The sequence below is a fragment of the Etheostoma cragini genome, chromosome 22, assembly GCF_013103735.1.
Source record: "Etheostoma cragini isolate CJK2018 chromosome 22, CSU_Ecrag_1.0, whole genome shotgun sequence".
Lineage (NCBI taxonomy): Eukaryota > Metazoa > Chordata > Actinopteri > Perciformes > Percidae > Etheostoma > Etheostoma cragini.
In genome coordinates, this window is record NC_048428.1 from 11,033,457 (window position 1) to 11,174,605 (window position 141,149).

Genomic DNA, 141,149 nt, shown 5'->3' on the forward strand with positions numbered 1-141,149 from the left:
AAAAAAGAATTCCTTGAGAAGAGCCAACTCTTAAGCTGGGACTGATAGCAAGTTTGACTTGTTAAATAAAAGAAAATCAGGGTTTCCCATTCTGTGCCACCTGGTATATATTCTATATATCAAAGCTGTGTTTTCTTTCATTGGTCCAAGTTTTCAACTTTAGAAAATTATTAAAAATTGGTTTTATTAATGTAGCCTATATCTGTACATGCTCACAGTTCAGCCTTTATTAGAATTGACAGGAATGATTTCCTGGGGGTCCTGGTTTTTTTCTACAGTGTTTTTTGATACAGTTTTAAGTCTTGTTTTTATTTCTGCGGGGTATTTCCTGCAAATGTTTGCAAATGTGTGATTGTGCACAGACGCAGGCCCAGACACAACACAGGCCTTATGTACAGACAATCAAAAAGAACAAGGCTCAGAGCTTCATAACTCGTTATGTCCCACCATAGACTCGAGTTATGTCCCTCCTGGTTCACTTACCCACCGATTTCTCCTGCAGACCATGTCTGTGCCAAGGGCAGTCTGTATCTGCGTTTAGAGCACGAACATAAGTTTGAAAAAAAAAGGAGTAATAGATAGACATAATAACAATGTCCAAGATTGGCTGTGGGTAGTAGGAGGTTCAGGAGTCACAGTGGGGAAAACAGCGTGGAACACCTTCTAGCTACTCTGGCCACTCAGAAACAACGCGACAAAGCACAAGAGATTGGCTTAAATGCGTCACACTTTGATACTGTTGGGGGTCTTGTTTCAGCTGTAGGGTTGTAGCCTGTGATATGATGTCTGAGCTATGCTGATTACAAAAACAAACAAAAAACGACATTTGGTTGTAGACACAAAGGCCAAACTCATTTGACTGCTATTTGAATATTTAGGACTCACCCATATGAGTTCCTAACCATGCCATGGTGATTTTCAGATTTTCTTTAATTTAATAATACGCTAATTTCCGTGAAGGTACTGCTGTTCATGACTCTATTTTTAGTTGAAGTCAATTGTCTCGATCTGTGCTGGAAATAAACGCCATTTATTTCCTATTATTGGACAACCCAAATAGTTTATAAGATATTGCTTTCTTTATTTGTCATGGAGCCTACATCACCATCCCATTCTCTTTTAATGTAGCCTTTGAATGTGGTCGCCCAGTGAATGTAGTACCCCAGACCTGTTTCATTTAGGCCTACTCCCAAAATTCAGTGATAGACTTCAGTGTACACACCTTTAAGCAAAAGTAAATACACCTACATGTGGGTATTTTTAAGTAAATGCGTAGAAGTTGTAAATGGCAGTGCAGGACGCGCTCTACTAATTGGCAGGCTTTCCTGTCTGCGACAAAGAGAGGCCCATCTTATAGCGAGCCAGATGACAACAAACCCAAAGCCCGTGAATGATGTCAGACCCTCACAAGCACAGTAAAGGGTGCATTCATTCAGATGATTGTAGAAACCATTTAATGGGTGATTGTAAAAAAGAGTAAGAAATGTAAAAAAAAGTGAGTTTCACCCTGCTTAAACTAGTGGGGATACATGTGGTAGATCGCAACTCTGCAGCCACGACGCCCCAAACTCACCGTGGGCCTTATTTCTGAGGCTGGAGCGACAATTCAAACTTGAACCCATATTCTCAGCCTGTAAACTGGCTATTTTTTTGCAGCCGCGACACAAGCTGGTATATGAGCAGGCCAGCAGTAAAACGGAGGGGGTTGCACAGGGTTGAGAGGGGGAGTTGCTGCAAGAGCGGAGCTTTCAACCTTTAATCCGCATAGGCTGCACGGCACAGGAAGAAGAGGAATAGCAAGCGCCCAAAGCGGGTTTGCCCCCCTGACGCACCAGCCTATTCTCACGCAGTACTCACAATGCACGGCTGAGGGACAGAGATGGTGGTAATGGCCTGTTGGGAGGGTCTTTCCACCGTTAAGACAAATAGCTCTCTGACAGTGACGCTATCAATGTAAACAATTGCATCGTGCAGCAGCTAGAGGCTGCGTGCACTATCTCCCCCCTCCCCCCCTCCTCCTCCTCTTCCCTCACTTCCCTGCCCTCCTCATTCACTCATTCACTTCTCTTTTTTAATACAATACTTGAGGTCAGGTTTTTGACATGGAATTTGAAGTCACTGGTTGTTTATATGAAACTGAATATTTATTTTTGTGATTTTTTTTTCTTCTTCTGGGGTTTCTTGTACATTGATCTTGTTGTTGTGAATATATATAGAACAACTGCACTCGAAATGGAAACTTGAACGGTGGATTTCTGAAGCACTTTCCCTTTCTTTATTAATTATGAAGCATTCATTAAACGCGACTGAGTGTAATTATCTGACTCTTTCTCTTTCTTTTAAGTTGCACAATCATTTGTTTTGGAGAGGGGTTAACCGATTTAATGAAGGCTGAGAAATGGGCCTGGGATTTGCATTAGGACAAGGTTATGATAACAAAGAAGCAAAGTGATTTTTAAACTTTCAATTGGGGTTTCCCTTTTCTTTTTTAGTCTTATATTGGTTAACACATCTGCTTTTCATCATGGATATATATTGCACTACGTTTCCATTAAATGTCCAACCTTTCAATTTATTCTGTAACACTAGTAATTTCATAAATGTTTAAAGGCGTTTAGGGAAATTAGACATATATGTCTTCAATTAAATTACACACAGGGTTCTGTCCTGAGGCCAAAAGGTTTCAGATAAATAAGGGAATAGACCCCAAATAGATCTACACTAGTGCTGATCCACACTTTGGGCAGTTGAAACTAACAATAGAACTAATGATGACTGATGGTAAATACCCCTCAAACATGGCTGCATCTTCAGTTTGGTTGAACTCTTAAAGCAATGAGGGAATCCCTTCCCCGGTGTATTTCAGGGGTGTGCGGCGGAAGAAGTGGTAGGCCTGCGGAGCCTGCAAGAATTACAAGAGGCAAACCGCAGACATTTACGCAGCCTTTCCAACCACTGCACATGAGGTGGTGCAAGCCTACTCCCTTTAATACATGATGAAGCAGAGTGAAACTCCAAAAGGCTGGCCTGAACAAGACTCCTGCAGGGAAACTGAACACGTGTGTGTGCAACTCCTAAAACAAATAATATTTTAGCTTGCATGCATTTGCAGGAAGCTTGTGCGCAGAGATGGCCAACGTGTGAACATCTTCCCTTCGACAAATAGACCTAGCCTACTTATTTAAACAGTAGTCCTGCAGCAACTATATAGCGTCAATAGCCACATCTAGAGTGTACAATAGTGGATAAAATACAATAGAATGAACTAATAATTCACAACCACAGGTACTTGTGTTGACGCACAGGAATACAGCTTAAGCCGCCCAAAGGCTATTCACAATATTGTGTATGCGCAGGACCATGCAACTTTTCTAAGAAGCTTGTGCTCTTCGATCAATCTGAGCCCCTAGGTTGATAAGGGGAGTCGGGACTGCTGCTGCTGCTGCTGCTGGAGCCTGGAGGGGCCGTCCTGGGAGCAGAGACGAGCCATTATACTGCTGGCGTTTCAGGGTTAAATTCCAGTGCGGATTGGGGAACCAGTAGACTGTAACTTCTATAGAATACCAATAGAAATAATACGTGAAAAAGAACAAAACAAGCCTTAACACAATTTGGTGTTAATAAAAACAAAGGTTTTCTAAAGAGCCAAGCTTGTGCACAATTGTGTAAAATTATATGTGTGGCTGACTGCATGTTTGGGAAACGAAGTTATGGGTAATGCTGACAGACACATGCTGCGTTAGGATCAGCACTTTGCATTGATCTTTGAGACATACGGAGACCGGTAAAAGCTGTCAGGACGTCTGTATGTTTAATCTCTCAGCTGTAAAGTATTTGCCTGTCACTCGCCCCTTCACACACAAAGTCACTCACAAGCTCATAATATTATGGTGTAAATATTAATAAACCAAACAAGGGGAGAATTTGTAAAATGTGTGTGTATGTGTTTGTGTGTCTGTGTATGTATATATACGTGTGTGGGTGTTTGTGTATATATATATATATATATATATATAGCCTATATACATATATATATATATATATATATATATATTAGCATCAGCAATTAAGCGTAGCCTTTTTTTCTTTCTCAGTTTGAATGGATGTGTGAGGCTCAGGGAGCAGGAGAGCACCAGAACGGCTGCATAATAAAATAGCTTAGCACAAAATTAGCACTGAAGCCCCGCTGTGTAAAGGCGAAACTTGCAGATTGCAAGAACACATTTTTGGCTTTTCTGCCATGAAGCCTGTATGGGAAAGCTGCTGCTGCAGGACTGACCTGCTCTGGATGAAATACCATTTGCATTGTGAATATAAAAAAATTACCATAAGGCTGAAATAAACTCTCACATGTCTCTAGAATTAAGGGAAGGTCAAGCTATTTAATTAGAATAAATGTATGTATGTATGCACTTTTCCGTAATGTTACTGCTGCAAGGACAGTGATTAGTAAGATACACTTTTCAGTTCATACTGAAATAATGCTCGCACGGTGTGTCCCACAGATTCGAAACACACAATGCAAACCCCACTTCACAGCGTCATCCACGAGATGATCACAGTACTGTGGTTTGGACTCCTGGGAACACTCAGCCTTGTCTTTTACCTTTGGTATGTAGCCTACTGCATATAACTTGTATTTTGTAAAGAAAAAAAAAAAAAAAGTAGTCTAACACTCAGACACTGCATGTGCAACAAACCAATCGGCGTACCTGCACGTACACACACGATGAGTGCCATGCAAACTCTACAGAGTCTATCGGTTCAATAATGATGGCAGTCAGCCGACTGTGTGACGCTGATAGAAGGGGAGAATGGATGCATCTATCGTAATTAAGTGCATCATCCCAAAACAAAAGCGTACTCCTTTAATTAAGTGAGACACCACGCGGAGTGGAAGTGTGCGACCGTCCCCACGTGAGTCAAACTAAATTGAAAGCAGAGCTTCTGTTTAAGGTGTAAAACCAACTTTCCCCATGAGAAGTCGGTATTATAAACGAATGGCTCCTCCATGCGCCGGACTGAGAGGGCTCCTCTGTGGCACCCATGTGCTTTCCCCTCTTTAACGTGGATTTATAGGCTGCAAACCATATCAGAAAGAGGGTGGATTAAAAGAACAAAACACATTTCTCTCCCCATAGTCTTCTTCTTGGTTTTAATGTTTTGACCTTTTTGAGGTTTGAGCTTAAAGCACTGTCATGTTTCAACAGTTGTGACTTTCGAGTTTAGGTTTCATAAAGGAGTGAGGCCACATGACTATCGAGAGCTTTGTTGTAGAATTGCAGAATTCCATTCTTATTTACAGCCTTAATTTCATAAAAATTCGGTTTTAATCCTTTAGCAATTTACAGCCTATGGGCATGTTGCTGTTACGTTTAAAGTGTATGGGGACTGACAATCAATCGATATCTTAAAGTCCGAGACCTCCAGGATTAAAAAATAAATAAGTCATTGGCTCATATTGTGATATTAATGTGATCATGCAGCCATAACGTAAGAATAAAAAAATCACAACTAAGAATTAAGGGATTTTTTAATCGTTTTCAACAACCTCCCCCGAAGTTTAGGTCACTGGTCACTATAGAACCTGACGTTCCCCTGTATTCATCCAACATTCCCGCTGAAGTCTGTGCATTTCACTGAAGCCATCACCACAACAGTGGCTAAACATGAGGGAGGAAACAGCGCTGCCTCTGCTGGGTTCTACCCGGCATCCCCCTGCGCAGACCCGGGGTCAGAGGGAGGGACGGCGGCCTGTCTGGAGAGGAGATGGGAACAACACTGCTGCTGTTACTTTCCTTTTAAAAATACAACAAAAATAACGTCAAATAGAGTATTACTGAATAATGAAATGGTTAGTTTGCCACTGTAATTGAAACCATTAAAAATGATTGTAGTTTACTTTAACTATACTAACTATAGTTTAACTATGCAGCGCCACGCTTGTAAAAATCTTTAGAAATCTTGCCTTCCATACTTTATTTGTTTGGGCTCCTGATAACACAACAAAACATTAAATATTAACAAAAACGATTCATAGGATAAATATCAAAGTGGGTTGTATTATTGCTACTATTATTTTATTTGTCTTATTGTTTAGAATAGTCTACCAAAAGCACCATTCTGACCAAAATGTCTGATTCTCAAATTAAGGGGGGGGGGGGATGTCTCTGCTGAAGTGACTGGATTTTTCCAGCCTCCATGTGTTAATTAAAATCAAATGTTCTCGAGTTAATAACTGACTCCAAAGCGCTGAAAACACGTCGAGAAAGGACACAGGGAGCCCACGGGGCCGGTGTGTGGTGGGGGTCCCTGGCCAGAGGGACTGCATGGGGGAGGAAGGGGAAAAGCAGCACCAGAGGGCTTCCTCTCGGTCATGGAGCTCAACTCCATTTGTAAAGGCTTTTCCGTGGGCAGGAGAGAGCCAGATGTAGCCTCATGTTGCATGGAGACCGAAGCAACTTTAAACGTACAATTCAATCAGTTACGTACAATCCCGCTTCTATGACGTGTGTTGGCCTCGAGTCCAGCTGTGAGCGCGGTGTTATGGCGATCAGTGTGAGCCCACTCAACACTGATCAGAATCACAGCAAGGCATTTTAATACTCTACTCATTTAGGCCGTTTCCCTGCTGTATCAACATACCATTAGTTAAACCTGTGGCATCCTGTTGGCCTACATTGTGTTTATACAGCCTCCCATCAGAGGTTTATTCATGAATTATTCAGTAGTTTGAACCGGACCATTGTTATACCTGTTTTTATTAGACCATTTATAGACCTACACAAAACTGCTTTGAAAAATGTCCTATATTCAAAAAGTGTTTAAGCTTCACCCCTGGTGGGTTTGTGGAGCTGATTCAATTAGAAATGAATACAACTTTTTTTTTAAATTAAATTGTACTGTAATTAAAATCTGGAGCCTAGTTTTCAAACCTTCCCAAAATTCATACTGTCAGTTAATGTGACACAGAAAAGTGTTGTCTTCAGTTGGAAATATTAAAGATATGCTGCCTAGCCCAAACCGTGTTAGTTCCATAAAGATAAAATAAGACAAAATGTAACCCTAAATGTATTTTTATAAACTTTGTTTTGTAGTGACCCGCATTTTAGAAAAACAAAGTTTTCAGGTTTGAATATCTTGCTCCATTTTTTTTAAATTGCCTAATCCCATTATATACATGATTGAGCATGTGCATACATGTTTCAACTTCCATCTTTAACATATTATTATTATTATTATTATTAGGCTTAATGTAGACTATATTATTAGCTTTTTTTAAATTAAAAAATATACATAAAATGAAACTACTCCTTGGCAATGAAATGGTTTGAAATTGTGAAACTTTTTATAAAGGTCTTTTTTTGAACATTTTTTTGTGTTAAAAACCTTTAAATGATTTGCCTTTAAACTGAACCCCTCTTCCACACACACACACACACACACACACACACACACACACACACACATGCACACACAACCCCTTAAAATGGCCGGTGAAACAGAATTAATGACTTTGTTGTAAGCTACTGTTTCTGATAAGGACACAATATTTGTATTTTAAAGTACAACTAGACATTCATTTACATTTTTATTATATATTATTTATGCAAAAACCCATCAAGCTTTCACAATGTATTTGGTCTAATTTCACTGGTTTTCCATAGCAACGTTCTTTAGATATTTACCTAAAACATGTTGGAGAACTGTACTTAAAAGTTTTTTTGTGTTTTCATTCGAAACAAGAAAAAATGACTGTTCTATAAATGAAACTACAACAATTTAAATGCACATTTTACCTACAGGGAACAAGATTAGATGACAATTTAAAGCTCCTGTGTGTTCATCCTTTTAATCAGCTGATTGAAATGTTCCACAGGCTGAAAACTACTATCTGGACACTAGATCCCTTTATAAAACGACAGATGAGTTGAGAACATTACACACTATTGGGGGATTTGAACACGGCCACAAGCAGCGGTGACCTTTGACCCCTCATACCAGGGAGTTAGGACAAGGAGCCCAGGCTGGATAGGGTATAAAAGCCACCAAAACACACACACACACACACACACACACACACACACACACAGAGAGAGAGAACCTGATACAGGGACACATCAAAATTCTATATGAGTTGTATTATTAAGATAGAAAACAGAAGTCATCCTTGGAATGTGACCATAACACTGGCAGAAGACGATTACTGAGTGTTCATTCAGGCCCCAGCTTGCTGATTATTGATCACTGTGTCGGTGCCATTGCCCTTTGCCAAACTCAACAGATATTTTCACCTCAGTTAGGGCTATATGTCAAACGTCAGACAGATGAAAAACACAGCATATTGCCTTGCTTCAGGGCACGCAGGCAGGAGACATGATCTGTCAAAACCAGATTTAAGGGAATGAGCTTCCTTTCTTCTCCTCTTCAAGTGAAGTTTCTTAAATTGGGAGGGAAATACAATAGGACACTTTTTGAAGGGTTGTCTGGGCCTTTGCCAGATAAGGTTTCAGTTAACTTTTTTCACCCACTTCTTAATAGAGTATTCAGGATGTGGGACAAAGGGGAAAGCCAGACTTATTGTAGCTAACTCTTTATATAGGCCTGATTTCACCAGGGAGTTAGGAGGTGTATTCAACTTGAAATGAAAAAGACGAGGAATGTTCCTCCAAAAATCCTTTACATATTTCTGTAGTAAACTACTAAATGCTTTAACACTTTACCCTGTATGGTATTACTATGTAGTTTTCAAAAGTGGCTGGTATTTTTAACAATAAGTTTACAACAAGCTTACCTTCATGGCTGCCTTCAGTTTGCTTTGTATTAAGACTTACAAAGGGATGTACGTTTACAGGTGGGCCTAGAATGTGTTTTATCTGTTTTTTTTTCTCTTAATTGTCAGTTGTATAGTAAATGAATCATACTGAAGATTTTTTTAAATCTTGTGTAGCATCAGCATAATATTATTCTGGGGAAAAACGTTGTTTCGTTTAGATATTTTGTTATTTCTTGTTTGTGGTTGCCAAACACAGGAGATTGCTCCTGCTGACCCAGCTCAGATAAGATCTGCATGTTACAGTGAATCCTTGTTAATAATTTGGCCTGATTGAGGCTTGTTTGGAGAGTAATCTGAGCAACCCCCCAACACACACACACACCCACACACACACACACACACACACACACACACACAAACACACAAAGAGCGTCGTCAAAATTGCTTTTAAATAAAGATGTTTAACTTAAGCTATGTGTTTAAGCGTTGAGGGGACTCCAGCCAAGGCTAAAAAGTTATTATAAGGTTGTGCAACACTGTAATGGAGCTTTAGATCTAATACACGCATGATTACCATGTGTTCTAATGGACCCACACACTTTTTTTCTGTGTGATTACTTAACACACAGAAATTCACCATGAATGAACTTTAGGTCCCAGCTAAATCAGGCCATATGTCACCATATTTGTGTGATTTTTTTGCTTTCACCTTTCTCAGATGTGACATTAGAACTGCTGCTTACTTCTTGTTTATCATGCCCCCCTCTCCCCCCTTTAATGGTTTTGTGTCTGAGCAGCTTGCAAATTAATTTGTAAATGCATGAATAAGGACCGCAGGGAGTTTAATGGCACGGAACAACTCAAGTAACCCATGCAGTGTTGAAGTCCCTTTATCAACAAGTTCCGTGCAAAGAGAGAAGAATCCGGTAGTTTAGTGCTTGTTAAGGGGATCATCAGACACTCAGGTCCGAGGAGCTTTTATTACTGCAGCTGATTGGATGACATGTTCATTAATGTTTGACTTAACTGCAAAATAGAGCTCATTAATGAATAAAGTGACATGCATTTGTATTAATACTGAGACACAGGACTTTATTAGGCCAATCAATGCTTTATACAAGTCTGCCATTAGTTGCCCATCTACAGCTTTGTGCTATTAATTGTTTTCCAGCTTAGAAAGATGAAATCTACCCTGGATTACGTAATATATCCCAATTTTTGCAGCAAAGAATGACAAACAGCTGCTTGAAAGACAAAGTGATACTGAAAACTGTACATGGGGGAACAAAATAGATAAAAAAGAAAAACAAGCTGTCAAAACGTGTTATAAAAAACACATTCTTCTTTCTTCAAATAAAACCGATTTCACGTTTGCTGGTTGAGGATCGAGTTGTCTCTCTCCTCTTGTGGATACCGGCTGCCATGACTGCCCAATCTGCTCATCTTGTTTCATTGGTGTTTTGGCAACATGATGCAGCAGTTTGCCTCTCTGGGCTCCTACCAAATAGAAAATGTTTCACTGCATCTTTTTCAGAGTCACAAAGCTGATGGGGGGGGGGGGGGGGGGGGGGGGGGCTGATGATAATCACAGACACACTCATATTTAGAAAGCTTTGCTCAAAGCGCTATGAAGATGAACAATAAGAAATCTGTGCAGGCGAGGGCTGGGCAATGTATTGATGTTGTGTCGATATCGCGATATGAGACTGGATGTTGTCATAGATTTTGTATGTATATAAATATATATATATATTGTTATATTGTGAGTGTTGTCTTTACCTGGTTTTACAGGCTGCATTACAGTAATGTGATGTCATTTTCTCAACTTACCAGACTGTTCTAGCTGTTCTATTATTTACCTTTACCCACAAACTCATTAAATCATTTCTGGAGAAAATGTATCAAAAATCTCATTGTGTAAATAACATTTTGTGAAAGCACCGATAGTCAACCATACACTATTGTCACAATATTGACATCAAGGTATTTGATTTTCTCTATATCGCCTAAACCTAGCAGGCACACCTGGACCTTTTCTTTTCTTTTCTTTTCTTCTTTTAGTTATGGACTTTATCTACAAATGGTCTATCTTTTAGATATTACATTTGTAGATATTAAATTGATCCTTGCTTTTAGGGGGAGTGTGGTATTCTGAAGATTACATGTGTGCTGAATTTATTTTGGTCTCTGAGAAACATAACAAACTAAATATATTCGGAACGTGTTCACCCACAGTGAAAAAGAAACAAATTCAAGCTGTGTGGCCCATTTGTTAATATAGTTGATAGAGAGGGAGTTTGGCGAGAACAAGCCTATCTATCTACCAAATAAAGTACTAAAGTAAACTTTCATTTGTAGAAAGACCTCTGACGGGTGAGCCAAAGAAACGGGTATATGGGGTTACTGTTCCTCCAGAAAACCCCAAATAATTTGGTCAGAAAAGAAGAAGTTGCGTGATCAGACAGCCAAACATAGACTGGAGCAATCATGGAATCATGTTTTTATTAAAATATCTCAACTAGGCTACTTTATTCTCAGATGAGGAGAACTTTCTTCTGTTTATGATGTGATGGTGGGTCACATCATGAGATGACATCCAGTCGCTGGTCATATGAAAAACCTTAACTTTGTTTTATTTTTTATTTTTTTTACATCTCTTCAGTTTAAATTCCCTTAGCTTTTTTCCCTCTCATAAAGCCACCCGATACACGCGTTACATCATGCAAATTAAAAGTAAACTGAACTGATGGGCTGATTTCCCTTCATCACATCCCTGCTTTTATAACAAAAACCTCCTGACTATATCTATTTTCCATTCCGCGCCACCCCAAGGGACTTCCCAGTCTCCCGGAGTCGGCTGTGCGGGATTCCGCGGCGGGCTCGGTGTCTTCGGTGTCCTCGGTGTCCCCGGTGTCCCCGGTGTCCACCGGTGTCGGGGTGCAGACTGCGCAGCTTCCATAACGCTTCGTCTCGCTGGAACGACTCTCCGTTACGCAGCGCCATAACGCTCATCTAGCGGCTTCTTTTGAAAGATTTCGTTGACTTAATCATTTGTGACTTCTACCACCACGTGCACAGGTTAAAAACACAGCACGCGCTTAACGAATTAAGCCGGTTATCAGAGCCAAAGGCCCGCGGTGTGCTTCACGCACCGTCACCACCACAGCGCTACATATGGATGTTTCGGGTGTAGTCAGAACACGCATCTCAAAGTGTGATCCGGGCACCTCCCGGGGGGCTTGGTGGGCTCGGGGAGCTACCGCTCCAAATAAAGCACTATGTAGGCTATTTTCACTATGATTTCATTGACATTGAAAGATTCCAATTGAATAGCTCACATGGGTTGAAATATAGTTTTCAATCACACGACTGTTTGGTTTTTATATTGAGTCTATAGGCTATGGAATCAACAATAAGAATCCCGCTATTTATTTTTTATGAAAATCAAGTAGCCTAAGCTTTGTTTGTGTTTTTCGTGGTCTCTCATAATTTGACTTTGTGTTTTCATGACTTGAAGACGTCTGCGAGTCTCCGAGTGGAGAGACGAAACGAAATCGCCAAAATATGCGTGTATTCGGTATAAAAAATTCCCAGAGAAAATGTGTTTGATTTCCCTCTGCTGTGCCTCTGTGTGCTGCGGTCCGCTGGAGGAGATGCTGCGGTCTGACAGCGCCCCCTGCAGGCCGCAAGGAACCACGGGACATTATCTTAAAGGGGAAGTCTGCGAAACCGGAAGAGTTTTTTAAGGTGGAGCGGTGGAGTTAGCTTCACTGCGAGAATGCTTTTTTCCCCCATTAAAGTACTCACAGGGCAAGTTGACTCAGACGCACCACTTTTACCCGTTCCGTTGTGTTTTTCACCCTGACAGCTCACAGCTGCTCTGCAAAAATAATGCGCATTAAAAGGGAATTCGCGCTGGAACTTCCAACCTCATCTTTCTTAAACTCAGTACAAAAAATACCACAGCTGGTGAGATCATTTTTCTCTCTTCCAGTTTCAAACGGCTTTCTTCAAGAATTTCCTTGATTTAATTAAGTGGCGACCAGGACCCAAGCAGTGTGCCAACGTATGACACTAATCCACTCACTTAAAACTCACTTGGAGGATATTCCACCCCGTTGTCCTTATACTTTTTACGTTAAAATAATCTTAAGGATTTAGAATACAACGAAATTGTCAATTGGGTTCATATTTTTCATACTGCAGCTTATTATGTGTTAGATCTTGCTTTTTATAGTGAGAAAATGGCTGATCCATGGCTGTGGCACCACGTTTCTGTTGATATAGGCTATTAAAACATAGATTTTACTTTTGGATCTACTTTTTTTAAGATTCCGGATGCTGTTTCTGATGTTGATGAAAGAAAAGAGATCGGTCTGTGGTCCTCAAGAGGTCCAACCCGCTTCAAATGGGCTTCGTGGCTCGACGCAGCTTTGGGCTCCCAAATGTGTCTGTAAAGAAATAATTCTTCTCCTTCTTATGATAAAGAATGTAAATCTATGTAGGCATGTAGGCGCGTGCAGATGTCACTGTGGGCTAGTTCAATTTAACTCTATGAAACGATCTAATAACAACAGACTGAATGATTTCACATTTCTTTGGATTAAAAGTGCAAGCTGCAAGGGACAGGCAATACAGGCTAGTACAAACATAACAGAAACAAAACGTTCATCTTTTAGACTACAGTTTTCTAGTGTTGAGCTGTTCTTTGCCACATTAGGCTTCATCATTTTTGCAGTGTTTCAGACAGCAACACAGGCTTCCGTAAGTTGCTTTATTTTATATGGAAAACACATGAATAAGGCCCTAACTCCGGGAAAAAATAAAAAAGTAAACTGGTAGCCCGTTCAACTTTTTGTGATTGACTGGTGACATTTGATTTTCTCAAGAGCGTAAAAGACAACACTTGGCATTGAAACAAGTGATATTAAGTTTGAAGGAATCATGTTTAAAGGTTAGATGCACCTTTTATTTAAATTCGTACACATCATGTGGCAATAACCCAGACAAAATACAGGAGCACTTACGCACTAACATTTAATTATAACCGTCACAAATAAGTGATAGCGTATATGCTGCTTATTTCTGGACCAGGATATTTGTATTGAATATTAACTAGCCTGGAATTTGAAGGTCGTTTCTCTTTTTGATCCCAACTTCCTCCCCTGTCTGACCCGTTGTGGTTCCTTCATTTACATACAGTCCATCTCTGTTCTCACACACACCTTGGCAAGCACAGAGTCCGTGGTGTCACTGCACCTGCTTTGCACCCCTCACCTCTCCTCAGTCTGAAACGTGTGCGTCCTCCTCATCAGACGTCAGTATGTCCATCCAGCTGCTCCACTGAGCTCGTGCCGCGGCCTGTGTCCGGAGATCTCACGGATCAGACATGTTCCTTGCTTTTGTCTACACGCTCATTTCATTGCATCCGTTTTTTCCTTGCTCACCTCTGGCAGTTCCTCCACCAGATCACGAGAATTCACCGTGGTTCGTGGGTTGCGTCAACGCCAGTAGCAGACTTTCTGCACCCAAAGGTGCCCGTGGCCTTGACCCGGTGACCTGCTCTGTGCGCTGCCTGGGTGAAGGGTAAGTCGGGGGTAGCTGGAAAAGAGCACGTTGAGTCAGTTGCGTTTCAGCTAAACGCTAGTTTGTATGAGCAGGTATTTGTGTAAAAAATATTTTGTAATGATTTTTTTTTCTATCATTTCTATTGAGACCAGTGCTTGATCTTGCATTAAATTAACCTCCCATTATTTATACATAAATTACTCAAACACTAATGCTCTCATTCTGTAATATGTAAGATGATAACATGTGTATATATATGTGTATATGTATGTATACAAATAATAATATAGATATATAGATATGCAAAACCATAATTTCCTAGATTGTTTTCTTCTTATGACAAAAAATCTAAGAAATAAACTCAAAGGGTTTAAAACCTTTTTTCAATCAAAAAGCCTTAAACATTATTATAAAATGTGTGCTTTAATCTCTGGGCTCAGTCAGAGATCTTGGCTGAACATTGCATAACTCAGACATTAAGCTGGAAATATATTTGTGGTTTTCTGCAAGAACATGTCATGCTGCAAAGATTTGCACCAAATGTTAATGCAACACAACTTGGATTTTCAGCAGTTAGGCAACCTCTTTGTAGAACACAAGTGTCACAAACATCTTAACATGAGTGTTGACTTTTGTATTTGTGAGTTTAGATGCATGTGTAGTGATCAGACCGTGTTACATTAACTTTCAGTATTTGTTGTTGAAGGTACCAGGTTGCAGCGCTGACCTCAGAGGCTTGTTACTGTGGCAACTGGCAACATGGTTTGGTGGCCGGTGAGTGTTTCAACACATCTTCCACTGGATGGACAAAGGACGTCACAGAAGAAAGACAAAGGTGAGACAGACTGCTGCTGCCTGGCTGCTTTATGTCTGTTTTCCTGATCCATAAGTGGCTTTTTGTGTTGGACCTGTGCTGGTTGCTTTTACTGTGAATCCTTTCTTTTCTTTTCTTTTCTATTCTAGTGTCTTCTTCTTGCCTGTTGGAGGAGAACAAGGAAGTGTGGCACTCTACAATACTGAAGGGCCATTTCTGCACAGCGTCCGTCTGTCTACGTCTCCAGACAGAGTGCAGGCTGGGAAGACTTTTGTTGTGGAAGTTTCTGGAAACCTGGCTGGACGTCCCAACCAGCCCACAGGTCAGCTGCTTCTGTAATCCACACAGGTTCTTGGAAATATGACACTTCCAGTTGCAGATAGCTTGACTCTTGTGTTAAAGAGTAGTGTCTTCTGGTGGAAATTCTTTTTCTGATAGTTTCCATTGTCTGTCTGTAATCGTGTACATTCCTCTTTTGTCTGTTCTTCGTGGTTTTACACAAATAACTTTGTGCTTTTTGATTGAATAATATGACGATTTATTTTATTTACAACTGCATTCTATTTGTAATTATATTAATTTAATCCTAATTTTTATCAATGTAAATTATTATTACCACTTTTATTAAATTCATTATAGAGTAAGAACTAGGGTTGCTCAGGGTTGCTCCAACTGTAGACCATACTTTAGAAAGACAGCATTTGAGTTATTAGTGTTTTATTATTTATTTTAACTTTTAAATGTTCAATTATGTTTTATAAATAAATGACATATTTGCAAAAAAAGTAAGAGCCACCTAACAAAAATGTGTTTACATACATGCATAAATACATACATACATACATGACATGGATACAGACTAAAATCAAACTGTGAAGTTGTGTCACACATTTGCATTATTGTTTGTTTGCAATGTATCGAGTAATGAGGTTTAAAGTAATCATAATTAATTTATAAATATTATATATTAAAAAAATTGTATAATTGTAAATATGAACAATGGTGCTTTACAAAATAAGAATAACCTCTAGATCTGACTCTAGAATAATGAACATATTCTGTTTATGTTGTGCTAACTAATATTTCTTTCCGAATGTGATACAATATATGTACGTTTAGAGAAAAAATATTAGGATATTTGATTATTGTTAAAGTCTTAAAAATGTAAATTTGTGGGACATTTTAGTGTTTTCATTTTACTGTTTTAAATTAGACATTTTTTGGGTGAATTTTAGGGATTCCGGGTCTGGGAGGGCAGGACCTCTCTTACGTTGATGTCGAGTTTCAGGAAATGAGCCCTAAAGGTCAAAGTTCACATCATGTCAAGGTGTTGGATGATGGATCCTTTCTTGTGTCAACTGATTGGATTTTGGAAACTCCAGGAAAATATGAACTCAGTAAGTTAACATGAGCTCACAAATGCACTGTAGTTAAATGGTGAATGATTTAATTAATGAAAAACGTTATATTTTAATGTCACCCTCTATCTGTCCTTATTTTTTGTTTAGACGTCAGTGTCTCCAACCCCCTCTCCACTCTCTCCTCCACCCTCCACCTCTCCGTCTTGCAGCCCCCTGCACACAGCTTGGTGCTCTCTGTGCTTCATGGCCCCCTGGCTGTCCCCTCCTGCATCCCTTCCCCACAGACACACTCCAACAGTGTGACTGTGGAGGCAGCGTACCTGGGCCACCCTGTCACACTGCAGGCATACATGCGTGATGGTCTGGCAGTAGAGTTCTTTTGGTGGTTTACTGCCAAGGAAAAAGACAAACTCATGGAGGGAGTAAAGACAACTTGCTTTCCCAACACAGGCTGCCTGAACAGCACGGTGGTGAGTAGAGCGGAGAAAGTAGCACAACTTACAATCACAATTAAAAACAGTTTTTACGTCACAATAAATAGAAGAATATCAAAAAGATTTACAATTTTCAATAGCAAGCTAAAAACTGCATTTGTGTCTTATTTACATTATCTGTCTCTCAAAGTCCCGTAGCAGCTCTAAATAGGGAGGGATTGAACTTTGTTTTTTTAAACAACCAGGACTGTTGAATGAATAAAATCTGTTACAATATGCATTTTATTAGAATTATGAAGGTGTCTCATCTGGTAGCTCATTACAGGACAACAATCCAAGTAAGCTGTGAAATCCGGGTGATTTTGGGGAAAAGTGATATCAACCGAGGGTTTTCCAACACATAAAAATTGATAAAATGCAACAATAAAAAAGTACTCACATTAAATTATTTTATTAACCTTTCTTGTTCATAAGGGGTCAAGTGTTAACACCTAGCAAGTGAAAAGTCCTTAAAAAGCATCATAACCCATCAATAACATATTAAGCAACTTTTTAGTGAATCCTTTATTGACTGTTTTAGCCTCTTCCTCCATGACACAACACACGTTTCTTAGATCACCATAACAACACACATGGATGTGTTAGAAGCAAGTGCAATAGCTCAATTGTCTTGTAAGAACCAGAGCATCTGATGTGTTTACATATAGAGAGCTATACTGTTTAGTTCATTTGCAAACCTTATTTAAACAATGTGTGGAACTCCAGAATTCTGCAGGGACTGATAAGTTTAAAAAGAGAAATGCTGTAATATTGGCGAGGTGGATCCAGATCCATTTAGTGCTTTATATAAGAATTTACTTTTGATAAACCTTTATTTAGGTAATAGTAATACTCCAAAAAGGCATTCATGAGTGATTCAAGATGACAAATAAAAAAGTTTTTTTCTTTGAATAAAAATGTCAAAAAAGTATTGAAGTAAAAAATGTTTTTGCAATTTACTGTCATATTTTTAATCTGTTGAATAAAAATGAAAAATGAATTTTAAATACCTTCCAGAAATGGACCTTTGAAACAGAGGGAGTTTACATGGTGTCAGTGAACGCCTCCAGCGCCTATGGATGGACACAGGAGACTATACATGTTGTGAGTACTCGTTTTCTGTCGCTAAAAATGTCATCTTCATGTTTATTAATGATTAAACAATAAAGGTGGTATTTTAAATGTGTCTTTATAAAGACCAAAACTAACAATCAGTCAGTCCGTCTCTTAAAGTGCTCATATTATGCTTTTTGGCTTTTCCCCTATCCTTTAATGTGTTGTGTATCTTATTTTGTGCACGTTATAGCTTTACAAAGTGAAAAACCTTAAAGTCCACCCCAAAGGGACGTACTGTCTCAATAGAAAACACTGTTCACAAATTGCTCTAAACGACTCTGTTGCAGTCCAGCCTTTACTTCAGGGGGAAAAGAGGAGCTGTAGCAATGTGCAGTTCAACAACAATATGGCGTTTTCAGAAAATTAAACCACATAAGCCTATTCTGGTACAAAACATAATTGTGAACCTGAAAATGACTATAATATAAGCACTTTAATACTTTCTGGCTTTCACACCCTGTCTTTGGTTATAAGCACCAAGCCTATTGGTTTCCACTTGAGGATGTAAATCTTTTTTTAAATGACTCACAAACAAACTCAGTTTTAAAAAAGACCTAGGAATTTCCCCAAATAGCCGGGCACTGTAGTTTTTAGCAAATGTTAATACAGTTTTTTCGATGGCTGAACGATACCGGTCACAACTGAAGCCACATGTGCAAAACTCTATCAACAGTCTGCATGACCAACAGTCAGCTGAGCCAAACCGTTTACATTGCCTGCAAAACTCATTCCAAGCAACACAATTTAAGTGACTTTACACTAATTAATATTTTCTATGAGAAAAGAGTGAAATTATTTTCTTTCCTTTTTTATTTTATACAAGTTTTGAGGTAAACAAGAATGAATAAAAATCCACAGTTTGCTAACCTACAGTAAATATATATATGTGTATATATATACAAATACATGTACATACATAATAATTTACGTAATTACTGGAAATGTTACATACTAAAGGTACGAAATAATACGAAATAGTCCACAAGTTTTTTCTTTTCTTTTTTAAACAAATTAGATGTCTTCTCTTCCCATGAACAGGCATTGTCTCTAAATACAAAAGACTATGGTGTTGCCATTGCTAACATCACATTACTTTGAGCAAAAAAAGTAACAGTTTTACTAGCAGTTTTACTAAAGTAAAAGATGTGTTTTTCACATTTTCAAAACTGTGTATGTGACGGCAGACATCTTACCTGGACATGTTGGCATCGTTGCTCTTTTACCTGTTCACTGTTTATTCTCAAATGACAGAATGTATTACTCTTTTATTCTTATTCAGTGTTTCTTTATTTCCAAAAAAGGATTTATGAGCCTTTCCTAAATATTGTATATACAGTATGTGTTCATTAACAAGTCTAAAACAAGAAAGTCAATCAGCAGTGTTTGATAGGCACCAGACTGAAATCTATCCTGTTTTGAATTTGTGAAATGTGTTAACAGTTGTGACAGCAGTGTGTTGGCATATAAACTGTGTATAAAAGTGCTGTAAATCCACAGTGTTGTCCAGCTTGTGGTTGAAGTCATGGGATAAGTCTGTAGAGTTTTAAAAACTGTCCAAGCAAAGAAAAACAAACTAGAGTTTGGTCCACATGAACTGCTGCTGTGCAGGCTGTAGTTGTGCCCACTGTGGTTTTAGCAATTGGGGAAAAAAAATGAAAGTATAGCCGGATGATGTATGTGGGAGTGACTCAAAATAAACTGAAAAACAATGAAACCTTTATTGTCCCGTAGGGAAATGGTTTTTGGACATTAGTGGAGAACTATGGCACAGAGGAATAAGATGAATCAAACTTTGTCATTCAGTACTTGTTAGTAGGATTAATTCCGTGTTGTTTTTGGTCTTTAAATAGGACTTGATGACATTAAGAGAATTATCAAATTTGACAAGACTTGTCCTTTAATGGCACATTTGTGTGTTTTTGGGTGCATTTAGTCTATGTTCAGTTGCAAGTAGTTTAAATTTATTTTTTTATTGCACCACCACATTTCTTGCTCTTTTCATTGTTTCATTATAATTCTGTGTGGACCTGCTAATTACTCATACAATTCAGTTGGACAGTTTAGGTTCTTAAAAATAATCTAATATAATAATGAAGAAAAATGGGACAAGGACTGTAAGTCAGCAAGTTTCCCTGAGTCCATCATATAATTACAACAAACACAAAAAAGTACTAAAAAGGGCCTACAAATGTAATGCTAACACTGTTCCTTCATATCAACGTGTGTGTGTGTGTGTGTGTGTGTGTACTTGCAGGTGGTCGTGCCTCTCACTGTTTCTGACCTCAGACTGAGTGTATCGGGGAATCAGCTGACTTCAGGAGAGGAGGTGTCTGTGGATGTGCTGCTGTTCACCACCATGGAGCACCTACTTGTCCTCAACCTCACACTGAACGCTGAGTCTGGCAGTGACGATAAAAACATCAGGGACAGCATTAAAATGACTCACGCAGAAAACAGCAACAATCACGACTGTAACAACAGCAACCATGGCAACAGCAGCTATGATAAGAGTCTTATTCAAAACCACAATAACATTTATTGTCATGGTGGCAATCACAGCTCAGATCCGCACCACTTTGTTCCTCTTCATCTCCTCCGTGCCTCCAACAGCTCCAGCTGCCATTTGCACCTCCAGCTCCACTGCCGCCTCCCCACCGCTGCAGGACAGTATTGGCTCACGGCGTCTCTTCTCCCCACCTCTGACCCTTTCTCAGTGCTGCTCTCCGCTGTCCTGCCTCAAGCCTTGATGGTGTACGAGCATATATGGGCCGTGATGCCTGCTGGGAGTTGGAAGACAGCAGTTTTAACACATGCAGAATTCACCCTGGAGGTTGTCAGCCCTGCCAGCCGCATGGGGTCGAGAGTTAATTGGACTTTCAGTTTGGATAATGTAACTGTGATAAACAGGACAACTGAACAGTGGGACGTTAATGTGTCTTTTTCAACAGCAGGCCGTCATACAGTGACAATTAGGGCCTTTAACCCGATCAGCTGGGCCTCATTCTGCACACACATCCTCGTTCAAGAGCCGGTTGGAAAGTTGGTTTTGAATATTCCAAGTGTGATCACAACACATCAAAAACACTCTGTTTTATTTAGTGTCACAGCAGGGTCAAATGTGACTGTGTCTCTGCTGGTGAATGCAACATTGGCATACAGAAACAGCAGCTACACTACAGGAGAGGAGGCAACGGCGGTTTTGCTTTTCAACCACACCGGGACAGTTGTGGTTGAGCTTCGAGCTGAGAACCAAGTATCTTCTCAGAACAAAAGTGTGAGAGTTTGTGTTGAGAGGAACAGGAAGGAGACACCTCACGTTAGAGTTAATCAAACGTGGCAACCACCCACCAATCAAAGTCCTGTTCACAACCTGACAGAAAACGGTGAGGAACTGATATTTAATAACACATACTGAGCAGTACAAAATATTTGAACATTAACTAAGCATTTAAAAAACAAAGTGTGACTTTCATTTCTTGTAAATGTTCAGTGCATGAGATTTTTAGATTTAATCAGTGTTGAAAATAATATTTTTAAGGACAAATACACTATATGCACATTAAGAGGTTCATGAAGCATAAAATTTGTGGTATATATGCCCAATATATTTATGATGACAATGTGAGGTCTGTTTTGTCCACTAACAGTGCGGATTTATGCAGCAAAGCAAGCTTATCCCACAAATACTGATGTGACTTTCCTGGCTGTGGCTGAAGTACCAGGCCCTGTGGAGTTCCTCTGGCACTTTGGAGACTCGAAATCAGACAGAACCACCTCAAAGACCGTCACCAAAAGATACAACCAACCTGGCAGGTATGAGACAAGGGGGAAAAAGAAACAGACAAAGTCCTGCTAGCTCCTTTGTTCCTGCATACCTGCAATTCCCTTCCCTCTGGTGGTCTTGAAGGAACTGACCTTTACTTTTGTACAAAATTGAGTTTAAGCCTGAAATTATTTTTGTTATTCTATTCTCGCCATATTGAGTTAGAGCTGTTCACTCAAAAAATTGAAACGTTGACTTTAGTTAAATTTATTATGTCAACAGGTTCCACGTTTTTTTATTAGCTTAGTTTAAAACAAAAATATTAAGGTAATTTAATTTAATTAATTTATGTTACAGTAACACAATGATTAATAATTCAGCCAATTCATTTTTTTAACTTTAGATTAACAAGATACATTTAAGCTTTACCAAATACAGTCACGTATGTCACATGAACCTAAATAATATATGAACAGGCTACATATTTTACTTATGTCACTTCAGCATATATCTTCTTTGTAGTCTTGAAATAATATATTTAAGTAGGGTTAATGAAAACATAATGTTTTTATCCAATATAAATTTTACTATTTACTTTAACATATTTCAAGTATGTCAACAGGTTCCACACAAATTAATTTGTTAAACTGAACATATTTTTCCTAATTCCTTTATTCACCAACACAGCACATTTTGGTGCAATTATTTAATGTCCTTTTTGTATAGTAAATCTATCTAATAACCTAGTGAGGTTTTACTTTAAGACCCCCACAGGTCTTTCTTGTTCCATGTTCCATATGTTGTGATTTATGTTGTATTGATTTTGATAAATGAGTGCAAACCAATAAAACTAAAACCCAAACTGTGCACCACTCATACCCCCTCTCTTCCGTGTAGGTATGATGTAGTTGTAGTCGTGTTAAGTGGCCAGACCTCGCATACCTCCGATGTGTTCCCGCTGGTAGTCCAGAGAGCAGTGAAGCTCAACAGGCTGCTCCACCAGGCCTCTGTCCTGCAGAACCAAACAGTGACGGTGAGCTGCCGGGTCAATGTGGGGACCGACGTCTCCTTCCTGTGGAACTTTGGAGACGGATCCTCCAAGCTGGGACAGGGCACAGAGCAGCACGTCTTCCACAGGTGAGCTTCACCAACACTATTGTTTGTTTTTTAAATGAGCTTGGTAGCTCAGGTTAATTCAGAATTAGATGATTCTTATAGAGCTAGAAATATTGCAGAAATATATCAGTTTTAATGAATATGTTGCTAGATACAAATAAGTCCAGTACAGAAACACTAAAGAAATGTTATGTAAAACAGTGTTTTCATTACATAGACTAGGAAGTTTATTAGTAAACAAAAAAAATGTTTCATCCAGTAAATATTTTGGTCACAATAATACTAATTTGAAGAATCCTTATTGAAAGTGTATGTTTCTGTTATGTGATGTAAACAAGTGATTAAGGGTCAAATGTATTGGCTGATATATTATTTTATTTTTAAACTCAAATACCAATATTGACATTGGTTGAGCTATAGTTTCTGAATATTTTTTATGAACAAATTTTGTACTTTAATTCTAACTTAAACTTCCTTTCCTTAATCTTCATGTTAACATTAACAAAGGAGTGTTATTTCCAAATGAATGCATATTTTGTTGACATCTGTCTATTGTTTATTTTTCACTTACCTGTAAATCTTAAAAGGACTGGTTTCTAAAAATGTGTTAACTGTGCTTAATTTTTCCATGTGTACATTGAGTTGATGTGTTTTTACTCTCTGCAGGACAGGAGAGTTCAGAGTGGGAGTAACTGTGTCTAACCTGGTCAGTTCTGCCTCTCTAAGTGCTCACATCTTTGTTGTGGACTGGCCTTGTCAGCCTCCACCAGTGAAAAACATGGGGCCTCTCAAACTTCAGGTACTTGTGTTGCCTCAACATTAACATGCGTGTACTAAAGTATAGCTCAAACTACATTTCCCCCTTCATCTTATTCATCGTCTATCCTCTCCTCCTTTCAAGGTGCGAAGATATGAGGTTGTCCGTCTGGGGGTAACTTTTGAGTCGGAAGTTGACTGTGACATTTCAGGAGGCCTTCACTACACCTGGACCTTGTTTGACTCTGCAGGACGGGTCTTCCCTTTGCCTTTTATAGACACACATAGACAGAGCCTGATACTGCCCAGCCATCTCCTCCACTATGACACCTACACTGCCACAGCTAGGGCAAGTACGACAACTGTCTCATATGGCCCGACGGGACCCAGGACTGTTGTCCCAGGACTATGTCCCACTCTTGAATATACATAAGTGAGTGTTTTGGCTCTTAATATCTGCAGGCTCAGGTCATTGGCAGTGTGGTGTACAGTAACTACAGTGTGAGGGTGCAAGTGATTCCTAGCCCTCCTGTGGCCTTCATCCTGAGCGGCACCAACATCTTCATTTCCAACAGGAACACCACCGTGGTAACCCTGGACGGGCAGAGGTCTTATGACCGAGACTTCCCCCTGAACCCAGTCAGGTACAGAGCAACAGTGTAATACATGCATGAAACTACATAAGGTATTTATATTTTGGAAAGATTTGACTCAAATATGCCTTCAATCCGAACATTGTTCCTGTTTTTATTTCTTCACAGCTTCAGCTGGACATGCAAACCAGTCAGTCGCATCACTAGCTCCTGTTTCCACCATGATGTTCCTACTTCATCCTCTGTGCTCGTATTTCCTGCTAGTTTCCTAAAACACACCTTCGACCAGTTCCAGTTCACGCTCACCATCCACAGCGGTGAGCGTTCGGCTTCAACAGAGACCTTCATTACATTAACATCAAACGTGATTGGGTGAGAGTCACACAAATTCTCTGTCCCAGGACATCAAAGTGCAGATAGAATTTGGATGAATAGAATTTAAAACCCACATTTGCCACCTTTAAAGATTGTAGTGTACTTTGAAACACCTTGTTGTTACTTGTATCGGATTGTTTCCAATCCAGGAAGGTGTCAGTTCACTGCCCTCAGTGCCAGGGAGACCAGCTGAACTGGGATCAGTCTTTCTCTGTCAGCGCCTTGTGTGAAGGCTGTGATATTTCTCCAAAGTACATCCAGTACACTTGGAGTCTGTACTTGGTCAATGCTTCGTCCAAGCCTGTCATAGAAGGTAAAAAGATCAATTTAAAAAAGAAAAGAAGGATGAATGCACTTGGAGAGTAAGCTTCCATTATTTGTATTTTATTTGTAAGGGAATCCTTCTTTTCTATTATAGTTCCGTTTTGTTACAAAGTGGATCTCAGTGCGCCGTCTACCATCATGGAGAGTCCTGCCTCTTCCCCTCAGACCCCTGTGACTTCCACCCTGCAACATCCTGCTGCAGATGCTTCACAATACAACCATGCGGCCAATATCTCTACTTCTCTCTATCCATTTGAGAATTTCTCTAAAAATAGAGTTGACGTGACAGACAGCGGAAGAAAATTGTCAAACAACAGAAAGAGGTCCACTATGGCTGGTGTGTAATTAAATGGGACTCGCTTGTGTGCTTTCCACGTGGTTGTCTTTGTAAAAACAGATCTTGAGGAGACGAACGGCATAACACTGCATACTGATTTAGAAAATAAAACCACTTCAACAAACTTGACTTCCCTTTTTTTGTCCTCACACAGAAGTCAAGCCCTCACCTATCTCTTTTCTTGCCAACAAAGGAACAGCAGGATCAGGTAAGCCCGGGCAGCTGTGTATACTGCCTAATGCTTCCACCATTTACTGTTTAAAATGGAAATGATCTTATGCTGCAGGTAAATGGGAATCAAATGTTGTGAAGAAATGTGTGAATATGTTAAATAACGCATTGTTTAAAGAAAACTTAAACGCATTTAAAGACTTGGATATCAATAGGGGAAATCAACAAGGAGCAGTACTGTACAAAGGTCGTAGTTACAGTAAAAATGATGAATTATTTAACAGCTTTTCCTCTTTATGTCCAGGAGAGGAGCCCTTTTATCCCCGTCTGGGAGAGTTTCACCCTCCAAAGCCTTTGTACTCCTCCACTGAATACCCACCACTTGCCTTTGACAACAGTGGCGCCATATTTTTAGACCACTTTGACCAGAGAGACGTTATCAGTGAATTCCCAACAGATTCGGACTCCTCTGCTGACTGGGAGTTTTCTTTTCCTGTGGAGAATGATGGCATGGGAGGTCGACAAGGTAAGACAAAAAAATGACATGGAAAAAATCTAATTTTGTTTTTCATTTTATTTGATTCAAAAGCAACGCATCAGTATATAAAGTAGGCCTAACTGAAGTTGGCCACATATTTACCATAATTAAAGTGATGTACACATAAATGCATCAATAATAAAGATATCATCCAATAATACGAGTAGCCTATTCTTTTTCCTATAAGTATATTTTGTTGCGTTAACATTTGTACTTTTACTTGAGGGAAATTTGAATACAGGACTTTTACTTGTAGCAGAGTATTTCGACAAGGTGGTATTGCTACTTTGCATAATAATATGGTTCTCAGTGAGTATTACAATGTGCATTAAAGCGGATTTTTATGACAGATTCAGATTATGATGTTCCCTTGATGAGCGCAGAGGAAGGAGACCCAGGGATTTCAGCAGGAAGACCCACAGGTTCAGCACATATCTGTGATTTCTAGTAGTCACTAGAGTGTGAGGTTGTGTTTTAATGCCATGCATATCCCAAGGTGTGGATGGTGAGAGCTTCAGTCCAGGAGATGATTACGTGTTTGATCCGGCATTATATGAAGATGAGGGGAGTAATCTAATACATTCCAGGCCATCTGTTGTAATCCAGGAGCCAATCCTGCTTGATTTAGTTCGAGACCCTATTGACAGAGGCCTTTTTGAGGCCTACACTCATACAGGTACATTATTCAGGAAACACAGACACACATTTCCTCTCTCTATCCACAAGCCTTCAGTCATCTTTCTCACTCTTTTTCAGGTATTTCCTCCCCTTTAATCAGTTTCCGCCCATTCAGTCTGAGAGCTGGGAGCAGATACATGTTGGAGGTCACTGCCAGTAAGTTTTTTACAACCATAACTGATACGTTTGCATATGTGTTATCAGCACTGAATCATGGCAGAATGAATAGATGGAATAACAAACATACACTTGAAAAACAGATTGTGTACAGTCAAATAGAAATCCTAAATTAGTCATAATCCAGGTGCGGAAGGGTTTTGAACCCAGAACAGATGTAATGTCATTTTCTGGAGTGTGGACTACACTTATAGTGGAAACTTAAAATCATTATGACAACATCACGTCTTTTATAACGTCTTTTATAAGAACATCATTGTATTTTTCTCATAAAAATAGAAGGGATGGATGTTGATCTTAATGTGATTGTTGCCTGTTTTACTCAGAATCTCCTAATAGTTTCCTGGGCCGGACTCAGCTATTCTTAAAAACCAACCCTGCTCCTAAAGGCATGATGTGCCAGGTGCAACCAGTCAAAGGAATGGAGTTGTGTACACATTTCAGCATCTTCTGCACCTCGGGGAAAGAGGTAACTCCTGTCTCATACAGTGAAAAAACACACTCTCATAATCATATTGCTCATTTGACCCTGCATACTGTAACAGATGGGTGTCATTTATAGTGCTTTATATGTGAGCGATATTTCGATCATTTAATAAAGGAGATGTCACTCACTGTACTGTAGTGAATGCTTAAAGTTGCAAGTAGTTTTACATTTTTTTTTTTTATTGCACCACCACATTTCTTGCTCTTTTCATTGTTTCATTATAATTCTGCGTGGGCCTTCTAATTACCCATACAATTCAGTTGGACAGTTTAGGTTCTTAAAAATAATCTAATAAAATACTGAAGAAAAATGGGACAAGGACTGTAAGTAAGCAAGTTTCTCTGAGTCCATCGTATAAGTACAACATACACAGAAAAAAGTACCTTGACAAACTAAAAATGTAATGCTAACACTGTTCCTTCATATTAATGTGTGTGTGTGTGTGTGTGTGTGTGTGCGCGCTGAAGGACTTATTGTATGAGTACAGCATCAGTGTAGGAGACGGACCTCCTAGGATGCTGTATCAGGGGCGAGACTTCCAGTACTACTTCAGCCTTCCTTCTGGTGACCCCAATGATGACCATAAAGGTAAACTCAAATACACAGATTTATTCAAGTTTATTTAATTATTATCATGACAATGTATTGCAAATATTTCCTTTTTATTCATGTAGTGATTGATTTTTATCCTTGTAGTAACTATTTACACAGAGATCAGAAGCAGCACGTATCGGACGGCCACTAAACCCTGTCCTGTCACTGTTCAAGTCCAACCAAGCTTCTTCAGAGATACCTCATCTTCGTCCCATCTCGATCCTGATCTGGAGCTGTAAGAATCACTATGTTACTACATCACATCAGCATTATGGTTATGTGAATGTTACAGGGTTTTATAAGAGTTGCACTCTGTGAACTATGCTTCAGATCAATAGTTTTTGCAGACCATACTGGACAACTTAAGTGGAATAATTTAAGAGCCAAAAAGCTGGAGTTTACTACATATCAATGGACAGTTAAGATTTTAAGATGAAGAAAATCTTATCAACGTATTGTATTTTCAAAACACATCATGTCTGGAGTTGTGCATTTTAACAAGTTACTATCATACTGTTTTACAGAACAGTATGTTGTTGTGTTTAATTAATTAATATCTCTTTCTCTCCAGTTCAGAGTCAGGTCTGAGGAACCTGTCCGCTCTAGTGCGTCTTGGCAACAGTGTTGAGATTCGTTACTACGTCAGTCTCCTCTCCGGCATCCTGAACAGACTCAGCCTGGACACCGAGGCCAACACACACACACAGAGACGCACACGCAGTGTGCTCATTAGCACATTGTGTGAGCTTGAGAGCAGTGAACAGGTACACACACACACACACACACACACACACACACACACACACACACAGACCTTTACTAAATACATCAGGATTAACAGAGCCATATTTTGTTTTAATTTTTATCAAATCTGTCTTTACTCTCCATTCCTGTTTCTTAGTCACAGCTGGATTTCAACAAAAATGTCTCTCTTTTTCAGCTTTTTAATGACATGTCATTTAATCCTAGGCTTCAATGGATGACAACATCTTCATTCTCAAAAATCTTTTACAGGTTTCAAACCAGGTAGGTGGAAGGTCGTCTCCTTTCATTGATTTTCATTGACAAAGAGACACTGAAAGATGCATGCTGAAAGGAAACAATCGTCTCTCATACAACACTTATCCTGTTTAGGTGACTTTGGCGAGTGCAAGACGAGTAACAGTTTATGTTCAGGTCATATCAGAGCAGTTCTCGGAGACCAGTGCTCCAGTCCGCTACTATCTGGAGCAGAAGACACTAAACGCCCTGTTGGCCCTGCTCTCATACAGCCTGCAAGCTGCCGTCACTAGGAATGACGTCACAGCGGAAATGTCTTCTAGCGCTGATATCACACTGACATTAGAATCAGACTTACATGATGAAATACAAGACTCACCCAGAGGTGTTTACATGGAACGAAGAGAATCAATTTCAACAAAGCATGAAGTGCAGCTTGTTGCTGAAATTTTGCAGACTGCTTCCGACCTGATGCTGGTGAGAGAAAACAAACATTTTCTTGTGCATATCTACTCATGAACTTGTTTTTTATATATATAGTTGTGTCTCACATTAATCTCTCTACCTTCAATTCTCTCCTTTTCAGAAGTACGTCTTGTTTCACAAGGTTGAGGAGCACAGAGTCAGCATCGGTCTTATGGCCTTATACGCCACATACCAAAACCAAACTACCACAGTCATCAGCAGTGGCTCAACTACCTTCTACATGCCTGCCGCCCTCATCCAGCTTCTGTTTCTTCATCACAGTAGAGAGACTGAGAGCAGACCGCATCAACCGTGTGTGCTCAGCATGCTGACTGAGCTCACCAACAGCCCTTACACCTGGGCCCACTATCCTGGAAGGGTAAGACTGGCACTGATACCTCTTTAACACCAAGGACCAGGGTTGGACAATGGTTATCTGACTAGTGTTCAAACCTTCTGTTGGCAATTCAATCCAAGCCAGTCAACAAGGGTTGATCCGTGGTCATGACAATTCACATACGACCTGGATCACAAAGCAAAAAAATTACGTTAAGGTTGGTGATCACACACTGTCAACGGTCTTTGCTCATACAGGGCTGTTCAATAGGAAAGAGTTGAACCGCTCCACTCTGCTGTTGTTGAAGCTGCCTGTGAAAACAAAACGTAAAGTGCAGCGAGACAAATGCTATGTTGTTGGTGTTTTTTCAAAGTGTGCCGTAACCTGTGATGACTGCCCCTCTCTCATTTCCAACCAGTCACATAGTTTGTCCTGCCCTGGTCGTGTGCAATTCATTCACCTTGTCCGACACTGGGTTGTGGAGTTGAGTTGATCGAGGAGAGTTAACACATTCAAACACACAGTCAACCCTGGATCAACCCTAATTGAGCCTTCTGTGTGAAAAGGTATAATACCTCTTTCACACCACCTAACAGAGTTGGGCCAGGGTTGTCTGATCAGGGTTCAATCCTCTTTTAGGAAAGTCAAACCAAGCCAGTCAATGTGGGTAATTCCCTGGTCATGGCATTTCAGAAATCACCTGGGTCATAACTCAGGAGCAATGCATAACAATTATAGCCTGGATGCCAGCTACACGTAGCCCCACCCACAACATTTGAGGTTGGGAAGTTCGACCTGGACTTGATCAGTTGTGGAGCAACTATGCTCAAACCAGAGCAGTTCGGACCAATACAATTGTCAGGGTGGCCTTTATAAGATGATGGACAGATGATCAAGAGTAACGAAATCAACCACGTCACCAAAGAGCGCTTGGGTTGAATTAGTTTACAACTCCGTTGCTCTGATTGGTTGTAGGTATATCCAATTGAGTGCAGAGGAATTTTCTTTCCTGGTTTGGTTGAAACACATTCTATAATCAGTCCAATGGAGCAGTCAGACTCATATTTTGACTAGAATCTGAGTATGACAATGTCACGCTTTAACAATTACCTTACATGCTAGAAATGGGTGGGGCTTAACACGTCTTTTTTAGTGAACAACTAACAATCACATAGTCTACTCAAGTCCAGCTATATACCACAAGAACTAATGTTTTGTAGCTACTTGAATCTGTCATTGTACAGTAGGGAGAGAGAATAAAGTTTATTGCATGAATGTTTTGCAGTTAGTTTGCTCTAAAGCACAAATGAATAACCATGAAATACTTTTCATGGTTTTTTCCTCCTTTGCATATTTATTGCAGCAACTGAAAAAGGAAGGTCACCCTAGAATGAGTAGTATTGACTATTTTAGGACAAAAGGAGAACATTTCTCTTTGTTTGGACACACAGTCAACCCTGGATGAGCCATTGGTGTGAAAGGGGTGTACGTGATTGAAAAGTAAGGCATTTTCTTCTGCTGATTTCCAGCTGAGTGGACCAGTGGTTGACCTGAGTCTGTACAAGTGCAGCACGAGGAGAAAGATCCCAGTTCGCTCCCTCATTCTGCCAATAACCATTAAGCTACAACAACCATCAACAAACGTATGTTGCTATATCATTTTTTCATCTGCTGCAAATTGATTCCATTTGCACATATCACTTGTTAAATGAGAGTGGGTAACCATCTGACACATCATTCTGCAGAAGAGCTCTGCAGACGAGTACATCCTCCTGCGTGGCCAGGTCAACTACCACAGCTTCAACATTACCCAGGAGCACTTGCAGCAGGCCATCCAGCTGAGTGTGGTGTTCACCCCACCGCTCAACAAGGCGTTTCCCATCATGCTGCTCTTCAGGTAGACATGCAATGACTTGGGTTGTGTTTTATAGTCATCATCATCTGATAGTCAGAGCAACTCAATAACACACCAAAATCATTTTTGTTGGTGTTTGTGTAAAAGGCAAGAATGTGACACAAAACCAAATCAAAATTCTCTTTTGTCGCAGGATGTTTGAGAGGCCGACTCCCAGCATGCACCATCTGCATAGGATCCACCACTGGGAGAGCAACATCTCCCGCTTGACTATGCCTCCATCCTACCTCAGTGGTAAACACTTTCTTGGTTCTATCTATCCATCAATGAGTTTTCCATTAAAATGCAACACCAGCTCTACTCGGTTTTTAAACAGAATGTGTTATGTGTAATGCTAATAATCCAAATTTGACAACATAGAATTCTGTAAATCACATGAACGTGAACAGGAGGGCAGGGTTTTCTACTGCATATAGGAATTTTCAGCACCCCTAAAGAGGTTTTAGCCAAACCCAAAGGAAAATCCCCACCACCAGCACCCAAATGATACAAATTTTTGGGGGAAAATAGCAATTCAAATCCTCTCTAAATGTGTTTCAGATCAACTTACCAAACAGCTGTTGAATAAGCAGAAAATAAACTTAAATATAAGAGCTAATCGCAGTTTTATCTCTAGAGTAAGGATGTGTTTATCAAATTGTCAGAAATAACAAGAAAATGTGAAAGCCTATTTACTATGTGTTTTTGAAAGGCCAAAGATGATCAATACGTTTCTTAGAATTTCCTGCTGGTATTAATAAAGTACCTTATCCATCCCTCAATCCAATATTTAATTACTTATAAATTTATAATGTATTTGGTTGTTTAAAAAACTGGACTGCCAAAAATTTCTAGCTGCAGGGCTTGGTCACCTGGCCCTGCTGAATGCTGATTTTAAGAAAGGAGCCCTGCACAAGCCCCTGAGTGAACACGTCAGCTACAGTCTCACAGTGGAGAGCAGCCTGTGTTTGACCTGGGACGGCCACGAGGGGGCCTGGACTCACCACGGCTGCAGGACCCAGCAAGCAGACTCAACTACCGCAGTCAACTGCAGGTCAGGCATTGATTAGTGTGTAAAGGGCATGATGGGAACATGAGACCTGCACAGAGGGAAACCAACACATGCTAGAAATAATTGTGCATAGTATGAAATATACTGTACATGGTTCACATAAATTATCACTTCTTGCTTTTTGGTGTGTTGTTTGCTGTTTGTCTCAGTTGTCACCAGTTGAGGCGGCTGACTGTGGTGCAGCAGCAGATCCAGAGCAGCCATGACTCAACCGATCTGGACCCGTTCCTAAGGTGACCTCTTTCTCCTTTACTAAGGTTAAAGTCTTTAACCAGAGAAAAAAAAAATCTCTATGCCACCTAAATTGCAGCAGTAATTTAGATTGTTGACTTTGGAGTACATGGTCCTGTACAACACACATACTTATGTATTTCATTTGGTGAAAAGTTTTGAAATGTTAAAAAAGAGCAACGTTGGCTTTATTGTTTAGTTTTTTTATAGATTATTTTTTTGCTGCTATGAACTCACTGGGAAGCAGAAATTTGTCTCACGCAGTCACTGTGTACATTTTTGTCAGTTGTTTTGAGGCTTTTTTTTAGCATAACATCCACCAGTGGCTCCTCTCTCCCTCTTTGTCACCTCAGCGTGTCTAGTGATCTGACAGTGCTGGGTGTGCTGGTACTGTGTGTGTTCCTGTACATCCCGGGGTTGGTGGTGTGTAAGCGAGCTGACGTCTCTGAGGCGAATCGGAGAGTCCAGTACCTTTCTGACAACTCTCCGTGTGACCCGTATCTCTATGCTGTTACAATCCACACTGGTCTCTGCTCTGCAGCTTGTTTGAGTGCAAAGGTAATGTTGTTTTTTTGTCAAATTGTGATAAATCACGTTCAAACCAACGTGACAAAACAACACAAATACAACTGTTTTCTTGATGTAATTAGTACATTTATTATATAAAAGTGTGAATTTGTAAGATGAAGAAATTGACTGTTTTTTTTGCAACCTCACACAGAAAAAAGGAAAAATCCACTAAAAGTTGTACGATTATACAAATTATCATAAATACCGGGGCCTGAGTTGAGAACCACGTAGACCATATCTCCCTTTTCCAGTTGTAGAACAAAGGCATTAGACACAGTGAGCCACATATTGTCATTGCTTTCTGAACACTTAGTAATGAGCTTATCATTGTTATAAAGTGCAACTTGTACTGTCTGTAAAGACCGTGCCTCACACCCATTGAATCTGATATAGTAGCCACGTTCTGAAGAAAAATGAATGACAAATAAAATAAAATAAGGACTTTAACTCAATAGCTCAGGGATGACCATGCAAAAGTTCCCAATTGAATATCCTTTTTGTAACCCTCTGATCAGAAATCTTCACAATTCTATTTTTAAGCCAAAACATGTTACTTATATGTCTGGTGTTTGAAGGTTTCCATCCCATATTTCCACTAATAGTATTAATTAAATATATAAGTATTAAGTAAATATATGGATATATACTGACTTGAGTCCAACATTTAGTTGCTATTCTCTGGACCCGAGACTCAGACTTGACCCTTGGCTCGACTCAGAATCTTCCAAAAAAAACAGTGACCACCTTTTTTTTAACTAATTTAAAGTCTTCACTACATAAATTATGATTCTGGGCAAACATAGATGTAACATGCAACTTGATTGGTCGGCGGATCCATACAACTGCAAGACAGCAATTCTAGTTTGTTCTACAAAACCAGCATTTTGGTTTCAACTGCACTTAAACATAACATTTGTATGAATAATATTAAAACTGAAATGTGGTTCTAAAATAACTGATCATGATCAGTCATGGCCATACTGGTTTTCATTGTGGTAGTTATTGTCCTTATGAAAATTAAAATGTTCACAGGAATTTGATACCAGGATATTATTGCAAAGACAGCTAAGTTGTGTGTTTGTCTCCCTTCATGAAACCAATGTGATGTTTGCTTTTTGGCTCTGATGACGTTTGGTGCACAAACTGATTCATAGAATAATGTAATACTTAAAGAGTAAATATGACATTGTTTTCATAGGTTATTAACACTAGAATTTAACTTATTTTTAAATATGGACTTTGTTTGTTATTGTCACTAGATGACTTTCTTATCCTAATTCCTGTGTCTTGTTAATGTAACCAGACAAAAATAGACACATACAATTATTTGGATTAATTAACACACATATTTTTAATGTTGCAATTGACTTTAGGTGTTGCTACAGCTGACTTTACAGAGCAAAAAGTGAAAATCCACTGAAAGTGGTACGATTGAATGAATCATCATAAATATGGTAGCCTGATTTGAGAACCGTGTAGACCACATCTCCCTGGTTCAGTTGAAGAACAAATGCATTAGACACAGAGATAAAACCAAGGGTATCATTTGCATCGTGACACCTAGTAATTTGCCTGTTATTGTGATACAGTGAAAAGCTGATATGAGTTGAGCCCTTTACACCCCACCCAGTTAATCGGAAGTAGTAGGCTCCTCTGACTGGGGCTGTGAAGATACCTGCAACAAAGGAGAAATTCAGTAAGGCATCAGAACTGTCTCTAGCCCTTCTCACGGTTAAACTACAGCTTCTGTTAGTTCAGAGGGAGAAGTCTTCCTATCTTTGGGCTGTACCATATACATGTGTCCTTGTGTTTTATGAAAGGCGCTATATCTTTAACGCTATAGGAATTATCAACAAAAGCTCTTGATTTGCTTTTGTTGCCTTCCCAAATCCCTGTGTGGCGGACTGAAAATAAAGGCTTTAGTAAAAAAGTCATGTTAATGTAGTCAGTTCAATGAAAACACAAAACTAACCAAAAAAAGCAGTGAGCCAAAGCTTTCACAAACCAATCTATTTATAAATGTTTCAAAATTGAATGAAGCTGTAAATTATGCATTTGAGTTTATAGGCAAAGATAAGCATTAATTAAGAACATAGTTGCATCTCACGTTCGTTATGTTTCAATGATGATGCCAGTTAACACTCCAGCAATTGTTTTAAACAGTTTAATCAGTTGATTAGAAACTTCATGTGGAAATGGAAGAATCCCTACCAGGAATTTAGGAAGACTGGCATTAGCAAATTTAGACTTGTATAGAATATATTTTTTTATGAAAAAAGTTGGCTTAACATAGGAGTAATATAAATGGTAATACATTTGCATAAACACAGATGTCACATAAAAGTGTACCAAGCACAAAAACCAGTCCAAGTTTGTAGCGTTGAACAGAGAAATGCATTACAGCTCATACATTGTAACATAAGCAAGGATAGTTTTTTTCTATTTTTAGCCATTTTTATTGTATAAAAGAGGACAAACACTATAACAATTTAACAAAACATTGGTACAAAGTGGAACAACATTGTCCAACCATCATGTAGTAAGTGTGTGTGTGTGTGTGTGTGTGTGTGTGTGTGTGTGTGTGTGTGTGTGTCTGTGTGTGTGTGTGTGTGTGTGTGTGTGTGTGTGTGTGTGTGTGTGTGTGTGTGTGTGTGTGTGTGTGTGTGTGTGTGTGTGTGTGAGAGAGAAACAGGTGATTACCTGTAGTTGGGTTGTAGGCTAGGCCGAAATTGGAGAAGACTTTACTGAACTTAAGTGTGGTATCAGTATTGAAGGGTCCGACTTCTCCCGCGTCAGTAAGACCAACTGTGAACGCCACCTTTGGACGCTCTGTGTGAATGTAGAACATGCAGAGAAAACTTCCCTGATGTACAGTCTATTTCTTGTTGAAAGAATATTTCCTCATTGATATGATATTCAACCATACAGCATAGTGTCACTGCAGTCATTTGAATGCTGATAGCTAGCAGGCTTTGAATTCTATTAGAATCAGCTGAATAAAATAGTTTGTGCCTAATTTAATAACAGCAGTCGTACATGTTGCATTAGCTCCTCTATATATATTTCTTAGTTAACAAGTTCCATTCTCACTGCTAACATATGATATTTTAATGTTTACATTTTTTGTTTAACAAAAAACTTTACACATACGAATATCCTCATTGACGTATTAATATTCAACCATACAGCTCAGTGACAATGGAGTCATTTGGATGCTGATAGCCAGCCATTCCAGTAGAATCAGTAGCTGCATTCGGCAGCTTTAAATACGTTCATCAGTTTACCAGTTCCATTCTCACAGCTTAGACATATAGACTTAATAGTTATAGTTAATGTAGCTTACCTGCATTCTCTCTCCTGAGTTCCTCCACCTCATTTTCAATGGAGCTCATTCTGGCCTCTAAAACTGTGAATACATTAACATTTGTTTTGCAAAGTAGGTTTATGATAGGTTTTCACCAAAGTGTTTAATTTGAATCTTAGATATTAACCTCAGTAGATACACACTGTAGACCTTAAGTGTAGTTAGATTTTAATCTGGCGTTGACCAAATGGGGACATTAGTAAAAAATGTATGTTTAAAAGTAAACAGATGTAAATATTTACCTGCATTCTTGCTTTCACTGGCTGTCAGTCTGGCCTGTGTGGCTGGATTTGAATGAATGAATTAGTCGTAAATGTAATTAATGCCATTAATTAACATTGCATGCATCTGCAGCACTATGTGACTGACAATCTTATGTTTTATAATTTGTGTCACCTGTATTCTCTTGCTCCAGCTTCTCTATCTTGCTCTTGCTGTTCCGGAGCTCCACCATTTGTTCTATGGTCATGTCTCTCAGCTCCTTCAGCTCAGCCCAGATGTCAGGGCAGGTGTTGTTCTGGCTACTGCTCTGATCATGGGTTGCTTTGACATCCTGTATCCCTCCAATTTCCCCTTGAGCCCATGTCCCGTACAGACAGAGCAGCAATCCCAGAAAAACAGCAGCACTCTTCATTCTGAAATATCACCTGTTTGGACAGCAAGAGGCAGTCTGACGCATATCGCTCAGTTCCCGTCTTTATATGCAAGAAAAACAGGTCACTGAAGAGGTGTATGAGAATCAAACAGGTGTCTTTGATAACAAATTCAAAAGTACCTCCAAACATCCGTGAACACTAAACTCCTTTGAGTTATGTTCTTTACAGAACATTTGTGATGGATTTTTTAAACATAGCATTAATGAGTAAACTGCAGTGTTCATTCTTTTTCCAAGCGTGTTGGTTGATTTCCCAAGTTATCCTTATTAAAAGCCAGTTACGTCCAGAACTAATGTGTCTGGAAAACCTTCTCTACCAGGTTTACATGGTGCTGCATGGTGATGATGGGTTCTCGCAGACAAGAGAACTAAAAGTCCCAGGATGTACTCTGTTCAGGAGGAACTCTAAAAATACCTTTATAATCAGGTAAAATCCAAATATCTCTAAATTATACCTACAACAAGACAATCTCAAACGAAAAGCTAAAGTCTTACTATGATGTATTCTTGGTCTCTGACGCCACAGTGCAGCAGACAGCCTGGGTCCAGTGTGGGGGGTTCACATCTGGCATGACAACTCTGGACCCTCCCCGAACTGGTACCTCAAACAGGTGGAGGTATCCGAGGTAACATCCACCTATTAAGTGTTTGTGAATGTGTTATGTCTTCTGTGTGTAGACTTTTAATTTGACCATCAAGATGTGCTTTTTTTGTCTCAACTTTTATTACAGGTGAGCAGAGGCCACGTGAAGGGACGTGCTTGGCTCTTTGTTGCTCAGTGCTGGTTGGCTGTGAACAAAGGTGATGGCCGGGTGGAGAGAATGCTGCGAGTTTGCACTGAGGGAATAGGCTTTGCTAAGGTAGAGCGCTCACATGCACATATAAATACCTGGATAAAAAAATAAACATCTTTTAAGTTTTTCCCCCATGTGACCCTGGGTCTCTGCCTGTATGCTTGCAGATGTTGTGTCTCAAGCTATCTGACTACTTGGCCGACCACCACATCTGGTTGTCTGTGTACAGCTGCCCCTGCCCTAACTCGTTCACACGCACTCAGAGACTTAGCGTGAGCCTGCTGCTACTGCTGGGATACGCATGTGTCAACACAGTAATCATATCACAAATGAATAATCCGGTAGGTTAATAAAACCTTCAATGTGTGAGATTCAGGGTACAAGCGTTCCAAAACGATAACCATAATGCTGTTGTTCCTTATCCTTTGTTTATAGTTACCATTGGACTTGGGCATTGTGGATGTATCAGCTGTTTCTGTGGCAACAGGAGTATTAAGTGTTGTGGCAGCATTGCCAGCAGCAGCAGTTCTATCCCTCCTGTTCCGACTGCGTGAGGTCAGGCTGACGTGGTCAGGGGTCCAACATGCAAAGGGCAGAAAGACTGAAAAGGACTTTTTTCAAGGTACGTTTTATACTCAGAGGGAGATTAAAGCTAGGGTGTGGGACTTTTACATGGAAATAATTGTTTATTACATTAAAGCCCTTGCCAAACAATCTGACCGAACAAATGGGTTCACGCAATGCTGATTAGGCTATGACCACCAGAGAAAGCTCTCTGTATTTCTCAGTATGCAGGAGATGGGGTGTCTGTGGCAACATTCCCACACTGGTGCACCGATACAGCTTATTTTTACTCAAAATGAGTAGTTTATTAACCCTTATGTTGACCCGATTTCCTATAACAATTTTTATTTTGACTGCCAAGTTGTAATTACCCAAAATAACATGATTGATTTCACACAACGCTCTTTGGCAAGGGCAAATTTGTTATTTTTTATTATTTATAATACATTTTGGAGTGTCTTATTAAATTTGATTGCATTTGGAAAAAAATTGAAGTGTTTTTGAAAAAAGTATCGAGTAAGTTAGTAAGCTGACATGTTTCAGTCTGTGATTATCCATCATCATCCATTCTTTTAATTTTAGTCTAAATAATTCCTAATTTCTGCTTTTCTAACTCAAACATTTGGTATAATTTCCTATAAATGAGGATTATTGAGCGTACATTCCAAAAATAACTGTAAAACTAAAATAAAAAAATTGTGCTATGACTTGTTGAAAACGTCCAAAAAGTGACAAACATTGGGACAAAAAAGTCTTAGTAAAAAAGTTAAAAACAGTGATATATAAGCGTCAACAAAACTATTAATTTTCAATTTTGACGGGAAGACAACACAAGGGTTAACTCCACAATCTTGTTACGTGAGCAGTACACAAAGTTCTGTCAATCAACCTTGTTCACTCACTAACAGTTCTTCACAGGAGGGACCACATTGCAGGGTTAGAACGAATGTCACGGCTTTACTAAAGCTCATAGACAGTGTTAGTGTTATTAAATTCACTGCCAGATGGGGGAGACAAACATTTTGCACCCCAACTTTAAGTTCAACACAGAATATCTTGCCAGTGGGCATTTGATTTTTGTAATCGTAATTTTGCATTTTTCTTCCTCTTGTCTGCTGCTTCCCTTTCTATTCCTCCTTATTTCATTGTCGTTTTGTCTCCTCACAGATGCCCTTTCAGTGAATGGCAGTACATTTGAGCCCCATCTCGCTTGGAACAGTCCCCAGCAGTGGGCAAGGAAAGCCTGGGGGAAGAAATACCAGGTGACACTCACTCTTTCTCAGTATCATAGTTGTTCCCACAACATTTGTCATTCCGATCTGACTGTTCTTCTTGTGTTTGTAGGGTGCAGACCGGCTGTCAGTGTCCTCTACAATTCTGAAAAATAAAAACACAGATAAAGAACCTGATGTGATCGTGAGAAAGGAGGAAGCTCTAGCAGTTGTGAACAACATGGGGCCGACGCTTAAAAAAGTGTTGCTGATCACTGAGGGAAACAATGTTGATCAAGCACCTCAGGGGAAAGATTTTGATCTTGTAAGTGAAAGCAGCCGGTTTCATGCAACCCAGAGTGCTCTTTTGTCCGGTACGTGGGATGGAGGTCAAGCTATTCAGAAGGAGAAAGATGTTCAAGGAAAGTGTTCTTTAGACTGCAGCTTTGGGGAAGACGGCCATCACCAGGCTGCTGGTAACAGCATTTATTACCTCATCGCCACGCTAAAAGGGAAAGGATTCAGACCAGTGTCTCTGTGGTGTCACTATCTGGCCTGGTCGTTGTGTCTGCTGCTGTCTGTCTCCTGTCTGCTGCTTGCTGCAGTGCTGGGAATGAGGTAGTAGGCATGTGATGGCATTAAATTTATGATTGGGGAGATGTATGAACAATGCTGTGGGTTATGCTTTATTTATTTGAGTTTTGAAAAAACATATCTTGTGTTATATCTGTATCTCAGAGTCAAAAGTATGTATATGTGTGTGTTTTCATGTGCCAGTTTCTGCAGCAGCAAGGCTCTGCTATGGATACACTCTCTTTTTTTCTCCCTGATGTTTTGCATCTTCCTCATCCAGCCAGCCGTGGTAAACTAATACCAGCCTTTTGTAAATTATATTACAAGAAATAAACATATATTTCATAATCCTGCATGACATTCACCTAGAAAATAAATGCAATTTACTCTTGAGTACACTTACTACAACTACACTTTGCACTGTACATAAAAAAAGCATGGTATTTTTCTTTTCCAGATAATTACAATGGCAGTGACTGTCTCCCTTTGGTACATGAAAAGATCAGACTTTCATACTTTCTTCAGTATAAGAGAGTTTGAGATAGAGACTTCAAAACAGCAGAGCCAGAATGGAGCTAAGCCGACAGAAGAGCAGTTTGGGTCATCTGCCTTTCCCCAGGAAAGATGCTCATACCTTGAAAAGGTGATAGCCCGACTCTATTATATTTTATCATGTTCTCACCTATTGGTTTTCTGTTAAAACATAAGGGTCAATTATCTCTGATTGACAGCTGCTCAGAGCTCGTCAGCGAGCCCGGTACCTCCATCTTGTGCGGCCGCCGACTCCAGCAGAGCTGAGGAAGACCCGCAGAAAGAAAAGAAGAGAGACACTATTCCATAACACTCTCAGGTACGTGTACGTGTATGTGTACTGTACGTGTATGTGTATGTGTGTGTGTGTGTGTGTGTGTGTGTGTGTGTGTTTTTTAAACATTCATCCTCCTCTTGTCATCCAGGGATTTGTCTGTCTGTGGCTCCATGCTCATCCTGATGCTTTGTATAAGTCATGGCAGCTCATTCACTAACCATTACCACCTCAATAAAGCTGTCAAAAAACAGTTTATAAGGTATTGTGTGCACACACATGTTCACTCTTTCTTTGTCCTGATTGCTCTTTGACACACTCACAAAATACATTTTTATATCTTTCAACAGGGGCGATGATAATGCATTTATGTCCATACAAAAGCATGAGCACTGGTGGAAGTGGGCACAGACCAGTCTTCTTAATTCACTGTACAAGAATTCATCAGCCATAACTGAGGTAAGCTCCAAAAGCTCTGCAGTGATTTATCACTCCATCAACCATTCTAAAATACAAGGAAAAGGATTCAGCCATTCTGTCATTCAGTGAAATATGAGAATAATTTACCTTGGCAATGTATGAAAGTCTCTATAACCCACCCAAAGAAATGTCCTTGTGAAGGAAATATCTGATTTTATATTTCATCCTCATGAAACCAAACAAACGTTTTCACCAGCAGTCGCACATTTTGTTTGGAGATCCAATCCTGTGGAAGACAGAGGTGTCCAGCTCATTTCAGGGCCAGGTAAGTAACAAAATGAGACATGCATTCACATGCAGCATTCCACTAGCTATTTGGACTAAATTCACTCATTTAATTACAAACTGTGCCATCATTAATTCAAATACTGGAAAATAATCATGATGATTTTGTTTTTAAATGTTAGATTAACAAAAAAAGGATTGAAGAGGTAACCATTCTGGTTTTTCACCCAATGAAAATATATATTGATAGTGCTTTTTGATAATAATTAAGTTTGTAATATTTTATCTTCTCTATGTTGTTGTGAAAAAAAGAAAAACCACAAGATCTTTCTCAAATGATCCAGTGTACTACTATGATTTTAATCAAAGCAAATAATCACTCACATGTAGGGCTTGGCAATAGGGAGGAAATCAGATGTCTAATGTGGGGTAAAGGCAAATAATAGAACAGCTAGAACAGTCTGGTATGTTCAGAAAAGGACATCACTTTACTGTAATGCAGCCTTTAAAACCACTAAAAGATAACACTTATGTCATATTACAATATCCAAAATCTAAGACGATATCTAGTCTCATATCAGGATATTGATAAAATATCAACATATTGCCCAACCCTAATCACATAGTATTCTCATTTAAGACGTCAGTAGACTGCTGTGTTTTGCTCTAACTCCCCCTGTAGAGAGTGCTGTTTGACATACATGTGCCCAGGACACATATTCTGTCCTGTGATGCGTTTAAGTATCTGTCAGAGTTCAGAATTTATTACATTGACAGATTAGTTACTGTTGTATTGTTTTTAAAAGCTACCATTGTGTCACAGTTATTTCAAGTGTTACCTTGATGCATGCTTTTGTTCTAACTTGTGTGTATTCTGACTGGCTGTGCGCTCTGTTTGACTGCTCAGATCTCTAGTGGGACTCTTTTGCCAGAATGTCTTCGCTTATTCATGTCTGGCAGCAGAACATCCACTCAACCCCCAACTAAAGACTTGGTTCCTATTTCAATGCCTCCAAGAACATGTGGTCACCTGGGCTGCTACTTTGGACCAAGTGCTACACTTGGCTTGGGCCACATGAAGTGAGAACACATAGCAGAACACATGGTAGACATGGTTGTTATTTGAGTTTTTCCAATTATTTTCTTTGCTGAAATGATTTTCTACAGTAAGTACTCTGTCTGTAATATTGTCACCAATCATCGTCCAGTTGTGCGCTGCTCTTCCGCAGGTCTGACGCAGCATCCAAACTAAAGCTCCTGCATGCAGGCGGCTGGCTGGGCAGACAGACGGTGGCCATCCACTTCACTTTGTTCAGCCCTGCACCCAACCTGTTCACCAGTGTGACCATGCTCGCTGAGCAGAGCCCCACCGGTGTCCTGCTGCCCTCTGCTAAAGTCCAGTCAGTTAGGGTGTATCACACTCCCACTGTAAGGGACTATGTTGTCATGTTGTGCCAGGTAAAAAGCTACACTACCTTTTTATCTGTAAAAACAATTAGTCTTCAACACCATCACAAAGCTACTCAACAGCTGAAGAAGCAAAATCTACAGTCAATGATTATTAACTAAACAAAGATGATTGAGTTAATTTTTTAAAAGAAAAAACAAATTGAACTTAATAACACTTTTGCACTAATACTGTACATTTTGTACATGCAACATCTCATGAGATTAGGTGTAAGTTTTTGTCAAAATCCCTAGGGTTACTTACTTTTTTTCTTTTCCCCCTTCAGCTCCTCTTCCTTTTTTTGTCTCTGTTTCAACTCTGGGGTCAAGTGTACGCTGTAGGGCAGCAAGGGCTGATAGGATACTTGAGGACACCCTGCAACTGGTTGGAAGTGAGTCCGTCACATATACAGAAACACACAAAAATATTAATACCAACACAATTCAAAAAAGAGTAAAAGACTTGCATGCACTTAGCTTGAAGATACATTAGACACATGGAAACGTGCACAGGCCCCCACACGCACTCGGCCACACACCAATGCAAACAAGATCACAAGGCCCTTGCTGAAAGGTTAGAGTAACCTGTAGTTCTTAAACTAACATACCTGTGAAGTTTGGAGGTCAAAACACACAGTGTGGTTTTAACTGCATGAAATGTACCTGATAATGCTGTAGAAATATACCTTACGTCCTCTCTCTCTCTGTGTTTTACAGATCATTTTGCTGACTGTATCTTTAATGTACTATGTTTATCACATCTATCACTCCATTATTATCATGGTGGTTGTGCAGCAGCTGCAGAGACACAACTACAGAGGACATGGTGATGTCAGCCTCCTGGCTACCTGGGAACAAGTGAGAGAAAGAAAGAGAATACAAATATTTAACGTTGACTATCTGTCCTGCTTAAGTTTATTACAGTACCCTCCCTTGGTAAATGAAAGCGCTTCAGCTTTAAGGAGATAATTATGAGTATTTAACATGATTAAAATGTAACATTTAATATAACATTGTAGATAAATACTAAGGGGAAGCCCAACTTTAAGGTTGAGAAGTCCTAGGGGTCATGGTGAGGGTTATAAAGATGACAGCAATAATTAAAAGGGATTAAGATGTCTTTTGTGTCTGCAGTGGATTCGTACTCTACGTGGCGTTACACTCTTCCTTCTCACCATGAAGTGTGTGACTGTGTTGGGGGTGAACAGGACTTTGGCCACCTCTGCTGCACTCATCACCCGATCACTCTCCACCCTTTTCTTGCCAACGGTAAACACATTGTGTAGCAATACCACCAGTTAGGGATGGTCTTCATTCCAAGCACTACCTGTTGAAATATTATTTTAAACATTATTTAAACAGGTAACTCACAGACGTAGGTCCCAGTTTACAAATTGTGTATGATCATATCCTCAAAAATAGTTCTGTTTCTAGGAAAATGATAAATAATAACCATTAATGTGGTACGGCACATGATTTGCCTTCAGGTGTTTACAGTGTGAGATTGTTCCTGTGGCAGTGATAACATAATGCTACATGTTGCCAGATTGTAATTAGCCATATTAATATACTACACTCCTGTCCAGTTGGCAGACTTGGAAAATGACTGGAAATGATGTAGTCAGCTTTAGAGCATCTCATTAATGCAGTTTTCTTCTCTGGGGATGAAGTGCTGATGAAATGAAAATGCTGATATTCTAGATTCTCACCTTTATAAAGCAGCTTAAAGACCTGTTTATATGAGTATATTCCACTAAAATGTCAGGATGGTAATAAGCAATCAGAAATAATAAAAATGATCTCCTCATAATGTCCTAGGTTTCAGGTCTCATCCTGATGGTGGCGCTGTCCTGCGTGGGGAATCTCCTGTTTGCACAAAGCTCCTGGGCATTCAGCTCACTTTCTCGCTCCGTTCGGACCCTGCTCTGTCACCGCTGGGCCCTCAGGGCCCCAAGGGGCCTCCTCTTCTCTGGGCAGGATTTTCTTTACCATGGAGTTCTCTGTCTGTCCTCTGTGGTGTGGACAGCAGTGGTACATTTAAACCATATAATTAAGTTTTTTTTTCTTTGTAAGAATTGTGACTGAATAGATGTGATTGACTGATTTAAATCATTCAATAAGTCTTTGCACAACTTATTTTCAGTAGAGGAAACAATCTGTCAGAGTTGTGTTTGGACAGCCATTTTTGTGTCTTGTAGGTGATAGGTGTGGTGTCCTCATTGGTCAGAAGTGCCAAAAGATGTCAAAGCAGGAGGAATGTCTTCACCGTAGCAGAATTAGCAGGCTACATCAGACGGAGGGTCTCGGAGTTTACTGGGCAGCATGGACCCGCATGGATTGAAAATCACGAGCAAGTGAGGGTAAGGAAAACACTGCTCAGTTTTTGTGTATCCTTTTAAATATATATCATTGTTGGGTGTCCCAATATAGAGGTTCACTCCTCAACGCGGATTTGACTCAGCCCTGCGGCCTTTTGCTGCATGTCATTCCCCCTCTCTCTCCCCTTTCATGTCTTCAGCTGTCCTTTGTAAATAAAGGCCTTGAATGGCCAAACAATAATCTATATATATATCATTGTCAAGTTAACTTGGTGTGACCATCTGAGACTATGGTGAGGATTGTTGTCCCGTTGTCTCTTATCATAGTTCCTCAAATGTTACACAATTATATTTGTACTTGTGCTTTCTGGTTTTCAGACTTACTACTTCGAGGAGTTTGAAAGCTTAGTAGATGAACTATTGCTCAGACTTAACACCCTCTCAAACAGTCTGCACCAAACTCAGAGCCCGGACACCCATTGCTACAGGGAGGACAGTCCTGTCATCTCACCCCTGATACAGGAGCCCTCCTACATGGACGCACAGGTGAGCCAGATACATGCATATACCCATACCTATTTTTCACATACACTACATTGTTTGAAAAAGGTGTAATGTGGAAAGCCAATGCCGTTTGAACACTGTGATTCTATTACAGGATTTTGTAAAAACCAAAATGACAGAAGAGACAAATGTGAATGATCTCACAGATGTCAGTGGCCATGAAGAAACCTGTCCTGCATCTTACCTGCTCGGGTAATAACATTTATCGAGAGTCTACTTAGGCTATAAGGCATTCTCATGCAAAAATTGAAATATCCTAAATGAAAAAATTCAAATAATTTTCCTGTTTTTGTGCATACCACTCACTGCATTACCAGATCCAAGCTTGAACTGGAGACACAGCAGTTCCTGAAGCATAGAGGCCAAAGCGGAGACCATTCCCCCTCCGACATTGTAGTGGTATCGGATAAATTGCAACAACCTGGAACGAGAGCTGGAAAAAAACCAAAAGATCAAGGGCGCAAGATTTTTTTAAAGGCACAGGACTTCCTGCCCCTCCCAGAGTCGGTATCACTCATCACGGTTTGGACAGAAGATGTTCTGGACAAGCAAGTTGACCAATGGACTAAAACGAAAGACAGTTGCTGCTTAGGTGAAACGCAGGCCACACATACAGAGGTGCTGGTTGAAGTTCTGATCCATGAGAAGCCCGGGAGTGTAGAGCCAGATGAACAATAGGGTCATGTGGAGATAACATTTGTGGCTGGGACACTGCAAGCATTTAAAAAAAACAAGACCTGCAAAGTCTGTGTTTCTGTTCTATTAAGATATACTGTATTTTACTGCATGTGCCCAGCCTCTTAGTTCAACTCCTTTTTTTGCTAATAAGATTAACGGGATCACATAACCATTTGAAATAAGTTTTCCACGAGTTTTTGATACTTTGTATTTGCATTGTTGATCAGTATACTTCCTGACTTTGAAGTTTAGTAGTGACCATTTTATTAATGGTTTACCAAACTCTAATAAATCTTTGCAATGTTTAAATATAAAGCTTTTTTTGTAGTAAGGTGGGGTTAAAAAGTAATTCATAAAGTGATTACCTTTTACAATAGAGAATCAAATCTGCAGTTAGGCATATTAATTAGCTATGTCTTTTGGTTAGATGTTCTGCATTGACCATCCTGATTCACTAAGAACTGACATAGTCATGGGGTCTATCCTTAGACTGTATATTAGTAATATACAGTCTACGGGTCTATCAACAAACAAGGTTTTCGGTCTCTCTGACCCACTACTAGCTCACATACAAATAGAAATTCCAAGCGAGTAACGATTAATACAAGTATCCAATAACATAGTTAAACGTAGAATTAAGTGGCGAATTGTGATTGGAGGACAGCCAATGACGAGGACCAATCACAGCGTGGCATGTCAGACAAGTTCCAAACGAAGGAGGTGGTGTGCGTGATTTCGGAAGTGATTAGTTTGTATGAAAGCACTTGCCAAAGGCGTTTACAGCCACACGTCAGTATTGATCTGGATACCGGGTCTGTTCAACCGACAGTATTTTGATGACATTCATCAGCGTTATTTCCTAAGTTAATTAACCGGCTACTTCGGAAAAGCACGTTGTTAACACCAGGCCTCATCGTTTGTGGACAATGAAGAAGGTTGCTCTGCTGCTGGTTGTGTTGCTCGGCGTTGCACATTTTGCAACTCTCAGTAGATGTGAAGTTGGTAAGTCCGAGTTATTTTTAAAACTAATGTGTTTATAGAAACTGAAAAAGAAGTGAAACAGTATCGCAGCTGCGCTGTGTTTCCTGCCATTTATTAGTACGCAAACTAGCTAGCTAAGTTACTGTAGAAACTCTGCTAGTCCTGTTAGCACGTTAGCTAACTGGACAGGTAAGCTAATGTTATCAGTGCTGCCACACACATACGCATGCGCCAAGATTGCTGGTTTTGGGCATAGTCAAAATCTTAATGGTTAACGTTAGCTGTTTCTGTTGTAACGTTATTGTAAATGTGCCGCATTGTGAAAGTACAGGTGTATCCCTCATGTACAAACAGGATATATGTTGCTAACATTTCCTTTTTTATCAAATGTTTAAGCATTAAAACAAACAGTATTGTGATGAGTTTGTACTCCTGAAATCAGTCTGCGTCCCTTTCTTGTCTGCTGTGAGATGTTGCAGAGGAGAAGGAGGATTCTGATGAAGAGGATAGTGTCGACGATGAGGAGGTGGAGGAGGAGGAAGAGGATGACAGCACAGAGGTGAAAGAAGAGAATGGGGTGCTGGTTTTGACCAACAGCAACTACGACACTTTCATGGAGGGCAGAGACACAGTTCTGATTGAGTTTTATGCACCATGGTGCGTCTTGGTATTCCTCCTGGCCATTCCACATTCACAAACATTTTCCATCGTCCCTGTTACTTTCCATATCCCTGCAAACTTTGTAATATGACTGTACTTGTTGTTTTATCCTTTTAAGGTGTGGCCACTGCAAACAGTTTGCCCCAGAGTATGAAAAAATTGCTCAGACTCTTAAGGAGAATGACCCTCCTATACCTGTGGCCAAAGTGGATGCGACTGTAGCCAGTGACGTAGCGAGCAGGTTCGACGTGTCTGGCTACCCCACCATCAAGATCATGAAAAATGGGGAACCTGTGGACTACGACGGAGAAAGGACCGAGAAAGGTAGGGACATTTAATTCTTTTAACTATCATCACGTCCTTTCTAACCAAACCTGATCGCACTTTTATTTTTTTTATTTTATTTTAAAGTATTGGCTGTGACATGTTGAATGCCTGTGTGTTGCAGCTATTGTCGCCCGGGTAAAAGAGGTAGCTCAGCCAGATTGGAAGCCCCCTCCCGAGGCGACTCTGGTGCTGACCAAGGACAACTTTGATGAGACGGTTAACAATGCCGACATCATCCTGGTGGAGTTTTACGCTCCGTGGTCAGTCACTGTCTGTTACAAAATACAAACGTACAACAGTCACTGTTTTGATGGCTTTAAAGTGACACACTGACATCCATTGCAGCGGTAGAGTTTTTCCAATAGCTGCTGTTAATACTAATATTATACTATTAGTAATAATACTACTAAAGACTAATAAAATGTTCCTCATCGGCTGCCTGTATAACTTCCCTTCAGGTGCGGACACTGTAAGCGTTTGGCTCCAGAGTATGAGAAGGCAGCCAAGGAGTTGAGCATGCGCTCTCCTCCCATTCCTCTGGCCAAGGTGGACGCAACAGTTGAGAGTGAGATTGCCACACGTTTTGATGTAACCGGCTATCCCACCATCAAGATCTTCAGGAAAGGCAAGATGTTTGACTACAACGGGCCCAGAGAGCAGCATGGTAGGTGGACTCCATCGACGCTAATATGAGCCGCTGGTTTCCGTGTATTCTTTTTATTAGAGCTGTAAATCGATCGGAAATATCCGTTGTTAACTCCTAACATTTATCTGTTCTAAATGTACTTCATAATGAATATTTTTCAAGTTTGTTATGCCCAAGTGTTTTTGTTTTTTTCAGACTTGATATACTCCAGTGGTAACTCAATTCACATTGACAGCGCATGCAAATGACTTAAAGTGCTCACATTATGCTCATTTTCAGGTTCATAATTGTATTTAAAGGTTGTACCAGAATAGGTTTGTGGTTTAATTTTCAAAAACGCCATAGTTTTTGTTATACTGCACATTGCTGCCGCTCCTCTTTTCACCCTTTGTGTTGAGCTCTCTGTTTTAGCTACAGAGTGAGGCATATCACTTCTGTTCCATCTTTGTTGAGAGTCGCACATGCGCAGTAGGTACTGTACAAAGGCACTAGTAGCTAGTCAGTTGCAGAGTAGGAGGGCGTGCCACGCTAGCAGCTAGGCGGGGATTATGTGTGTTACAAAGTAACACACGTTTGTCACGGAAGTAAAGGCTGGACTACAGCAGAGCAGTTTGTGAACAGTGTTTTCTGTTGGACATGGTAAGTCCCTTTTGGGGTGGCCTTTTTCACTTTGTAAACCTATAACATGCACAAATAAAAAACGCAATGAAGTAAAGGCAAAAGGCATAATATAATCACTTTAAGTCGAGAGAACCACCGAAAAGGTCTTTGAAATGGAACTGGCACAGAAATGGATTAAGGAAAGGTTCTGTTGAATGGCAATCTTGGTCTCCTCGTGGATCAGACCGGAGATGTGTTTAAGTCCACCACAGCGAGCCTGGCGGTGGATGGCTGGATGTTATCATGTAGCGCTTAACTGTTTCTTCTAGCCAGCCACAACGTTACTGCCTGATTTCTCACACCACTGGATGGCCTGAGACCCGAATAACAGGACGTGTGTTAATTTGTGGAAAAAAACATATTTGGCATTAAAAGGACTTTACCTTAACTCTGTTATGTTGTTCATTTTGACAGCCCTAGTTTGTGTGCATCTTATCGCTGGTCATCTATCTCAGTTGATCCACCTCTTTCGTCCCTTGTAGGCATTGTCGACTACATGATTGAGCAGGCAGGGCCTCCATCCAAGCAGGTCCAGGCAGTAAAACAGGTGCAGGAGCTCATCAAGGATGGCGACGATGCTGTCATTGTTGGTGTGTTCTCCAGTGAACAGGATGCAGCCTACGAGCTCTACATCGAGGCCTGTAAGTACCATGAGCTTGGAGTTATGTTCAAGTTATTCGTGTGTGATTGTAGCAAAGGTTGCTTAAGTTGAGTAATCATCATAATTGTCACATCTATGCCTGAAAACTGTTGGACGTGTGGCTAGTATTCTCATGGCTGTCTGTCCTTTTAGGTAATGCACTGAGGGAAGACTTCACCTTCCGTCACTCCTTCAGCTCTGAAGTGGCCAAACTGCTCAAAGCTTCGCCCAGTCAGATAGTCATCGTTCAGCCTGAAAGGTTCCGCTCAAAGCACGAGCCAGAGTCACACACACTCTCAGTGGAGGTACAGTTTTGTTTTGGGTTTTTTCACTGGTTGTGATTGAGAATTGGTGTCTTAGGGTATGAAACTCAATCATTCATGACTGCTTTATTTCAGTTTCAGGGTCCCGGGGGCAAAAAAGAATAGAATAGCAATAAGGGGTTTAACCTGGCAAGTGCTTGAGATATTTGGAAGAGTCACTTTTGTTCTAAACATTCATTTATTACATAGGATGCTACATTGGTGTCAGAAGTGCAGGAGTTCTTCAAAAAGCATGTGACTCCTCTTGTGGGCCACAGAAAACCAAGCAATGATGCCAAGCGCTACGCCAAGAGACCCCTGGTGGTTGTGTACTATGGAGTTGACTTTAGCTTTGACTTCAGGAAAGGTGAGTGAGTTTCTCTTACTTCAGAGGTTAACAGTTTTGAACGGGATGTTAGCTAAACAGCCAGCAATAGGAGAATAAATTGTACATGATATGGCATTTTTTTGACAAACTATACTATTGCTTTTTTTGACGTACTATACTTTTTTGGCATACTATAACATTACTTTTAAAACATGCTATTAGTTTTATGATTTATTTCAAGACACTATACTTTGACTGTTTTCCCCCACATACTATACTAAGAGTTTTTGTTTTTGATGTGCTACACTGAATTTTTAATATTGTTTCACAACATACTGATTGTTTATTTTGACATACTATAACTTTTAATTGCTTTTTTTTACATTACTATGACTTTTTCAACATGCTATGACTTATGTTTTTAGACTTACTATCTATGACTTTTTTGAAACATACTATGCTTTTCCGACAGTATTAACTATGACTTTTAATTACTTTTTTTCTCCACAAACTACTATACCCGACATGTTGACATGCTATGACTTTTGTTTTAATATTTTTCAACCCTCTACATACTAAGACTTGACATGACTTTTTATGATTTGACATGCTGTAACTTATGTTTTTTGACATACTATGTACACTTTTTAACAGCGTACAGTACAAGAAACTGTTTATTATCGACATACTACACATGGACATTTTACTATTACATTTTTATGACTTAACAGTTACCACCTGTGGAGGATTTACAATAGTCTTTCATTGTTTATTTTTTTTAGCAACGCAGTTCTGGAGGTCAAAGGTGCTTGAGGTGGCCAAGGACTTCCCAGAGTACACATTTGCCATCGGGGACGAGGAGGACTATGCTGAAGAGCTGAAGAGCCTGGGCCTTAGCGACAGTGGCGAGGAAGTGAATGTGGGAATTCTGGCAGAGGGAGGCAAAAAGTTTGCCATGGAGCCAGAGGAGTTTGATGCCGATGTGCTGAGAGACTTTGTCATGGCTTTCAAAAAAGGTGAGGTTTGAGTTGTTGTCTTCGGAAATTTATTTAAATTTTAAAGGATGGCTCACATAAATGGAGTGGCTTGTGTTAAAACCATTTTATGAAAGCCCAACTTTAACTTTTAAAAGCATCTAATTAGATTTTCTGCCATAATCTAGTCCTTGCATTAGTAGATACTTTCATTTGATAATTCAGAATCATCTTATACATTATGGAATAATGGACACATTAGTCTAGCGCTGACCGAAGCTTGAATTACACTTGGTGAATGGTAAATGTGAAGGAAAATCTACAGAAATGTTAATAGAATAATGTTGTCCTCAGTTTAAACGGTTAGCACTAAAAATGCTTTCTCATGTTAACAGGAAAGCTGAAACCGATAATCAAGTCCCAGCCAGTGCCAAAGAACAACAAAGGACCAGTTAAGGTTGTAGTAGGAAAGACCTTTGATGACATCGTCATGGATACCCAGAAGGATGTCCTGATTGAGTTTTATGCTCCCTGGTGTGGCCACTGTAAGAAATTAGAGCCAGACTATTTGGCTCTGGGCAAGAAGTACAAGGGGGAGAAGAACCTGGTGATCGCCAAGATGGACAGCACAAGCAACGACGTGCCACACGAGAGCTACACAACGGAAGGCTTCCCCACCATATACTTCGCCCCGAGCAACAGCAAGCAGAGCCCCATCAAATTTGAAGGTGGAGACAGAACAGTAGAGGCCTTAAGCAAGTTCTTGGAAAAGCATGCTACGAAGTTATCACAGAAGAGAGACGAACTTTGAAAGTATCTCTCGAGTAGTACTTTGACCGTGCTCGGGCCGTCTTAGGAGGCCACTGGGAAGGTGAAGGGAACACTGGAGTTGAATGGTGTTACTGAGTTGCTGTGATTGATTGATCTTTTTTTTTTAGTTTCTGTTCATTCCAAGAGATTCAGCTTTCTTCTGTTTCTAAAAGCATGTAAGCACTATCAAAGATTTCAGTCTTTTTTTAAATAAAACTAAAAATGATGACCGCTTTGTGGGCTAGTGCTCAAATGTGACTTGTTACTGTAAATCCATACAAGCAAGAACATGTTTTGCATATATATTTTAAATGTAACAGCTGGCATTGCATACGTTTCACAAAACAGGTGTTTCAGAAATTCACGTCTTTATTTGCATAAGAAAAAATTTACATGTTAGTAATAATACAATAGCTACAGTCTGAGGCTTCATCATGATACATTAACTACAGCTAGTCAATCAAGTTATTCAATTGATATATTTCCAACTAATTTGGCTGTATGAGTGTCGGCAGGACAGGAGATGTAGCTGTGACAAGGCCATTTTAGTTATCTGAAACGCTTCAGATAACATACACACAGCAGTTCTAACATTACAAACCTGGCTAGGTAAGGCTTTATGAAAGTACTACTGAACATAACATCTTCACATGCTGAACAGACACATAAGCAAGGAAGTGTTCAAGGTTTGTCACTGATGCAGACCATTAAACATCTGATCCACTGACTTACAGCCTTGAGGTGAGAGATGTGTATTGCAGGAGGAGTCCTGCTGCAGTCGAATAGTCTTTTTGCTTACGAAGGTTTCTAGCTGCATGAAAGGAAGAATCTAACTGGCAGCCATGATCAGAGATTATTGAATTCTGGAAAGGTGCATGCATGCTTACTAATGTCCTTTGGCATATGATATACTAGACAATTCTTTCCAAATGGAGGTACTATCTAACTTAAATTAGCATAAATGTAACAATGATTCTCAGACAAGCCTAATCTCGATTTTGTTTTTGCAGGTAAATGAGGACAGTAGGGTGAGCTTGAGCAACCAACCATTCTAACTGACTGTCTTTGTGACTAGTAGCCTATAATCCTTTCATTTTAATTCCAACTTTATTAATGAAGTAATATTGCACTGGGTTGTATGTACGTAACACAGAAACATGACATATTTTCCATCTAAGTCTAGGAAAAGTTGTTTGGGAAAAAACGATGCTTTTTTTCTATTGACTGCAGCCTTACTGCTGCCTCCTTCACACATAGGCACTTAAAGATACTGGCACTGATTGAGTTGGTCTCCTGATAGTTATGAAAACTCTTGTGTGAACCGCACGTGGAAGGCACTGATCTTCTGCAGTACGATCTCCAGCTTCTCCGTAGGAGGCAAGATGGTCATCCTGGACAACGGCAGGAAGAAGGGTGTGAGTTATTGGCAATACTGTCACAGGTGTAATGAATTACTTTCATAAATTTAATCCAAATAAGTTTCATGATCATCCTGCTATCATGACCTAAATTAATTTAAGAAGCGTACTGCTAAAGATACACATTTTACAATCATACAGAATTGTGCAAAGAAAACAATCTTGTCAGGTTTAAATGACCAAACAAAACATGATCTTACATGTACTGATTATAGCTCAGGCTTATTCCACCATGAAGTTAAGGAAGAATAAACAGTTTAACACAGAACAGATGGTTTAGCTGCGCTAACCTAAAGTGGAAGGTTCCCTCTCTTTGGCCAAAACCACTACCTGGCACCAGGCAGATACCCTCCTCCTCCAGCAACTTCATGCAGTAGAACATGTCTGGGACCTGGCCTTCCTCCTGTGGATGGACACACACGTTTTCTTTTTTGTTTCTACACAGACGAGTAAATGGGGATGAGGTTTATTCTTGAGAGGTAGGGGTGTGTGTATGTGTCTTTATCAGACCTTTGCCTTGTCGATGGCCTTCTGCGGTAGAGCGATGCGGGGGAAGGTGTACATGGCCCCCTGCACAGGGTTACAGGTGATGCCAGGTACTTTATTGAAGATCTGCTCCGTCAACCTGGCCTTCTCTGCTAAAGCTGCCAACACCGCTGTCCGCTCCTGAAGGGAAAGCAAAAGTTTAAAAGATTTATGGTGTATATTCTTGTGATTATCTTCAACATCCTGAAGTTAACATATCCATTCTGGTAATAAAAATATTGTCTTGCTTTCATTTTCTACATTCTAAAGTAGGTTTAACAGTTAGGTCAATGTTATACTTTATATTACCACTTAAACCAAATCCCTTGTGAAACATGTCATAAAATAGTCAATATAGTATGCCAATAAAATTATAGTCTCATTAAAAAGTCATAGGTATGTTTAAAAAAAAAAGTGCCGTGTGTCGATAAACGTCACAAAGAGCCATTGTAGGTTGAGAAAAGTGGACAAAAAAGTCAAAGTAAAGTAAGTTTGAAAAAATATATATCAAAAGTATGTTGGAAAAAAAAAAAGTAATTGAGGCAGCAGAGTATAGTATGTCGAAAAATGTGGAAAAGGTCATAGTATGTTGAAAAAAAAGTCATTGTACAACAAAAAGTTGGAAATAGTCGTAGTATAGTATGTCAAAGTGGAAAAATGTCGTGGTGTAGTATGTTGAAAAAAGGTCATAGTGTGTCTAATAAATGTATAGGATGTTGAAAAAAGTCGTTGTAAGTCTAAAAAGTCATAATAATAGAACAACGAAAAGTATAGTATGTTGAAAAAAGTCATAGTATAGAATGTCCAAAAGAGTAATAGTATGTCAAAAAAATTGGTAAAAGTCATACTATGTTGAAACAAGTCATAGTATGCTGAAAAAAGTTATAGTATAGTAAGTCGCAAAAAGTAATAGTATGTTTAAAAAAGTAATAGTACTGTATAGAATATCAAAAACGTCATAGTATGTATGTGGAAAAAAGTCATGTTATTGTATGTTAAAAAAAAGTCATGGTATAGTATGTCAACAAAAGTGGAAAAAAACTCATAGTATGTCAAAAAAAGTGGAAAGAAACTCATAGTATAGTAAGTCAAAAAAGGTTATGGTATAATATGATGAAAAAAGTCATAGTATGTCAAAAAAGTGAAAAAAGTCATGGTATAAAATGTAAAAAAGTGTCATAGTATAGTATTTTATTTTTATTTATCCTTTATTTAAACAGGTAATACCCATTGAGATTAAAAATCTCTTTTGCAAGGGACATAGTATGTCGAAAAGAGTAATAGTATGCAAAAAAAAGTGGAAAAAAGTCATGGTGTAGTATGATGAAAAAAATCGTAGTATAGAATGTCAAAAAAGTGTAAAAGAAAAAGTCATGGTGTAGTATGTTGAAAAAAGGTCATAGTATGTCTAATAAATGTATAGTATGTCGAAAAGAGTCATAGTACAGTAAGTGGAAAAAAAATCATGGTATAGCATGATGAAAAAAGTGGAAAAAGTCACAGTATAGTATGTAAAAAAAGTGCACAAAAGTCATGGTATAGTATCTTGAAAAAAAAGTCATGGTATGTTGGAAAAAAGTCATAGTATGTCAAAAAAGAGGGGAAAAAAGTAATGGCATAGAATGTACAAGAGAGTCCTAGTATATTATGTCGAAAAGAGTAATAGTATGTAAAAAAAAAAAAGTGGAAAAAAGTCATGGTGTAGTACGATGAAAAAAATCGTAGTATAGAATGTCAAAAAAGTGTAAAATAAGTCATGGTGTAGTATGTTGAAAAAAGGTCATAGTATGTCTAATAAATGTATAGTATGTCGAAAAGAGTAATAGTATGAAAAAAAAAAAAAGAACTGGTAAAAGTCATATTATAGTATGTCAAAAAAAGTTGAAAGTCATACTACGTTGAAAAAAGTCATAGTATAGTAAGTCCAAAAAAAGTAATAGTATAATATGTTTAAAAGAGTAGAATATCAAAAAAGTCCAAGTATGAATGTGGAAAAGTCATGGTATAGTAAGTTAAAAAAGTGAGAAAAAAGATATTCATAAAGTATGTCAAAAAAGTGGAAAAAGAGTCATAGTACAGTAAGTGGAAAAAGTCAAAGTATAGTATGTCAAAAAAGTGCACAAAAGTCATGGTATAGTATCTCGAAAAAAGTCGTAGTATGTTGGAAAAAAGTCATAGTATGTCAAAAAAGAGGGGAAAAAAGTAATGGTATAGAATGTACAAAAGAGTCATAGTATATTATGTCGAAAAGAGTAATAGTATGTAAAAACAAAGTGGAAAAAGTCAGGGTGTAGTATGTTGAAAAAGTTCATAGTATGTCGAATAAATGTGTAGTATGTTGAAAAAAGCCGTAGTTAGTCAAAAAAAGTCATAATAGTACAACAAAAAGTGGATAAAAGTCTTGGTTTAGTATGTCGAAAAGAGTAATAGTATGTCAAACAAATTGCTAAAAGTCATGCTATGTTGAAACAAGTCATAGTATGCTGAAAAATATAGTATAGTAAGTCGCAAAAAGTAATAGTATGTTTAAAAAAGTAATAGTACTGTATAGAATATAAAAAACGTCATAGTTTGTATGTGGAAAAAAGTCATGGTACAGTATGTTAAAAAAGTCAGTATAGTATGTGAAAAAAGTGGAAGAAATTCATAAAGTATGTAAAAAAAAAAAGTGGAAAAGGAGTCGTAGTACAGTAAGTGGCAAAAAGTCATGGTATGTCAAAAAAGTCATAGTATGTTGAAAAAGGTCATAATATAGTATGATGAGAAAAGTCATACTACAACAAAAAGTGGAAAAAGTCATAGTATAGTATGTTGAAAAAAGTTGTAGTATAGTATGTCAAAAGTGGGAAAAAGTCATGGTGTGGTATGTTGAAAAAAGGTCATAGTATGTTGAATAATTGTATAGTATGTTGAAAAAAGCCATTGTAAGTCAAAAAAGTCATAATAATGGTACAACAAAAAGCGGAAAACATAGTATGTTGAAAAAGGTCATGGTATAGTATGATGAAAAAAGTCACAGTATGTTGGAAAAAAGTCATGGTGTAGTATGTTGACAAAGTCATAGTACAAAACAGTCATAGTATAGTATGTTGAAAAGAGTAACAGTATGTAAAAAAAAAAAAAAAAATGGAAAAAGGTCATGGTGTTGTATGTTGAAAAAAGGTATGTGGAATAAATGTACAGTATGTTGAAAAAAGCCTTAGTAATTTAAAAAAAGTCATAATAATAGAACAAAAAGTGGAAAAAAAGTCATAGTATAGTATGTCGAAAAGAGTAATAGTATGTAAAAAAACTAGTAAAAGTCATATTACAGTATGTCAAAAAAAGTGAAAAAGGTCATACTATGTTAAAACAAGTCATAGTATACTGAAAAAAGTCATAGTATAGTAAGACATTAAAAAGTAATAGTATAATATGTTTAAGAGTAATAGCACTGTATAGTATATCAAAAATGTAATAGTATGTATGTGGAGTCATAGTATAGTATGTTGAAAAAAGTCGTAATATAGTATTTCAAAAAAGTGGGAAAAAAGTCATAGTTTAGCATGTGGAGTAAATGTCTAATATGTTGAAAAAAAGCCAAAAGTCATTATAGTACAACAAAAAGTGAAAGTCATAGTATATCAAAAAAGTCATTGTACAGCAAGTCCAAAAAGTGGGGGGAATAAAAGTAATGGTATAGTATGTGTAAAAAAGTTAGAGTATGTCAAAATTAGTCATAATATAGTAAGTTGAAAAAAAGTCATGTTATAGTATGTCAAACGAAAAGTGGAAAAAGTCATAGTATGTTGAAACAAGTCATAGTATGTTGAAATAGTATAGTAAGTCAAAAAAAGTAATAGTATAGTGTATCAAAAAAGTCGTAGTATGTATGTGGCAAAAAGTCATAGTATAGCATATCAAAAAAGTGGGAAAAAAGTCATAGTTTAGTATGTGGAATAAATGTCTAATATGTTGAAAAAAGCCAAAAGTCATTATAGTACAACAAAAAGTGAAAAAAGTCAGTATGTCAAAAAAGTCATAGTACAGCATGTCCAAAAAAGTGGGAAAAAATAGGAATGGTATAGCATGTTTAAAAGAGTCATAGTATAGTATATTGAAAAAAGTAATAGTATAGTTTGTCGAAAACAAACTGGTAAAAGTCATATTATAGTATGCCAAAAGAAAAGTGTAAAAAGTCATAGTATGTTGAAGAAAAAAAAATTACTTACTCATAATATAGTAAGTTGAAAAAAGTCATAGTATAGTATGTTGAAAAGAGTAACATGTCAAAAAAACTGGTAAAAGTCATATTATAGTATGTGAAACAAAAAGTGGAAAAAGTCATAGTACGGTGAAATAGTATACCAAGTCAAAAAAGGTAATAGTATATTGTATCAAAAAAGTCATAGTATGTATGTGGGAAAAAGTCATAGTATAGTATATCAAAAAAGTGGGAAAAACTCAAAAAAAGAGTCATAGTATAGTAAGTGGAAAAATCTCATGGTATAGTATGATGAAATAAGTGGAAAAAGTCATAGTATAGTAAGTAGAAAAAGTCATAGTACAACAAAAAGTTGAAAAAGTCGTAGCATAGTACGTTGAAAAAAGTCGTAGTATAGTATGTCAAAAAAATGCACAAAACTCATAGTTATAATATGTCGAAAAAAAGTCACGTCATATTACGTTGAAAAAAGTAGAAAAAGGTCATAGTGTAGTATGTAGAAGAAATGTGTAGTATGGTGAAAAAAGCCCAAAGTCAAGCTACAACAAAAAGTGGAAAAAAGTCATAGCGTGTCAAAAAAGTCATAGCACAGTACATTGAAAAAGTGGGGGAAATAAAGTAATGGTATAGTACGTTTAAAAAGAGTCACAGTATAGTATGTCCAAAAGAGTCACGTTTGTCAAAAAACTTTTTTAAAAAGTATGGTATGTTGAAGAAAAAAAATAGCATGTCGAAAAGTTTTTGATCACAATTTTTATTTTGTCCCCCGGATGTCATGTCTGGGGCTCTGTAGTATAATATGTTGAATAAAGTGGAAAGAAAGTATAGAACAGTACGTCTAAATAGTCATAGTATGGTGTGGGTGTGTGTGTGTTTGTGTGTGTGGGGGTGGAGTTCAAAAAGTACAAAGTGTGGTGTGCAGCTGGAGAGAACCTTCCCAACAGAATGCAGATTGTAATTTCCCCCACTGGGGATAAAAAAAATAAATAAAAATGAATTATTACCGTTCTCCCTGTGCTTGGTTATGAGGGAATTAGGGTGTCTGTAAATTATTGTGTGGTCTTAACCTGCTCTGTATAAAAAGTTTCCTGAGATAACTTCTGTTATGATTTTACATTATAAATTAATTAAAGAAAGTAATAAAAACCAAACAACAATGTCAACAACCCTTAAACTATCCCTGACAAACAAATGCACACTATAACATGTTATTAAAAAGTCAGAGTAAATCACATTTAAGACTTAAGTAAATTTTGTGTTTTTCAGACCTTTATAAACGTGTTGTAGGAAGGCTCATCAGGCTGCGGGGGGTTGACCACCAGGTCAAGGAGAGCCTGTCCGGGAACGGGGGGGCAAAGACGCACAGACACCAGTTTTGTAAGTTGGACCTTTACATCAGGGTCCATGTTAATTACTTCCATGTAGCCTCCACGGAATCCACACCTGACAAAAGCAAACAGATGAAAGGAAGTATACTCACAAAAGTATATTCTTAGACACTGGGAGCTTGGTTTGTAGAAGTAACACCTCCAAGTGACTTTAAAAATAAATATACAAGAACACCTTTTGGATGTTTCATACACGTATTGTCCGTGTGTGTTTCTAGCTACTCACTCTCCCATGTAGCATTTGGAGGTAGAGTGGAAGGAGGCCATCTCCACTGTACTGGAGTAAGCTGGTCCCATCTCAAACAACACCTTCTTAAAGGAGTGAAACTTACAGCCCTCTGCATACACATTATCCTGGTAGACCTGACATAGAAAAACAGCTTATTAAAAAAACACATTATCCATAAGATGAAATGTGCAATTAGTATCTCTTCAATAGTTTACTGAAACGTAGGCTTGAAGAGCAAATGTGCTTATTGCAAATTATTTACTGTATTTAACTTCTGTGGTAATGAATTAAGTGAGAATAGGTTACCATGTTCAAAAAGTACTATTAGAAGATTTTTGAAATCTGTTGTCAATTTGAAGTGTATTCAGTCACCCACAAGGATGACAGATACGTAAAGTTTTGTCTTTACTTTTCCAATTTGGTTGATAATTTTCAAATCTGTAGTTAGTGGTGGTGTAGTACTGGACGGCATTATGTTGAGGTGTTTTGTCAACCACTGTTCACTGTATATGCGTCAGATAACTAGCAGGAAATTAATTGTTACGCTGCTCTGTGCGTGGGTTGAAAGTTTGAAGGTTCTTATAATTGTGGTCACATCCCAAACAGTGATGTTAAAGAAGGCAGGCAGCCTTTTAAAAACAATTTTTTTTTGCTCTCAAACAAAGAAGAAACTAGAAGTGAAATGAGATTGGTGTATTACTTCGTCAGCCATGAGGAAGAGATGCTCCTCTTTAGCAAAGCGGATCACATCTTCGATGCACTGTCTGCTCTGGACCTGACCTATCACACAGGGAAACCACACGTTTATGATGTAAGTCGATGAATGCAAGTCAAAATGACAATTCTAGCATTTAAAAACCCACATAAACTGCTATCAACGCACATACCAGTGGGGTTTCCGGGGTTGATGATGCAGAGGACGCGGGGATTGCAGTGCTGTCTGGCTGCATTGACTGCTCTCTTGAGCTCTGTGACATCCAGACTCCAACACTTGTCCTCGTCCAGATAGTAACTGATCTGAACGGCTCCCAGGTCTGCCAATGCGGCCGAGTACAGAGGGTACTGGGGGATGGAGATCATCACTCCTGTCCGGTCACGGCCTTCGCCACATACCAGCAACTTTAGCATGGTCTGGGATTAAGAACAAGGAGATAGGAAAGGAGGGGAGAGAAGAGAGAAAGGATGAAAGTTGAAGTGGTAGTAGTAATGGAGGACAACATGTGGAAAAACATACAGTATATTGACTAGCAGGATGTTCCTTTGATAAGCATCTTCAGCAAGGCTCCAAAAGTGCAACCCAACATTTTCATTGGTCTGTCTCTGTGTGCATGTGTGTGTGTGTAGGGTTGGGTCCAGACAGGAGGATGAAGCACCCCTAAGCGTTGCCCAAAAGAAAAGGACAAAAAAGCGATTTGCTTGCTAACCCGCCATGGAATAAGTGCAATTCATCTGTGTACAGCCATGCTACTCTACGTCCCTTTGTGGCCCATACCACCTCCTAAACCATAGCCCAGCTTGATCTGCTCTGTTCAATTTGCCGGGGATCTGTTAAAAATATATAATAGACTATGCATCACAAGCATTGTCTAGTGGGGCTGTACGATTCAGAAAATATCAGGATTTGATTTATGATGTATGGGTAGGTTGTGTGATGTTTGTAAGCTACGGGGACAAATAGTGTATGTATCATGTGATCAAATATTAATTAATTAAGATTCAAATCGATTTTTTTCCTATTGTTTAGGGTGGCCTTGGTCAGTGGAATCAAATATCTCCACTGGTTTAAGTAGAAATAAGACATGCACAACATTTAAAATAGTATTCATTATTCAGATAATAAGATGATAAAAAAAGATCTATTTTCTATTCTACATTAAACTGAGGTCTAACCACTGCTAAAGTTCTGAACACTTTTTCACTGAAACAGAGTTAGCACAGCCGTTCAGCTGAAGTTGAGATGTGATTCTAAAAGGAATACTTGTAAAATAAGTATTTATCCTGGTAGCATTGTTTAGATATATAACACACAAATATGCCATAACGTTTGAGCCATTACAATCTAATAACGCTTAAAATGTTTTATTGCTGCACCCAAAAGCCACGGTGAAAAATCTTTGGTGCATCTAAAAGAAAAGATAGGCGCACCAGTGCAACCAATAAAAACTGGAGCCCTGTACAGTATTTAATAAGGTGGATGTATAACCAATCAGTTCTGGTGACTTTGTACCTATACAGTTATATAATGCAAGACTGACAAACTTGCTGGAGATGGGCAGAGAATAAACAAACACCTACACTTAAAGCAGAGAGATATGGAGAAAATCAAATATCACGATATTTTTTAGACCAAACACCTCGATGTCGATACCGCAATGGTATTGCAGGGTTGGCTAATGGAGACACACAAATATTGACACAATGAGATTTTTTATAAATAATCATCAGTAAGGTGGATATAATGACTAAGTGGGTAAAGGCAAATAATAGAAATGTTACAACAGTCTGGGAAGTGCATAATATGGCATCACTTCACTGTAATGCAGCCTTTAAAACCAGGAAAAGACGACACTTATTACAATATTCAAAATCTAAGACAATTACTGGTCTCATATCAAAATATAATAACATATTGCCCAGCTATACCTACATTGACAGCCAAATGTCACAGTAACACCGCAAGCAGTATCTTGTTATATAGTTACATAGTTGAGTGCATCTTAACTTCATTCAGTAACATGATTAGGTTGCATAAAACGAGAGAAAGCTGTATTGACAGAGACAAAGGTCTGTGGGCGGAGTGAAGTCCTAGATGTGCAAAGTACAGCTGAGTATATAATTAACAGAAGTTGAACAAAGAAAAGATTAATTGGTCAACTATACCAAAACTATGTCAGTGTCTGTCTGGAGAAGAGAATTTAAAACGTGTAACCCATACCACAATGGCATCACTGGCTCCAGTGGCGAGGTAGATGTTGTCAGGGTTGGAGGGGATTCCACCATCTCTCTTCTCTATGTAGCGCGCCACATCCTGACGAACACACTCAATGCCCTGGCTAGCACTGTAGGCCCCTTGAACACATGAAAATACACTTTGATTCAAAACAAAACACACTACATTGATCAGTTGATGCTCTGTTTGAATATCGTACAGAATGTCCAAAGAAATTATTAATGAATTGACAAATGGAGGTGCATGCTGGTGACGTGCGTGTTGGAAGGAGGGGGTACAAACGTGGTTGGTGGAGCGAGGGGGAGATTACTGACCTATACTGTGGCCTCCACAGGCCTCGAGAATACGCCGCGCTCTTTGCTTGGCATCCTCTGGAAACTTGTTGTCTTCCAGGAGTTCAGGGTAAGAACACAGAGCCAGGACCTTAGAAAGGAGGAGAAATAAAAGATCTAACAGGCACCATGGTACATTCAGTATGTATGGATATAGTAAGTTCCATATAACATGGAACAATGAATGCTACCTGTTTATTAAATACAAATACTCAAAACAGAAGAAAGTTGTCCTACCTGTCTGAAAAATGAGATTGGTTTCTGACCCATGGCGTGGGCATCGCCTATGTTAGCCTTTATGACTTCTGTGAAAGGTTTCTTGACTCCCTAAGACAAAGACAGAGAACTGGTCAGGTGAATCTCTGAGCAGAACTTAAAAGGGAACAAGTTGATCTTAACTTTATCTTACATGTAGCAACAGCTCCTCAACATACGGAGTGGGTGTGGACATGTAACAAGGAGTAATGCAAGCAGGAGACACGAGTCGAGATACAGTTGAAACGTCTCTCTACAGTGAGAAAAGTTAGGCTTCTTCGTCCCTCATATTTCCCTCTCTCCTTTTTGCCGTCTTTAGATAACAAGAGAACTATTATTGAAACAAGTTACAACATCTTGACTTGGCTGTGCAGTTGTGAATTGAAACAAATTAGGCCTCAAGACATTCCCTAACAGCTGTGTTTCAAATTGAAAAGGTTATCCCGATAAGGAACTTTTTGCATTTGCAGAGCCTCAAATTGTCCCTTACAGGACTTCTGTTGTGCAAAAATAATATCTTCCAGACACAGATGGTTAATAATAAAACATCCCATCTGTGTACACCACCTGACGGCTCAGCGTGTAAAGTAAACCAAAGACAATTCCTTTCAAACATATACCTAATCTCAGCAGCATCCTTTTGTTTTGCAAAGACCCTGGCGAAGGGTCTGGTTTGGTATGCGGAGCAGGAAGCGCTGGCCTGGGCAGAGAGGACGCTGCTGCTGGGGCTCACAGACACACAGCCCCCTTCCATTTCTTGTCATGAATTTCCAGAACAGCTGGCTTAATCCAATCTCGTGACAAGCTTGAGTCCTTTTCTATTACATTTTTCTTCTCAAGTCATTATTGATCTTTTATGGATTTAGAAAGTCTTTAATCTTCTTGGCCAAATTGGACCGGCACCCTCTGGTTTGGTGCCTGTGTATCTGTTTGCCGGTCACAACATGCTGCACCTGTTGCTGTTTATCACATGAGGTAATGTGACAATAGATGTCCCCTGTTATTTTTAACCAGGGATGAGCATTGATAATTCAGGGATTTTGTGAATTATAGTCAATAGTCATTACATTTTACTGCATTCTGATGTGAAATACAGTGGGATTACAATGTCCAACTAACCTAAAAATGTTCAAAGAAATGCCCAATTGAAATATTGTGAAGTAAACACTATTGCAGAGCACATTATATTGTTATAATGAATTTGCATATTGTGCCAGACTGTTGTGGTTCCCTTTGATATGAACTTGTTCTGCTGGTAAATGAAAACATGTCATGGGGGTTATCAAACTGACACCTCATTTAATCCAGTCAAACCAACAGAAAGCTACAGTAATAACTAGTCCTATCAATATAGGAAGATCCATTTGAAAACTACTTCATAATATTTCCCAGCCAGCCAGCCAGTTATTCCTAACTTTGTCTATCGAGGCACTCCAGAGAGGTTGGAACAGCAAACTAAACTACAATGCAATATGATTTTCTACATGATAAAATACCAGGCAAAAGGCATCCAAGGGCACAGGTATAACTGAAACAATATTAACATTTCTGTGTCCTTGCATGACAGAAAGGGCAAGGCCTACATGGTTCTTTGGGTTAGCCTTAAGTCAGATACGAGTTTGGTTGAAATCTAAGTAACTGGAGCACGTTTCCTATTTAGTCCCCGTCTTGTCCTCACGCAACAAAGAGACTGTTGTTCTCTGGGAAAGAGAGAAGCCAGTCGGTTCCCCGGCTCAGCGCTGCATTCGGCTGCACACTCCGCACCAGTCACGGATTACACAAGACCAAGACCAGCCCACCAGGCCAAGAAACCTTCTAGGTCACCAGGCTGAACAGAGCCTGACCTGAATTCCCGTTTCACTTCGTCGTATGATATAATGACAAGCTCACATCCCTCCAACAATGTTCAGTCCTGCTGATAACGTGAACTTTTGATGAAGCTTGTTGAATAACCACTGCTGCTTTGCGCAATACTATTTTTAACGCTATGCAAATAGAGATAAAAGTAACCCTCCCCATACCACAGTTACAATACATTACTTTCTCTAATCTCTTGGTCTATTGTTTCCTATAATGTAGACTTGCCAGCAGTTTAGATCCAAAGCCTAAAAAAGCTTACTGCACTGCAGGCCCTGTCATACCAGCTGTCTGGTCGAGGATTTATACGAGCCATCATTACACCAGCGCATGCATGCAAAAAACACACACAAACTTATGTAAATCTGCTGAGCCATCAGTAAAAGTGTTCCAGTCAAAGATCTGACAGGAAGCACACAGACAACTAGGCAAAGCAGTAATTAAACCCTTCTGAAAACTCCTGGAATTCACATTGCAGATTGTTTTCATTTACATTTCTGAAAGTGTGTAACTAATGCATAAAGCAGATTTATCTAAGCTCTCTTCTGGTCTTTGGATTTAACTTGTCTAACAAAAACCGGTAATTCGTAAGCAAACATTGCAACTAATTGTAGTTGTTACGGACATGCATTGAGCGTAGGGTCCGTTTTTGTCCTTTTCCCTTTTTTTAAGTACAGGAAAAAGTGGATTCCCAAGAACTCAGTTACTTTCAACAGACTTGGGGCTGCTTGTACTAAACCTTGCAGATAAATGCCTGTGGTACTGCTGGGCCTCACAGCTGCAGCTTTGTCCAATAAAGTCTTTCCCAAGAGGAGGGAGGGGGGAGTTAAGCAAACCCAGAGAGACAAAAGAAGAGGATAGTGAATGTACCCTCTCATCTTACATAATAACTCTTTACGACATACAGATCCTCGCAGTCCGCCTCAGGATAGAGTTAGCAATCTGAACTACATGTCTCTGCAGAGAGGTTGCATTACAGCCTTTTAAAGAGACTCCCTGTTGAACATTCTTGCCCTTCCTTCGGAAAGCATGGTGGATCCATGTTACCACATAAGAGTGTAATATGAGTTGAGCAGTGCTGCACGGAACTAACGCCCACCACTGATGTCATGCAGGGGCTTTTAAAGGTCTACTGACTACCTACATCATGTCTCCACTCTCTGTCAGTCCGCAAAAAAAAATGTCCAAGGCAAGCATCTTACTGTTCAGGGCTACCTACTTCCCTTTTCTATTCATTGAGGACCAGAGGAGACAGAGAAGGGAAAAAAGTTTCACTGTCCACAGTTGCTGGACGTGTGTCAAAATAAACCTTAGGCACTTGTCTTTTGACTTTGATGTATTATATATTCGATCGCTTTTCCAGTTATGAATGAACAAAAAATGATTTGCCACAAATTGTCATTGATATCACGATTTAAATAAATACAACAGTTTTTCGAAGCTTTATCTAACTCCCTACTATTCCAAAACACACTAGCCAAATGTTTTATTTTCCTCGCGCGTTTTTTTCTTTTTCTTTGTGCATTATCAAACTTAACTTTGGTCCGCGTGCATCAAGGCGTGCACATGTTGCACCCCCACACTTAATTGGCTTTACCTCTTTCAGCTCCTTCTCTATCTGAACAGCCCGCTGGACTATAGCACCACGGACCGCGTACTCGACCCGCTTCACATTGGGGTTCATGTTGTCCAAAGTAAGCACCTTGCCCCTGCACGGGACCCCATTCGTTGCCTGCTGGGACATGTTTGATATGTCACGCGCACTCCGTCACACTGGACTGGCTATCTGAAACATAAAAGAAGATTTAAGGATGAACCGTATTTAGCGAACCTTACACATGAGCGGGTAAAGTGTAACTGTTGTTGTTACCTTCTGTTCAGCAGGAAGGCTGAAGCAGGAGTCTCTTCGGCTCGTGAGTTTACGTACTCTAGAGCTCGAGCTGGCAGTTAAGCGTCTCCGCGTTCATATTCCCACCCAACCGCCCCGCCTTCCATCGCCTCTGCTCGTGGTTGGCTGTTTTTCTGCACGGACTTCGCATGTGACACCTCATCCGCGTGCCAAATGACGCCTTTATGTTCTGTCGGATAAACTGTTATCTCAATGGCCCTTCTGCCTAGAGCAATGGGACAGATTAACTTTAGGAGGCAATTTTTAGGAATGACAGATTAGCATACTTGAATAATGAGATCCAGTTGTCACGGCAAAATGGATGAAACGGCCCATTCTATTAGTGTTTTGTACTCGTGTTAAGTATACTTAAGTAAGTAAGTAAGTATAGGCCTAGCATGTATATCGCAAAGTAGGCTACCTCATCTGCTTAAGAAAAAGTAGGCCTACTAATACAACAAGTTTAAAACACTGCTGCATTCAACCGCATATTTTGTCAGGGATTATTTTATCTACCATGTGCCCTGCATTTAGATAGGGGATTTTAGATCAAAAACAACCGTAGATTGCAATCGTTAATGGGAATTCCCCTCTCCCACTCACACCATATTGTCACATTTCTGGACAGACTCCACAACAGTCTCATGCCACCAGAGCGTATGAATGATGCAGAACATCAGAGAAACCGTTACGTTGTAGTAAGAGACAACGTGAGCTTGCACCGTGCAGTCCAAAACTGGTTTGCTGGCCAAGCACCATTTCTCCTGCAATACCACCCACCATAGCCTACGTAGCCTACACCATTTCTGAACCCCATTGAAGAGTTCCTTTCAGCATGGAGGTGGACGGTACACAACCGGCACCCATTTGCGCGCATGCCTCTTGTGCAGGCTATGGAAGAGGCATGGGATGAGCCTGATGTGGATGGGATGAGCCTGATGTGGATGGGATGAGCCTGATGTGGATGGGATGAGCCTGATGTGGGTGCGATTCAGGGATGGATAAAGCGCTCGAGGCCCTTAATGTCTGGCAAAGGAAGATATCGCCTGTGATGTGGAAGAGGCGTTGTGGCCAGACCCAGCTGCCGCAAGATGCTGCCTAATTATTTTTCTTGCCTCTTTTTTTCCTATATAATTTTTCGGCACATTTTTTTCCTGCAATTTTCTTTTACAGTTTACTTTTTTTTGTGGGCATATTTTTGTTCAGTCCAATGTAAATATATATCTGCTGTGCATATGTTGCACTGACTTGTTTGGTGAAAAACAACAAATAAAAATGTATCAACAGCATGTGTGTGTATCTGCAAATATTTCTGTACATGTGAACAATCTGAAGAATTTTCTACAATTTGTACTATTTTAGTATTATGGCAAAGCATACTAAATGAGAGCCCAATAGTGTGTAGTTGGCTAGACAAACATCTGGTAACATGAATGAAGTGTGTGCCATCTGGTGCAAAAGTTTCATTTTGATCATACTATGTGTAGTTTTGGTTGCAGTTCTTAATTTTGCAGGATACATGAGGTATTTTGCCGTTTGGGTGTGTGGTTTTGTCAGTTGTGTTAAGTATTTTGATAAAACCAGCCTAGTTTGTAAAAACTGTGTTTTAGCAATTGGGAAAAAATGAAGATAGATACTGTTATGCAACAAAACTCTTTTGCAGGTCTTTTGTTTGGGCAAGAGAAGGAGAGCCACAGAATTAGCTGGCTGTGTGAGAGAAGGACAGACTGTGCAACATTCAACCAACCCCCCCCCCCCCCCCCCCCCCCCCCCCCCCCCTCCCCACCAGATGTCTTGGAAGGGGCTTAAGAAGGACATTTGATATCACAAACTAAAACAGTTCACCTACAAGCATGTGATGTCCCGGCCACCGTCATGTGCCATGCACACGCAGTGTGTATATCGCGGCATCACACGACAGTGTCTGTTGCATTAAGCCTAGACCTCAGTTGTACCTGTTGTTGTTGTTATCAAAGATAATGTAATATTATAACTTACTTATTATAGCTTACACGTACGGGGGTGTTTACTATGTGTATCACGTGCGTGCTGCCCTGGCAGAGGGGTCAGAACGGACTGTGACATAAGTGACCACTTGACGTAAGAGGAAGGGAAAAAGCATTGGGAGGGGAGTGTGTGTGTGTGTGTGTGTGGGGGGGGGTGTTTAAAATGTAGTGCTCAATTGTAGAACAAGGGGAAGACATCCTTGACTTCATGTAAGCAAGAGCATAACACTATTATTTGACCTCACCTAATGTATAAAAAGCCCCAAAAGCTTGCATGTGATGTTTCTTTACAATCATCTTCATCTGATTCCACTTCCTATAAACAATACCATAAGAGACATAAACAGTTGTGACGCCTAGATCCATTCAATAAATTATTTTGCATTAAAAAAAAAATACAAAAATCATTTTGTGAAATCATTGTTTTTATGTTTGTTTGTTTTCTAAACAGTGCTCCGTAAAAATCACTATCAAAACTGAAATGCATTACAGAAATTAAATTGCACCGACAGCACATCAGGTTGGAGTCCACGTCCGTTTGATCATTTTATCCCACTGCTCACCAAATTTACATGGGGGACTTTGTGCAAGCATTGCACTAAAGAAGGCCACAACCTTTGACAAATAATCACATGACAAGATTACTTGGTTTGACAATATAACAATATATTATCTTCTTGATAAATATCTTGCCTTCACACTTTATATCTTTAAAAAATAGAACTGTACACCATCAGCAATATACAGAATCAGATAGAATAAATAATGTGATTCTATTCAGAGGGTAGAAAAAATGAAATGACAGTGAAATAGAAATCTAGAAATGATAATGATGGGCTAAGTAAATTATATACTAATTTAAATATTTGTTGAAGATCTCACATTCATTTAGACACAAGCGCTTAACTTACAAATTGTACTATTAGAAATATTGAAATGTAGGCTCTTCTTTGCACTGAAAAAAAAAAAAAAAATCAAGCAAGGAAAAGTTCTTATTTTCATCTTTGTGTGAATGTGTAAATTCAGAGTACTGTATCTTTAGTGTATCTTGAAACTATCCTCTATGAAGAAATCTCCCAACCATAAAAAAAAAAAAACTGTCTTATAACATAAGTGTATACGAATGTAGATCACGTACCCTTCATAGCACTCAGTGGAGAAAAACGAACTTTAACCTCATTCTTAATTTAACACAGACCACATTGAACTGCAATTCAATTTCATTCACGTTTACATCGATACAATTAACTTAACACAATTCTAAGGCGTTTCAATGAAATGTCAATTTAGTTGAGTAACAAAATATAAATAAATTATTGAACAAAGGCTGAGGGAAGTAAATATTTTCTTGTGATAGCAAAACTGGAATCTGTAGTTCACCGAGTCCCCAGATGGACACCTGCCGTCCAACAGATGGTGCAGTTGATAAATAAGAGGGAGCAACAGCAAATGGTAGGACCTTAAGTGTAAAGTGTGTATCATGTTGAAAAAAGGTAAGCAAAATAGGAAATAAGTACAAAGATTGCACTTCAGTTTATTGAAATGCAGTGTAGATCAACACCTCATTGGCATGTGGCCTTAACTTACAGTCCTCAGTGACTCAATTCAAGCATGACTGTTTTGAAAGGTTTTTGCCACTTTTGGAGTGTAAAATGCCCAGCTTCTATACTCTATAGGCACTATATGTGTCAATCAATCAATCCATTGTATTCGTCATATGAAATCGTATGACGTACAATTCCAATGAAATGTTATCCAATCAGCTCCTTAAACCTGTGCATGATTCAACATTAAGCAGAATGTGGCCGTCAGATCGGCACACACAAAAATAGTCCCCCCAGTTAAATGGCACGGGCTCTCCTGGATCCAGCCAAAGTTTCGGCGAAAGGACACCAAAGCACCACAGAGATGGTCTTGCTTGTCCACGTAGTCGGGATCGTAGCCATAAGTCGTAGCTGATAGCCATCCTCCCCTTTTCCTCTGTGTTTACGCTGATGTTTTAAAGTTAAAAACTTAACGGGCCAGCAAGCTAGCTAGCCCAGGCTAGCACAGGAGACTGGAAAGTTGATTTCCCGATTTTGATGACTTGGGACTTATAGCCACATGCCATCACCGTTAAACGGCAACCACATACAGCACAACTAGTATTTGTAAAACAGACAATTCAGCATACATTTCGCGGAGCTGACGGAGAGGCATCCGGAGAGTGTTGAGCCTTCTAGAACAAAACAATAAATAAATTGTGTGTCTTTATGTGTGCCAGGCTGTCTACATGAGCCCACAGCAAGGCTCCTTATTGTTAGACTGGTCCTCCTCAGGGGCTCTGAGTTTCAGCAGCGGAGGGTCTCCGCTGGCTGGGGTGAAGTACACCTGGCTCGGCGAGGCTACCTCCTCTGCACTGGGGGTCACTTGGGGCTCTGGCGGGGCCTGAGTGTTTGTCACCTCGGCCATTGCAACAGAAGGCTCCTCCTCCAAGGAAGGGGGCAGCGGCGGGGGAGGCGCTGGGTACTTATTGAGCTTGGCAGCGGCCCGCTGGCGTTTCAGATCAGCCAGTGTTTGGTGCGATTTCTCTCTAGTCATACTGTCTGCCCCCTCGCCCTCTGTGGACCCTGACCCAGATGCAGGGCTGAGCTGGTACGAGGCGCTGCGATCCATGAGACCTCCACCAGTCCACAGCTCTCCGGGTACAGAGGAAGACAGAGAAACAGAGGTGCCTCCATTACCTACGCTGGACATGATTTTCCTGTCTGCAGCCTCCAGTTCCTCTAAACGTGATGCGGCTCCACCCCCAGCAACCTGAAACCAAAGAGAACTTTAACAGTGGTTTATTCAGCTTTAACTCTTTGAAAAAGGTAACACAAACAGCAATAGCCAGACACAATTTCTCTAAAAAGAAGACACTGAGCTAGCTCACCATGGTGGCATGCTGGTTCAGCTCATTGTCTGTTTGCCTGTCTTCGTCGTCGTCATGTGGCTCTGGCTGTCGGCCGCGCTCCTGCCACACCATGGCCTCTTTATGGTGCTCCCGCCGGTAAAGACTGGAGCGCTCGTTCACACTGACACGACGTACCACCTTACTGTATAGACAAATGATAGAAAAGGGGAACAGTGAAGCTAACCTGCTTCAGTTTTATGTGTATGTTTTTCACCCTCTGGTTTCCTTGAGCTCTCTGGCCTAGTGTCCCCTCTCACCCTCTGCTGCCAGTACTAGAGGCTCGTCTTTGCAGTGTGCCCTTCTGCCGGTCCTGGCTCTTCATGATGGCATCATGTTTGTTCTTCAGGTCCATCAGTTTGGCTCTGACCTCTTCATCCATACACACGTCTGAAAAGGCAGCAGCAGCAAAGGTTAGACACTGTGAAGTATGAATGGAAAGATGCTAAAAAAAAAAGAAGGTATAATTGAGGGACAATTAAGAACTGGATCAGGATAATTAGTTTCTAAAGGAGTCTGTATTTCACCTGAGGCAGGGGATTAGCATTGCATCACTAAAGGTGAAAGATACTGTCAATTACATAATTTTGCTCTCAGGCAAAACAGGACCAAACAGGCTTTTCTGGTCTTACCCAGAGGTGTCTCCTCCAGGACAGACTTGGAGTTTAAACTGGCTTCATGGGCCACCAACAGTTCCACCATTTGGATCTATGGAACACATACAACGAACCCCATTAATGGGTCATTTAAGAAAAGGGGAAGTATCTTTTGTCTGTGTGCAGCACTTACTTGTCCCCAGCAGGAGGCAGCATGTAGTGGCGTCCATCCATCAGAGTCCTTCACCTCCACGACAGCTCTGTGCTCTAGCAATAGTTCCGCCACAGACATGTAGCCATTAGCAGACGCTATATGGAGCTGGGAGAGACGTTCAACATTGATCATTTGAGTGCTCACCTAGGATGAGGCACTTCAAAAGGTTGGATTTAACTTCATTCGCCAGAAGAAGAAAAAAAACACTTAAAAAGTAAAATACAGTCCAAATGCATTTAGAAAAAGCTAGAAAATGGGATCAAAGTTTTTAATTTTAGTATTGTTGCAAGCTTTACTGCAAATTTAAACTACATGTATACTCCTGACTTAGACCTTCTTTGGAGACATTCAAAGTAAGATACTTAAAAGAAATTCTAATTAGCACTTTGCTGCTGACTAATAACAGTACCGTGTTTTAACATTGCTTTTTAAAATGTATTGGGGCAAATTTCAGACTTCTAAAAAGCTAAAAACACAGCTGAGAAGAATAGAAGCAAATTCTAACAGTTTCCCTGTTAAAGATCTTGAATGAAAAATGAACCAAAATACACCATTCATTCATTTTAAAAGTCCACACTTTGTCTAGCTTGTAATTTCTTGGCAGAGTTTTATGATTTTGATGAGTTGTTCAAAAATCTGTGAATGCACCCTAGAATCATAAGCATGGTTAAAATCCCTGGCCTTTTTTATTTTTCTTAACGTGTATAGAACATGCCCGCTGTCTCACCAGTGTTGTTCCATTAGCGTCCTGCGCATTCAAGTCTGCTTCGCTGTTAACCAGAGCCTGAACGTCAGCGAGCATGGCCGCCTCCTTAGCCCCTCGACATTCATCTATGTGGACCTGAGTTATTCCTACACACACACACACACACAGACACACACACAGACACACAGACACACACACACACACACACACACACACACACACACACACACACACACACACACACACACACACACACACACACACACACACACACACACACACACACACACACACACACACACACACACACACACACTACATGATGGTTGGACAATGTTGTTCCACTTTGTACCAATGTTTTGTTATATTGTTATAGTGTTTGTCCTCTTTTATGCAATAAAAATGGCTAAAAATAGAAAAAACTATCCAAATTTTGGTTTGGAAATGGTCATTAGTGTGTGCCACCTGATTTCAAATGTGACGGACACATGGAGATGTGTTAACTTTGAAAGAAAAATATGACATTTTCCTTCCTTTTTTTTTAGAGGAAGACTACATTTCTTTTAAATAAATAGCATTAAAATAAACTACAACAATTTTTGCAGCTTGGAATTGACTCATCTTACTGACCTTGTTCAGCCATAACCGTCTCCAGCAGCTCAAGGGTGGCCTCATCCTCACAGAGGTCATAGGGCATGTTGCCATCTGCATTGACAGCCAGCAGGTCAGCCCCACTAGACAGACAGACAGACAGACAGACAGACAGACACAAATTTGAGTGCTTTACTGGAACACACCCTGAAGTGCTCAGCCACTCAAGAATTTTCATACACTTGCAAAGTGTATTAAGTCAAGCTGCAGCCATATTTGCATTGTTTATGTAAACTTGTCTCTTGCCATGCAGGATCTCAGTCTATTTATTCTTTTGTCAAGAAATAAATTTCCACTTTGCCTTGATATAAGGATATAGCAACATGTATCATAATACAGTTGAGACAAAACTCCACAATCTATCAGCTCATTCATTTCTACACTTTTTCACTGTAACAGCAGGAGAAACATTCTATGATATAACAAATGCATAAATGAGGGGCTGAAATTCAAAGGGAAACCTCACGCCTGAATCAGGAGCTGCACCAATCCAGTGTGTCCACAGGTGGCAGCAGCATGCAACGGTGTCCACAGCTCACTGTCACAGGCATTCACACAGGCACCAGCATCCAGCAGGCACTGCACTATCTCCACAAAGTCATCAATGCAGCACTGAGAACAGAGGACAGATGTAGATATGTATGAAAATGTGTATGAATGCAAAAGGAAGAACAGACAGCACAAAAAAGGCATAGGCAATAAAACAAACAAACAAAGTTTACCTACGCTAAACCTAGGCAAACGCATAAAGTCAACCATATATACCTTTTCATAATTATTTATGGTAACCAACACACTGGCTTGAGTAAAAGAAAAAAATGTGCCTGCCTGGCCCAGCCCTCTGCTGTCTAAACAGCAAAGTTTCCAAGGGTAAAAGCAGAGTCAACTGCTTTCATAAAGAGTTCTCTGTGCCCTCAAATACCCTTCTCGTGAAATTATAGTAGTATGTGTGTTTGTCACTTATAAGAGAAAAAAACAACAACACGAGAGAAGTGGCCATCTGAATTGTAAAGATCTGTGTGTAGTTAAACATTTGTGTCTTTCAAGGTCCCGACAAAACACAGGAATCTTACAACGGTTCCTTCTAAATCTGACTGTGCATGTCCAGGAAAGGAATGTAAGCCTAAGCAAGTTCCCCTCACTCTTTGGTCCTCAAACTAAAATGGTGGGAATGAATCAGTGTGTAAACTAACTCAAGATAAGTTACGGTTCAGACAGAATAAAGGCAAACATTACTTGGTGAGCTCAGAGCTGTGATCGCACATTACATAAACATACACGCTATCCATAAGATGACCTGCCTCATTAAGGTCACAAAGTGTTGGTGTTAGCCTGTGTGGGTAACCTTATGCCATCTATTGCAAGGCTGTGCTTGTGTAGGCTGCTGTTACGAGTGGATACCTGTGTGTGTTTAACAGTTAGGCACTTATGCAGGCAGTGGAGTGTGAACAGTATGTGTGACGTTGTAGTTTTTTTTTACAGATACATGCTGGGATAGGAGAAAAAAACACTCTGGGTTGTTTACAATTCTTGAAATCTTTTTTCTTGGGCGCCACCAAGCTCCGAGACGGTGCCTCTGCAAAATGGTCAAGGGAAGGAACTATTTAAATTAGCTGGATACGTGGTTAAATGTCACTTGCTCTTACCAGTGTATTGCTGCCTACTTTTTACACATTAATCCTCACCAATTGATCCCAAAACATTAGATAGTAAATCCAGTAAACATATTTTTGGTAAATCTTTACAATCCTTCCCCAAAAAAAAACAATCAGGCTCGCCACGATCCAGATTACCTTTAAAACTTGCCATTTTCAGCGTGTAGCTTAGTAGTTCGAAGTATGTTGTTGTTTCCCAAAGTGAAGGGAGTTTGAGAACAGCGACATACAGAGAGCAGAAGCAGAGCATCCAGGGTGTTAGCCCCGCTAGGTGTGTGTGTGTGTTGGTGTGTGTACCTGATGTAGGGCGGTCAGTCCATCCTCGTTGACCAGATCTGGGCTGACACCACTGTTAAGTAGCTCCCTCACTAGAAGCACACACAGCATTATGACTAACCACTTGGGCAGAGTCCTCTCCACATTGACATTATAGACACAAACATAACAAGACATAAACACTTGGCACATATCTGTCTGCCCCAATATACATAACAAATGAAAACCATGCGGGGTGCATGTGTCTGTGTGTGTCAACTTACAATGTTTGCCACTATAATTAGCCTTGATCCTGCAGCTTCCAATAACGCCATTGAACATAACACACCTTTCTCATTACAAATAAAGTGTGACGTATCAAGTGTAAATTATACATGAAATACTTTCTTTAAACTGCGTTTTATGGAGCACAATGCACCAGCTGATAAGGGCTTTCTGTCTCAGGAGAGGCCAAAAGCAACACAAGACAAAAAAGCCAAAAGCAGAGGTCATAGTAACCCTGACTTATAGAATTTGATTGGTCTAGGAAGAAAGATTGTGCATTACTCTGTTTTAGAATAGTCTGAAATCCCTTGTCATCCTGTCTTGAGTTCTCTTGACTGATTTACTTACAATCCACAAGTCAACAACATTTAAGGCTCTCTTAATGGCTTTTCTGTGAGTGTGTGTGTTTCTACCAACCCTCGTCCAGGTCATTGCGTGCAGCTGCATCTAGAAGGGTGATTGCCGTTGGGAACCTAACTTTGGTGGTGCGCGGCTTCTTCTTATCTGCTTTGGCCCTCGACCCTCGTGTTGAATCCTTCTCCATCTGTGCCCATCCTTTCAGCTGTTGAGTGCGCCGCTTCTGGGCGTGCTTTAGGCGTTCGGTGGCACTCAGACGCCCGATGGTGGCCATTTCAGCCAGGAGCTCGCTGTGCTCTGCTGCCATGCCACCCCAACACAATGACCTGTCCCAGTGGCTTCTCTGTTAGTTTCTTAGTCCAAATGGATATTAAATATAAAACGTTTCAGGCATCTAAGTGTATCATATACTTCCTTTATGCCTCCCAAAGAGGCCCTTCTGTAAGGCCAAACTGGCCTACGTTAGGGCCCGTGGAAGAACAAAAACAGATAATCTGTAAATTTATAGACGAAGCAGCAAAAAATGTCAAGTGTGATGAACCAAAACAACTTATGTTGTGCAGTCAGGTGACAGATATCACCATGATTTCAGAAGTAAGCAACACGTAGAATTTTTGCAATGTCTCTTTCCCATCATTCATGATAACAACTCTTATGGTGTAATGGGGATAAGGAGAGAGAAAGATGTCCAAAACATTATCATCCAAGCTGTTGATTGTAACCAACTGTCAGTTCTCCCATCCATATCATCTGTTGGGCCGTAGCCAATGATCCACTGAGGGAAAAGAGAGACAGAGAGAGAAAGGATAGTGCTAGAAAGGTGGAGTCAAACTATTCTCCAGGTTGGATGCTCCATCTGAGTTTATAATCCAAAGTGGTGGTGTTTGTGTCCAAGATTAGATCCAACAGAGGGGCAAGTCCTTGAGAATCAATAGTGAGAATATAATGCCAGTGGACAAGAAATCCACAGGGTAGGAAGAACTGGCGTGTTTAAGGAACACCAATCAAAAGGGGCTTCTGTGGGATTTACACATGGCCTACTTTAAGGGACAGGATGCATGTATCCCATGGTGGTGAGTTGAGACTAATCCAAAGTCAACTTATCGTTCTTGTTGTTGTTTTTGTTGCACTTTTTTGGCAGGTCTTCAGAAGAAGAGATCTGGGAACGAAGGTTTCAATAATCCGTCTCTCAACAACATTGTCTTCTGGCTTCAACTGTAAGCTGGGAGAGAGGGGGAGGAAAGGCAGACAGAGAAAATGTGAGTGCTGTGTTACAGTATAATGTACACACGCTGCTCTCCTAATCTGTTATCTCCGACCCCTGAGCTCCTTCCACCTACTCCCTTCTCTCCCATTCCTCTCCTGGAGGAAACCTGAGACAGTGGGAGGCATTTCATTAATGATTGACAAACCCTGCGGCCCGACACACACTTTATTGCAATTGGTATACACGTGGGTCAAAACTGAGAGAGGGATGTGGTGGAGAGACGGTTAAATAGCTGGTATGAGACATGTTTCAGTGCTTTAAGTACTAACTCTTTAATCTTTGCTCATTGCCTTTCATTAACTTCCCAGGTGAGTTACGTGGCTCACGCGCTCGGTTCTTTCCAGTTTACTCATTTATTATTTAGGCCTGGGCCTGTGAGCGCTGAGAGGAAGGTTGACTAGATGCACTCAGAGAGAGTAACTGACAAGACAGTAGTCCTGGGCCACAGAGCCACTGCAGCAAGCAGCCAACTACGTGAGAAGTTGGGAGGTAGACCACAGCGTTCTATAAATCAGCACATTACACAGCAAACACATGTAGGGCGATTCATAACGACCAGGCAGCAGTTACAGGGTTTGGTTTATATCCCAGTTAACAGATTTAAGATTGTTTTTTGAAAATTACATTTAATGGACTTTTCCAATGATTAGATCTCAACTACTAAAGCCATTTGTTGACTTTTGTGCTTTATTTTCAGATTTGTTTGAATAAAAACGGATGAATTTAAAACACAATTCTAGTCCGGCCTGCTAAATCAGTAATCAAGTGGAACTTACTGAAAAAACTGTTTTTTAAGGATTTTAGAGACATCTAGCTTAACCAGCATCCAAGTTCATCTATTCATCTACTCTGTTAGATGGCTGATAACTGGACTGGTAGGGATGCAAACAGAGCAGCAAGTCAATACAATTGGTCAGTACAATTTTATAAAGAGTTTAAAAGTTGTAACTAATGACCTTACTATGGTTTATAAATATTTACTAAAAGTTTATAGTCCAGTTTTAAACCACTATTAAGAATAATCTCTGGCTGGTGTTTATCCTTTCTGATGGGTAATAATGCCGTTATAAATCTATTGATAATTTGTTTGTGGAGTTCACTTTCTAGAAAGCCATTAAGTCTACACTAATAAATGTTATTAAATTGATAATACATTTATTTTAGTCCAGATACTTTGCAGGTTTTTCCAAAAATGTACATGGCCAATTAAAATGTTTACTTGATGAACTAAATAAATATCTAAAGAAATATATAAATGAAGTGTCCTTCTGGAGGAGGTTAGAAAACCATGTAATGGGATTTTTCACAGTCCAGCAACACCAACACCTTTTCTTATTAATGGCGTATAACTACATTGGTATAGTAAAGCATTAGTATAGGAGTTATTATTCGAATAAATATTTTGTAAATGGTGACTTATTTAAAAGTAGTACTATTACATAAGACACTAATATTACTCAAAGTATAACATGTAGTATCTGCAGCATAACAACCAATATCTTTATCTAGCTACAATGTTAGGATTTCCTTAGATTGAGGCCTGAAGCTTAACTCTCCCCCATAGACTGCAGGTTTACTACATGGATCAGTCATTCAAACAATACACATGGACCTAGAATGCCCAGGATTGGGACATGGATGGTGAAAGCTGGAAGGTTCATTGAAAATGTCAACAATCCATGAGGGAAATTCTTTAACCCGTCTTCCTCCTACAGGAAAAAACATGGTGTCCAAAGTCCATGTTCTTGTTAAAGGTCAACAGGAAACATGGAACCTTTAAGGAACAATTAAGGCTAGTCCTAGTAGCCTAACCTATTTCTGGTCTGTGTTTTCAACCACAGTTAACAAATGAAAAGGGGAACATGTTTTGTGGCATTTTAAGGGGCTTTAAGGGAGAAAGGATTGGAGAAATAGGGAAAATATTTGCAGGAACCTAACTGCTGTATTAGTGGGATAATGCTAGTCAAAATCTGAAAGATCAGTGGAGTAAAGATCCCAATCCTAAATGTTAGTATTGTGTCGCTCACAAATTCAACTACTCATTATTTTTATTTTTTATTCTCATAAGTCTGCATTTGACTCATATTTCAGAAGACTCAGACTTTATTAATATATCACAAAAGAGAGAGTTCATGTCAAATACAGAAGTGAAAAAAAAAGCTTGCAAACAGACCTGGAAATAAACAAAAACAGACATCATCATAATTTCAGAGTCATCTGAAACTTAAAATACAACCACTTAGGTCATTTGCATGTATGTGGATTTGTGCAAATCAGAAGATTCAATAAAACTTTACATTTTAGCAAACCAGATTCGTCCATTGCTAAGTATAATCTTTGACTGGAGTAAATTAACATTTCAGATGTCTACCAACCCCCAAGATATAATCCAGAATGGATTATAACAAGCAAGCAGTGTTAAATGTTGAAAGTGCACACAGGAATTTAAGAACATACAGGCTCTCATTTGATGGCCTTGCATTGGCATAGCGTGCCTGATGTGGATTTGTAATATTACCTTACTTTGATGTGTAATATTACCTGTGACCATTGTGACAATAAGGGCAGCCGTTATTGGAACTATATCAAGTTATGTTAGAAGTGAATGAGATTTCTGTGCTATACTCTAAAATAAACTTACTAACTGAAATGGGACACTGTTCCATTGTCTCCATCTATTTTTCTTTAAGTGCCAATCATATGATCACGACAATTAAACCGGTTCACAGTGTTTCCACCCTGACCCAGAGCATACTGCCTTACCTGACTGCAGGATCTGTGCTGATATACAGGAATCCAACTTACTTTAAAATCTAAGATCTGTGAAGTGATCATAGCCCTATTAGGATGTTAATGGCAATGCTAATACTTCTATGTAATGCTGAATTAGAGACTTTTCAATATTCCTGCTAAACAGCAAAAAAAAGTAAACCGTTGGTTGGTGATAAGTCCTTTACATATAAAATAATGTCTGGTCCCTTGTTAAAAGCGTCTGGATAATCTAAATGAAAGCAACAACCAACACAGCTCTTTTCTAACCGTGAATTTGAACATCTTCGGTCCAAATCTAAACTTTCACCCAATTTTACGCATTCTGGATTTACTTGATTGCAAAAATCTCATCAAGAACTCACGTTTTTGAGTTTAAAAACCATAGACTTTTTAATTGTTTCTCACAGAAGCTGTGTCAGCAAGCCAAGGTAGATTAAACCTGTTGATGCTGGTACATTAGACGGGCATGAATCAGGCATTAGATTCCTCACAGAATGTGGGTCTCTAAAATCATTTCATGGGTCATTGGTTAGATAACTGGCAACATTAAATAGGCTTACATATTGCAAAACATAAGATAAAAAAAAAAAGATGTTAAGAGACATGCACCATTACAAGGTTGGGTAGTGACGGATTACATGATCAGATTACAAAAATAATTACCTATAATCAACTCAAGGATTTGCAATTAGATCATGGCATTGTCAAGGATTGCATTTCTGATTACTTCTTTAAAATATTTAGTTTTTTTAAATGATGATTTGTGGATAATGGAGTTTTATGCCTTTTTATTTAAATTGAACGTGGATGATGACCATCTTCCTAGGACTTTGATTGAAAAAACAGCAGCAACAAAAAATGGCACACAAAAAGACAGCATCCCCCACGTCAGCAATGATTTTGTAAGGGTAATTGGATTTGACCAACTATAACTGAACATGAATTGTATTAACATTGAAAATGTTTTAGATGTTAAAAAAAAAAAACGGATTTTTGTGGTTGGATTAATTTTTTTTAAGTTGCAAAATTTAAATGATTGACCGACCCCTGCTTACTTACATATATAGGCCAACTATGACATACATACATACATACTGTGACATACACGTATGCAAACTCAAACTTACTCTCATTCTCCCATTCATGACACATTTACAAGCAAAAACACATTCGGGCAGAGAACAATATCTCCGGATTAGCCATTTTGGCAGAGCGGGCAAGACAACTCCAATCTCGGCCAAAGCCAATCAGGGCAGGGTATTGGGCAAATGGAGCTGAGACAGGAGCTCAGAGTAGGATATTTACAGGCCGGTACACAAACATGAAAGACATATCACATCTCACCAAGAACACAGGTCCAAATAAATATACTTATTTGTTGTTTAACTGTCAGGTTGACCCAATCCTACAATCCATCATCATCATGGAAGTACACACCTGCTTTTATACACTGTAGCAGGAAGTAATTACTCATTTTCCCTGGACATACCTTAACAGGACTCTACTATTGTTTATATGAACCCCACACTGACTCAGAGGTGATAGACCGCAACCCAGAATTTTTACCACCAAACTAATCCCTATACACAACATTATGTATCCAAATATTATATATATCCAATTTTTTTTCAATTGACAATTACAAAGTTATGTATTGGTTGTTGAAGGCCTGTGTCTTGGTCTAACAGACTAGCAGCTCAGTCAGCCTGCTGACTGCTCTACCTCACTTACAGCAGCAAACTGGTAGCAAGGGGGCCTTATGCTTCTGTGTAAAATCTACAGCGTGGCTGTTCAGGTACATGGAGACACGGACCTACGCCACGCCAGACCCTAAACCGTAGCCTGACAATCACCTCTGGAAAAATGTGACTGCAGGTTGTGGTGACGCACGTCGCTCGGCAGTGGCTTGGTAGCATCGCATTTCCTCTAGTCTATTGCTTTGTTCCAGACACAGTTTTTAGCCTGCAAGTTACGACTTCAAGTCACGAGCATAACTTAGTAGCGCTCCAGGCAAAGTCACCACAAACCCTTCTAGCTAGCTCGAACTAGCTAGCGCAAGTCGTTAACATTAGCTAGGGTTAGCTGATACTAGCGATTTCTAGTTGCCGACATATTTTGGGGTTCATTTAATAAACATAACCTGTAGTAGTACAAAATTGTATGTGTATTGTTCGGATTACAATGTGCGGCATTACTTTACGTTGCCTATTTACGTCAATATATTTCCATTTCTCACTGTTAATCACCGGCGTCTGTACAGAATCAACAGGGGTCAACATTGTTTATGTATGTGTGACGTCAAAACTGTAACTGGGAGTACAACAATCTGGTACGAGTTCACGAGTATTAAGTTATGGGTTTGACTGCAGTTCCACGTCCCGTTCATGGGTAGAAGGCTGTGAAAACACGAGTTATGGGGTGCCTGGAACTCAGCATACACTTCCGGCCTTGCTCCGGTGCAGCAGGAAATTCCGCCAGATGCCTACTTCCTGTTTCCTTCCGCTCACTTTGTGTTGGAATTTTAAATTTGGTGGATTTGTGAGGACTGTTGTTGACTGCTTCTCAGGTCTTTCCATGGTTAATTGAGACAGCTAGCTAGACTATCAACACTTTGTTTCTCCCACTATGACTCTAGAGTCGCTACTCTCTCCGGAGCTAAATTACGTCACTCTCCCATCTGCTCTACACACTCTGCTATTCTCTTAAAGAGATGGACGCACACAAGTATGAACTTAAAGCCCCTTACGTAGACTATGGCCAAATCTCTGCATGGAGCCTCCGCACAACCATAAATGTGTTTATTTAGTGCTTTTCTAGTCTTACCGACTACTCAAAGCGCTTTTACATAGTACAGGAACCATTCACACTGTGGCCAAGGCTGCCATACAAGGTGCCACCTGCTCATCAAATAAACACTCACACACATTTACGATGATTACAAATGAAGCCAAAATGGCTATTTTATCACAAACAAGAGCAACAATACAACCCACACGTAAACCCACACATAACAATAACATATGGTTCCTTACTTTGGATCAAAGTAATTAAATCAATTAAACAGTAAAAATACAAAGAAATTAACAGTGTCAACATTGTGATATTGAGATCTTACCTCATTCATCTGTCTGACAAATGTAGCTCTTATCAACAGTCTGTACCCTAAGGTCTAACTTGTGTGTGCCAAGCTAGCAATTCATCAGTCTCAGTTAGTTTTGTCCCTTAGAAAATAAGCCCCTGCACAAATGCAGAATGGGGAATTTGTTGGTGGCTAAACTGTGTAAGAGCCCTGTGACTCTCTGAGTCAGGCAGAGCCCAGACAGACGGGAAAAGACGAGGTGAGATCACTGATTTTAAACCAACTCTGGCACGGAATCCCACGCACACAGAGAAAAGCCAACCAAACATGTGTCTTGGGGAAAATGTCCCTGCATCAATCTGACATTTGTTGACTTTTTCCACCTCATGACCTAACAGGAAGGGCTGTCTACCTCTGCAGAGGAATATATACTTTCATTCAACAGCTGGAATGAATAGACCAGTATTAAACACACAAACTCGTATTCATCAAGTGGGTCTTCCCCATGGATGTATTAAGAGAACGGTGGTGCAAAGTGTAAAAGCTTGTGCTTGAACATGGCAAAACGCAACACAAAAACTCCGCCCTAAATCAGGCTACAGTGGATATAGGCAAACAGCACTGTGTGCTGCTTTATTCACGGATTGCCATCATGAAATGATGACATTGCTCAGCTGTTGTTATTTACGACCACCAGCCCAGTGTGCTGTCTGATGTGACCTGCGGAACCTTCCTGTTGATTGAAACAAACAATGCTGAGTCAATGCTGCTAGATAATTCTGGAATGACCCCGTCTACTATCTGAACCGATGCCGAGGGACCTAAACTGCCTGCCTAGTATTCTGAATGTTTTTTTTTCTGTTAATGCAACTTAAAACTATTGTACAAATAGAAGAGACAAAAACTGTAATCTGCATCGAGAAAATAATCCTCACATTAGTTGCAGCCCTCGTGGGAAGAATAGAATGCAAATGACTGCAAAAGAGTATGGGAGGGGGATCTACTTGAGAAGAGGTGGGCACATTAAGTCCTGTCATGTGTCATGGTTTGAGCCGCTCCATATAATCACTCAGCAATCTCAGTAATGCCACAGAGTAGTCAGAGAAGGGAGCGAGCAAGGGACCATGGGAAAAAAAAAGAAAAAAAAAGAGTTTGCATGTTTAATGGATATATAAAAGGAGATTTGGAGGATATTTAGACAAAGAGACCCTGCTTTTTCTGGAGAACAGGATATGGAATAAATGGGCAAGAGGATGTGGAGGAAAAAATGTGAAGGAGATAGAGGAGAGTATGAGGAGGAAGGATGGGGAGGAGACTAGTCTAAGTTACTCCACGGACTGCTTTAAATCAGGAAGTAGGGTTGTGTCATGCAGGGACTAAGGTGGAGAGAAAAATAGGGATAAAGAATATTTAAATAGTGCCACATGATGAGATGATGTATACAACATCTGCTGGCAGAATCTCTCATTTTTAAACATACATATGTGATGGTAAAGAAATGTCTTAGTAAAAAAAGAAAAACAAGGGGGAGTTTATGCACAAGAGGAGGAATGTAACAGAGAGTCAAATGTTTTTGTTTGACCTTTAAAAAAAAAAAAAAACAGCTTGGGTCATTTGACTTGTTGGAATTATCTTATCAGGAAGAAAGAAACTATATTTAGGAAATATTTTTTAATAATGATTAACTCAAGTTATCCACAAAGTTCTAGGTTTTTGTCCTACAGAATAAAGTGCTCGTTCAGTTGAGATCACCTATCGTTAACCCAATAGAGGATGCACACTTTGGATCTAAATTCCGTGCAAAATCACAAGGTTCAGTATTAAGTACAAAGTTGAAATATTAAGACTATTAACAGGTCTACACAAGCTAATCTTGACCTATATTCTGAAACCTGACTTTACCATACAAGGATTCAAGGAAATTCTATTAAAGATGTACTTTGATCACAAATGGAAATACTTGTGAGCAAGGCTGGCTTGACAAGCATTGATGATTGTGAAAATATTTAGGTTAATAAGTCAGTGATGCAGTGTTTCAAGTCAAGTAGTCCAGGAGTAGCAGTGATTATCAGAGGGAAAACAAGCACCCGGACAAACAAAATCAATATTTCTTTAACTACAACATATCTAATTAGAAAAATAGGGTTGCAACTAATTCATTATCAATTCATGTGTTAATTATTTTCTTGATAAATCAATTAATTAATTGAGTGAGTTTAATTAAGACAGAGAAAGACAGCAAAGCCTCACATTACCAGAGAGAATGATTGGCATTTTTTACTGAATAAAGAAATGACACCATTATCAACATAACTTGTGATTCATTTTCTGTCAAATATTTTTTTCAGTGCTACAAAAGATAAAAAAATTGGCACAAAAACATAAGAAATTGAATAATCATGCTACAAATCTTGTTTATTTGAACTCTAGGCTCCTGTTTTGTAGATTTTACCCACCCACCTTACAATATAACAACAGGACTATAGCACTGGGTGTCATTGGACCCATTTTACAATGACCTAGCTGAGCAGCTTGTACTACAAAAGTCATCCTGTAGATTTATGTCATCCTGTACCTGACAGTCCCACTTGTTGCCCTATCACGATGCTGTGATACAACTACTATATTAGATATCAGAATTTGCTATGTAACTTTTTACTTTAACAGTGTGGTACGACCACTGTAAATAAAAAGACAGCGACAACAAGCGTTTGCTGTTCATGTCCTATACCGTGAAGGATTAACTGTGAGCAACAGATTAGCTAACCTACCTAGAGATCCACCGGCGGACTCAACCTGTGATCTGACAGGAAGCAGTTCATTTCACGGTTCGCTACCTGGCTTCATTCATCGCGTCCAGGTGCAGATAAAGTTAACACCGGTGAGTTTACCCTAGCATGTTGCCTGTCTGCCTCTTAATTGTTAAAATGGTAAGAACACTTGTTGAGCAGCGATAAAGTCGGCTACCTTTGATGTTGTGTCATGCTAGCGTTACCTTAGCCTCAGGTTAGCCTACTTTTCAGCTACACGACAGCCAAAGTGCGTTGAGTGAATGAAACGTTACGTCGCCTCAACGACAATTTACTTTGACTGACACAAGTTGAACCGAGCAGGGTGTACAATATCGACGTGAAATGATAGAAAAAAATGTGGCGACACTTACCTGTTGAATTGACTGTCAGTTGTAACTCCTGTGCAGGTCTGCGGCTGTGAAACTGAATCAGCTGCTGTCCCCAGCTCCTGCTCCTGCTCCTGCCAGACCTCTGGGGAAATGCTTCACCATAACAACCGGAGCTGCGCCCTCTCCTCCCGCAGGACACACTCCACCAGAGGGCGCCAAAGTCTGCGAGCTGTGGTGCTGCAGCACGTCTGCGGGATGAATGTATGCTGCTTTTTCAATTGAGTGTCCATTTAGTCTACTGATTTTTAAGTGGGCCTAGGCTAAGTAAATACACTTTATTCAAAATGAACCTTTCAAAATAAAAATAAAAAATAAAAGGAGCACCGTGAAGCCGTTGGAGTACGGTTATAGCCTACATTATGGAAAATACCAGCCTATTGAGGGTATTAGTTAGTACAGACTAACTCCACTGATCTGAGTCTGAGGGTGAGTTTGTACCACAGAGTTTGAGCCATAACAGGAAAAAACTCAATTACCCTTTTTCTTCAAAAAAAAGAAAAAGAAAAACTAGACTGTGGAACTTAAACGTACTTACATTTTGTTGCCAGACCTTAGGGGTATTGGTGCAGAATAAGGGTGGAAGCTTCAGATATAATGGAACTGAACCATGTAGGGCTTAAAAAGTAATTTAAATAAAATAGAAGAAAAAAAATTATTAGAGAGCTGATGAACTGAAGAGGCATGTTCTCTTCGTCTAGAGTGTGTCAAAAGCCTATCTGCTACATTCAGCAAAAATCAACATTTATCTATCAACATTTATTATTATATATAGCACTTTACAGTGCAGGTGTCCAAAGTGCTTCACATCAGAAACCAAGAGTAAAAGAACGTACCATACAACATATCAGACAAAAAAAAGAATAAAATATATAAAACTGTAAAATCAGAAAAGGTTACATAGAAATAAGAAATGGAAATTGTCACACAACTATAAGGTATTAAAAGCCATTCTAAGCAGATAAGTTTTGAGTTTGGAACCAAAAAATGCTGCATCTGTAAAAGTGTGACTATCAGAAGGTATCTTGTTCCAGAGTCTCGAGGCGGCCACCGCAAAATCGTTTATACCTGGACTTTGGGACTTATACAACCAGTTGATTTGTGCTCACGCAGGGTTAAAATGTCAGACAAATGCTCATGGGCCAGGCCGTTTAAGGCCTTGAAAACAAACGATAAAACAATAAAATCTTTAAATCAATTCTAAAACGCACCTGGAGCCAATGTAGGGTGTAGAGAACGGGAGTGATGTGTGCACGTCTAAATGAATCAGTTAAAAAGCAAAAGTACACAAGCAATTGTTATATCACTAAAGCAAGTAAATACTAATAATCAGAAAATAATTTATAATAGCACCCTAACCTATATCAGGCCATGTTAAAAGGGTGCGTGTGCATGCGTAAGAGTTTGTTAATGTCAGCTATAATAGTCTACATCTGGTTTGACGACTGTTTTCACAATAAACTGGCAGGGTGTGTTTGCCCTCTTCTAAAAATGTTGACAATGTACTCAACACAAGCCTGAACACATGCACCTTTAATGATCCCAAGAATTAAAAATGATACATCAAAGCCAACCAACTGTACAGTACAACAATTTTGAACAAAGTCGTTGGATTGTCTGACTGGTTTCTTAATCCAAAGGAAGCAGCATCAGAATCAGCTGCTAAACAGATAGAAAGTGATGACCCTGTGACCTTCTGACCCCGGCTGGACTGGCCAACCAGCAGTGACACTCTGCAGAGACGCAATGAAGAAACAGCTTGGGAGAATGAGCTTCCGTTACATCTCTGGACCTCAGGATCAGATACAATTCATTGACTTTATAGTGTTAGAAATGTAGGAACATTTGCATGAACTGTTACAATGTGATATCCCACAAAAGACCCCAAAAAAACATGAATGCTCTGTTTTTTTACCGATTTTTGAGCATAGTGTTAGTTTTATGTGCATAGACCTTTTTTAGATATCCATCTTTGAGATGTCTGCATTCCCTGCAACAGAATGGAGGTAAATGGAATTCAACTTTTGGCGCTCACAGCATTTAATAATTGCATCTAAAAAATTCAACAGCAAGGCATCTTTGTCCAGAGTACTCTAAATAATAGAATCTACAAACTCTGCTTCATTGGAATCTTTGAGAAAGTCACTATGAGTATGTGTTATGATTGTCCAGATAAACTGGGACACCATGTCTCACAAGAGAGGCTGCTGTTGAATTTTTTAAATAAAGTGACCTCTTAACGCACTGCCTACCTACCTTTTTACTGCGGTGCTGGCAAAAATAGATTGAGAGACTGAGGTGAAAGCAAAAAAAGGAGTTGTTGTTTTTCGTCATAATTTGAGGAAACCGACTCTTACAATGGAGCCTGATAGAGTGTGCAATAGGCAGATTCAAAACTAATCTTTTTTTCCCACAAATGTCACTGAATTTTAGAAAAAAAAATTAAGAACATTCGATGATTTTTAATACCCAGAACATAATATTTGCATGTTTATCATATTACTTTCTCAACCTGCTGGTGGCATCTCAGCTACTGCAGCAGCTTTTAACTATAGCTGGTGCAGTAAATGTATTGTTCATTGTCCATGTTAAATATAATAAAAAATAATAAAAATAGTGAAGCAGCGGGAAAGGTTTATTACATTATATACGATGCTCTTGCAGCAATAAAGCTGTGACAGCACACTAAAAACCTACTCTCACTTTCTCTGTCTCTATCACAAAGGGCTAAACTTTATTCTTCCTCTCCATCTCAGTTTCAGGATGCATCCCAGGGCAGCTTAGGAGGGATTTGTCCAGACACAATCAGCCTATATGAACAGCCTTGTCCTGGATGCTATCCTATTCATAGTTTCCCTTTCTTCTCATGCGTGCATCACTAATCCAGGCACAACCTATTAACTGGCACTCCAGTAGACAGGAAGAGATAGGTTGACAGTTTGTATTTAAATCTGTGTGTTATACACCGAGAGGGCATGTAAATCAGGTCCAAACATTGCGTATGATGGGTATGGCATTTGTCTGTAAATGTTTAACTTTCCAGCTCATTAAAAAAAATTCTCACTGATGTGAAATTAACGTTTTTTTAACGTAACAGAGAAGGCCCTCTTCAAGTGTCCAACTTCTCACTTCATTTCCAGTGAAACCACTAGAGGGGGACATACTTTCTGTCCATGCAACAGAGTGTGTGGCAACCAGAGAAGAAAACCACTAATGCAAATTGCAGCAGGTGAAGGAGGTTTGTTGCTCACTATGGTAGCTAGGGATGCCATCTGACCTGGAAAATAAGTGTTTTACGGCAATAATCACCAAAGCTTGAATCCTCTTGGTAAGTTTTTTTCCACACAGGACATTTATTTATGAAAAGATACTAAAATCTTCTCTATTTCTGCAATCTGATGAACAGAGTCTACCATTTGCCCTGTTAATTGGAAATGGAAAAAACTTAATGATGGAGTAGTCAGATGCTACTTGGTGTCAATTAAATTAAAGGAGAATACATTTTAGCAGGCAGGCCACACACACTTAATGTCAACATGTAAGTTCATTATTAATTTTATTCCAAGTCTTTTGTTTCACTGTCTTTCTGGTGACATCTTGGTGGCACGATCACTTGATTCAAGAGTTGAATTTCAATATCTTATCGATGTAATATATCCATTATTGAAATAAAAACGCTGAGTTAATAAACCTAAATAAAATGCAATGCCAAATGGGTATAGAAAGGTACTGTAAGATGTTGATTCTTGGATTGAGTACAGTTTGAGAGACATATTGAGGCAGCAATTGAGGAAAACATGATGGCTCCTGTTTTAAGGTGTGAATGTCCTACCCAACGACGACACTTAGCAGCTTGTAAGCGCCAGAAAACCCACACATGGTGTTGAATAGCCCCCGTATTTCCTCACATGCTAAGCAGCTTCTTGAGTCAGGAACAGTCTCCAACTTGCCAATGGGGTTCCTCCTAATCCAACTTGTTTTCACTGTCTTGCTGGGAAGAAAGCGTTTGCACATTAGCACTACGTTAACATGAACAAAAGACATGCATTCCCGAAACTTAGTCCTTCAACAGTGAATGGTATTCTGCATAGTCACAGGGAGACCCTACTGTGCGTAAAACACCCCCTAATGTTGCGCGCTCTCAGCACCAGCATAATATCTCTAAGTTATGTATTCGGTGTCAGATGACCAATACCAATTTGTAAATTTTCCTCAAAATAGAAAAGTTTTTTGAGGGGTGGCCATGTGCATGGTTTTCTCTCTGGAATAATTCTAACCTGCATTACAAAAAGCCTATAGTGACTTGTTTTCTTTCAATGTATTCCTCACGATCTAAAACACTTAAACATGATTTAAGACTGATTCATTTGATGAATCCTATCAAAAGAAATGTATCCTTAATGATTCCATTACTGTTTCAACGTTTGCATATTAGCCATTCCTCATGTATATTGCTCACCAAAATTGTTGATTGCATGTAAAGCTTCAATCGAAATGAGTTATTTCTTAAACCCATCCCCCATCCCCCACAAGTTTTACTTTTTGCCTCTACGCCCAAGTCCCACTCTCGAGAGAAACGTCTTCATGATTTAATATCTACAGGCAACATGATACGTGGATTTAAACGGCGATCCTACGATAAAGATGGGTTCCCGTCTCTCTGGAATTGTTAAAACAGAAACCTAATTGTTTCACGTGTATTGCCTACTCCAAATACGCACTTAATACTTCAGGTCTTTGTGCGTAAATCCTCTAAGCACGGATTCCAGAGCAAACTCTCTCTCTGAATATTTGCGTTGTAAATTGCATGTTGATATTATCATAAGGGTTATTCACAGGTTTACTGTCTCTTTCTCGCCCCTCCTCGTACACAGACCCTCCCTAGACCCCCGGGGCGATCAGTCATTCTGCTCTCAGATAACGCGTCATTCTCTCCACGATTACGCAGCGGGATTTACATGAAACTGTTAATTGTTTGCTCTTCAAATAGAGTCAGCCTGGAGCCAGCAGTCTGCCAGAAGTTAAGGACCGACTCTTTGACCTCCCTCCCCCTCTTCGTGCTCCTTTCCAAACGTGCGGACCGATCTTCCCCCCTGGCTGATCAGCATGACAAAGCACTGGCCAGAGCAGAGTGTCTTGGCACCACCCGCTCTGTCCCACCTTGGAGAACATCCCGACCATCAACTTGACTTCCACAGAAATGCGCAGAAGATTTTTCCACCCAGCGGTGTAGCTCGGAGCTCTTCAGCTCAACATTGGCCTTACCACCTGGCTATGATGGTTCCCCAGCAGTTGTCGCGCTTGGAGAAACCCGCAGCGCGCCCCGAACATCTCACCAGTGCCAGGGCATTCATGGATACAGCCGTACAACCGGACTCGTTGTACCCGAATTCTCAAGATGCCCACTTCAAACAAGAAGGCATTATCCGGGACTCGTGTAACAGTGAACGGGAGAAGAGTAGCACGATTGGTGGGAAGAAAAAGAACTATCAGCGGTATCCAAAACCACCGTACTCGTACCTCGCTATGATTGCTATGGTCATCCAAAGGTCGCCAGAGAAGAAACTGACGTTATCTGAGGTAAGAGTGAATTTAGATTGCTCACAAATTTTTATGCGTCTGTGTGTCCAGTGCTTTTCTTGGGGAAATTTGGATAGAGGTGGCGCATAGTGTGTTTTACGCACGGTGCTGCTTATAATGTTCACTTTATTTCCGCACTATTTTATTTAAATAAATCTCAGATGAAATACAAGAGTATATGTCTCTCACGAAAGTCAGTAGATTTATCAGATCAGAGTATTTTTTACTTTACTATTAAATATATCTATAACACACTGGCAGATAATTTACAGTTCATATAAAGTTACACAAAACAGCAGCCTCACGGTGACACTTGATTGACCACCACTTCTTCCATTCTTGGTTTGCTTTGATAAGGTTGTCTGCAGTGAAACCAGACACCGATCTGTATCAGAAACGTGATAACATAGCGATACAGGCCTACAATGCGTGGTAAAATCATGTTTCAGTTGAGGTTGTTAAACTGTAAACATACTGCCCATACATTATCATATTGATTATCTAGTATTCTTTTTAATTTAGTAACAATGTTTAAGTGAAGTGTACAGTATGCGTAGTTGGCATTCACTTCTGCAACAATGTACTTAGTTACACTAACTCACCATACATCACATCAGTGTGGATTTAGATAGAATTGGCCCACAGTGAAGATGAGCATCTCCTTCAGATGGTCATTCTGACATTTTTGTTTAATTTCTAGATCCTCAAGGAGATCAGTACTCTCTTCCCATTCTTCAAAGGAAACTACAAGGGATGGCGAGATTCTGTGCGACACAACCTCTCCTCTTATGACTGCTTTGTAAAGGTATGTACAAACTGGTAAACAATTCCATGGTTAAATCCCCATGTTGTCTCGTCAGTGGGCTTGTTGGAAAGAGATCACAAAATGCAAGGTTAACATTTGCATTGTGCTATCCTGAGTTGAGATTAGTAAATGTCTTTAACCTTTTTATAGAAATACAATCTGAGGGTGTTTTGAATGATTGTTAATGTCAATCCTGCCGGGTTAGGTTCTCAGACCCAAGTGCTCATCTCACTGTCCATCATCCCTCCACCTGTAGGTGCTGAAGGACCCGGGGAAGCCTCAGGGCAAAGGCAACTTCTGGGCGGTGGAGTTGAGCCGCGTACCTCTGGAGCTCCTCAAGAGACAAAACACAGCTGTGTCTCGCCAGGATGAGACAATCTTTGCCCAGGATCTGGCCCCCTACATCCTGCAGGGACACAAACCAGAAGCTGAACCACCACCTGCCCTTCTCAGCCCCCACCCAACCATGCGCTCAAGAAACCCCTCCCCAACACAGGAGGACTTGTTCCGTCCCAAGCTGGACTCTTCCTTTGCCATCGACTCTCTGCTACACAGCCTGCGGCCACCTAGTGCCTCCGGGGATGTGGATGTGTCTAGCAGCGACTGCTGGGGCAAGGTGGAGCGCCCTCGGCCTTCACCACCTCTGCGGCCTCGCTACGCCTCCTCTGCGCGCAGTGCCTCGGCCAGCTCTGCCAGCCCAGCCTCCACCTCCTCCTCTGATGAGGAATGGAAAGGGATGTCCCTGTCTGGGAAGCGTGTTCCCCTTGATGGTGAGGCTGGGTCAGATAGTTATGAGGACTACAGACCGCCACTCCATAAGTCCGCCCGACGGGAGACTGTTGCACCTCCATGGGAGCTTCCCACCTCCTACGCTAAATATGCTCCCCCTAATGCTGTTGCCCCACCCAGTATGCGGTTCAACGGAGGACCTCTAATGCCCCTGCATGGAGGACTTCCTCTTTACAGCTACGGCAGCTCTCCTGTGGCACCTGGTCACTTCTTAGGTCATGCCTATTGGCCCATCCTCCCCAGCGGACGAGTTTCTGTCCAAGCCCCTCCCCTCCTCATGGACCTGGACAACATGTTGCAATCAGTGCCTCCAAATAAGAGTGTGTTTGATGTGCTGGTACCAACAAATCAGAACTCTCACCCACATCATCAACCACCCAGTCAGTACACCCTGCAGAATGGGCCTCCCCTAAACAGGTATCCTCAGTACTGACTCTGAAATACTGACTTGTTTCCTCAGACTGATCCATACTGTCACTCAGAAATGCACGGACGCTAACCCACTAGGATGCAGGAAGAGAGGTTTAATCAAGATTCCAGAGGGAAACACATTTCTGCTCAGGGTCAACAAATGTTGCCTGTTTAGGATGCAAAAAGGGCGCTGAACTACAGACAGTGTAATTGATGGATTCATGTTTTTAAAAAGATGAAAAGTCAGTGTTGGCATTTTTAAACTCAAGGTTTTTAAAAGCAAACACCTTATTTCTCATCAATGTGCGGAGTATTACATGGTTTCACTGGATAAAATGTACCTCAAACAGCTATACAACTAAATAAGTATCTACCTCAGAATTTCACTGAAATGGAGTGTGTATTTCTACGGGCTCTTTGCACTGCAGGTGTTTTAAATGGCATGAATGGGTTTTGTTACACAACTATTTTGCATGTTGTCTAGTTATTGTGACTGCTGAATGTATTGTTGGATTTAATCTTGAATTTAACAGTCGTGTGAATAATGCGTGATGAGCTGGACATCGTAATATATAGGATTTTTAGGAAACAACTTTCATCCTTTTAGTCAGGGTATGTCCACAGATCAATGTGTACACACTCGTGTTCTTTTTTTGAGATTTTTAATTTGTTTGTTCAGATGGTGAAATACAGGACCGGCTGTTTACCCTAATCTTAAATGTCAGTCTAGACTGTCTGCATTGGTCTTACAGCATATTAAACCAGTATCTACCTCAGGTTTTTGATGGCCTGGGACATGTTTCCTGTGGACTTTGCACTGCCGGTTATTTGCACTATTTTTGTGTCATTCTGATCATCTTCCAAAGGAAAATGCTTACAAATGTCTGCCTACCTGGACAGGTACATTTTTGTAAGTTTGTTTTTTTGCCGTTCACCTGTGTTTTTGTTAAACGTTTATATACAGTACGGAGCTGAAGTTTAAGTATCAAAAGAAGGGTATGAATTTGAACAGGGTATGTAATAAAATGCTGTTTATTTTAACTGTGCTGCAGATTGTTCTATATGGCAATACGTGAACTAAAACTGCACAATCTTAACTTATTTATGTTAATTTTGTATGGTATTTGTGTTTGTACATGTGTGACTCTATCATTTCTATGTTACTCAGTTTTAGCATGTTTGTTCAGATGGCTGTTTAGTCCTGGTTGGTTTATTTGCTTGACCTTCCATGTCATTAAAGCTGGACTGTAGTTGTTCAGCTCAATTCAACTCACAGCTGTCTCGACATCTAAAGATTGTAACAGGATTTCTGGGTTGATTGTTAAACTACAGTCACTCTTTTGCGTTCTTAGTGGAAGTTAAGGATTTGATCATTTGCGCAAGGCCTTACGTAGTTCTTGTTTAATTTTATTGCAGTCAGGGTGGCATCTTTCCTCCATGGTAAATACAGGCTCTAAATTATCATGGCAGCTACATAGAAAAAGTCACTTTTACTTCAAACCCTTTGAATGTAATTGTTTCATGAGATACTCCAGCCAACCATCTTTGCTCTAGTCATTTGGTGCATAAATGTAAAGAAGCACAAGTAAAAGTAGCAATACTACAAAGTACTTATAATCCATTACAAAAAATTTGTAAAAAGGTAAATGTACTTGTAGGTACCAAAAGTAAAAAAACGTAAAGCAGAAGAAATTTTCCCCTGTGAGTGTTCTACTACAATACATAATTAAATGACTTAATGACAAATTAATATGTAAACATTTTACTGTTGTGGCTGGTTATAGTGGAACTAATTTGACAATTGTATATATTTTGTTGGGTAATTTAACCTGCACAATGTCAAGGTATATGGAATGATCTCATGTTTGGATGAATCTTAATTTGTAAAGTAACGAGTAACTTCAGCTGTTAAATGTAGTGGAGTAAATAATGCAAATACTTCCATTGGATTACAGGTAATTAGCTTAAGCTATTATCTTATCTTCTAAAACGTAATAAAATAGAAGTTTTAAAGTAAAAGTTAATTAAGGGAATACCTGCATGTTCAAAAAAAGTACTTTAGGCAACTGCCTGACTACAGGCTAGTTCAAACCTTCAAAGAAATTGAAAATGTTTCACAAGTGGGGCGCTGAAAAGTGTTTTTGCACTTTAACTTATATTTCTTTCTTGCAGAAGAAGTTTTGTATTTGCCTAACAGTTGCACCCTCTGTTTTCCCGTCCTAAAAAGGTAACTGGGAGCTCTATGACTCTGTTAGCATTTGCATTACCTGGATATTTACCTTCACAAATAAGGACCTTCTCGTGATCCAAGCTTGTTTTCTGTTCACACAGTTTCACATTCTCCCATAAGAGAGCACAAATCCCCAATACCTAAAGCTGACTATTAGTCAGCGGATGGAGTGTAAAGATGAAGAGATTGTCCCATGCAGCAGCAGGGGGTGAGTCTCAAATCCTCTTAGTATGACAGATTGTTTTACCAAAGGAATGATCTATAAACAAGTAAACTTTGATCCACAGCCCATTGCATTACTCACAGACATGCACGCGCACGAACAAGCACAAGCAGCCATCAGCCTCCTGCTGCTTCCACTATCTCTTTATCTGCTGCCTATGCATGCCTGCACTCCCTCACCATCCTTCCTCCTCTCCTCCCTGATCATTCCTGACCAAAAGATGGGAGGAGGGGACACCACTTAAACAGGGACATGTCCCCCTCCCCCAAACACACACCAAACCATTCTGGACTCCACTGTGACTGTCAATCATGCATTTACATTTTTCAAAGTCCCTGACCCACTGCTTACATGTTAAAAAAATATCTATGAACGAGCCAAATCAATGTTGATGGATAACTTGCCTAAACAACCCTTTAACAAGGAGACAAGACTGACATTACAAAACTGATAAAAGGTATGGAGATTGAGAATGCCTCAAAAAATAAATCCCATTTACTACATTGTGAAGTTCACAATGTGATTTAATAATCTTTGCAACCATTTCACATAATTTCTACACACTCTTAACTGAATCCCCTTGTCCTACACTCTTAAAATACTGGGAACAAAAAGAGAACAATCTAATTAGTAGAAATGGAGTTTATTTGTCTGTCCTGTTAAAATAACAAAATAACAGTAACCACGTTGTGGCTTTATGTTGTTAGATAAGTGGTTGTTCCAGTGGAAACTGAGTAGCAGCTGCTTCATTTGGTTGGCTTTTTTTCTTGCACAGTTAGACTGGAACTCATTTAAAAACATTTCAGTTGCAAAAATACATACTCTGTTTTACCTTTAAATGTGAACACTGGGACATGATTATCAAAAGGGGACTGTAAAACTCGCTGAGGGTTACTCAGATTTGAGGATTACTCAGAAAATGATTCAAACTAACAAGTGGCAGGTAGTATGTGTGTGTGTGTGTGTGTGTGTGTGTATTTGTGTTTTTTTTTACTTATGAAGGAAAACACATTAACATTTTTGTAAATGTGCCAGTGTTAGCCAGTCGGCTAATTTTCAACCGTAGTCCTTTGGTTAGCACACAGATTCTGCATAACAGTAATGTTTAGTTGTAGTGGTTGACTACGATGACATAAGCGTTTCTAGTCTACATCTTGAAATATTTTCCCCTTCTAACTTTAGCATGTTCCTTCCTCATTCAGTATTATGCTGTTCCCACTGTTTTCTTTGATCACTTTAAACAATCTTTCCATCTCTCCCTCTGCTGGAGTTCCTGTTATTTCCCTACCTCTTTCATTCTTCTCCTCTTCTGGGTTGTCTGTTAACTCTCCCTCTCTTTCTTATTTTCTTTTCACACTCCCTCTTGTGCCATTCGGTATTCAAAGACGCTGCCTCTCTCAGGGAAAGACTCATTCAAGCGCCTGCGCTTCGTCTGGGGTCTTCTGTTCGCATCCTCCTCTCTTCCGTATCCCCCTCCTCCAGGGGTGTAGAGGCAGAACATGTCCTGTAGGGGGAGACACACAGCCAGAGAGTGGAATCAGCTCACTAATCACTTTATACCAACAGTTACCCCATTACAATTCTAAAGGATTAACCGATGTGTATTCGGATTAGGTTGGGAGTGCTGGACCATGTTTGAAATATACATGGATTGCATTTTCAGGCTAGTTTACAAAAAAGTTTTTTTTTTAGCCTCATTTTCACCAGACATAAGACACTATTTAACAAACTGCAGATGTTATTTAATAAAGGAGTTCATAGTAATTTAGCACATATTTTCATGTTTGGAGTCATCTAAATATGTTTGCTGTCAGGTGTATTTGATAACAGAAGCATAGTGATGCACATAACACTTATGTTGGAATGGATGTTTTTTCATGCAACATATCAAAATTAACTTTAGTATTACTATGGTTAATTATTATTCTTTTTATTATTTTTCTATGTTTTGGGAATTTCGGCCTTTAATTGATAGGACAGCTGTAGACAGGAAAGGGGGAGAGAGAGAGGGGGGAGACATGTAGCAAAGGGACCAAAGTTGGATTTGAACCCCGGGTCCCTGCAGTAAGGACTGAGCCTTGGTCCAAAGGGGTGCACACTCTACCAGGTGAGCTACCAGGGCTCCATCTATGGTTCATTCTTGATAGTATTTCTTTCACACATCTTACCCCGGGCTGAAGGCTGATGCTGGTTTTGGCTCCCAGGTTGAGGACTCTGCCGTCTGCTCTGTGAAGCAGGTTCAGCCCTGCTGCTCCGTCCTCACCACCTAACCAGCAGAGAGAGGTTACACAGGACAGAGTGTAAACAGTACAAGAAAGACAGATGTCCCCAGTCCATAAGCAAAAATGATTGTTTTTTAAAGAAAATGGTTTGCAATACTATTTTTGAGGGCTACAAATGTAGTTAACTTTCTTGTTTCTTTACATGTATCTTGTTTTCCTTTCCTTTACCTTTGAGGTGGGTAGATTTTAACAATGTATCCATAAGCTCATAGAATAGGCAAGTATAAGCCATTCTAATCCTTTCAGTCACCGTTTACTGTTTTTATGATGACTGAATAAAACTACTACTATAATCATTTCAAGACTAAATCATAGAAAAACATGAAAATCGCTGATTAAGACTTTTGACGGCAGGTTTAAAAGAGTTTGCATTTACCCTGCAGGCCGTAGGGTCGGGTGGATCGCCTCTCCGTCAAAACCGACAGAACCACGGTGTTCCTGAACAGAAGTTTCCGCATCACACCGTCTCCACCGCTGTATTTTCCTGCACCTCCTGAGCCGGGTCGCAGAGAGAACTGCTCTAAAATCACTGGATACCTGAACACCGGATGGACAGCAGCAACATACAGATCAATACTATTAGAACCATTATTACTGGACACCGAAACTTAAATCCATGTCTGACCTCTTCTCCAGAATCTCGGGGTCAGTGATGCGGGTGTTGGTCATGTGACTATGAACCCCACTCCGCCCGTTCCAGCTTGGTCCCGCCCCTGCTCCCCCGGCAACTGTCTCATAGTAACCTACACTCTCACTGCCAAATGAAATGTTGTTCATGCAGCCCTGATGGAAACAGGAAAGGAAAATAAATAAGAAAATAACAAAGAAATCCTAGACATAGATTCATTTACCAATTAAGATGTTTTGTGCTTTATCATAATTAATTTGGCTCAACTACCTGAGAAGTTTTTTTTTTTTTTAAAGAACAAAACCAGTTTTTCTTACCTGGGAAGCAGCGCACACCTCAAATGCCCTAAAGATGACGTCAACCACTCTCTGGGACGTGAGGACATTTCCTCCAACCACAGCTGCATTCTGGGAAGGCTGAAGGATTGAGCCAGGGGGTATGATGACTTTGATTGGTGCAAGACAGCCCTGGATATGAAAAAGAAAGGAAAAGAAAACAACTGAATAACACAAACTATATGTAAATGAATATCATTTTTTAAGCATTCAAATTCCCTTTTAAGTGCAGGAAAAATTACGAAACAATCCTTAAACATAAAACTTAAAACCCACCCAGGACTCCTAGAATAAACCACTTTACCTGATTAAGGGGAATGTCCTGTCCGACCATGCAGCGCAGGCAGTAGATGAGGGCAGAGAGGGTGATGGCGCGTGGAGCATTGCAGTTCCCCCAAACCTCTGTTCCCGTCCCTGTGAAGTCAAACACCGCACTGCCCTGTGGTGATGGAGATTTCAAAGAAATTGATCGTTTCATTGTGCAAGACAAAACCTTTGGATTATCACGAGAGGATTCTCCCTGCTCACCTCTTCTTCATTTATCTGAACCTGCAGTCTGATTGCAGTCCCATCATCCATGAAATCTTCTGACTCCACCACCAAGGAGCCAGTCTGTTGCCGTCGACGACGTGCAAAGTCTCTCAGCATGTCCCTTACTGCCAGCTCTGCATTACTCTGAAACATTAACATTATTAAGGCTGAAGCATCACAACACCAGCAGTATTAACTATCAATACTTTACACAGTAGCAGTATTTTGTTTTTCTTCTGTCCCTAGCAGCCATTGTTACCTGAATGTATCCCATGTAGGCCTGGACCACAGCTAACCCGTAGCTGTCAATCAACTCCCCCACCAGCTGAATGCCTCTCTGATTGGCTGCCACCTGAGCCCGCAGGTCTGACAGGTTGTCATGGAGATTACGAGTCCCAGAGGAGCCTGGGTACAGGGCCGGAGCCATCAACGCTTCAGTTACCGCTGATATGGAGATAGAGAGAAAAGGCAAGAGAGGAATCCAGTGGGGGAAAAGAGACAAAGAGAAAGGCATTATGGGAAGTAAGATTGGATGAAGTAATGTGAATATTTAGTGAGAACAAACATGTGGGAGTCATGTTGATTTCTCAGATCTTCTTACAGAACCATACTGTCTGGTGGTTTTGCATGTTTTAGCTCATTAGCTGTACACTTAAGATAATTGTTGACTTTTTCCCAAAGCATGCGGTAAGTTTGTAGATATCGGCCTTCCAGCCTCTAGTTCGCGTTCACTTCAATATGCAAAATAAGTATGATTAAATAGAAACCATGCGCAAGTTGAGTAATTCATCCACCACGTTAATTTTTCTTGTTAAAAGGTCCCATGGCATGAAAATATTAACATTAATATGCGTCGCCCCAGCCTGCCTATGGCCCCCCCAGTGGCTAGAAATGGCGATAGGTGTAAAGCGAGCCCCGGGTATCCTGCTCTGTCTTTGACAAAACTAAAGCTCAGACAGGCCGATCTGGAATCTTGCCCCGTATGACCTCATAAGAGGCAAGGAGAGAGAGAGAGAGACATCATGGCTTTCAAACGAGCAAAGTGGCAGTTGGTCAAGGCCCCACCCCCTTCTTTATTCTTGGGTCACCCTCCTCCTCCCTTACCCTTTTCCTGGAAGACACCACCAGTGACCAGTTTAAAGGAAGTGAAGACAGCCCCCTCCTGCTGAAGGGTGGTGGAATGGGGGGGCATGGAGCCCGGAGTGATGCCCCCAATGTCAGCATGATGCCCCCTGCTGGCTACAAAGAACACTGGACTGCTCACCTCTTTTCTAAACACCTAGGGGGGAAAGGTGGACCAAAAACGGATGAAAGTAAAAGGTATGTAGTGGGGAAAAAAAGATTGTTAATGAGGACAGCAAGAATGCGTAAACAAAGCTTGACTGACAAACCGGAGTGATGACTGTGAGGTCTGGGAGATGGCTGCCCCCGGCACATGGGTGGTTACTCAGAATCACGTCGCCTTCTTTCAGCTTGTTCCCCAACGATCTGATCTGCACAGAGAAGAAGAAGAAGATCCTTTGTGTCAAAGTGGGGTGTTTCAATAGTGTGTCCAAACTCAGAAACACACAGGAGGTACACTTCCTGCACCTGGTACTGGACGGTCTCTTGCATGGCCCCCAGGTGGACAGGGATGTGTGGCGCATTGGACACTAAACCACCGTCCGGTCCGAACACAGCGCAGGAGAAATCGAGGCGTTCCTTGATGTTGGTGGAGATGGAGGTTCTTTGGAGTACTCGACCCATCTGTTCTGTAGAGGAAGTGAGGTAGAACCCAACTAAGCAAGCCAATAGGAAATAAAACCCTCTTTAAACTTCACACCTTCATTTTCTGCCTGCCTTCTCCTAGTTTCTCCCCAACAACCTTTCACTCCTTCGTCATTCCCGCCTCTCTGTCCTCTCTCCTCTGTCGTGTACCTGCTATGCTCATGAAGCGGTGGGAGAAGATGGAGAGCTGCACAGTGTTGAGCTCAGTGCCCAGGGCGCAGTGAGGGTCAGAGCCTACAGTCATAGTAACATCTCCCCCTTCTGTCAGACGGGCCTCACAGCACGGCTCCACCAGGATGGTACTGATGGAAAAGAAAGGAAATACATTTACACAAGCACAGATGTTTAGACAGGGTAAATACAGGCCTTTGAAGCATTTTAAAAGGCCCAAAAAATAACTAGTTTACTTTAAACTTAACCCAGGAAAATAAAAAGTACTTTAAAAGTATTTGAGTATGTAAGCAAGTTAAGTATTAAAGTAACAAAACAAAGTGTAAAGCCTTTAAAACTGCACTACAAATTCAAAGGCACCATTTAACAGTATTTAATTTTTATGTCCTGACTTTAAACAAATAAGTTGAAAACATTAAATTAAAATTAAGAATAGCCGAAACAATAATAAGATATAGAAACAAAAATAGTAAGGCCGTCCCAATAAAGTTTCTTTGGACCTGGTCCTAGAGACTTACATTATATTTACTTACATGTTGATTTATTATGCATTTGACACATTGAAATAACAGCTGTATTCTTCATAATTTGGCACACCTTATTTTTTCACATCCTGCTTGATCCAAACAACAAAAGGTCATGATATGATTGAAAGTATAACTGGGAAAATATGACTCCTGAAATTGACATGAAGCGATCAGTGAGAGAGAAGACGTGTCACTCTGTTGGAGTTGTTGGAACATAAAATCAGTGTTGTCGAGTTTAGTAAAGAAAGAATCGGATTTTGATGGTCTTTCATTTAGCCGATACCGATCCATTAAAATATGCCCTGATTGGCCTGATACAGATATTAAGGATTGGCTCTTTACATCTTTAATAATCATGTTTTCATTGAGGCTTTTTGAAAGCGCAGTAATGGATAAAAGCCTGCCTGTTTTTGTCAATGATGATGGCTGGTCCCTGGATGCTTTGACCACATGGCAGCTCCTCCCACAGATACACACCGGTGTCCAGGTAACCTTCCTCAAAGTAACACTTGGTCATCTACAGAGAGGAACAGAGATTGCCCCACCGTTATTGTTTTCAGACCAAAAAGTCTCATTAAGTGAAGAACAAATAAATTCATTAATGTTTTCATTATTATCTATAAAGTTTAATTTATATGTCTGTGAAAGGACGGGAAAGGAAATGTAATATTGAATAAAAAAAAGATGCAGGCTTCAACTAGATGGTTCTATCTTTCCCCTGGTCTAAGTTATAAAATAATGGTGTTTGCAAGTATATGACATGTGCAGCTGTGTGTATGTATAAGAGAGTTTGTGTACCGTGACTGGTTTGGCCTGTCCGTGCCCCATCTTTGTGTTATACACTGATTTAATACCAGATTTCCCACAACCCCTCACTCTGATGTCATCAACCATGATGGCTCTGTCTGGGATAGTGAATCCAAACTCCTTCAGATAACTAAAGAGAAGATATGTGGAGTGACAAATGTTAGAGAAACATTAAAAGCCATGAGTAGTGTAAACACATGCCAGCTCCAAAGTTTACTGAGCTTATCTCGGAAAACTGACATATTAACTTGGTGTGTTTGCTAAAAACCATGTAAACAGACACAAAAAAGCAATAGTAAGGAATGATTTATAACTCAGTACATGAGTTAACTAACAAATCATTAAGCAAATGAGTGAACATGAAGCTAACCGTGTGGTAAAGGCAGTGCGGAAGTCTCCAGCTTGACAGGTCTGGGTGTTGCTGGGGTAACCGGCAGCAGTAACCATGAGAGCGCAGTCGGTGCCCTTGTAACGCAGGTGAAGGAAAACCTCGGTGGTAATCTGACCGCTGAAGAGGACACACAAGGCGGCATCATTGCATCATTACTTAGTGAGTGTGGCAGTAAAAAGGTATGGGCTAACACCTGGAGAGGTTGAACACCAAACCATGCAGTGTTTTGGTGACTAGCCTGACCTAGTGAATCCACGTGCACAGAGTGTACCGTGGCAGCGTTTGATGAGCTGCTCCACCCTCTGATCAAGTGCGCTGAAAGAGTGCTGCTCGTACTGCAGCGAGCATGGCTCCTGCACCTCCTCCACCACGTCAGCTAGAGCCAGACCATATGCTGACAGCACACCGCTGTATCTGCAACACACAAAGCACACATTACAGCCCAAATATTGTACATGAATACATACACACAAAAACAACCTATCCCTCTTACTTGTGTATGAAGACAGTCTTCATCCCCAGGGCTCGGGCAATAGCACAGGCATGTTGACCACCTGCACCCCCAAAACATGCCAACACATGCTGAGATGTATCATGGCCCTTAGCCTATGGAGGTATGGGAGGTGGGGTTGAGTGAGAGAGTGACAGAGTGAGGGTAAGAAGAAAACAAAAAACATGATTTTAAACGGTTTAACAACCAAACGTTCAGCGTACTATTTCACCTGGAGGTAAGACTTCAAAATACCAAATACTGTACCTGTGTCAGCGCTCTGATTGGCCGGCACATGGCCTCATTGGCAACGCGAATGAATCCCATAGCGACCTCCTCCATGCTCATCTCCGACGTGCTGTTGTGTGAGTGGTTGGCCCCATTTGTGCTGACCTGTGAATGAAAACAAATTTTAGCCACATTCTTAACACTCCCTCATAGAATTATTGAAGATTTGACACACTGCTCAAAATCTCAGTAATTATCCGTGCCTGTGATTGGTTAGAAGACAAGAAGAGGTTGATCTCTTGGGTCAGCTGATGGAAATGCTTCATGGTTTCTTCCAATGACAGTGGTTCGTTCTCCCCTGGCCCAAAGATCATTGGGAAGAAGGAAGGGAGGAGTCGACCCAGGGCTAAGTTAGCATCGGTGACAGTCAGTGGGCCGCCTAGGAAAATCCCAAAGGTAATCAATATCAGGTTTTTGTGAATTCCAAGAATTGTTGTGTCCTTGTAAATTATAGTGTGGTTTAGACCTACTCTATCTGTAAAGTGTCTTGAGATAACTCTTGTTATGAATTGATACTTTATTAAATTGAATTGAATTGTATGATGCTTCACTAGGTGTTTCAGTCTTGTATTTTTGTGTATGATGAAGGGATGTAATGATTACCGGTTTAGCCGAAAACAATTACCCCTTTCATTTAAAATAGCATTATTATCACGGTGGATTACCAGGGTGAGGAAACTGTTTGTTTAATCCTTCCCAGCTTCAACTGAGTCTCCTGAGGTTGCCGCGCAGGCACACTGCGTAGCCTACAATGTGCGTTTCTTGAAGTTGGAATCATGGCGGGAGGAGATGACATGACATGACGCTCAGGACATTTATCAGCCCTCTGGGAGGACAAAGTCTGAAGCATGGACATATTGTGGTTATTATAAGAATGCCAAAGGACAGTTGATTGAAGATAGTTATCCTGTCTGCAGAACATGCAGGAAAAAAAGTTGCTGCTAAAGGAACTGAACACAGTTTTAAAAATACTGTGATAATATGAAAAAACGTGATTATTTGTCACTATGTAAATGTAAATGTGCTGTATTTATATAGCGCTTTTCCAGTCTTAACAACTGCTCAAAGCGCTTTTACATGTACAGGAAACATTCACCATTCACACACATTCATACACTGTGGCCGGGGCTGCCTGCTCATCAGATAAACATTCAACTCGGGGTTCAGTGTCTTGCCCAAGGACACTTCGACAATGACTGCAGGGGCGGGGATCGAACCACAAACCTTCCAGTTGGCAGGCAACCGCTCTACCACTGAGCCACAGCCGCCCACTATAACCATGAAGTTAAATTTTCATACCGCTACACTCCTGCTTTGATGCTTCACTAGGAGTTTCAGTCTTGAAAGCACTGAAGATTATGTCTGAAATGGAGCTAACCCCTTCCCAGCTGTCCTATAGGGAACATCAGCAGGATGTCAGAGTCATGTTTCTTTTTGTTAGCACACGAGGCAAGCTTCAGTTGTATCATCTGAAACTTGGACTTTTGCCAATATCCAACCTTCAAGCAGCTAAAATAGATAATATATCACGAGGAGGAGGAAGAAGACAGGACACGGGAACACAGAAGCCTTGTTTTTCCTGACAGCTGGATTTAATGATTTAAAGAGTATGCAAAACCATTAAAAGGTGATCCAGAAAAGTATAGTTTTCCATATACCATGTCATGGGAAGAAGAAATCACAATAATGCATTGACAGAATTTGGAAAGAGAGAAGCAGAATCAAAAGGGAGTTATGGTAGTATTACCTTTTCTGTAACAGGCTGGTCCTGGATGGGCCCCTGCAGACTCTGGTCCAACCACAAACATCCCTGATCTGAGAGGGAAAAAGGAGTAAAGGAAGGAGAGAAACAGAAAGCAGAGAGGTCACATAACAGGGGGAAAAAGGAGAACATAACAATTGAATCTTGATTCAATTCACAGAAATGAGGAGCTACAGAGCTCCGACCAACAGACCTGAAGAAGAGTCGTGATCCTCCACCTGCTGCCACAGTGTTGATGTCCAGCTGAGGTGCCTGCAGGGTGACTCCAGCTGTGGTAGCCTCAAACACGTGTTCATACTGTCCAGCATACCGACTTACATCAGTGGATGTTCCTGGAGAGAAAGACAAGACAGAGGCAGTCAAGAAGTGAGCATTTCTTCTGTGTAAAACACAAAGATTTTTCTTTAATCTGTAATTAATCTATGCACTTAAATCCTATTTGTAATACGTGTACGTGAAAGTCAGAAATAAGAAATAGGTGCAACGTCGCATGTAATAATAAAAAATTGAGTAATATTTAAATGGACAGTAAATAGTGGAACAAAATACAAACAACAGCAGAGTTCCTCACATAGTCTGTGCACTCAGTTACCGCCCAAGGTACTAACAGTATCCCTCAGCATCCCCCTACTCACCACCCATGTCAAAGCCAATCACAGGTTTTTTCTCCATTTGGCTGTATGAAGTGATGGCGTATCCCACCACACCCCCTGCTGGGCCAGATAGAACGGCCCGCGAACCGCAGAACTGCTCCATTGGAGTGAGACCGCCGTCTGATTGCATGAACAGGACATCCACATCCTAAAACAGGGGGAAATAAGAGATGGAGGAGATGATTCTAATGTTGAGATGAAACAGGCTCTTGAATTGACCCCCAGATGGAAGGTTCCTTTGTAAAATCCTGCCTGGGATCTGTAGGGTGGAGGCCATGAGTGTCCCACTCACAGCTCTTTGAAAGAATAAGCACACACAAAACAAAATGTGGTATTTTTTAATAACACAACAACAAAGAAGAACACACATATTGATGTAAGAAACACACCTTTAGGCCACCCTTGAATCCAGAGGTGAAGCCTTTTAAATACTGATGAATTTTGGGTGTGAGGTAGGCATCAGCGCAGACGGTGTAGCCCCGAGGCACCGCCCGCACCATGGGCATGACCTCGCTGGACAGAGACACCTGGGTGAAGCCCAGACGACGTGCCAGGGCTCCCACTGCTTTCTCATGGTCGGACCATCTGAAATAATAGGGGGGGGAAGAGGAAAGCCGTGGAGCTGTAATGCAAGTCAAACATGAAGCTCTGAAAAGAATGAAAATGAAAGCTTTGCTCAACTGCTGGATTCTAGAAAAATGCCTTTTAAACTCAATCCATCTGCTTGGATCGCTTTTCACTAGAGTGAATTAGAGGTAACAACGTTATAAATGTGAGTGGGTTAGGAGAATACATAGGAGCTTGAAGTTAAGTGGAAAACTTTCACCCAGTCATCCACATGAGTAACACGTACAATAAAAACCAGACACTTCTGATATGTACAGTGCACACGCCACTACTCCCACAGGGGCAGGGAGACTCCGAGCAAGAGTTGTGTAATTGAGTGTACAGTGACAAAGAGAAAAAATGAAAGGGGTCTATAAGTAAGGAATTAAAAGTTAAAAGATCAAATATAATACTGGCTTGGAGACAGCCCAAGATATTGGATGAGGTAAATATCCCTCTATGCCTAATACAATACAATACAATACAATACATAGTAAAAAACAATATGTACTACTGACGTGTACGAGTGCAGCAGAAGAACAGCAAGACTGGTGATCCCACGAGATAGAACTCCACGAAGGTCTTTTTCCACCCGCTCCAGGTCCAGCTCCCTCCACACCTCCAGAGAATCCCCTGTACTCCCTAGGGTCCCACACACACACACACACACACACTGTCAGGATTATCTCAAATTATGTAAATTATTCAGGCAATGCTTTCGTCGGTATGATATATATTATATAAATGCACTAATTTATATTTTATAAAAAAACGTTAACATAACATAATTAAAAAGAAAGCTGAAGAGAATTAGAAGGAGATTTGGAGCTACAATAAGAAGTACACAGTAGTGTTTCTTACCTGTTACGATACGTTTGGGTTCTTTTCTAGCCAGTTGGCAGCCATCTTGCCTGAGAACGACTCGCTCATCCACCTCTATTACCTCTTCGTACAGAACTTCAGGAACCGCCACCTCCTGCACATAGACACACACACAACCACAGAGAGAGAGCATCAGTTTCAAACAGTAGATATGTGACCATTTAAAGCAGTGGTGTGAAGCTCCGCTTCTCTAAGGGCCACACTGGAAAATGAGAATCACATCAAGGGCCAAAGATGTAGAGTTTATTGACATGCTTTTATTTAAGTGAAAAAGTCAAATATTTTGACTGTATTATTGCATGTCCCATGTACTCGCTTACATTTTGGCCCTCGTAAAGCCCCAAAACATTTTGCCAAAAACATTGCTCAGACAGCAACAAATACGTTAAAAAAAACAGAGCCAAAAAAAGTTGGAAAAAGGCCCCCCAAAAAACTCAAAATAGTCTGAAAAAGTGACAAAAACATCAAGCGCAAAAACTTTTGAAAAAGCCGCAAAAGCATTGAGTAGAGCATCAAAAACGTTAGGCATCAAGGCACGTTAAGTGCCTTAAGAATTGAAAATAGCACATAAATCGCTGGAAAAGGCGTCAAAAATGTCAAAATAAAGGAGCAACAAATACTTCGGAAAAAGCGACCAAAAATTGAAATGCAGACCGGATCAAAACCTGTGGGGGGGTAGATTTGGCCCTCGGGGCTTGAGTTTCACACGTGATTTAGAGCCTTAATGGTACAACTGGTACCGGGAACAAACTCCAACACACGCCCTCTGTTTCTGTGACACTAAATAATGTCTAAACCTCAAGCCGTACTTCGGTGATTTATGACAGTATGGTGAAAAAGGTTAGTGCAGATTGGGGTAGCTGGTGTTAAGTGGTTTGGACTACTCCGTCAAGTATTTCATCTGTGGCTTTTTCACAAGCGTTTGTGTACATTGTATATCTGCACACATACATGGGTTAGGAAAAAGTATTACAAACCAGATCAAACAGTTTCGGCCTGGCCTGCGTGCCGATGTGCAACAAGTCTTTAAAGCCCCGCGTGACCAGGAGAGCCGTCCTTTCTCCCTCTCTCTCCAGCAGCGCGTTGGTCGCCACTGTGGTGCCCATTCGGATCCAGCCAATCAGAGAGGTGTCTACAGGCTGGTCGCGAGGAAAGGGACGCCCCGTTTCCTGTCAACAAATGCACAAAAATAAAGTATGTATTTTATACTGTTCATACGGATGATGTAGAGGTGTAACGGCAATTATGCATGTACAAATACTATGACTCCTTAAGTCTTTGCATGTTTTGATCTGCTCTCATGCCGTCTGCTCATTAATTATAGAGTAGTGTAACAGCAATCACACTAACAATTATTTAGCTAAAAGTGGAGATTCACGCTTCACGTTGTTTTTGTTTTAAAGTTTATTTAATGAGCGGTAATGAACAGTACAAGGAGACTCCATTTCCACCCTAAGGAATTACAAAAGCTACACGGATCATTGCAAGATGCATTTATCTACCACCACATGTGTACAGACAGGGGCCCATGTCACTGCTGTGACAACAAATACATCAATTATTACATCTATGTTGAATCCTGCTATTTTTAGAGCAGCCTGCTTCATACTCACAATGTGAGTAGGAAGTGTGAAAACACATTTCCATGTGATAGATGTCCATTACAAACACAATCTCAATGTTTTGACATTTAAAACAGCTTGGTATAAACGGCATTAGCAGAGATGTGGACTCAATGTAATGACTGGGTCAGAGTCACGTCATGGAATCGTGTTGAAACTGTGAGAACTCAATTGAGTAAGAAGCACTTAAGGATTCAAAAAGCAAAGTTTAGATTTGGGACAGCTACCTTGAAAGTCTCGAGCTCAACCACACTTTGATTGGTGAGTGATTCCACAAAATTTTTGTATGAATTGAATATGAATTATAAAGTGCTTGCCAATAGTTAAAAAAAAAATGTATTAGTATATCCTTGCCATGATCATGTCACCTTTTCAAGGACTCTGCGTATCCCCTCCGTGGGAGCGTCTTTGTAGTTCTGGGGGTCCCCGGACAGCAGTTTCAGGACTCTCTCTTGACCATCAGGCAGCCGGGCAAACACATCGGTGAAGGTGCCACCCCGGTCAATGGCAAAGTCAAATTTCCCCTTAGTCTCAGCCATAGTGTACAGAGAGAAGAGCTGCTGCTGAGTCTGGGACTAACTGAACACAAGGTAGGACAGAGGGAGGGATTAATGTATCCTTTATTAGTCCCATAAGGTTATCCAATACCATCCACTCTATAACTCTGCACTATTTGAGAACAGCTGAGATACCTGTTCATTCACAAAATCAATACTCAATGATAAGCTACTCCTCTTTTTCCCTCTCCTAGGTTTCACAGCTTCAGCTTTTGGTTTGACATTTTGCTGCCTACAACCACAACACTCACACATTCCTCACTCATGTCATCCTGACGCATAGACATTCCCACCTCATGCTTATCACTTATGCTTTCCCTAAACAGTCACCCGTATTTAGATCATAGACTGTATTAATATTAACAGTCTATGGTTTAGATATTAAATAAAACCACATCCATTGGCACTTTAACGTGGCTTGTCTCTGATTGTTGACAGTCTCGTTCTTTGAGCTGGTCTGTGACAATTAATACATCTTTTCTGCAATATTTTGTCACTAGTCTGGGTTTTAACATGTTACTAAGCCTATATTTTGCATGTAGGCTATTATTATTATTAATATATATTTTTTGATTTAATTAAATTTAAAAAATTGTTTTGTTTTTTTGTTTTTTACAAATAGCCTACAAAGAAATCAGGCGGTCATAAAATGAGATAAGGCCACTTTTACTTAGCAAAGAAGAGACAGCACGAGTAGGGACAGTGGATTCATGAGAAAGCTGCACTGCCTCGATGCAATCGAGCTCTAAACGAAATACTTGACGGAAGAGTCACCAGAGCTCTATGCATGCTGTGGCTACATGCAGACGCTGAATTCGAAGCAACGAAGCTAAAGATTCGGTAACCGACATCTTTACTCACCTGTCCGCTGCTGCTGCTGCACACAAAGAGCGTTAATCTTTGATAATCCAGTAACTGTAAGATTCTCCTCCCCTCACCTTTCTGCTGCTCTCGTTAGAACAGGAAACAACACGCATTGCTACAGTCCGAGCTATGGGCTGCTGGCTTGGGGGTTAAACCCCGCCCTCCTGCGAGGAGCCTGTGGATATGCCAAGAACCGCACAGCTCACTAGAGGGTTTTCCCACGGAATATGGAGGTCCCTAACCCTAACGAATCACAAAGATTTCAATAAAGAGAGGCTGTGGTTGTTTCTTTAATCAAGGAACCCTTTCAGCAGAGTTTATTACCCGAAACATTTCAGAGATATACTCAAAGTTAAAACGCTACAGTGGCTTTATGAGTCAATCTCGTAGGGTGACACCACTCATAGACTATACAGGGACACTGACACCTATTGACGATTTAATGGCAGTACAGACCACAGACCGTTAATATAAAGGTACAGAATGACAATGAATTAAGTTGTCATCTCATGCTGCCAGCATATGACGAGAAAAAAACTATTGCTTTTGTTGTAAACTGGATGATGTTCTATTTATACTGTAATAGAACAGAAAAAAGGGCATCTAAAATAAGCCAATATAGATGTTAATATATGTCTTTTTAATGGACTTCTGAGAAATGTTGAAAAGAATAGATGGACTTGATATGCTGAGAAGATCTCCCCATTTTTTAGAAGTTGGTAAAATGTAATTATTAAAACAGTGGCTGTTTTGTATAGAACTGAACTTGAGAATTAGAAGGAAGTGGTCATGTATTTTATCACACGCTCAACGTTTTACACGTTTTTACTCAACCGTAATATTCTACATCCATTTTTTTTTTTATTTATCACTGTATATGTATTTGTATTTGCACAAATACATATACAGTACAAAACATAATTTAGGTTTTTTTAAGATTTGATTTCACGGCTGTGTGTACTATAAACAGGCTGAAAAAAAAGTCTATAATTTGAAATTACTTACTAGAGATATGTAGGCAATAAAAGACATATCAGACGTGCACTTCTGTATTTAAATTAGAGCTAAACTTTTTAAAATTGTATCTCACCAAAAAGTAAAACATGATGAATACCCAAAGACTTGTGTGCAGTACATGTAAATAACACCGGGGGGCTGTCTAACCCAGACAGTTGAGGTATGATAAATAATAAGAAAATTTCTGATGCTCTTTGTTCCGAAATATGTTTTCTTTTTTTAGGATTAGGTTAAGAAATATTCACCTAAATGCGTTGGAAGTTGTGATCAATGCATCGCTATCACTATCACTATCAGCAGCAGCACATTTCTAGTTTAGGATATAGGCAGGAGCCTGACCTTTAAGGCTTTAAAAACAAGCAGTAAAGTCTTGAAATCAATTCTTAAACTCACAGGTGGGTGTTTTGCCTGCTTGTACCAGAAGAAAAGTGTGTTAGACTAGTTAAGTCTGGGGAGTGTGGATGACCTTTTCTAGATCTGCGGATGAAAGGTATGGCCTGATTTTGGTTAAATGTGACAGTTGGACCTACCCACATTAGTCACCTGAACATCAAAAGATAGTTCAGAGTCAAAATGTACAGAACCACGTATGTAAAATAATCTAAAAGGTTGATGAAATCAGAAGAAGAAGCAGCAAAACCACTAAAGTCGTTTCTGTGCGTTGCTGCGACAGTCAATCTTGGCTGTTAAATGAATCCTTCTCTACACTGCCAGTAATCAAATTCTTATAGCTAAAACTTTTGTTGTTGTTGGCTTAACATATCCACGTAGTTGTATCCAGATAAAATAAAGAGCAAAGAAGTCTGTGAGTTTGAAGGGTATTTATTTAAGGCACAATCAGCAACACAGAGCTGATATTTTAACACAAGTGACAGTGAAGACCTAATAATAGCTTGTCAGTGCGAGACAGTAGTGTAGTCGAGGGCATTCTGGGTAACAGAGAGTGCAGTGTGTGAGCCTACATGCTCTTATCCTGATAAAGGTACAGGATATGTTGTTGATTTCCATTACTGTATTAGAATAACAAATTCATGCATAGATGAATTAAAAAAATATTTCCATGGTTACAAAGTTTTCACATATTAATAAAGCTGTTAAGTAGCCAATGCTGGCTAACATCACCATATGCACCGGGTCATATTTAAATAGGAATATGAGCTTATCGACAAAATATATTCACATGTGCCTTCTCAGAAAGTATTCAAGTATTACATATAACATCTGATTATTAATCTATTTCCTCTGCTATTTATTGATGATGTCATCATCATGTAACACACAGCTGGTCAGCAGTACCTCAGCTTGTCTAATACAGAAGCTTGTTAGAGATTAACAGAATGCAAACATTCTGGCTCCACTCAGTCAGTCTCAAACAACACGAGACTCCGATTAACACTCAGACACAATTCAGACCTCTTTGGTAACACAGGCGCACATGCAGTCAAACTTTCACACAGACACAAACAATATTACCATGTATAAACTCCTCTCCGCTCGTTTGATCTATCTCAATGCAGAAAAATTGCATATAAAAGAACACAAAAAAGCGTTATCATAAAACACCTTGCTACAGCGTTCAGTTTGATTTAATGCATCCTAGTATGTAACAACCAAAACACAAAACAACACACCTGAATTGCTAGATGTACAGTGCAATCATTGTAAAAGTTAATACTCTTTCCCTGCATACTTATCATTACAGTCTGATGTGATAACTTCATTTATACTGTTATAAGGCTGACTTCAAATCACATGGCCTGCATCTTAATGTTTTTGAGAGGCAGAGTTAAGTGATGGTTAGAAGTTGGCTGAGAGAAAATTGAGAATGTCTTTCCAGTTATAACAAGCAAGATGCATGGTATGCAACAATCCTGCAGTTTTGACTTAAACAAACTTTTTTATTCACCTTAATCCTCTTTTTTTTCTATTTTAGAAAATAGTTTGTTTCAGTTTGACTCTTCCATTCCCTTCTACAAACTGACCACTCTTTAGAATCTCAGTGGCAGTTTTGGCATTTGGGATGGCATTTTTGATTGTTGACATTGCAGCGACATCCTCCGCTGGTGTCTCCGGGACCCTTGGAAACGATCACAAACAGGAGTTATCAAACCTTTGACTTAACTTGCAATTAAAATCTTTTTTTAAACCCCCATGTCCTGGCTGTATTTTTGGCTTTTGAGAGACTAACAAGAGGTTTATTTATTATACTTTCATTCCATAGACCATCAAAAGACACAGTTTACACATCCTGAGGGTGCCGGAGATCAGTTAGCTACAGTGGGAAATAAATATGGCATTAAGAAAGGAAGGAAGGAAGGATTTCTTACCCTAGGTCCCCAGCGGGGTCCTCTGGTTACCCAGCAGATCTCAGTGTGACACACAGTGCAGCGTAGCCAATCACATCCATCCCTCTTCTGCACAATGATGCCACACTGGGGACAGTGCATTGCCTCCCCTGACTGCACCAGAGTCTGTTTATGAGACAGAAAATGAGTTTCAGCTTCTGTTTGATCTGTAAGCACGTGGGACACAAATGCCATCCATCTCTGGGTAACACATCTCTAGCACTCATATACACAAGTGTGCTACACAGCTTGCCTTGAGTAGATGTGTTGTCCTTCTAGCAGCAGAGTCATTTATAGCACGGGCTGCAAGGTCATCCTGGTATTGCTTACAGTTCATTCCCTCATGGATAGACTGAGGAGAGAGGAAAAATAGAAACAGGGACAGACAAAGATGTGATCTTTTTCATGTGCATTTAACCTCAGTGAAAGTCTCAGATTCATTAAGATAGAAACATTGCTGTCTTTGAACAGCAGTTAGCTTGAGGGGACGAGACCCATTAAAAACATGTGACCGCTCTCAAATGTGTGGTGTCACTTGCTTCTTTCAAAAGGATTTGTTTTTATCAATTGGCTCTAACATATTGTTGCACGCTATAATCTTTCACCCCATTTGTACCACGGTTGAGCATTTTGATATGTAAATTTAGTGCACATCTCATTTAGAGTGCTCGTATTATGCTCATTTTCAGGTTCATAATTGTTTTTAGAGGTTGTGCCAGAATAGGATTTTGTTGGTTTAATTTTCAAAATAACACCATGTTTTTGTTGAACTGCACATTGATGCAGCTCCTCTTTTCACCCTTTGTGTTGAGCCCGCCGTTTTAGCTACAGAGTGAGGCCTCTCACTTCTGTTCCATCTTTGTTGGGAGTCGCACATGCGCACTACAAGCCAGTCAGAAGCAGAGTATGAGGGCGTGTCACGATAGCAGCGAGGCGAGCATTATAATGTGTGTTACAAAGTGACACACGTTCGTCATGGAGGCAAAGGCTGGACTACAATAGAGCTGTTTGGAGCAGTTTGTAAACAGTGTTTTTTGTTGGAGATGGTACGTCCTTTTTCACTTTGTAAACCTATTACATGCACAGAAAATATATAAAACACAATAAAAGAGAGGGGAAAAGCCAAAAAGAATAATAGGAGCACTTTAAGTACACCAAGACAATTTCCTAAAATCTACGGGAGTAAATAACTAAATACTTCATTACTTGTGTGTACTTATATATTTCATACCTTGCAAATCAGACAGTTGTGCTTCCTGCAGACAGGGCAGTGGAAGACATTGACTGTGTCCTCGTACACACACCAGCCGGGACAGTCTGGGGTGGCACAGTGGTAGCTGCCCTCACATCGAGACTCTGCCACTGACAGGCCTCTTTGCAGCCAGCGCTCATACTCCTCTTCTGGCACCAACTGCAAAGGAGAAATGGGATGGGAAATGTGGAGGACAATTTAACCCTAATAATACTAAAAGGTCATTATCAGAGTGGCAAAGTTGCGCTTCAAACAGAGGCTTCTTTCAAATCATTGCCTACATTGAGCAGCTGGTTGGACCACAGTTTATTGTTAAAGGGTCCCATGACATGGTGCTCTTTGGATGTTTTTATATAGGCCTTAGTGATCCCCTAATGCCAATTCTGAAGTCTCTCGCCAAAATTCAGCCTTGGTGCAGAATTACAGCCACTAGAGCCAGTCCTACAATGAGCTTTCCTTAGTATATGCAAATTCTGAGTCTGTAGCTTTTGAGGTGGAGCGAGGGGGGGCTTGACCAACTGCCACTTTGCTTGTTTGAAAGCTATGATGTCTCTCGCTCTCATCGGTGGGCCAAATTCTCTGGAGGAGCAAAGCAGAGAAAGGAAAGGGTAACCTTGGGCCAATCTGGAATCTCGCCCCTTGTGAAGGGCGAGATTCCAGATGGGTTCATCTGAACTTTCATTTTCTAAAAGGCAGAGCAGAATACTCGGTTTACACCTATCCCCATTTCTAGCCAATGGGGGACCAAAGGCAGGCTGGGGGAACTCATATTAATGTTAAAAAAAAACCTCATAAAGTTAAATTTTCAGCCCATGAGACCTTTAACATTTAGCAGATGGGGAAGCTGGCCAACTGTTGCTTCATATTAGCTGAAGCAGCTGAAGCCTGTCCAGGCATGGGAAGAAAGGTCAAAGCCGGGGTTGAAAACAAGTAGCAGAGCAGTAGCTCCAGCTTCTGGTAGCTGGTATTGACAGTGATGAAAGGAGTTTTTACTGCTACATTAAAACATAATTTACAGTAAGATGGATTTACATATTGTGATGCTTGAGGATGCCGCCTCCTAATGCTCGTGTATAAGAGCTGTGCTTGTTGTGTGTAACTCACAGCTCTGATCTCCCTCTCCTGCAGGGAGCAGGTACAGGAATATGTGTCATCTCTGTAGGGACAGGCCACCTCTGGCTCCTCACTCAGCATGATGACTGAACGTAAGCACTCTCTGGACAGACATACACACAAACAAACATGCAAACTCAGACAGAAACAAAGATTCACTCACCTGCTTTTTTCTCAAAACCCTTTATATTCAGTTTTTATATATATATATATATATATATATATATATATATATATATAAAAATAATATTAAATTAATTATAAAATATATATATTTATCCCACCATATATATTTATCCCACCATTTATAAATACAGTATATATATATATATATATATATATCCCACCTCATGTATCTTACCTGCAGAAGCAGTGGAGACACTCCCTGAGCAGGACCCCCTCTTTAGGCTGCAGGTCCACATAACAGATCCTACAGTCCACAGGCTCTGGGTTAGGCAGTAGGTCCTGTCCATCCATCATCACTAGCCGGGCAAAATTCTCCATGCGCTCCTCTTCCCTTGCCTGGTGGTGTTGTTGGGAGGGTTAAACCTATAGTCCTTAAACTATTTCCCTTTAGATTTTATTACAGGGACACAACAAGTGTGGCAATGCATATAATTGAAGTATAGTGTTGGGTAGATTTACACAGTCACAGTACAGACATGCAAACACATATACACACACAAATGGTAAACATTTGATTTTAATCCGTTTCACAGAGTATATACAATTAACAGTGCAAAAGTAACAATCAGATTAATACATTCAATTTTGTGGCAATCTCTGCTATTTAGAAGTTCATTAAAAATCCATCTGATGCTAAAAATCAACAGTGACCGTGATTATACAGCTGGATTGTCAATATAGGGAAAAGTCTTTCATAACCTTTCTACCTAGAGTTCGACCAATCTATACTGCCAGAAGGGTTACCACAAAGCAAGATTAGTGGGTTATAGTCAGATATCTTTGGGCTTCACTCAGATTTTCCACTATTGCAAAACTGGCTCACTTAAACCCTGGTGTGTGGTCTGGATCACCATGGTAACTTATGCTGCATGGCTAACCTGCTCTGGTGCAGGTTAACTTCAGAGGATTAGATGAAAACCTGTACACAGTCTGACCCCTGACCAGTCAGCTCGCTGGAAATACTGAAAGGGACAAAGTAGTGAAGCCAAGTAACCCCAAGAGAGTCAGACTAAGTTGAGCATGCTTCACGTTACAGGCCCCAGGGACAAAAATATTGCATTCATTAGGTGTTTGTGATTTAAAAAAATCATCCTTCCCAGATTATTTTTAAAAGTCTCAAATGTCAATATTGACCTCTAAAGTCCAGTAACGGTCAGGTTCTATTTTTCACCAGAACAGAGTTCGCGTGCAGCTAAAATGTGAAATCAACTGTTTTCATACAGTTTCTCTACTGTACGATCTCATGAACATGGGACAATATAACCACATGCTTTGGATTTAAGCACCTAGATGTGTGGACACAGCTTTGTGCATGAGGACTTTTTAAGTGATCTAAAAGTGAAAGAAAGGATGCCGAAGGAAACATAAATAAACGTGGAGTGTATGTGTGCCTGTGTGTGTTTATTAGTCCTGGTCCAGGTTATACAGGAGTGAGTTGTTTTGAGCCTCAGCACTCCTCAGCACCTCTCTTCTCCCTTTCTCCTTCAAAAAAACAGAGACAGAAGAGAAGAGAGTCAACCTGAGAGGGCCTGCAAATTGGATTCAAATGTCAACTTGGTATCAATTTCATACTTTCCTCATACTAATTAGTATTGTGTCCAAATCGGAGCAATGTGCTGCCTTGCACTCTTAATAAATAAAATAAAATGATTTGACCAAGGCTTGTAGTGGAAGAATTGTTGTAAACCACAAATTATTATATCACAATAATTGTTGCCAAAATAAGGTTTTCCTCTGAGTTTTTATGGCTATAAGAAATTGTTGCTTCATATATACAGGTGTGTGATTGTACATGTAAGACTACGGGTGTATGGTATGCTCAGATGTAAAGGTGTGAGTGAGTGTTACATACCTGTTGGTACTTTTTGATAGCCTCCTTCTCCTGCTGGATCCGTCTGAGTTCCAGTGCATCAGGTCGGTATCCCCCCGGGATGACGTAGTTCTCAGGGCGGTTTGTACTGCAGATCTCACAGCCTGGCCGTGTTGGTTTGTTAATGTAAGTGCAAGAAGGGCACGACCAACCCTAAGGCACAGAGTAGTGCAGAGAGAGAGAGTATAGAGTATGTTTTAACAGGTGAGAAACAGCTCTACATTTGACTTCTGTCTCATCCAGTGAATTTTCTTATGACTTATTTTATCAAAACATTGACCATTTTGAACAAAGTGTGAATAAAGAAACACAACTCTACATAAACCACCATAACTGCCGTGTGTTACCTGGGTGGAGGCTGTGTTGGGGCTTAGTGCTTCATTGAGTTGAGGCATCTCTAGGTTGATGAGCTCTCTGATCTCACTGATGTTTCCTCTCTCTGAGACATGTGAAACATTTAAGGGAAAAAAAGTATCTATTAAGAAACCAGTGACAATAGGTGCACCCGTTATATTTATGAACGATTGTGCCCAATGGTATGTACTCTTTATATATCTGTTGTCATAAAAATAAAGCACAAACATTGGTCCATTTTACTTTTTCCATTACTGTCCACTGATATATTCTTGTGGCATTGTTTATGTTTTGTGTTGTACAGCTGCTCTAAGTAGGTCAGGACAGAAATAAGTTCTTCTTCTTCTTCTACTTACTACTAAAAGAGTTTATGACTCAGCATTATTGTTACTGCTCTCACTCACCAGTGTTGCTGCTGGTATGGAGTCTAGAAGGCAGGGTTGTGTAAGCCCTCCGGCCCAGAGATGAGGGGCCATTCGCAGAGGTAGCAGGGAGGGGAGGAGTGTGGAGAGACAGAGATGGAGGACTCAGGAGGAGGGCAGTTTCCTGGTCCTGCTGGAGGACTTGATGGGTCAAGCGAACATGACGGGCTGACAGGAGGTACAAGAAGGCTGTGTCACCGTCCTGACGAACCCCGTATGAGGCCAGAGAACGCTGGTCGGTGCACAGACACTGGCCAATCACCCAGCGCTGCACCCGCGGGTGAAAGCCATACTCAAGAAACATCTGAGGTGATACAAAACCAGGGGAGGAGAGTAGAAAAAGAAATAGTGAGATAGAAATTTGAACTTCTTAGATAAACTGATTCTTTAAGGAAAATGTCATTTTTAATTTTGGGACGACATAAACAAAATGGCCTGGAGAAAAGTTCCTTCAGGACACAAATGAAGAGGAGAAGCTTTCTTCAGACTAACCTGCTGTTTCAGTGCAGCGGTAGTCATTTGTGGGTAGACTTTCACAGTGACACAACAGGACGAAGAACAATCCTCAACTGCAACAGCCAAGCTGTTAGATAAAGACACAATCCATAAGCCACATCAATTGTGTTAATTGTGAAATAATCTACTTTCTATTACATCTTAAAATAACCATCAATTGTGTTTTTTGAAAATGATATTAATAATGATGATGCATCTACTTGATTTCACTGTCTTCATAGTCTCTTGCAGAGGGGCGAATCTTGAGCGTGGCATTTTGTCGGGCGAGCGAGGCAGCAAAGACAGACGCAGACTTCATGTCACCTGCTTCTATGGCTCGGGTCAGCTCTATGCAGGCTTCCTCTACAGATGCACACGCATGCGCACGCACACACACACATACATACATGCATGCACAGGCATGCACACACACACAAAAACACACACACATGAACATATGGGGCAAGTGTGTGCAGAGGATGTTGCCATGCCTCCAAACAGCCACTAGAGGGCTTAAATGATTAAATGAATGAATGAATAAAACGAGATAAAGAATCATTGAATTAGTTAAATCACTTCTAAAATGAAAAATATAAGATCATAATTTATATTGGAAGTAAGATGTTTGGTGAACACACCTGTCTGTTGCAAAGCCAAGGTGTTCTGACCATCCTGTGGGAGCTGTGGACCATCATCTTGAGGGGCTACTGCCAATGGGAAATGTTGGAAAACCAGAAAGAAGCATTTAGATAGACAAATGGATAGAAAACACAAGAAAGAAACCAACTGACCACTTTTTCTACTGAAGACCTTGCCTAGGTCTACTTGTTCTCTGTAACAGCAGACCGCTCGTCCACACAGAAAAAGAAACATTTGTCTCAACAGGGACACTTTTTAGTAGAACAGTCACTAACAGTGTAAATAGCAAGGTGAATATTTCCTTCTGATCTTGGATGCTTATTTATCATGCTTTCAGATGCATTTGAGTGAGTAAACAAGGGTATATTATGTAAGTAAGCACAGACTAATTCATTGAAATTCCCTTTGAAGTAGAGCCGGACAGATTTTTAAGGCCGACACTGATACAAATATTTGGTTATTTAAAAATCCGATATTCCGATATATCGGCCGATATACAGTATATTAAAAAAAAAATAAAAGGAAAGCGTGACAAAACAAACAGATTTTTGTAACATTAGTTATATTGTTTATGAGTTCTCACTAAAATATGATTATAATTTGCTTTGTCACAATAGTAATAATAAATAATAACAATAATTTGATTGTCACAACATAACAGAAGAACATCAAAAATATTTTAAAGTTCTGATAAATAAAAAATACAAACTTAAAATATGAAACTTAAAGTCCTTTGAACAAAAACACAATAACAAAAAAAGTAAAAAGGGAAATGCCTAATATCCGCCGATAATATCTGTCTGCCGATATATCAGTCGGAGTCTACTCTGAAGTCAAAATGTAATAATAATAAGTTTAGTTTCAGTGGTAAAGATTGACTGTAGAGATGTTAACTGTTAAGTGAAAAGCTCTTTTTTTTCAAATAAATAAATAAGCAGCTGGATTTGTCAGGCTCAATTTGCATTAACTTAGTTCATGGAAGCAAATTAATTCCACTTCATCACACACAACAGGGGTTTCCTACAACATTGTAAAAAGGTTCATGGGATCCTGTTACAAGGTATCAAGTATATACATTTTCCCACCTTGCTGTGGTTATCTTAAAGAACACTAAGTATTTAGCGAGAAGGGTGACAGACCTCTTTGTGCTTCCCTTAGTGAGGACATCACCACTGTAGCCCACTCCCGGGCCTCCTGCTCACAGCGGAAGTTGAAGCTGATGCGGTCATGTGGAGGCGTTGCCAAACTCAGTTCGTGGCACTTTGGTGACTTCACCTCATAGTTTACCAACCTCAAATCAAATTCAGCAATGGTCTGGAAAAAGAGGAAGAAAGCAGGGGATGAGGTAGGACAAATGAGGGAAAGCAAATTTGGTAATTATGTGCATAATGGCATGTGTGCACTTGGTATGGCAAAAAGTAATTTTCACATTATATTATAGTGTAAACTTAAATATATTATAGGGGAACTGTTAGGGTATATAAGTACAAAAATGCAATTTGTGATGAGTGTAGAGGAAATATTCAAAACACCTTTGAGTGTATTGTCATGCAATTCAGCTGCACTACAAACTACAGCCCCCAAACCATGCCATAGAGTTCTATCTAAAACTAACTCAACAAAAAAAAACAATTGTTAACTTTGTGACTGTAGGATCTATTGTAGAACTTGCTTACATCAGTTTTAGCTGGGTGTACCTATAGACTGGCAACTGAGTGTAACTCTAATAATAACTTGTCAAAATAATTCCTGAGAAAAATAAAAGGCTCTGTATGTAAGTTACAGAAGATACCAATATTCAAAGACCAGTTGATTTCAGACTTTGTGTATATGAACCTTTCTTTGCATCTTTTGGTAAGACCAACAGGGTTTAGCAGTGCATTCACATTCTCAGACTCCTCAAAGGGATGGGTGCATGCTAACACAGTGGGTTGAACTCTTCTTCTCTCTGCCAGTGATTTCTAACCCAAGACGTTAAAAGCTAAATCTGAGGGGTCTCTATGGATGATTAATAGGATAAGGAAAAAAGAACAGTTATGCTACAACATAGTGTAAAGTATCTTGTGTTTTATCTGGGTAATACTGGAAGGTGTACCTGTGGCAAATGCAGGTATGTAAAACCTGTAACACTGCTTTGTATTACTGGGGATCCAAGCAGTGCTGAATTACCACCTGGGCAACTGCTAGATGGCCCCTGACTCACAGGGACCAAAGGCTCCAGGTTCCCAGTAGTCTGGCAATGATTTTGAAGTTATTACATGCTACTTTGATAAATTGTACCATAACATTTTTTATCCCGTTTTGAGGCCCTGACTAGGAAAACGAACATCTTTATTGTTTCAGTTGTTATTATACTAACATGTTGCCTATTCCTAAATACACGTGCTGAAACAAATTACCACAATAATCTGGCCCTGCAAGCGAGTAGCCTAGTCTTTGGAAACCACTGGGAGTTAGGGGAAATTAAGTTTTAGTTCACCTTATTTACACACACAAGTATGGACTCATATCTGGCATAATTAGTCTTTTTCTGGACATATTTTTATTAAATTGGGGAATTTCCACTCAAACCACACACGTATCAACTACAAGGCCAACACTGCTGCCGCCTTGCTGCTGTGAACTCACCACACTCCGTCCAGTCCCGCAGCCGTCCTGGAGCGACAGCCGGAATTCCCCGGATTTCCCCGGGTCCATGCTGAGCTGCAGGCGGAGTGACTCATCACCTGCTCCGGGAAGACACAGCGGCCGAATACCAGAATGGCATACCGACACCCGAACCGACATAAGGACGGTTTGGCAGCCAAGTTGTGACTGCGAGGCCCCATAGTGACCGGGTAGGGCGGCGGACTGGTCCGGCGGGTAGCCAGGGGTGTGAGTCCAACCGCCTGAACTCAGCGACATTCTGCCAACAGACTCATGTAGAAAACAGACTCACGGAGTCCGGTGGTTTGTTTACTTCCTGTTGTTACTTGCCCTTGGTTTGAGTATCCTTTCACGAGATTTCTTGCATTGTATCTAGTCGCTGGGTATTTGAATAGCCACACCAACAGGAAGCAAGCACGTAGTCTGTCAACTGTTTCGGGCGACTTCCAAATACGTGCAACGTAAACCAGCTAGAGGTTTCACTTCTCTCTTCTTCCGCTTTGCTATATCGTCGTTTCAGGCAGAGTTAGCTAGTGTTTCTGTTTTTGCTGCGAAGCACTAACGGCATTCTCCTGGGTATCTGATACCTTTCTAACATCAAGGTTATTGACAATAGTTTGACACTGGTAACGCTGTGTATGTTGTTGATCAGTTTGTTTTTTCTTCGTATGCGCATGCGTTGCTTGTAGGCTGACGTATCTGAAACCGTAGTGAGTGGTATTTTTTCTCCTCCTTTTTGAGATGTTACGACAGCTGGATTCCTTAATGGAGTATTACTGCCATCAACCGGAGGTAGTTAACTCCTACAGTCTTCGGTTTGTCAGCTATTTCTCGTTGGCAAGCTGACAAAGTACCGTCTGCAATACCCACTTTTTTTAGAATTGAATGTCTTCCCCTTATCTCCTGGTCTCAGTGTTGTTACCACGCTTTATTGATTGTCTTCTATAGCCTACATGTCTTTCCCCTCTGACTTATGTCTTTGTTTTATTTTTTTAACAGCTTGTTCGGCTAGATTGTCTACTCTGTCTTTGCCTAGAATGCCCATTTGACCCAAGCGAATGTGACTTCAGTGTCTTTTATTGCTCTTGAATATTCATCATTTCGAATAGTCCTGGCCATTACTGGATTTAAGACTGAACTAGAACTGTGTTCAATCCATTCTAAAGTCGTCATGAGCTAGGCTACATTCAAGAATGCCATATTGGCTTCCCAGTCCAACCCTACAAGGCATCTCACTGCAAATCTTTTTTTTTCATAAGCTACTTATCCACAATATTGCATTTTGAAGGTGTTTCCTCCAAAATAATGTCCCCCTCTTTTCCACACAGGCCCATCATCAGCAAATAACAATCTTCCCATTTATTTATACATTTTCACGATGATACATTTCATTTTACATATGATGGATGACGTAGTTTATGTAAAAATTTTGATTTTAGACAAGAATGCCATGTGTTTGCAGTGCAGTTAAAGCTATTTGGTATTATTCTTTTGTGCGTGTGTGTGTTTGTGTGTGTGTGAGTGTACATATTTTGCCACAAAGGGGCAGCAAATCATCCCATATAAAACGTTATATCTCCTCCCTTCTCTTTTTCCTGATAAAAATGAAAATATCAAATACGTCCCGTAAATAATGAATGCTGCTTGTTATGTGACAGTAATTTTAATTCAGTAGTAATATATTTAAGGTGTATAACTAACAATTTGAGACTCAAGACTTTAACTTTAACTTCTATAACTCTAAAAACAAAACAGCTTGGCTGTGTTCAGTTCTTTAATTAAGATAGCATGCCTGATAAGGTTATTTACCACTAGAAATAACCGTAAAAATAAACATGTCCTTCTTTACAACAGCAGTTTAATGCACTATATTTACAGGACCTATGTGCAAGGTAAAATATTACTTTCATTTTGGATTACAAGGTCTCACACATTGTTTCATTTTTCACAAAGTTATCTGTGACACAAACCTACAATAGGGTATTTCTATCATCATTATCAATCTTTGACATAGTGCAGGGCTTTTCACGGTAACACATTACAATGAAGTGCACAAAAAAAGGGTACTTACTGTTTTTGAAAGGGTAACAAATGATTAGCTACCCTTTTTCAGAAGGGCAGTTACTCTTTTTTAGAAGGGTAGTCACCCCTTTTCATTGAGGGAAGGGTAGTAACTACCCTTCTAAAAAAGGGTAACTACCTGACTAGAATCCTAGACAAACAGAAACTGAGCACTGGCTTCCCATACGAAGTCTTTTTCAGAAAGAGGGTCAACCAAACATGGTCTATGAATGTCCCGGCCCACACGCTCTGTGGGTCACGAATTACGAGGCGATTAACAAAATATACTGTAGCACGTAAGGGGAATGATTTAGAGCACAAAGCTTGGCCGATTCAGGTTGTTAATCATTCTGCAAGCAGGGTTTTCTCAATCAATACTGCATAAACAGTGTACATTTTAAACTGTTCCTCAGAACCACAAGTTCCAACAATATCATGGAAATATCCTTTTTATGCATTATAGTTTTTATGAATTAATTCTATAAATAAAATATCTTTTCTCAGTCGCTCATATGAATACATATAGGTCAGAATCCGTCGGAAATGTTATGCACAAAATGCAATGAAGCGTGAAAGTGACAGACACCTCATGCTCTGACCTGACCGGTGGACATTTCCCTACATTCACAAAAACAGACAACACAGGTGAAGCCGTTCAATCAGGTGCTTATAAGACCGGGATGTCATAGTGTTACATGTCAGATGCGACATCACAATACAAAAGAACAATTCTCGGATGGGGAATATGTGGAAAAAGGCTGTATGGATACAAATAGGTTTAAATCTATAATAAAGTCTATTATATCTATTCTTAAACAAGACGTTTAAGAATTTTTTTCCAATCACTTTATTGTTTTTTCCACGTTAGGGACATTTGCATAAACAACGTGTTGTAGTGCAGATAATGTACAAGTTAATTAACCCATATACTGGACCTTCCACACACTTGTCTTCAGGTCCCTATAGCCCACCCACAAAAAAGAAAACAAAAACCAAGAACTTATACTCACACACACACACACACACACACACACATACACCAGGACAGAATAAACAAACCCCAAACCAAATATACATACAAGAAGGGAAGGAGGGGTTTAGCCCAGGTCTCAGTTAAGACTGGTCCCTTTCTTCATTGATATCTAATGTGTTGACGTGGGCTAAAAATGGATTCCAGATTTTGCAGGAAGTCTTAAGAGAGCCTCTCAAACAACAACAAGATGACATTTTAACCACAAAGCAAGTACGACCAAACCTTTCACACCTGCCTGTGACTGGGCATCATAATGAGGCAACAAACCATTTGCTGTGTTTTCAAATAAAGGCTCCCTATCATAAATTTAAATTAGCTTCATTAGTTGAGGATTCTTCCATGTTGTGGTGTTATTACATATCCGCAGGTAGTTTTCTTCTCATTATTGCAGCCATATACTCTCCCAAAGACAGGGCTTGCGTTTGTATCCTACACCATCTGATCACGGTCCATGACAAAGTAATGGCCGCCCTAATGCGTGGAGGAGAACCAAAGTGCTGCCCGAAGGTGTACGTGCACATACTCACATGGCAACACACATACACCCTTTTACATCACATGCTACGCAGGACATTCATATCATCCCAATTTTCTTTAATACAGTTTTAGATGATTATATTGTACATGGGAAATGTTTCTTCCAATGGGATCTGAACGATTCTACCAGTCAAATACCATGTAAGGAAAATGACATCAGAAAGGGATGTCAGAAGTGTCATATTTTATGATCTAACCTGTTAATTCTTCAACATGTAAAGTACAAATGTTCACATTTATACACTATGCACATTGTTACTATTCTGATCAAAAGACCTTAAGCTGAAGCTATGTATGATCATTATAGATTCATCTGTTGATTATTTTCTTGATTTATCAATTTGTCGACAAAACGTCAGAAAACGGAAAGAAAATCTGTGATGTCTTCAGACACTCCAAAACTCATACTCAATTTACTATCATAAGAAAATGAAAAACATGACATTTTCACATTTGAGCAGTTGGAACCAGAGAATTTGTCAGTTTTGCATAAAAAAGGGTTTAAATGACTATTGCTTTTCTGTTGATTGACCAATTGATTTATTTACAACTTTAGTTCTACATCTCGTTTAGAATCCATTGACTAGGCTTTGCAAATAAGCATGTATTCTTTCAATCAGTTACAAATGAAAAGGTCTTCAACCTAATCTTAATGAAATTGTTGAAATATGAAAGCACACATGAGCCTAGAGATGAATAAGATGAGAGTATATCCCGATGTTCTTCATCACCGTTTGCTCAGTGCTGTTAAGTTGGTAAATGTATCGGACACAGGACTTTTCTTCCTTTAGCAAACATTGTGATTGGGTGTAGTTCCAGTTTCTGTTTCAAACTGAAAACGCTTCAATAAAATAAAGCTCATTTGTGTGTAAGCAAACACACATTCTGTGGGTCCATTAAATCAGTCCTGCATTCACTGTCAGTGGAGCAACTCCAGACTTTATAATTGATGACATGACAAATTTGAGACTGACTTCTCTGGTTGCTGACTTTGAGAGAGAGTAGCTCATGTTCACATTTTGACTGAACTTTCTTCGGCCATAGAAATCACAAATTGGAATTCTTAGTTTAGGTAGTGTTGCCCTTGACACTATTTTTGGACCATCTTAGACTATAGAATGACATATAAGACTTTTGAAGATGGGTGTAAATCCCCTTGAAGATTACATTTTGAGCAGCATTGCCACCACACTGTGCCCTTTACAGACATCGTTTAAGGCCCTGATGCGACGTTATGCCTGAGAACATTTTACCCCTGTCACTTGTCAGTCATTACTGTCACCTCTCAGCAGAAACTGCTGGCATGTGTGTGGCACAAATTCACACACACCTACAGTATAGTTAAAGCTCCCACTCCTTCCCAAATCAGTTTGATTGTACTATTATTACTGTATTCAAACTTAAGCTCTAATCTGGTATTTTACTATCCAACTTGTTTTTTTATATCTTAACAGAGTGACAAAGGCTGCGGGCTACTTAAATGTATAATCCTGGAGCGGATTATTATTAAAAAACTTCCAAAAGTTTAGTTTCTGGCAACAAGATTGTCAACTCAACAAAAGCTGATTGTGTCCTGCCTTGTCCCCTGTAAACAAGCTGATCGATGAAAGGCTCATCAAAAAACGCCCACCACAGATCCCAGTCAGTCTGACAGACCTATGTGAGTCGGTGGGTCTCCCCATGTTCACTAATTTAAAGTTGTTTCTGTGTCATTGACTTCCTGATGGACTGCTATGCTGCGTGACAGACATCAGGAAAACTCCAAAACCAAAGCAAAAGGAGGGGGTTTAAAGAGTGGGAAGGAGGGAGGGGGGGGTGTGTGTGTGTGTGTGTGTGTGTGTGTGGTGGGGGGCTCAGGGGGTGATGCATCCTGTTGTCTAGGATCACTGTGTGTGACTGACGTTTTTGATTCATCATCCAACAACCACATGAGCAGCATGGATATATAAGCTGGAGCACACCTGTTCCACAGTAACGACTTCAGACCTCCGCCAACTGACCTCCGCCTGTCACCAAAGTCCAGGGTAAGGAGCTGCTGTTTGGGGTTCAGATTATATATATATGTTCTTTTTTTTTTTTTTTTTTTTTTACAGATTCACTGTATTAAATGCAAGAGAAGAAGAACACCACAGGTTATGTGTTTAACCAATTATTTTAAGAGGGTTCCTCCTGGTGAATTTGTGTTAACTATTTTAACACTTTACTTTAACAATTGGGCTACATAACTAACATTGTGAATACTTTTCTAATACTGATAGACTTCAGCTTGTAATGGTCACCATTGTGTTTTTTTTAAAGCCTAGTACATTCTGTATATATATATATCTATATATACATCATAATATCACATATGAGCTTTTTGGTGCTTACTGTATAGTAATGAAATGTAAATGACTTAATCTAATTGCATGGCCTTTAGTAATCTCTTATAAATAATGTCGTACCATGTTCCTATCTGGAAGTACAGTTGTTCTATAACATTAAAGGTAATTTGTATCATCTTAACTAACTTTAAGATATAATTTATGTGTAATTGTGTGTAAGTTGCAGCATTCTTTGGGCTCTTTTTTCACTAGTATTTCTGTTTTCAGCGTCCTTCCTTGAGACGGTGGTTGAAAGGCTACTTTACTGACCAGCGTCCCTCCGACATCTCTCGTGCCTTGAGCGAGTCCCCAGCATGCTGCCCGGGAGAGCGGCTGATGTCCGGCACCGCGTCCTGACGAGCCGCTGTCTGCCTGCAGCTCTGGCTCTCCTCCTCCTCCTCTCTCCCAGCTCCAGCAGCGCTCACAGCACCACGGTGAAGCACGACTTCCACATTGTTCACAATGTCGACAACAGAAGTAAGACTTGGTTTTGTTCTTCAACCTGCAGAGAGTGTGGAAGTAGTTTAGGGAGATTTAGGAGGCTAAAAAGTAAGAGGACAGCCAGACAGAACAACGGTGAAACATGTTTTAGCATACTGAATGTTTATGGGCTGTTCTTGGCTCCTGGTGGTGAGTTCATTGACCTTCTTCTACTTTCGGTTCCAATAGGGATTTATTGTAAGATACCTGGACACTATCCTGTTTACTATGAGATGTTTTACTTCTAGAAATTAAGTATTTTTGAAAAACCTCTCTCAGTCCCATTTACCACATTTAAGTATTAGCTGCTGGTTTTAAAAGAGAGATGCCACTTATTTGTCGTAGGCTAGTTCATCATTTAATCCAAGTGTTTTATTTTGTGATACAATACAAAAGCAGCGTGGTTATTGCTGTATTCATTTGTATAATATACTTTATACAAAAGTAAAACAGCCTAGATTTAAATTCGATTTGCTTAAGACCGCAGTTGAAGAAATGTTTTATTATACTATTTTCTGTAAACTTCTGTACCGTATCACATGCTTATTTAACAATGACTTGAAATTCATTTATTCATATAGTTCCTGAACGCATCAAATCAGCTTAGAAAATCAGTTATGTCGACAAGAGCATGAACACAAAAAAATAAACTATTGACTAAAAATCTTTTAGGGCTTTAACAAAATTACATTTCCGTTTTGTTTATTTAGGACTAAAAATGAACTCATTGAAGTAGAAGCATGATAAAGTCACAGTTTTCTGGGAGTAATGTTTTCAACATCATCATCACAGTATTTCGGTTATGGTTGTTTCCAGCACCGACAACGTTTTCCCCAAAGTGAGTCCCGTTCTCAAACGAGCTGTTGATATTGCACACATAATGACGCCCGTCTGCCATTGATGTACTTGTGTGGTGTCCAGGTCCTGAGATAGACCCCTTCTGGTACGTGGGGCGCGGGGTGAGACCCATCGGGCGCTTCGGGAAGAGGGACAGCAGCGTGGAGGCTCTGGGCAGCGGAGGGATGCAGCCTGTCCTCAGGACGTTAGGGCTCCTGCTCAGCAGCCTCAGAAACAAGGAGAACCTTGGGAAAATGCTGGATGGGGAAGACAGGGATTGGTACCGTGACAGCGAGTCCTCCTCCATTCATCTACAAACTTAGTGTCTTGTTTTTTTTTGTTTTTTTTTTATCTTGATTGAGGTTATGTACTGTTTTGCTCTAGTTCTTAACTGTATTTCTCTGTTGTGTCTGCTATGAGGCCTTGGTTGACAGGATCCCTGATATCTGTACAGAGAAATGCGTTCTATATTGATTAATAAACCAGAATGTTGAGATTATATTTTCTTTGTCAAGAAACATGTTCGATCAAAAGAGAAAGCTTTTAGGTTTGCAAATTTTATTCATATCATAATACATTTTTTGTCTCAGAGTACTGTGGCACATAGAGAATCTGTATTTTTTGCTTGTTAATATTTTCCCCAACATGTCCTATGGATCGCAACGAACGATTGCACATAAAAGTGAATGGCCCTCCTGTGGAGCTGTGCACAGTGAACCTCATCATAGTTATTCACACTGGATTTGAACAGGGACAAAAGTGAGATCTGCTTTTAGCTCTGTGTGAATCTCGTCATTTCTGAGCATCTGGGACACAGTTTCAGTAAATTAGACGTCCTGTGTGAATCCAGCCGACAAGTCATGACAATAACACACTGTCTCTTGCACACAACACTGAACGATTGGTCAACTATGATTGGGCAATACACATATTCTACATCATATCCATCTTTTCACACATATACACATATTAATAAATTCTGTGATGAGATATTTTTTTACATTAGAAAAATACAGGACACTAATGATTGGACCCTTGTGGCTGTGCTTTTTATGGGGAATTTTACATCAATTTTGATAAAACCAGAAACATGCTTTTATACATTGACACCTTGTGAGAACAAGATTCACAAAAGTACAGGATCAATGTGCAAAACCCGAGATATGAAAGGCTGGGATGAAAAGGTCACTAATAGAAGGGGCTGAGCATTCATACTGATGATCATCACACCTTTTAGCTCAAGCAGTCCCTCAGGTAATTCAACTCTGCTCTTGGGCTGCATGGCCAGAGCAAACCCTTTGACAACCGTATGCATGGCTAACTGAGAATCTGACTAATGTACGTGGTCAGAGTGAAGAAAAGTAACCCAAAATGAAAGGCAGTATTCTCAAATCTAGCGTTAAAGGAGTACAAATACAGTATGAATCCTACTAGCCGCTCCAAAAAATGCCTCGTCACCCGTGTTTTTGTTACATTTACCATTGTCTTTACTGGCAGAATTTCCAATGGTAAACGCAGGCATACACTGAAAGCACTTTGAATCATCACACATAAGAGGGTCTGATAGGACTGACTGAGGAGGGCTCCTTTGAGGAGAGAATAAAGCCTTAAATTTGCAATAGTACTTATTTCGGTGGTATTGCATAAAAATGTTCAGTAAGTACAAAAATAAATTGCTTGTAACAAAATCATGGTTTCATGGCATTTGTCACATAGCCCGTCAGACTTTATTATGTAAAAATCTTTATAGGATTTTCTGAACGCAACAAGTTCGGACATAACCCTGCAAAGTGGAAACATGAAAATACCTTTTTTGTTCAAATAAAAGGCCACAACGTTTAGAAGTAAAGTAAATGAAGAAAAATGACAGGAAGAGAATGACTGTGGGTTGAAGAATACTGCAAGAGGGAAGGCTGTCAGACGGAATCTGAATGTCAAACCTACTGAGCCAAACGGTCGAGCTGACATTCAGACATTATTCAAACCTTATTTTGACTTATTTCAATTTATAAGCCCACAGCTTCCACATTAAGGCTGTTATGGAAAAAGCTAGCCTAGCTCCGTATGAAGGTAACAATACTTGCCTATTTGTACAGTTTAAAACAAAAACAAAAATAGTGTATATCAGTAAGATTGAGAAGTGCTGCTTGGCTTATATTTTTACCTTTTTAAAAAGGAGTAGAAGGAGTAGGAGAAGAAGTATCTTTTTCCCAGTTTACAGTCTTTATGATAAACTAAGCCAACAGGCAACATACAAACATCTATCTTCTCCTGTAACTCCAGAATTTTCCCAAACTATACCTTTAATTTTTTTTAAACTATGTGTAGTAAGAATGACAGACTTCCCACATGTGCTTTGTGTTCCATTATCGCCTTTTAGCTATTTTATTTTATTTTTTCGGCCCTGATGATTTGCGTATTTAAACACTGATTTTCTGGTAAGTACATTAATTCTTAAAATGGTTAAATGTCGAAAGGTGTTACAATCATTCCCCAAATGAGGACTCCCATCTGATAGCTGTGTGTGTGTGTGTGTGTGTGTGTGTGTGTTTGTGTGCGCGCGCGAGAAAGGGAAGCTCTCAAGGGGCTTATCATGAGATAAGAAGATGCAGTATAAAACACGGCTCAGCCTCTTTTTGGGACACTGAATCACAGAAAGGTTTACATGATTTTTTTCACATCATTGTACAGTAAATCACAAAACTCTTGCAAACAGATAGAAAAAGGAAATGAGAGTTATTTTTGTCTGTACAGATATTCTATTTCAGTTGGGTCATGAGAAGTGTTTGCAGATTTTTAAGGCAGAGACACCGACTGTCGAGTCCTCCTTGCTTGATGTTGTGTGCGTGGAGAGGATAAAAGGAAGGAAATGGAGGATAAAGTGGAAAGAGGCAGTCATCTTTTCTGTGAGGCATTTGACTGACAGGGTACCGTGCCTGGCTGAGGGCTGAGTGCTTGGTAGGTCACACAGGGCAGGTGTTGGCCTCTGCTCGGCCTGCAGCTGGAGGGTCACTGGGTCAAGGCACTGGATGAGACGGGCCCCCGTCCCTGGGGCTCTGAAGTGGCCCTGAGGGACTTGTTATCCTGCTGACTGTCACTATGGCCGGAACACTTTCACCTGTAGCTCTGGCTCCAACTTTTCTGAAATGGAAAAAACAAAAACAAAAAACATCATTAAGCAAAGTAGCATGTAAAAAATAAATATATTAATTACATCTATAAGTCAGGAAAGTCTTGCAAGCTATACATTTAAGGCATACTGTACGATGGACTGATAATAAGGACACGTTGAGCTGGAGTCAATGATATGATTACAAGTCTTGGTCACTGATTTTTGTCCATTGTCCTGCACACTGTCTGTCTTTGGAGCTGTGCTGAAAAGCTACCCTGAATCAGAGCTATTGTGTGGATGCTGCTGAAGAAAAAAAAGACAGCCCCAACAGAAAAGGTCCATTCACTGACATCAAAAGGAAGTGGCGTCTTCTCCTTTGGTTGATAAAACAGCCTTATCCTGTACCGTGCGTGTATCCATTTGGCTGCTTTACATCTAATGGAGCTTTTCAGTTACTTAGCAGATGTATTCACTTTTACATCCATTTAGCTGCCAATCTGTTCTTTCAGGACAAAGCACAAAATGTGTGATGTGAAAGGTCCACTCGTCTCTGTCTCTCTCCCCCTCTGACGAAAGTCATTTTGCTCCAAAGCTGAGCCTTAATCATTCTACATACAGAGGACTTGCTAAGATATACACATATATAAATATACATATGTACCTACTGTACACACAAAGTAAAAGTACAAATAATTTTCTTTTAAATAAAAACCAGTTAGGTACCTCTAAGTGGAGGGGCTGGAAGCTTCCTCCTTTGATGGCGTGATGAGTCCAGGGTTTGAGGCTGTAATCAGAGTATTTGTATTATACACTTCATACACATTCATAATTAGCAAATCATGCTTGCTCAGAGCTGCCAAAATCTTCTAATTATCTCACTTTAAGTTTAAGGTTTATTTTGGTTACTTTATTAGTAGTAGGTTAGAGTAGTGTATACATTCAGAAAACCTCAGTTGGACAGGTATACCTGTGATAGATATCACAGCTTCTATTAGCGTTTAGCATTAGGCGTTTGGTCCAGCAAATGTTACTTAACATACCGGTACTTTGTGATTAAATGGTACTCAACCAGATAAAGGTTGAACAGATGGCTGTGTGGGAGAATTGTTCGGTAAAGGGGGAGTGAGTTACCTTAGCCTTTGGTTTGATCTTGGAGAAGTGATTGCAGACAGTCACATTCAACCCAGCGGTTTTCAGCGCTGATATCCTGGCCTCAATGTTTGAAATCTTAAAATGATACACAGACTTTGTTTAAAAGCACAATCAAATACAACAACAAAGAAACCCAACAACAACGGTATCATTGAGCTGGGTTGGGTTAAAAGTCTGTTTGGTACAAACAGAACTGAAGAACAGGACAGCTGCTGAGAAGAACTGCTCAAATGGGGGTGTAAATACCCAGGGTTTTACTGCATAGAGCAATTTTTGGCGCCTTCAAAAAGGTTTTAGCCAGCCCCAAAGCTAATCTCTGTTGTTCTAGATTCAGGCTCTCTCATGGGATTTATTTAAATATTAATATTTTTGGTTTAACTAGTTTTGATAATTGGGGTTTTATTTACTCAAGCGTAATATTCATTTTCATTTATCAAATTGTCAAAAATAACAAGCAAATTCATAGATTTCTGTCAAATAAGGTAACACAGACTCACTGCCTCTACTGTACGTGGACCTATCAAGACTACTTATTTCAAAGGGGGTACATTGTCATTGTTTAAAAAAAGGTTTGAGAACTACTGCTCCAGTACCTGTAGCTCAGACTGCTGAACCTGAGCAGCTGCGGTGGCCACCTGGTCCTCCAGGAAGGCCAGCTCCATGTCTGTGGTGCCACTCTCAATACTGCGGGCACACTGCTCCAGATCCCCCAGCGCCCCCTCCAGCCCATACACAGCACCAGCAGCCAGGTACACCTGTCCAGAGAACAACAAACATTTAGTTCCCGATAACAATTGAAACTCAATATTTTCTTATTGGGTGGAAATACACTGAGTGGTAAAACTAAGATGCCCTTTAAGCTTACATTCTCCTCCATCTTGGTCAGCCTCTGGTCCAGCCTGCGGGTCTCCGAGCTGTTGGAAATGGGAGAAGCACTCATGGACTCAGATGGGATGTGGCTCTCACCCCCTGCCTCACCGATCAGGTCCTCTGTAGCGTTCAAAACCTTCAGCACCTCGGTGGTGATGCTGCAGAGAGAGGCCGCCGAGTACTTCTGCTTCACACACACACACACACACACACAATCTAGGTGGGTAATAGTAACAGCAATAGCCATAAATATTAGGTGCAGTGATGAACTGAGACTGGGATGTAGAGAAAATTGGGTTCTTTATCAGCACCTCTTCTCAAGCTGCACGGTTCTGTACAAGGCCATTGTGCAGGTGATATACAGAAACATATTCTTCATTTCTATGTTACCTAATCGGTCGTTTTGTTAAATACATGCGTGCCATCAGAAGATGCAGAACAAAGAACTGGAGGTGAGAAATGCATGAGAAATGAGGACGAAGGAAGAGGAAACAAAACAAAGAAGGTTTCTAAGACAAAGCTGGAGAAGTGGAGGTTTTCTTTTGGGCTTTGATCAGTTAAAAGTCTGACTAATTTTGCAGGGAACAGAATCTCTCAAACAGTGGGCTGAAGGATAGCAATTATGGAGTTTGGGTGTGCAGCTGAGGAATCAGGAATTCAATCAGATCATGTTTCAAATTTAAGTGTATATCCACGATTGTATGTCCATTTTAAGCAAGACCCAAACAATTTAAATGCTGCCAAAAATTAACTGGTTTTGACCTTTCAGGTGAAAAATTGGCATCCAACTTTCCAAAATAAACAGACCCAAAAAGTTAAATGTCACAGGCTCGTTAATTTTGGAATGGATGTACAAATCAGTTAGTGGACATCTCCCACAACCATGTCCAAATGCCTTAGACAGATAAATGAAAAGAAATGTACAGTCATTGTGTTTGCTGCCAGTTAGTGTTAACTAGAACAGCTTGTTCCATCCAAATCCAAGCTTGTTTCCAAATTAATCTTGTTTTTCAATAGATGAAAACACTAAGTAAGAAAAGGAAAGGGCAGTGAGGAGGGGCCCATGTAATTCAATAATGAATGAATCACTGGCCAAAGCTTTGATCAGTAGGAGCAAAAGAGTATTAATCCTTCTCTGAGCCAGACCGACACTGTGAAAACGAAGAATTCTCGGCGGTGACAGGAGAGGCAGCCTCAAGAACGAAAAAAGAAATAAACACCATTCAGAATACTTGAGAAGCAAAGACGCACGGTCTGAGATATTGATTTGGGTTGGTCGATGGAGAAATGGATGTTAAGAGTTTGATGTTCTCATCCTCTCCACAGAACCAGGCCATCACCATGCAGATCAAACAGTCTGGCACACAAACACGTCACAGACTGGGGCACAGACTTAAAGACAGCCAAACTGCTTTGTCTCCCGGTGGTTCTTTCACAAGTTGGATGTTTTGTCCTTAAACATTGATCATTCAGTGCCGTGTGCAATACTTCACTACTTAACTTTACAACTACTGCAAAATGCAGCTACACAGGCAGAACTTTCATTTTTGTTTTTATATACTCTTTATTAAAGCCATTTGGAGGTAATTTAGTGTCCAATTTGTGTCTTTGGTGTATGGGAAGAACAGAAGCACTCAGGGAAAACCCACGCTGACACGGGAGGTGTATTGGTCTTAGTTGGAGGGCCTGCCTGACCTCTACCTCAGCTTTGAGTTTGGTGTAAGGCTTGAGGTTGGTTCAAGTCAGTTCCTCCAGTCTTATTTTTCAGTTTGCTCATCTCTTGACGGATGGCAAACTGCTCACTCCTGATCCTCTTTCACCCTTTCAGTGTGAGACTTTTTCTCTGCCACAAGTTGTCTCCGTCTCCAGCCTGGCAGAGAGCTCACCCACCTTCTCCTCACTGCAGGCCATATTCTGCTCCGTGCCTTGTCATCTCTGTTCAAAGTTTTCTCTCTCTAAAAAGTACTGTATTACATCTCGAAATGACTCAAGTGAAATGATACTGCCATTGGAGTAAACATGTTCTCAATCCCAAAATGATTGACAGGTCAAACACAACAACAAAACACAGCTTTTATGTATAATTTCAACACATCAGTTATATTTGTGGAAATATCTGTAATCAGGAGCCGATTTCGAACCTTTCATGTAAATACAAAATAAAGCCACAAATATCTGAGTCATCGTCACGTTTTCCCTTGTTTGCATCAAAGTGAGCCGTCCTGGTTGGTTTCTAAAGGTGCTGTGAAAACCAGCACAAATAGATCACACTAGTATATGTGTCACACACACACACATACACACAAAAGACACACATTACTCACAGGAGCTCTTATAATGAGTCTGACTAATGACCAACATCAACCCACACGCCTCAAATGTAACACTACAGGATGTGAGCATGCAAGTGCCTGTCCAAGTGTGTGTGTGTGTGCATTTTATGTCTATCGACCGGTCTTTGTGTGGGTTTTGACTTGTCTGTATGTTCATGAATGGAGTGGATTTACTATATGAAAATATCAATACTGGAAACCTGCTAAGGGAACCTATATAATACGTAGAGTTTATGAAATGA

General features: G+C 40.0%; 11 protein-coding genes across 23 annotated transcripts in view; 5 read left to right on the top strand and 6 right to left on the bottom strand.

Annotated features, from left to right (window-relative positions):
- The window catches only part of skida1 (SKI/DACH domain containing 1), a 13,578-nt gene extending 11,261 nt beyond the window's left edge, over positions 1-2,317 (top strand). Inside the window, exon 2 of the mRNA XM_034861639.1 lies at positions 1-2,317. This exon is cut by the window's left edge and continues 3,269 nt beyond it. The gene's annotated coding sequence lies outside the window, so the exon portion shown is untranslated.
- An 11,403-nt stretch (positions 2,318-13,720) lies between these two features.
- Positions 13,721-47,555, top strand: LOC117938267 (polycystic kidney disease 1 like 1). Its single transcript, XM_034862790.1, has 57 exons — positions 13,721-13,730; positions 14,233-14,362; positions 15,051-15,179; positions 15,308-15,480; positions 16,394-16,555; positions 16,667-16,989; positions 18,010-18,096; positions 20,363-21,491; positions 21,756-21,921; positions 22,769-23,008; positions 23,654-23,786; positions 23,889-24,092; positions 24,206-24,387; positions 24,505-24,708; positions 24,861-25,024; positions 25,130-25,372; positions 25,527-25,580; positions 25,848-26,069; positions 26,432-26,503; positions 26,578-26,757; positions 26,838-26,915; positions 27,263-27,405; positions 27,891-28,011; positions 28,120-28,252; positions 28,589-28,781; positions 28,987-29,043; positions 29,152-29,493; positions 29,603-29,860; positions 31,348-31,461; positions 31,564-31,715; positions 31,867-31,967; positions 32,568-32,766; positions 32,934-33,017; positions 33,369-33,573; positions 37,925-38,031; positions 38,131-38,230; positions 38,336-38,464; positions 38,566-38,739; positions 38,834-39,020; positions 40,130-40,224; positions 40,307-40,791; positions 40,951-41,035; positions 41,204-41,389; positions 41,478-41,596; positions 41,703-41,813; positions 41,902-42,010; positions 42,228-42,296; positions 43,164-43,336; positions 43,486-43,714; positions 43,990-44,094; positions 44,420-44,560; positions 44,837-44,971; positions 45,521-45,733; positions 45,901-46,062; positions 46,399-46,566; positions 46,679-46,776; positions 46,902-47,555. Exons 1-57 carry the CDS (start codon positions 13,721-13,723, stop codon positions 47,260-47,262), a joined length of 10,128 nt encoding a protein of 3,375 aa, XP_034718681.1. The 3' UTR covers positions 47,263-47,555.
- On the bottom strand, positions 33,697-37,603 carry LOC117937520 (complement C1q-like protein 2). 2 transcript variants are annotated; one of them, XM_034861541.1, is made up of 6 exons: positions 37,346-37,603; positions 37,192-37,233; positions 36,929-36,991; positions 36,286-36,414; positions 35,230-35,260; positions 33,697-33,981 (listed from the first exon to the last, which is right to left on the bottom strand). In XM_034861541.1, the coding sequence occupies exons 1-6, from the start codon at positions 37,581-37,583 to the stop codon at positions 33,729-33,731; spliced, it is 756 nt and encodes a 251-aa protein (XP_034717432.1). In that variant the 5' UTR covers positions 37,584-37,603; the 3' UTR covers positions 33,697-33,728. The 2 variants fall into 2 exon arrangements, with proteins under 2 accessions (XP_034717432.1, XP_034717433.1); XM_034861542.1 differs by lacking the exons at positions 33,697-33,981; positions 37,192-37,233 and having other exon boundaries at positions 34,968-35,260.
- A 411-nt stretch (positions 47,556-47,966) lies between the features above and the next one.
- On the top strand, positions 47,967-53,878 carry pdia4 (protein disulfide isomerase family A, member 4). Of its 2 annotated transcripts, none has more exons than XM_034861536.1 (10): positions 47,967-48,264; positions 48,723-48,900; positions 49,022-49,227; positions 49,352-49,490; positions 49,689-49,894; positions 51,019-51,177; positions 51,330-51,481; positions 51,689-51,845; positions 52,589-52,822; positions 53,176-53,878. In XM_034861536.1, the coding sequence occupies exons 1-10, from the start codon at positions 48,189-48,191 to the stop codon at positions 53,589-53,591; spliced, it is 1,923 nt and encodes a 640-aa protein (XP_034717427.1). In that variant the 5' UTR covers positions 47,967-48,188; the 3' UTR covers positions 53,592-53,878. The 2 variants fall into 2 exon arrangements, with proteins under 2 accessions (XP_034717427.1, XP_034717426.1); XM_034861535.1 differs by having other exon boundaries at positions 47,968-48,264; positions 48,714-48,900.
- A 929-nt stretch (positions 53,879-54,807) lies between these two features.
- si:ch211-217a12.1 (alanine aminotransferase 2-like) lies at positions 54,808-83,187 on the bottom strand. Of its 2 annotated transcripts, XM_034861540.1 has the most exons (13): positions 83,177-83,187; positions 75,229-75,236; positions 68,346-68,535; positions 64,874-64,963; positions 64,619-64,727; positions 64,290-64,423; positions 62,242-62,485; positions 62,055-62,134; positions 61,352-61,488; positions 61,006-61,180; positions 55,519-55,674; positions 55,299-55,411; positions 54,808-54,981 (listed from the first exon to the last, which is right to left on the bottom strand). In XM_034861540.1, the coding sequence occupies exons 3-13, from the start codon at positions 68,490-68,492 to the stop codon at positions 54,891-54,893; spliced, it is 1,476 nt and encodes a 491-aa protein (XP_034717431.1). In that variant the 5' UTR covers positions 68,493-68,535; positions 75,229-75,236; positions 83,177-83,187; the 3' UTR covers positions 54,808-54,890. The 2 variants fall into 2 exon arrangements, with proteins under 2 accessions (XP_034717431.1, XP_034717430.1); XM_034861539.1 differs by lacking the exons at positions 75,229-75,236; positions 83,177-83,187 and adding an exon at positions 68,619-68,750 and having other exon boundaries at positions 68,346-68,534.
- ppp1r16a (protein phosphatase 1, regulatory subunit 16A) lies at positions 71,050-88,736 on the bottom strand. 2 transcript variants are annotated; one of them, XM_034861537.1, is made up of 11 exons: positions 88,575-88,736; positions 78,354-79,515; positions 77,694-77,764; positions 76,208-76,353; positions 75,721-75,824; positions 75,112-75,236; positions 74,364-74,489; positions 74,207-74,282; positions 73,835-73,964; positions 73,557-73,719; positions 71,050-73,438 (listed from the first exon to the last, which is right to left on the bottom strand). In XM_034861537.1, exons 2-11 carry the CDS (start codon positions 78,598-78,600, stop codon positions 72,911-72,913), a joined length of 1,716 nt encoding a protein of 571 aa, XP_034717428.1. In that variant the 5' UTR covers positions 78,601-79,515; positions 88,575-88,736; the 3' UTR covers positions 71,050-72,910. The 2 variants fall into 2 exon arrangements, with proteins under 2 accessions (XP_034717428.1, XP_034717429.1); XM_034861538.1 differs by lacking the exon at positions 88,575-88,736 and adding an exon at positions 85,448-85,470.
- A 2,988-nt stretch (positions 88,737-91,724) lies between these two features.
- Positions 91,725-97,220, top strand: foxh1 (forkhead box H1). Of its 2 annotated transcripts, none has more exons than XM_034862644.1 (4): positions 91,725-91,917; positions 93,582-94,169; positions 94,870-94,974; positions 95,231-97,220. In XM_034862644.1, the coding sequence occupies exons 2-4, from the start codon at positions 93,696-93,698 to the stop codon at positions 96,194-96,196; spliced, it is 1,545 nt and encodes a 514-aa protein (XP_034718535.1). In that variant the 5' UTR covers positions 91,725-91,917; positions 93,582-93,695; the 3' UTR covers positions 96,197-97,220. The 2 variants fall into 2 exon arrangements, with proteins under 2 accessions (XP_034718535.1, XP_034718536.1); XM_034862645.1 differs by having other exon boundaries at positions 93,586-94,169.
- A 2,649-nt stretch (positions 97,221-99,869) lies between these two features.
- Positions 99,870-113,946, bottom strand: oplah (5-oxoprolinase, ATP-hydrolysing). 4 transcript variants are annotated; one of them, XM_034861993.1, is made up of 28 exons: positions 113,788-113,946; positions 112,738-112,944; positions 111,725-111,916; positions 110,727-110,841; positions 110,384-110,507; positions 109,649-109,844; positions 109,242-109,407; positions 108,795-108,938; positions 108,592-108,654; positions 107,048-107,223; positions 106,824-106,949; positions 106,560-106,672; positions 106,310-106,480; positions 106,046-106,183; positions 105,667-105,805; positions 105,273-105,385; positions 104,321-104,472; positions 103,994-104,154; positions 103,795-103,896; positions 103,508-103,682; positions 102,663-102,847; positions 102,401-102,547; positions 102,177-102,311; positions 101,855-102,004; positions 101,535-101,692; positions 101,286-101,446; positions 100,796-100,893; positions 99,870-100,131 (listed from the first exon to the last, which is right to left on the bottom strand). In XM_034861993.1, exons 2-28 carry the CDS (start codon positions 112,906-112,908, stop codon positions 99,979-99,981), a joined length of 3,924 nt encoding a protein of 1,307 aa, XP_034717884.1. In that variant the 5' UTR covers positions 112,909-112,944; positions 113,788-113,946; the 3' UTR covers positions 99,870-99,978. The 4 variants fall into 4 exon arrangements, 3 of the variants coding, with proteins under 3 accessions (XP_034717884.1, XP_034717885.1, XP_034717883.1); XM_034861994.1 differs by having other exon boundaries at positions 108,592-108,659; positions 108,800-108,938; positions 112,738-112,948; positions 113,788-113,924; XM_034861992.1 differs by having other exon boundaries at positions 112,738-112,948; positions 113,788-113,924.
- Positions 113,947-115,611: 1,665 nt separating this feature from the next.
- On the bottom strand, positions 115,612-126,810 carry shrprbck1r (sharpin and rbck1 related). Its single transcript, XM_034861995.1, has 14 exons — positions 126,112-126,810; positions 124,623-124,797; positions 123,483-123,551; positions 123,066-123,207; positions 122,842-122,932; positions 122,332-122,653; positions 121,921-122,012; positions 121,556-121,726; positions 119,879-120,039; positions 119,509-119,620; positions 118,384-118,563; positions 117,406-117,504; positions 117,135-117,278; positions 115,612-116,884 (listed from the first exon to the last, which is right to left on the bottom strand). Exons 1-14 carry the CDS (start codon positions 126,385-126,387, stop codon positions 116,804-116,806), a joined length of 2,115 nt encoding a protein of 704 aa, XP_034717886.1. The 5' UTR covers positions 126,388-126,810; the 3' UTR covers positions 115,612-116,803.
- Positions 126,811-131,643: 4,833 nt separating this feature from the next.
- Positions 131,644-133,939, top strand: prlh2 (prolactin releasing hormone 2). 2 transcript variants are annotated; one of them, XM_034862125.1, is made up of 4 exons: positions 131,644-131,784; positions 132,223-132,246; positions 132,352-132,600; positions 133,525-133,939. In XM_034862125.1, the coding sequence occupies exons 3-4, from the start codon at positions 132,438-132,440 to the stop codon at positions 133,761-133,763; spliced, it is 402 nt and encodes a 133-aa protein (XP_034718016.1). In that variant the 5' UTR covers positions 131,644-131,784; positions 132,223-132,246; positions 132,352-132,437; the 3' UTR covers positions 133,764-133,939. The 2 variants fall into 2 exon arrangements, with proteins under 2 accessions (XP_034718016.1, XP_034718015.1); XM_034862124.1 differs by lacking the exon at positions 132,223-132,246.
- A 48-nt stretch (positions 133,940-133,987) lies between these two features.
- myrip (myosin VIIA and Rab interacting protein) overlaps positions 133,988-141,149 on the bottom strand; it is a 107,230-nt gene continuing 100,068 nt past the window's right edge. For 2 of the 4 annotated variants that reach the window (XM_034862123.1, XM_034862121.1), the window contains 5 exons: positions 138,570-138,758; positions 138,298-138,459; positions 137,684-137,779; positions 137,276-137,336; positions 133,988-136,581 (listed from right to left, as the gene is read on the bottom strand). In XM_034862123.1, coding sequence (XP_034718014.1) covers positions 136,538-136,581; positions 137,276-137,336; positions 137,684-137,779; positions 138,298-138,459; positions 138,570-138,758 — 552 coding nt within the window. In that variant the 3' untranslated portion in view covers positions 133,988-136,537. Of the gene's footprint in view, positions 136,582-137,275; positions 137,337-137,683; positions 137,780-138,297; positions 138,460-138,569; positions 138,762-141,149 lie in introns of all 4 variants that reach the window. The other 2 variants (XM_034862122.1, XM_034862120.1) reach the window with 1 other exon arrangement.

Bases quoted from the DNA above. Each gene is read 5' to 3' on its own strand.
- LOC117938267 (XM_034862790.1), top strand. The intron at 39,021-40,129 runs GTACGTTTTATA...GTCTCCTCACAG, and splicing joins TGAAAAGGACTTTTTTCAAG to ATGCCCTTTCAGTGAATGGC. The intron at 45,734-45,900 runs GTACATTTAAAC...TGTGTCTTGTAG, and splicing joins CTGTGGTGTGGACAGCAGTG to GTGATAGGTGTGGTGTCCTC.
- shrprbck1r (XM_034861995.1), bottom strand. From the start codon at position 126,387: ATGTCGCTGAGTTCAGGCGGTTGGACTCACACCCCTGGCTACCCGCCG. The intron at 124,798-126,111 runs GTGAGTTCACAG...CTCTTTTTCCAG, and splicing joins GCGGGACTGGACGGAGTGTG to ACCATTGCTGAATTTGATTT. The intron at 121,727-121,920 runs GTAACACACGGC...TCTGTGCCTTAG, and splicing joins CCAACACAGCCTCCACCCAG to GGTTGGTCGTGCCCTTCTTG.
- prlh2 (XM_034862125.1), top strand. From the start codon at position 132,438: ATGCTGCCCGGGAGAGCGGCTGATGTCCGGCACCGCGTCCTGACGAGC. The intron at 132,601-133,524 runs GTAAGACTTGGT...TGTGGTGTCCAG, and splicing joins TCACAATGTCGACAACAGAA to GTCCTGAGATAGACCCCTTC.
- foxh1 (XM_034862644.1), top strand. From the start codon at position 93,696: ATGACAAAGCACTGGCCAGAGCAGAGTGTCTTGGCACCACCCGCTCTG. The intron at 94,170-94,869 runs GTAAGAGTGAAT...TTTAATTTCTAG, and splicing joins AGAAACTGACGTTATCTGAG to ATCCTCAAGGAGATCAGTAC. The intron at 94,975-95,230 runs GTATGTACAAAC...CTCCACCTGTAG, and splicing joins CTTATGACTGCTTTGTAAAG to GTGCTGAAGGACCCGGGGAA.
- pdia4 (XM_034861535.1), top strand. From the start codon at position 48,189: ATGAAGAAGGTTGCTCTGCTGCTGGTTGTGTTGCTCGGCGTTGCACAT. The intron at 48,265-48,713 runs GTAAGTCCGAGT...GTCTGCTGTGAG, and splicing joins TCTCAGTAGATGTGAAGTTG to ATGTTGCAGAGGAGAAGGAG. The intron at 52,823-53,175 runs GTGAGGTTTGAG...TCATGTTAACAG, and splicing joins TGTCATGGCTTTCAAAAAAG to GAAAGCTGAAACCGATAATC.
- si:ch211-217a12.1 (XM_034861540.1), bottom strand. From the start codon at position 68,492: ATGTCCCAGCAGGCAACGAATGGGGTCCCGTGCAGGGGCAAGGTGCTT. The intron at 64,964-68,345 runs GTAAAGCCAATT...TCTTTGTCTTAG, and splicing joins TAGAGAAGGAGCTGAAAGAG to GGAGTCAAGAAACCTTTCAC. The intron at 62,135-62,241 runs GTATGTGCGTTG...CCTGTGTGATAG, and splicing joins CAACCCCGGAAACCCCACTG to GTCAGGTCCAGAGCAGACAG.
- oplah (XM_034861993.1), bottom strand. From the start codon at position 112,908: ATGGCTGAGACTAAGGGGAAATTTGACTTTGCCATTGACCGGGGTGGC. The intron at 104,473-105,272 runs GCAGGCTTTTAT...CTTTTCCATCAG, and splicing joins ATCATCATTGACAAAAACAG to TACCATCCTGGTGGAGCCGT. The intron at 101,447-101,534 runs GTCAGACATGGA...TCCGGTGTTCAG, and splicing joins CCCGAGATTCTGGAGAAGAG to GTATCCAGTGATTTTAGAGC.
- ppp1r16a (XM_034861537.1), bottom strand. From the start codon at position 78,600: ATGGCAGCAGAGCACAGCGAGCTCCTGGCTGAAATGGCCACCATCGGG. The intron at 75,237-75,720 runs GTCAGTAAGATG...GTGTGTGTGTAG, and splicing joins GACGGTTATGGCTGAACAAG to GAATAACTCAGGTCCACATA. The intron at 73,965-74,206 runs GTAAGACCAGAA...CTGCCTTTTCAG, and splicing joins CCTGGAGGAGACACCTCTGG to ACGTGTGTATGGATGAAGAG.
- LOC117937520 (XM_034861541.1), bottom strand. From the start codon at position 37,583: ATGAAGAGTGCTGCTGTTTTTCTGGGATTGCTGCTCTGTCTGTACGGG. The intron at 37,234-37,345 runs GTGACACAAATT...ATTCAAATCCAG, and splicing joins GCTGGAGCAAGAGAATACAG to CCACACAGGCCAGACTGACA. The intron at 36,415-36,928 runs GTAAGCTACATT...ACATTCACACAG, and splicing joins ACTCAGGAGAGAGAATGCAG to AGCGTCCAAAGGTGGCGTTC.